This window comes from Ptychodera flava, chromosome 3 (assembly GCF_041260155.1).
Source record: "Ptychodera flava strain L36383 chromosome 3, AS_Pfla_20210202, whole genome shotgun sequence".
Classification (NCBI taxonomy): Eukaryota; Metazoa; Hemichordata; class Enteropneusta; family Ptychoderidae; genus Ptychodera; species Ptychodera flava.
In genome coordinates, this window is record NC_091930.1 from 16,733,704 (window position 1) to 16,877,882 (window position 144,179).

Genomic DNA, 144,179 nt, shown 5'->3' on the forward strand with positions numbered 1-144,179 from the left:
AAGACTATTAAATTTCCGATCTCGCAAATAATGCATATCCTCCTCGATGTCTGAAAATCTTCTTACTTTCCCTTTCCCCGAAAAAAACACTCCCTCCTTCAAACATCCTTTAATACAGTATCTTTTCTCAACGTGCTTTTCCAGTAATATTCGGCAAATTGCCGAAACTACATCCTTCACACCTTATCAAGGCATTAGCCGAGCTAATGCTTAACTAATAGAATCTAGCACCATAAAGGACCTGGAATCACATTTCTTACACGAGTTGGGGGTAATAAGTTTCAGACGCGCCTGCGGCTCATGTGGGACTAATAGAATCTCACACCCCAAGGACCTGGGATTAGATTTCTCACACGAGTTGGGGATATTTTGTCTCACACGAGCCGCAGGCGAGTGTGAGACAAAATATCGATCCCCAACGAGTGTGAGAAATCTGATCCCAGGTTCTTGGTGTGTGAGATTCTTTTTCTCACATGACCACAAAATGCGTTAAATTCATATTGGACACGTACAATATTATCAAAAATCGTGACAACTCTGTCGTCTGCCGCTGTACTTTGACCTGCTTACGTTGTAGTTCTAGCCGTATGTTACTCGTCGTGCCATTGGATAACATTTTGCGCGTGGAACAAAACAGACTGCTTATCATCCAATCAGAGGTCGTGTAATATTTACTGCAGAGTGTGGGACGGTTTCTGAGAGTGTGGGATCGATTTATCCCACACTGTCGATCCCGCACTCCCAGCAGCCAGGAATGTGGGAATAATAGAATCTCACATCCCAAGGACCTGGGATCAGATTTCTCAAACGAGTTGGGGATATTTTGTCTCACACGAGTCGCAGGCGAGTGTGAGCAGAAATATCCCAACGAGTGTGAGAAATCTGATCCCAGGTCCTTGGTGTGTGAGATTCTTTTTCTCACATGACCACCAAAATGCGTTTAATTTATATTGGACACGTACAATATTATCAAAAATCGTGACAACTCTGTCGTCTGCCGCTGTACTTTGACCTGCTTACTTTGTAGTTCTAGTCCGTGTGTTACTCGTCGTGCCATTGGATAACATTTTGCACGTGGAACAAAACAGACTGCTTATCATCCAATCAGAGGTCGTGTAATATTTACTGCAGAGTGTGGGACGGTTTCTGAGAGTGTGGGATCGATTTTTCCCACACTCTCGATCCCGCACTCCCAGCACCAGGAATGTGAGAAAAAGAATCTCACACACCAAAGACCTGGGATCAGATTTCTCACACTCGTTGGAGATATTTTTTCCCACATTCCTGGCTGCTGGGAGTGCGGGATCGACAGTGTGGGATAAATCGATCCCACACTCTCAGAAACCGTCCCACACTCTGCAGTAAATATTACACGACCTCTGATTGGATGATAAGCAGTCTGTTTGTTCCACGTGCAAAATGTTATCCAATGGCACGACGAGTAACACACGGACTAGAACTACAAAGTAAGCAGGTCAAAGTACAGCGGCAGACGACAGAGTTGTCACGATTTTGATAATATTGTACGTGTCCAATATAAATTAAACGCATTTTGTGGTCATGTGAGAAAAAGAATCTCACACACCAAGGACCTGGGATCAGATTTCTCACACTCGTTGGGGATATTTCTGCTCACACTCGCCTGCGACTCGTGTGAGACAAAATATCCCCAACTCGTTTGAGAAATCTGATCCCAGGTCCTTGGGGATGTGAGATTCTATTATTCTCACATCGGCGATCCCACTCTTCTAATGACCAGCAATGTGAGAATATAATTTGCTTGACCTCTGCGTGGTAGTTGCCCACTCACCCGTGGAGAAATCAGGAACAGCTTCAATTGGACAAACAGCATTATTGACAACCCCGATGGGCATCAATGCGTCTTATTTGGCATTGTCCTTGTGTCAAATTTGAATAATGATTTTTGGCATGAACAGTCCTTTCAACTCATTTTGCCCCCACGTTTGGAAGGAAATTGCACAATTTTACAATTTTATAGTACATGGATCCAAGCCTATTTTCATTTTGGAATGCACTAGTATAGATTCACTGGAATGGGATCTGGAGGCGTCGACGGATGTTACACGCTCTGAAATGATTTTTACTTTACGTAGCGCCAGTAAAATAAATGGACCAGTATGATTTCAATAAACATTGTGATAATAGTACGTCTACAGGGAAAATGGTTAGATTAATGGCCTATGAAGACATGACTGTCAATGACACCATCGTTGAATAGGTAAATATCTTTCTAGTAGGGTTAAAATCAAATTTATCATAAACTAAAATTGAAACAACTCAAAAACATCGGTAGATATGCCCTCTGAATTGCATTTTTAAAGTTTAAACATATTCGTCCTTCAACTCTATTAAAAACAGTGTTCATTGTTCTGGTTCTTGTCTTTTGGTGAATAATTGACACCAAACATTTTAAAAAGCAGGGAAGGGAATATACGTCCGAATGACTTTCAATACGCAATGAGTAAACTAATTTTAGCTAAATATAGTGTAATTAACAACTGAAAGATTTACCTGATTACTCAAAGTGTTAAATGTTTGTATCAAGATGGCGCCGAATGCTTTAATGTCGCAAGCGCTGATTGGGCCATGATGCTCTATTATACTTCAAGAATACGTGAGGTTCGTTTCTGTTCAGAATTTACAAACATAGCAACAACCGTTTGCACACATCCTCTAACTCGAATGCCTAAATGACATCGATGTAGAAACTACAGACGATCGTAAAAATCAAACAATATAGATCGACCAAATACATTATCTTCGTTTATCAATCACTAATACAATTGTCATGGTAGCTCCCAAAGGAGAATTAGTTACACAGAATAAGTATAAGCAGGACTCGGGGCGTGATATTCACTCTTCTCCTTCCCTTTGTGCCGAATGATTAATCTCAAATGCTATTGTCGTTAGGCAATTCATCAAAGTCAAACAAAAGCCCAAAGGTCACCCGACTTAACAGAAGTATAATTCACACTACCAGGCCTCGATTTCGCAATCCGCAATCTACAGATCTCCGACGTAGCACACCGCTATTTTACTGCCGCGTATTTGATACCAAGCTTGTTATATTCTATGGTTGGTTATTGTCGAAAGGTAAGGTTTATTCGAAAGCACTTTACACTTAATTTAAACATGCTAAGGTCTGTCCAATTCAGTGGTTTTTGTCAATGTGTCGGCGACGACTGTTTCAGCCCGGTGATGTGTGGGTATGAAGTAAAATTTATAACATCTTGTGGTACGCAATCCTCTGTAAAACTAAAAACAGTTTTCGTACTGCTTGACCATGATAATATGATAGACAGGGAAATGTTTTTCAGAATATATCCTTACAGTGATGAATTAGGACAGTGGTGTCAGTTTCAGCAGAAAGTATGTAATTATTTTAAAAAAACTACCAGACTTCCTGTCGTTTATTCATTCAAAAGTAAATATATTATATTAGAAACACGTTTTTTTCAAAAGGCTACCGGTGTGAAATCCATTTTAATGTCATTCTGATTGAGTGTGCAATGGCTCTAATGATATTATAAATAGTATATTGAATATATTTCTTGTCTCCGAACAACACAGGTTATTAATCACCTGAGTTAACGTACCCAGGTTTCATGACTTTTCTTCACCCTGCCTCGAAGTGCTATTCCAGTTTCTATTCATTTATCGCTTCACACATCACGATTTCAAATCCGCATATTTAACCAAACAATTTTAGCGTCCATCACTTCTCTAAAAAATACGCTTCGCGTTTGAAAAGGTAAATATTTACCCTCCACCTTTCCCCTAACTATTTGTCTTAATATGGAGGAACTTCTGTCAATTCTGTCAATTGTAGAAACCTGTGGTAAAAGTCCCTCTCACCAAAAACCTTACACGGTTGCAACATAAATATGTATGTAGTACCGCTTAAATGGTGTGGTACACAGTCTCCTGTATACAGGTTAGTAACAGGTCAGAGTTTTATGCTGACATCAGTATTTGTACTGCATGACTGGATATTAATTTTTGCTCAGATGTGTGACTAAGCTAAGAAGCGTGACTAGTGTGAGAATGTATCGTGTTTGTCATTATATATTCAGTAGGCAATGGATCTGCTGATTTTAATTTTAATCTCGCAAATTCCCTAGCATATTCCATAACATGTTCCCGTTACATGGAATTCTCCATAAGGGACAACCGTGCCTTAATAGTCACCTTTCAGTTGTACGGCCACAGCAATGGACACAGTGAAAAATCATATGGCTTTAAACAGTCGAGATCTACCCAGTCCTGCTAGATACAGCTCTGACAAATACGATGGTTTGAATCGGGTTCGAACTCACAACGTACGGTACCCAATCACCAAGCTGAGAAAGCTACAGACAAAACCACTCGGCTAAATCCCCAATCTCAAAAAGATTGGTTCAATAACCGAGCTAAAGTTGTTACAATTCTGACTACGCCCACTCGACTCGCTGTAGAGTTCGTGAAGCATTCACGCTCGCACACACACTATCATACATCGCACACAAACTTTATCGAAGCGAAGCAATGAATACATCGCGCACTACTATGACAGGGGAAGATAGCAACAGGAACTGATGATCGCCAATAACAGGCACGTCTCGTAAATTGGCTTTCTTCGTATGTCCTAGTCATGTCGAAGCTCAAATGTGAAACAAACTTCGGTTATATAAATCGTAATGTAGGAGCAAACGTTTTGAAACTGAAGCTGTGAAAATGAAATCATTAATGATATATCTTCTTTCACACAATCTTTCTCGCTAAACTTTACTTCTAGTTTAATAACTATAGTTATAAACAATGAAATTATTTTAAAATTCAAACAAACGAAGATATCAAGTCACTTGATTCATATTTGCATGAATGCTTGCATATTACTACCGAAACTGCACCCGTTGCACCTTATATTCATAATTACTTACAATATGTAATGTAATCAGAAACACTTTACTTCAACAAAATTGGTGGTAAGTGTTACTGCGCAAAAAACGCCGCCAGAAATTACAGACTTCTAAAAATATGCATGTAAAGTCAATCAACTTTGTGTAGGTGAGTGTTTTGTTAGCTTAATGTGTGTACATTTAACACTGCATGAAAACCCAATAATTCAGATAAATTCACATTAATGAGTTGACTGTATAATAGTGTAATACACATGAATTCACATGAATCCAGATGAATACAGGCTTGCTGAATACAAAAAATGGATTCTTGACTGTGTTCATCTGTATATGCACTCTTCAGCTAAAATACAGGCAATAATCCATGTTAATACAGTAAGTATTATAGGGTTTTTATGCAGTGTAATTTGTAGAAATCAAGGTCATGAAAGGAATTCTATACAAAGCATAGACGTCTGAATATCTGTTTTTTAAATTGCCTTTCCAAATAGTTGAATGTAAACGGAATGAATTAAATGCCATATCTATTTTTAAAGTACTGGTTTGTAATCGAAATGACCAAGTTTAAAAAAATAAAAAGATATGTCTACAGTGATATTTGCTGTGCAATGAAGAACAATTTTAGACAAAAAAATTTTTGTCTAATATGTGCAATATTTTACCCGTTTCTTCAATACTAGAGTATGCTTAAAGATGTTCAAATCCTCAGCCGTAACAAGCATAAATTTGTTTTTCAACACACGCCGCTTACACATCATAGGTTCAGTATTATTTTCTTCATATTACCGTGCTCATAGACGCTTTAATGTGGACTATTCATATTGACTTAATGTTAAAGTTATGTGTCACATCCGATGCAATTTGGGACCCGTCATTTTTTACGGCCTTGGGGTATAAGGAACTTTATTGGAAACTCCGAAATTTCAAGTAACCCCCAGCCAACCATGATGAATTTTCACTCACTCTTTAACGCAGAAATTATGACTGACCCCTCAACTTTACTATACATGCATTTTTAAAATTTACAGAAATACAGTAATAGTAAAGACTGTTCAAATCCTGCTTTACCCTCCAAGATTATCTTCAGGTATCTCATGGTGGTTAAAAAAAATGAAGCCAATGAAATGAAATTCAAAGTCACAACAAATATAAGTATAAAAGTTCACACTATAACCAGTTTCCAACCAGATATTATTATTTACCGCTGCATCTTTCGTATCGGCCAGCCGATGCTTCAACACTTTACCCGTTCAAGCCTGCCTGTTCGTAAGATCAAATTTCGTTTGGAGATACGGTTAGACTTTTTGAAACTAGGAGCAAAATAATAGAACTCACGACGTGTAATTGATAATTTATTTTAAGGAGTATACGGTAAATGAAAATCGTACATAGAAAACATTGGACGGACACCATCCCACTGCACTGTATGCATGTGCTGAATAGAATTTTACCCTGACCTCATGCACTGACACCTTTGACCTATTGCGTGAATTGACCAATCACAGCCAGCGGAACTTTAGGGACTTTCCCTGTACCCATTGTCTGACATTAGTGGCCATGCCATATATGCTACGGGGCGCTAGCTGCTGCTGCATGCTGGGGAGCGTACTTGTTGCAACGAAGTATCGTGGCAATTATCTAAACACGAAATATGAAGATTTATTGCTATCGTATTGTTAAGTAAAAGAAGATATGGCAAATATGCTATATTTAAAAACTTACGGGTCTCCATTAATTTATACTTGTAAAGATTCGACTGCCAATATCTATGCAGCATGGCATGAGTCAATATCACCAAGTGTGAGTTGTCTATAGCGACTATCGTGAATCAAAAAAAATCATCGGCATAAAAATTGGCATAACATTGCATAAATTAGCATAAATTAACTACAACGTTCTATTTCGCGGTGACATCTTTGTATTAGACCCCAAACATCTTTTTCGTCACCTTTGGTTCTGGAAAGGGGTCTTAGAATCGGGGAATACGGTAATGTTAATTGGTATCATGACAGGATTTTCACTATGATCTGACAGGGAAGAATTCAAAAGTACACGGGAGGAGAACAAGTGAGAGGCTGGGGGGAAAGTGCCAGAGGGGTGTGCCCTCTCTTGCGTTGAAAATTTTGAGAAATTAATGTGTCTAATTTTCACAAAGAAAAAAGTATCAGTAAACGATATAGACATCTCGAGTGGAGAACACGAGAAGGGTGTCTCCTATCTCGCATTGAAAATTTTGAGAAACTGATGTGTGAAACAGTGCAATCTGAAAGTTGTATCAATTTATTTTACACCACGTGAAATTTTTTGAAATTACACTGAACACTGATATTTGTATTACGTTATTTGTGTGATCAGTGTCTGAATCACAATATTCAACAAGCAAACAATGAAAGTTTGCATGAAATTGCAGATCAAAGAATATGCGGGAATGGAAAATCGGCGATTCTATTGTGTCATTTGCAAAATTTTACATTTCTGTAAATGATATTAATGGACCAACAGTAAGAGTCAGTATTTTTCTTAAAATTCAATATTTGTTTGCAACTTTGGGATTTTACAGATTAAAGTGACCTGACTATCCGTGTAATTTCTCCGGTTGACGGCTTTTAATAAAATCATGATGATATGGTATTGTTAAATATCACAATGGTTATTGAACTTAAGTCAATTTTGTCCTAGATCCTATGAATTAATAATGGTATCTGTTAGGAGCAATCCTCCATGATCTCGTTTTTATATTTAACATTTAAAAGAGTAAAATATACTGTATGCGATAATCATTTGTATGCATAGAATGTATTTTGTGCATTTTAATCATATAGGTATCAAAACTCTGTTTGTGCAATATTTTGTTTATCAAGAGATTGCCAAAACCTGTGTCAAAAGGGATGGGTTTGTTATCGAGGCAGTCCAATGTTTTGTATACTTTGTAGAATTAGCTTGCTTTACACATTCTCCAAGGGAAATCAGTGCCCTATTGAATAAAAAGGAGATGTTTCTTGTGCTTGATCTGGCAAGTATACAATTTTTATCAGGAGATATTGTAAAATTAATCTTTTAGTAATGATAGTCAATATACTTGGTTTACGTGCACATCAAGTTGTACCATTTTTTTATAAAATTGTACCACGTATAATCTATTGTTTGTCATTCTTTTCTACTATTTTGTATCATTTCATAACTGCACTAAAGGGTTCTTTCAGTACATTCTCTAAAATTGAGTAGCCGCCTCTCTTCTTCTTCACGTTTTGAGCAATTCACCCTTGTAGCTTTAAATTTTTGAGTGACCCCGTCAGATTCCTCCGACTACCCGAGGCCTTTAATAATGACGGCTTTCATAGGGATATTTCAGGTTGACATTTGTTACCATAGCAACGGCACGTTTTGCAAGTAACCTTTAGCCCATGGCGTTTCGTTTCTGTTCAGTATTATAGCAATCACCATCTTACAACAACCACTAACCCCGGCCGGATACGTAAATGACATTGATATTGCAACTGCAGCCAGTCGTAAAAATCATGCAATATATAGCTCGAAATACTTATCTTCATTTATCAATCACTGATACAATTTCATGGGAGCTCTAAGAAGAGAATTAAATTATAGGAGAGGAAATTTGAGATGACTCAGGGTGCGATATTTGCTCTTCTCTTTTCTTCTCCTTTGTGTTAAATTACTTATCTCTTTTACTTGAAGTCGCTCACACGATAAGTTAGTTTAATTATTAATGCAAGCTTTATGTTGTACATACTTAATACATAAGGTGGTTATTGTCTCTGATATATTTCTGCAATCGATTGACCCTGATATCAGTAAGTTTGCATAAAGACAACAACTTGACATGTATTTGGTCTGTACAACTTAAGAGACACAACCTGATTAATATGCGTGAATTTCAGACCCCTGTTGGGCATATGTAAACGCCGTCATATCGTCATTGTATTGACGGCAACAGTATATTTCAGTGTTTGGAATAAACAAAATGCAAATAAAACAAGTTTTATGAAGAAACTCAAAAATCTAAAACGATACAATTTTTTATATTAATCAAGGGATCACCATGCCACTTCACCATCATTGGTTCAGAATTGAGGAAGTTTATTTGGTGAGAAATGTGCAATTTATTCGGTACAGCAGACGCCATGGTGTTTCTATGGGGAAGTCAAGCTTATTTAACACATCGTAAAATAAAAAAAAAAGTTTCATGAAGAAATTCAAAAATCTAAAACGATACGATTCAACTTGTCATAACCATTTGTTCAGAATCGAGGAAATTTATTCGGCGAGAAGTGTGCAATCTGTTCAGTACATCAGACGCGCATCATCATAGACGCCATTTTTTTTTTTATGGGAATCAAAATTTAGGCCAAAAATTTAAATTCTTTATCTTAGAGGTATAGTCGGGTCGGATCTGACACACAAGGAATTTTGAGGAGTCTCAAACTACTACTGGGTTGACAATAATATTATGCATAGAAAACTCTTTGTTTGATCAGGATTGGCTTAAATAGAAGGTGATCATCAACGATATATTTTCTTAATTGTGCACTTTGAAATCCATTTTAATGTCATTCTTATTGAGTTTGCAATGGCTCCAATGATATGATAGATAGTATATTGAATATAGTTTTTGTCTCCGAACAACACAGGTTTATAAATCACTTGAGTTAACGTTCCCCAGTTTCGTGACCTTTCTTACCCTTGCCTCGAAGTTTATTACAGTATCTATTTACTTATCGCATCTCACATCACAATTTCATATCCACATGATTTAACCAAACTATTTTAGCACTCATCACTTCTCTAAACATACACCTCGCGTTTGAAAAGATAATTATAAGACTTTGCCTTCCACCTTTTCCCTCACTATTTGTCAGTATATGTGAGAATTTCTGTAAATTCTATATTAAGTTTTATCAGATTTCTGGCAGAGTGCAGTACGCTTATAAATGTTCATATCGTCAGTGTTGACAGGCATAGATTTTTTCAAAACACTGTGGTCACACATCACAGGTTAAATAGTCGCGCCAGCGGCTTACTGGCTGCGCATGCGCAGATTCATAATATAATATGCGAGCAACCGGAAGTGTACCCGACTATCGGGCGCCGCCATGTTTTGTTTTTAGTGCTCGTAATGTAAACAAATACGAAACCTGCAAAGTATTATTTTAAACACGCCATAAATAAATATATCCCTTAGAAAGCCAGTATTATTAACCACCATGTTCACTGATGCAAAGTATCGTTACTATCACGCCTCAAAAATAGAAAAAGAGAGAAAACTGTCTTACATATAAACGAGGACATACGCAAAGAATGTTGGGATTGAATTTTGGGAATGTGCCCTCCATGTCAATAACTAGATGCAAAAATTGGAAGTTTTAGACTGAACGCTATAGTTTTCAGCTTGCACGTCCCTTGTTAAACACAATTGGTAGCTATATGGTAAAAATTGCCGATTATTATGTCCAACATTTTTACACATTAAAGCAGAAGATCCTGCAGAGTATCATGTACGTGAACCGTTTTCATCAGAGGGTAAACTGGGTGACGTTGTTGTGCAAATGTATATAGTAAGTAACAATTAATTCTGCTTTATCCTTTATTATTACTAATTATGAATCGATACAAATAACATTTCTAACCTAATAACCCCTGGCGCGACACCAAGGGCTGAGCCCTATATAATATTATTATTTTGTTCACATCGCCATGCTTATGGATTTTTTAGATGTCGATGATTCTCTTTTGCCAAATGTTTGGCGATGTTGATTCACTTCTGGTGCACTCGTGAATATTTCAGGTGATATTTGTTATTCATAGCAACTCCACGTTCTGCAAACAACCTCTAATCCATGGCACTTTGTTTCTGTTTAACATTTATAATCACACCAACATCCATTTTGAAGAGAATTTAGTTACAGTAGACAAAGTTTGAGCATGACTTCGGGAATGCTGTTAGCCCTCTCCTCTCCTTTGTGTCGAATTACTAGCTCTAAATGACAAGTTATGTATATTAATCATGGCTGCTTTGAGCTGTACATATATTAAGAAATGTGTTGATTGTGTCGGATATTTTTCTGCAATCGATGGACCCTGTTGTAATTTATGTTGTCGCATATTATCATTAACTTGTTCTGTTCAACCAAAATTCAAATACTTTTGTTGTTAGACTGTTCATCACGTCAAACATGCAGGTTGATATTTGTTGTTTAGGGGTTGCAGTCAGAAAATCGTAACAATTTAGAACGGTTATTGTACCACATTTTTTAAGTGTAGATATTTGGCCGAGCGGTTTGGACTCTGGCGTCTTTGCTAGGTGACTGGTTGCCGTACGTACTTTTAGACCCAATCGAAAATTCACTGTGTTATCATAGCAACTGCACGTTCTTCATGTAACCTATAACCCTTGGCACTTTGTTTCTGTTTAGTCTTAACAAACATAGCAACCACGTTTTTGAATACATCCTTTAACCCGGATGCCTAAATGACATTGATACCACACCTACAGTCGGTCGTAAAAGTCATATAATCTATAGATCGACGATATATCAAATACAGTTGGCTTTATCTTCGTACCCATGAGTTCAAAATATATCTATATTGCAATTCAAGCTGGTCGTAAAGATTTAGTAGTGAACATCAGATGGAATAAAATATACTGTATGTTGGAATTTGTTTTTAGTCAAATAAGTAATAATGTCATGAAGCTCTGAATGGGAAATTTATTTTGGTACAGGAATGTTGAGCCAAACTTCAGTTGCGGCTGCCACCTGGATTATCTTTTCTACTTTGATAAACAGGTTAGGTATTATCGTGTGAGGTTTGGCCTGTCTTGGAGCACAGTATTTTTGATAGATATACAAATTTGCAAATGTTGTTTAAGATTTAACCTTTATAGTAATCGATTTTGGACAGTGTGTTAATTTCAGCACAACGATTTGTGTATTTCAACAAGTAAACTACTGAGACTTTCGTTCTTTTTTGACTAAAAAAGGAACGTCCTCTTCAAAAGCCGGATAATCGCAAATTTATGCAAATGTATAAAAAGCCAAGCTACTGATCAGACGTGCCGTGTTTGGTCCCTGAATCCCATGATTTTGCCATGTTTCAGGCGTTCATTGTCATTGAATCTTGCATATAATATCTGTGAATATATAGCGACTAAACGAGTCGAAAATAAAATGAAAAAATGTCCCCTGTTTTGTGTGGGAGAACGCGTACGTTTCAAGATGTGTTCCCTTTGCGATCATTTGACTCCTCTGTGCATATGTCACGAACGTGCCCACCATGATTATTCAAATTCATCATACGGCAATCCGATGCTATGAGAATTCAAAAACTTTCGCCCAGTGTACACAAATGGCTGCGTCATCAGCAATCCCCCTATAATGCGCCCATGATCCTGTAACTTCCTGTTTAATAGTAAATCTAACATGTTAGAAACGCGCTTTTGTAAGAAAGCTTACAGAGGTTCCAATTACTGCTGGAACAACGATTATGTGTAAGGAATACTGGGCTTAATCAAGATTGGCTTAAAAATAAGCTGATCATCAACGATAAATTTTCTTAACTCTGTGGTGTGAAATCCATTTTAATGTCATTCTGATTCAGTGTGCAATGGCTCAAATGATATGATAAATATTATATTGAATATAGTTTTGGCTTCTAACCACACAGTTTTTTATTAATCACCAGAGTTGACGTTCCCCAGTGTCATCACCTCTCGTCGCTTTTCTTCGAAGCTTCATTCAATTATGTTTTTATTGGCCACATTATCACATAATACACAACGACTTCACATCCGCATATTTTCACAAAGATTTTTTTAACATTTACAACTTCCCTATCGATTATATGTAACCTTTTAAGGGTGATAAAGTCACTTGCTACGTCATCATAGCTGCAAACAATTGAACGCGCACTCTACGACTCGCGCGTCCATTGTACGGGACCGTGCTCACTGTAAAAATTACACCGTGGTTTCGATGGAAACCCAGCTTCATACAACGTATTGTCAGAGCTTTTAGCATGATAGCGGACGTTGTTAGTGATGATTGAAGTAACATTATATTATCTTCGAGTTGTAAGTTTAAATGTTTGAATGTTGATATGTTTACAAAGTAATCAAAGTTCCCAACAAAATAATTTGAAAATGACATATTTCTCATCAAATTAATATTTTTCCCTTTTCACATATGGGGAGGGGGTGATGGTAAGCGATGTCGCCATTGTTAATAGGTTGGTGACCCCGTATTTATATTTGATGCATGTAATGTGCAATATCGGAACAATAATTTATGTGAAAATAAATAAAATTGTTGGATTTGAAATCTAAATAATTCTACAAAGTATGGATAAGGCGTGGTTATTACTTTTAAGTTTGCAACAGCTTTAACTGATGTTTTGGAAGGCCTGAGAAGTGATAATTTAAATTAGTATGCACATTTTCAGCGGAAAAATAAAAACTTTCATTTATTATTCAATGTGGTTCACATGTAAACAAAACAAGTGCAGCATTTCAAGAAAGGAACTGAAAGTAAATATATCGGGTTGGACAACGCTTACGGGAGATTCATAATTTCTGTCATTCGAATGGGATAAAGCTGATGCGTTTAAAATCCTTCCGGCTGCCAAATAAATCTGGCGACATATTGATCTGTTTGTTGTAATCTCACCCTCACATATAAGTCTACTGTTAGAGAAAAATAACGAAAATTGTTGGTAAAACATTTACTGGCTCGATCACCCTTAATTTGAACGGTGAGCGGCTCACTGCTGCTTTTATATTAACTACTTAACGAACCATGTTGATTATTTCTGTAAAGCCTAAATTATCTAAGCTTTATGTGTCAAATCATTCTATAAACAGGAAATATACACTTTTATATACGAAGGTATCATAAAAATCATTTACAAAATAAATTGTAAATATTTCAACCGGGCGCTTCATTATGTACAGTATCAAAGATCAATATGATTTCTGATGTATATTTGAGGGAAGGATGACGAATATTGTATAGAAAACCACCAAGCAGGTTGTTTCTTGAGTGCACCTTCTCTTTCACAACAGCTTTCCCAACGTTTCACTTATCACCATCATCTCCTATAACCCTCCATCCGAAATGAATTTTCAGTATCTCTAGCTGACACTAGCAAACTCTTAAATTGGTCAGAGCGACGAGGGAGCCTCATAATATACAACTTCATGGCAAGTAATTATCAATTGCCGTAACATACGCCTGACAGCTCCTGTCGGACACATGTGGTATTGGTTTGTAACACAAGATATACGCAATAAAATAATTACGGGAATCGTGTTTCTGGGAGGGGGACACGGGACAATATATCTGTTACGAAATTTTTTTCAAGGCAGGGGAAAGTCGACAAGGTTTTTTCATCACAAGGCAGAGCAGCTACATGTCTGCGAGGGAATGATAAAATTTTAATGCAAAACTTTCCCAGGGCAGGGTAAATCGACAAGTTTCTTTCGCCACAGGGCAAGGGAGTTTCAAAATTCCACGATCGTAAGGGGAAACAGGCAAATGATATGTGGGTAAAATTTAAGTTTGAGTGCTGGAGGGTAATTAGAAAGGTTTTCAGTGAGAGGGAAAATTATGAACAGCTAATTAATTACCCTCTGGTCTTTAAATTAGTCAGTTCACATTACTTAACGTGCACAGCATATCTTATAATAAAAGGACCCCTTTAAAAGTGCATGGTTTGTTGGCGGCACCTGTCAGCAACCTATGACCACAACTGGAACTGTTAGTACAGCTCTTAAATCCTTTCGGAATGGCGGGCTCCGTGGGCATGGCTATTTCACATGACCTGTAACAGGGACTAATCAGTGACTGGTACAGACATGCCCTGTAAACTTATTGAATTCCCTGCATTGTTCATGCCTTGCAAACCCATTGTGTAGAACCGACAGTTTTCATTTGTACTTCCCTATATATTCATCTGTGAGCGACAAGGACGGAAAAACGCAATAAGTAACTTCAATCAACCTTGATTGAATGGAAACTTCAACATAATAATGAAATTTACACGCGACAGTTTTCAACGAAGCTTTTTAATGTAACATAATGTATCTTACTTAGTTTACAAGTTCCTTTGTTCTTTGTCCAGTTCATTTTGCATCAACTTGTGTCACGACCATCCTCTACCCTATTTACATATTCCGTACTTAACACACATACGAATGTTATAAATAGTCCACGAGTTCAAACTTCCCCTCATCTACTCAACATGAACAACTGTAGCATTTAAAAAGGGGAACGCCTCAAGTACCTCGTTAGACATGCCGACGTCGTGATTCTCTGAATGACATGTTTATGCTTTCGTATCAGTCATTATGTTTCTTTAATCTGCGCCAATCAATAGCGAACGCATAGAATTAGACAAATCAGTCTGATATGTGCAGCATTACAAATTATGAAGTCGGTTTCGAGATTTTATTCTGGAACGTACACGTTAAGATTAATGCACACCCATGTATGACATCACTCTTTAATATTTGTCGTACTAAAACAGGTCGCTGCATTGTACATTTGTATTCAGAATATCAGGCACTCTTCTCGTGACCCAGGATTCGAATAGCATGATATCTCTCAAAACAAGTCATCGTTTTGAAACAGTCCCCACTTGTTAATGGTTACTTAGATTACTGGTCCTTGGAGAGGATAGAGTCCTGTTCATTAATTGGGTCTGTGATTAAAGATGAGTTCCATGGTGGTGAAAACGTTTGAAACAATGTGGGCTGCCACCTATTTACAAAAGGTCATTAAATAAGTCAACTGATAATAAATCGACAGGATGTTGCCAAACATTTTTGCATTCTATTATGACACTGACAGATTATCACGTGTACCACATTTCATACACAACACTGCAAAGTGTCAAGGAATTGAATTACAGCACTGCGAGATCAATGTCTGTACAAATTTCATCAAATTTAATGAGATGTTTATGGACATACCACTCTAATTAGGAAAGTTCAGTAAATATGTAAATTAGCGATTAATTAATGCATACAGTCTTTGTTCAACATCAAAGCAATGTGAACTCAACATCTGTACCAAGTTTCATGAAATTTGATGAACTATTTCTCGACATATCAGCCTAATTACAAAATTTTACTAACTGTGAAAATCAGCAGTTAATTGACATGATACTACAACATATATTTGCATGCCGTAACACGACTGGAAGATCAACATCTGTACAACGTTTCATAAAATTTGATACAGCATTCTAGACATATCATACTAATTATGAAATTTCATCAAATATGCAAATTAGCAATGAGTTGGCATGATACTGCCTGATGTCTTCGTACACAGTACTGAAAGATCAAAATCTGTATCATGTTTCACAAAATTTGATGCAGTATTACTTGACATAGCCCACAAATTAGGAAAGTTCATTACATATGCAAATAAGCAAAACATTTGAATGGCACTGAGAAAAGTCTTTATTCAAATGTCAAAGCAATGTGAGCTCAACATCTGTACCAAGTGTCATGAGTTTGATGAACCATTTCTTGACATATCAGCCCAATTACGAAAATTCATTAAATGTGCAAATGAGCAGATAATTGAAATGATACTTCTACATATCCATGCACACTATAACATCACAGAAAGATGAACATCTGTGCCACATTCATCAAATTTGATGCAGTATTTCTTGACATATTATATTGATAATAATAATTATTTATTTATTGCCATATGCATTAAAATACAATGGAAATTGATTTTTCACGTGCGCATCAGTGAAAAAATTAAAAACTGGAATAAACTGGAATAAAAATACTATAGTCAAAATAAACACACGTTAAAATACGAAGACTAAAATACGAAATGTGAAACAAATATATTACAGTTGATTTAAAATTCGAACTACTGATGGATAAAAACTCTTGCAAAAGCGTTCAGATTCGGTTCTGATGCATCGATAGCGTCGCTCAGAAGGTAAGAGTTCAAAATATTTATGGGCTGGATGATTATCATCCTTAATGATAGATGTGGTTTTCCGAATGGTGCTGGATCGATAAACTGATGGCAATGAAGGTAAATCTGAACCAATAATCTTCTCTGCAGTGCTAACGACTTTTACTAGTGAATGAAACTCTGCAGTAGTGATATTTCCAAACCAGACTGTTATAGCATATGTTAAAATACTCTCAATTGTAGTGCGGTAAAAGTTAATCAAAATGACACGACTCATGCCAAATTTCTTCAGGCGTCTCAAAAAATACAGGCGTTGCTGAGCTTTCTTAATTAAAGACTCTGTATTTGTCTGCCAAGACAAAGTATTAGAGAGTTGAATTCCAAGATATTTAAAAACAGACACAATTTCAACCTCACTGCCTTGAATCACGATGGGAATAGTTGGCTGACTGACTTTCCTAAAGTCGATAATGATTTCTTTTGTTTTACTGACATTGAGTTCAAGATCATTTGTATCACACCATTCCACTAAGTTAACGATTTCTTTTCAGTAATTTAACTCATCATTATTACTAATCAATCCAACTGCTGAAGTATCATCTGCAAATTTTACCATTACATTTCCCTCAAACATATTTGTACAATCGTATGTGTAAAGTGAATACAATAAGGGACTTAAGACACAACCCTGAGGAGCGCCCCTGTTCAGAACAATAGAAGAGGAAAAACGATCACCAATCTTGACCACTTGGGGTCTTTGGTGCAAAAACTTGAAATCCATTTTCATAATGAAGGATCTATTCTAGATCAGACAGCTTTGCAACTAATTCAAAGGCGATATTGTATTGAAAGCTGAGCTGAAATCGATAAACAGAATTCTTGCATATGAATTTCGATTATCAAGGTGAGCTAATACAGTGTGAAGTACAATGATACGGCGTCCTCAACAGAGCGGTTGGCACGATACGCAAACTGATATGGATCAAGAGATTTTGGCAATATGGACTTGATATATCTTAACACTATACGTCCACAGCATTTCATAATGACAGATGTAAGTGCAACGGGACGGTAGTCATTCAGGCACTTTTGTTGTGATTTCTTTGGAACTGGAACAATGATAGAGCTCTTGAAACATGAGGGTACGATGCAACGGGAAATTGATGTATTGAAAATATCAGTAAAAACACTCGATAACTGATCGGCACAATGACGAAGGGCGCAAGACGGAATGCCATCCGGGCCAGCTGCTTTGCGAGGATCGACCCTTGAGAAGCACATTTTCACATAAGACTCTTCGATCGTAAAAGGTGGCTGTTCCGTGACAGTCTCCAGGGTTAAATGAGGCTCTATTTGCTTCTTGTCAAAACGGGCATAAAAGTCGTTCAGAAGATCTGGAAGATTGACATCGCTATTCAAAATACTGTTTGATTTCTTCCTGTATGAGGTTACTGCCTCTATACCTTGCCACACGCGCCGAGATTCTCTTTCTTTAAACTGACTCTCAAGTTTCGTTAGTGTAGTTTAGCTGACTTAATGGTTTTATTTAGGTCATGTCGTGCCTGCTTGTACGCTGTTACATCATTCGCTTTAAATGCCATTTGTTTCGCTTTTACCTTTAAGCCAATTCTTTACTGAACCAAGGCTTCTGATTGGGATAGCTTCGAATAAGTTTTTTTGGAACACACGATTCTATGCAAAAGTTCACGTATCCTGTAACTGCATCTGACGTACTCGTCCAGGCTGTTTGACGATTCTTTGAAAAGTGACCAGTCGGTTGACTCAAAACATCCTTGAAGCTGCATAATAATTATGAAAGTTCGTCAAATATGCAAATTAGCAATAATTGACATGATTCTGCTTAATTTCTTCACACGGCATTACTGTACTAAGAGATCAACATCTGTACCATGTTTCATGCAGTGGTTCTGGAGATAGCCCATTAATTAGGAAAGTTCATTAAATATGGAAATTAGCAACTATTTCACATGACAGAGCTAAGTGTCTCTGTGCTTTACTTTGAGACAGTGTGCTAAAGATCTGTACCAAGTTTCATCGAATTTGCTGCAGTATTTCTTGACATATCACTCTAAGTGCAAAAATTCATCAAATATGAAAATTAGCAATTAACTAAATACTGACATATCTCATTGTGTGCTATCAGAGATCTTCAAATTGCAACATACATCTTTACAAAGTTTAATGAAATTGCGTGCAGTTGCTCTACAAACAGAGCCCTTTTCAAACAGTCATTGTCAATGACATAGTCCCCGCTTTTTTAATAAAATGGCCATCACACGGCTAATTTGGAACGGATCACAAAACAAATCGACGTGCATATGTATGGCATAAGGAAAAATCCTTGTACCAAGTTTGAATGAAATCGCTTAAGTCCGTGGGGACTAACAAACATACCTTTAATACTTACTCCAAATTACTGCCTTTAAAGCATATTACAGTTGATCAGATAAATTTCAATACAACTTATTGGTTGAGCATTTATACTGGCAGGTGTTGCGTCATAAGGCACATTCACTTGCAATCATACAAAATCAAGTGTACTTCTCTGCTACACCAACACTTGAGGCTTTTCGGAAGTTATCGTTTTGAAATTCACGAACGTCTATCCTCTCAGTGACATCTTTCTTGAAGTCATCTTTAAACTTTAATGAATATATTTGTCCCCACTCGTGCATTTTAATGATATCTATAGTTAAACGAAGAAACAGATAAAACTTCGTAAGTTCTGACCAAACCTCAATGTCAGATTTCTTAGTGGTGGAAATGGAGTTTACTTATCAAATGTTGACTATGACTTAACATTGGTTAAGTGCTCATTCCTATTCCAATTGTAATTGAATACTCCTGTTGCTATCAATATTTTGCCCTCCAAAAAAAATAAAAGCAGTGTAATATTGCTCTTATGAAGATTTGTATCCCTAACATTAGATTTCTGCAGCAATTTATATGCCCTTTTCAGTCCTACATGATGCGTTGCCGAAACGGGGACATCAGTTATCAGCTCTATCTGTTAACCAGTTGATAAAGGAAGAATGCGCCTTAGCGACAGATATTTTTAGCTCTCAGTATTTTCAAAAACTTATTCCACTACTCTAGTTTTTGAGGAGTCACTTTAAGCTATTGGAGAAGGTAGTTTCTACGACCCTATTTTGTGAATCTGTAAAATTTTATTTGTCCTCGTAGGGTGGACAGAGAGATATTGGCAATTTGAATGTCATATATCGGTAAATGTTGGGTAACTAGCTCCCGTTGTGACAAAATTTTAAAGATGGTGACTCCTTTCTATTCTTGATTTGATAAGGGAATTAAAAACGAGAGAAGTTTCAGCGAAAGTGTAAGTATTATAGTTTCAAGGAGCACACTACTTAACAGCAAATATTTTCCAGGGAGGGCAAAGGACTATCAGAATGGAAATAGCCAATGTCACCACAATGTGCAAACGTAATGCAAAGCAGGGACCGATGACTGCAGCTCTAATATTGCATAATATCATATACACGTGACCACATCTCTTCATCTCAAGTAACTCACCATAAAACATCATCAGGGCTGATGTTTTACAGTTAAGGAACTTAAGAAATATATTAAATTACGATTTTTACTGTATAACAAGTGTTACATCGAAATTAGGAACACCAAAGCTGAACCATGATTGGCGTGACCGTTTTAAAAATAACACTAATCTATATTCGTCACATGAGGATATTTACTCTATTTAGTAAGTTTCCGATTTGTTAAAGAATCACGTGGACATGTGTACCTGAAAGGTTCATCTATTTTAATGTTTCTCCATTGAATTTGTGACATACAAATTAAACAAAATATCAGCCGCTCTACTCAATCGATATCGATGTTACCGAGATCGAGTTTTGTAGGCTTTGGGAACAGGAACATATATTAAGTGAACATATACCGAGAGATGTAGCAATTGTATTGGTCTCGAGTCTGACCCATGCTTGTAAGACACAGGAACAGGTGATATTTGAGAAAAACATAGTCATTCGATATTGTGTATGAAATGCTTTTTCTCCATTCTCTTCTTTTCTTACGTATTTTGGTGTATGGTGATTGCGACATGAAACGCATTAAATTCATATACTCTTCAACTACAACATTCCGAACTTAAATAAAGTTGCAATGGATTTTGCATCCGTTAACAGATGCCCAAGGGGACAATAATCGTCAGTCAGTCTGTGTTTCAGTACGTCTGTCTGTTTGTCCGTCCGTCTGGCTGTAGACCAAATTTGTTGAGCTGAGAATTTGAGGGTGATAAAATGATTTGAGGTATTTGAAATGATTGAGTGAATATATACACCTGAGTGCAATCTTGCTTAGTCAGCATAATAAATAAATCAATTCAAAATTATTTTAGTAAATGTCATATATGCCATAATAATGGCGTAAACTCCTTTTACTTAATGAAATTATTGTATTTGTGAAATGGTGGGAATAGTGTATAAGGTTATTTCATTTTCCTATCTGTTCTATGGATAAGCACAGTTTGCCAGTTAGTTGGTTTTATAACTCGCCACATGCTCATTCCGTGTTGCGATTCGCCAGAATACGTCACGTGACGAGAAAATAGATATGTCTAGTCCCCACCAGATCGACGAAAGTGATGTCAGAGGGTATTTTTGAAAAGCTATTTCCCTAGGGAAAAAGTTTTGACCAAATTTGGAAAAAGTGCCCGGCCATGTGACTGTAGTGTCGTCTGCAGCTTTGCAAGCAATGGCGGGTGACTAGAACGTTATGTGCGTCCGGGATGAGTGACGACCCTCTCTCTAAAACAGATTTTCAAAGACTCCAACAGCGTAGGAACTTGAATAGCTCATGACGGAAAAGATTAAAGTGCAACTAAGGATGTCGCTAGGTATGCTTAGAATATTTTTTGTAAGAAAGTGGTACCACGTACAACTGAAACCGCTGTACATCGTCCAGTAAACTTTTCACAATGGATTGTTACTGTGCAAAAATATAAAAACACATTAAGAAACTATATAACAATACAAAATGAGCATGTGGTGTGTTATAAAACACCTATAGCCTGGTCTTTATTCGGGCTATAGCGCTCGTCTATATTACCCCTCGTGACAGTGTGTTACCAGAAATACATCGCTACAATGTCTAATCAAGAGTTCATCAAGATTAGATAGTACATGGCTACAGAGAACTTTGAAGTAATTAAAAAAATTTTGAATTTGATGCTTTGTTGAACAGGGAGCCAATGAAAGTCATACAGAATGGAAGTTATGTGATTACTTTTCTCTTCTTGTCTAGCAAGTCGAGCTGCCGAATTTTGAATTGTTTGCAGTTTGCGTACTTCAAATGAAGAGAGGCCGAAAAGCAAACTATTGCAATAATCAAGGCGATATATAATAAAAGCGTTTCTCAGTTGAAGGCTCATCTAATACATTACGGATTTTACCTTTCTTCCAATGAGCATGAGAGGCTGATTTACTGTCATTGATAAATGTAATGATTAAATGACATACTGTCACTATAGAATCTATCGTGACACCAAGATTGCGAACAGTGTCAGATGTTCGAACAATGACATTACCAATTCTAAAACCACAACGAGGAACGGGCCAGCAAATGTAAGTTTAAAAGAAAAAAGAATGACTTCGGTTTAACAATCATTGAAAGCGAGCATATTGTCTCGCATCCATCCCCTGATAACACATAGCTCAATCGACGTTGTCGGAACACGAGCTGCCTCGCAAGTGATAGACGATTACTTGACGTCGGCATCCATCATTTGGTCAAATCTATGGTTGTAAATGATATCCTCTAAGGGTGCTGTGTAAAGATTGAATAAAATACGTCTGAGAACAGAACCTTGAGGTACACCACAATCGAGAGATTGTGCCTCAGACACGACTGACCCAATGCACACAGACTGCGTTCGCCCGGCATGTGATATTTTACCAATCCAACACTGTCCCGTGATATCAAATTTATAATACAACCTGTGTAATAAACTATCTTATCATACATGCTATGCCCGTATCGCAATTCTCCTATTGTTTAGACGGTACTGAATGAACCCGTATTTTTCAACTACGTAAAAATACGAATTTCATTTCACTGTAACCGGACTACTTACAGCTACATGTACGCGTACGCTTCGCTGGTATGCATGACCCTCGCTGGTATGTTCATATACATGTAAAACAGCTGAGCGAATAAGACATATGACACTCCGAAACGTCATTGTGATTATGGTCAAAATTTTGTTGTTTGCAGTCAGTTCACAGGCATTGCACTTAGGTACAAGTACAGTTGTACCAAAAACATACAAACGAATGCATTAATTGAAAATTTGTATGTTTTGCCGACACCTGTCAACGTTCACGGCCGGTCCCATACGGTGCAGTGTTTTCATGGTCTACGCTGCTGAAGATTACGGTCTCGGCTGACAGTGCATCAAGTTAGAACTGCCATACGACAAGTTTGCCGTTGACGAGTCTAAGTATCTAAGTGGTAAATTACATCGTTTACAGCCATAAATGAGCCACAAAAATCCAACCGCACTGAAAATACTCGCGACAGACAAGGTGCACATATTATATTTCCGATTTGTACCTGTCAGTGAGATTCACAGGGCTTGATTGCGTCTGGTGCGGATTTCGGATACAATGTAAAATACTAGGAGAAGTCAAACTTTCGTTTAGGTCGTTTAAAGAAGTTTAGCTATATTTAGGCAAGCAAGTAACTAAAATATACCAGCAGTCGATGTAAATACCTTTGAAATGTTTTATTCGTACAGCAATGTAATCACGAACGAGTTACGACACTACAACTAACTGTGTACTCTCTTCATGTTTTCCCTAATCCGCTCACAAATTCCTTTCTAAGGTGGTACATTCGGCATAATTGACGTCTGAGGACATGTATAATTCTTGATGATAAATTGACTAGTATACGGCTTTTAAATCCACTGTGCATTCATAGATGACGAAAAGCTGCTTGTCCTAACTCTATGGCTCTCAGCTGTTCATACTTGATCGAGTTTGAACTTCAACGATGGCGTGGCGCGAGTATTTTGGCCCGATTTTGGCGAGCCTCATAACTTTTGCGAAGGGATGAGATTCTGTTTCAAAACACAAAAACACACTCATTTTATACACTTCAGCCTATGTTTACTTCCATCGCCATTTCAAGCTCAAGATAAATTCTTCAAATTGTGAAAACCCGTGTCGACATCTTAATGTTTAAATTGTTCGCTTTAAAAGTGTGCCATAAACCCTCCCTTGAAGTGGAACGGCCCGACATCGGAATAATATCAAAATGTGATACGGTTGTCATCACTCCTCAGCAACCAACTTTTTATAGGGTAATATTTTGGTTACCATAGTTTTCCTATTGTTTACATAAATATCACGTGACAGGTAATTTGCATAATCTTCAAAATCGGTTTTTTGCTCAAAATTTGTTTTGTAAAAATTCATTCCATTAAGTAATTTGTAAATCCGTTATTAAAATATTTTAATTTTTCTTATTATGATTTTAATCACTCTTTTCACGTGTCAGTCTTTCAAACCCGCCATTTGAGAATGGGGATAGAGAATGCAAAGTAATATTTTTACATATACTTGTGTTTCAGGTGAAAAGTGTCGAGTTTTTTTTTTTACTTAAAATGATTTTTTATCATTGATACCAAAAGTGGGGGTTTCTGCCCCTACTATATTAACCCTTCATCCATAGAGTAAACTTTTGCTACCATACTAAACTTTCGGTTCTCTGCTTTTGAGAATACATAGTATAAAGGGGGTTCCTTGCTAACTTTAATGAACTTAATGGCTTACAGAAACATTTAGTGACATTAAGGACAGCTAACTCTTACAGGAGATAGTTGTTTGAGACGTACACACACTGTGACGAATTTTATTTTTATAAAAGTGTATTTTGTGGTTGAAAACTACAGTAATGTAGGTCAAGTCAATTCAATACGTCAATCTTGATCAGCCGGTTTACGAAATACATGTCTGACTCAAGTTACTGTCAAGCGATAATGAAGGCATAATATTATTTGAATAACATCTCAAAGGCTGTTGTCAGGTTTTAGTTGGTGTAGGCCATTTCAAACTGTTGAAAATTACGGTATGTTCGCGTTGTTGTTAGTTTGCATTTTTGTTTATTTGATGTTCGTAAAATGAATGTATTCAGTTTTATTCATCGATGTTCATGAAATCAATATATTTCTGTTGATATCATACAATGAAAGTCTTTGTCATTTGATGATGTACTTGAAATGGAGTAAACTGTATTCAGCACATTGTATCCACCGATATTTACCTTCTGTTTCATAAAAATATGTTCTTGATCCCAACTCTAATCCATATAACAACAATAAGCCAAGGCTTTTCTGGGCAAAGGTTAACATTGCTGTTCCAGTAATGATATTTTTTTGATGTCTGAAACAAAAAAGTTTTTGGAACGTTGAAAGAAATCAAATTGATTATATCTGCCATGTTTCTCATTTTTCTCAACAATTACATGATATGCATGTCTATCACACAGGGCCCATGGAAGTCTTACTTTTATTTGGCAGTTGGCACAACACGTGCATGTGATTTGCGTAAAGGTTAACCCACAATATGAATATACTGAATTGGATACACATTATATAAAAAAACTTCCATATACATTTAAAGAAACTGATATTTTACTTAATTGCAGAAGTGGCACACCATGAGACAAACCCTTCAAGGTCATCAACTAGGATTCCACTCAGATACGGCTCATCTATTCCCCCAAAATATAACATGGCATTTGACAAAGGTAAGATATCAAAACTTTGATTTTATAGGTAATTCTTCATGAATATTTCAATTGATTGTATTAAGTTACAAGTAAAGATAGATATTTCGTACAATTGAAACAGCTGGTATTAAATGAGCCGTGTTTTACTAGAAAATATGCGTTTGATGCATCCGTATTCGTGCTCTTCAGTACTAGCGCAATACAGACACATTAATGCACTGTTCGAATTTGATTTTTGAGCTAATTTCATCATCGCCATAAAACGCAACAGGCTTGCAAGGGTTAGTTTTTGTTTTCTTATTTACCGTTCCAAAACAGATATTCTTTTCAACGGCTGTCGAAAGTCATAATCTCTAAAATAAAAGTGGTATTATATGTGCAAAAATGATCAAGTGTGTAGTGAACTACAAGCGACTTTGTTATTTATCCTTAATATCACATAAAACTAATCTTTTCATCAAAGAACTTTCTTGCCAACAGACAACAGTGTCTTTATACTGACGTATCGTCTACCTGGGGGAATTCGTGCGATGAGAACTGGACGATCAACAAAGCAGAGGCTCACAAGGAGTTAGACTGTTTCCTTGATCCGGGGCTTGAACTTTAACTCCTCCAAGTCTCTCTCGATGTCCTTCAAATGCGCAATGATTTCCCGGTCGGACTGCACATCCTCAGCTTCCCGGGGAAGACTGGTCACCACTTCTGCCGTTTTTGCCTGCAATAAGCGGTTGCAAAATCGCCCGAGGCTTTTCCGGCAACAAAAGTTTGGATTTGAGGCCTCAAACCATTTATAAAAAATGATAAATTTCTCTATACTTCTTCTGAGCTTCTGAGCTTTGTCCTTTAATTTTGCAGCATAAGGTCTCCATATTGGCCTTGGTCTCATCAGGTTGGCTCCTATACCATCTTTCGGCCTCACCGTTCAGATATAACCCAACGCCTCGGAGTTGCTTCTCCTCGGCCAACCAAGGAACTGTACAAAGTCAGAGTACCGTTGCCATCATCTCCGAGCATTCTCCTTTTCCTCCCCTCAGAAAATTCTGGGTCCCATGCCGAAGAAACTATCAATGCTCGACTCTCTAATGGCATTGAGCTGGGTGTTGATGCCCCTTTGCCATGCAGTGAATTCCGGTGTGTCCGCTGCTGGTGCTTGTACGTTCTCCATTCTATGTATCTTCGCCCACTCCTTGTTGTCATATACCTCTATGAGCTTGCTTGCTACCCGTCGGATGTCTCCACCATATGATACTGACGTATCGTCTACCTGGGGGAATTCGTGCGATGAGGTACTGGACGATCAACAAAGCAGTGGCTCACAAGGAGTTAGACTGGTATGAGGAGGGTTTATTGGCTTGATTTCACCATACAATGACGTGCCCAGCAGGATCGTGTTCTGCTCTTTCTCATAAAATTCTCACTTAAATGAGCGAAACTACAATCTAATCATATTGATTTACTAAAATGGTCGTCCATTGGGCACAGATTGAAATATATTTCCATACAATGTTAAGGTCTCAAATTTACATCGAGTGATTGGTTCGCACTTAATTAAAGCCGGTTTTGTAACAGTCCTTGATTGTTCCTTAAGATATACTTTCTATTTAAAGCAAGATATCTCCAGCAAGATAAATGTTTTGCTGAATCACTGATACTCCTTGAACTTTGTTCATTTTGAAGTCCGTTGAAGGGCAAGGTGATTGACCTATAACAATGACTAATAAGATTCCGTAATCATTCGATATATAAGTCAATAAATATGAATATATCTATAAATAAGAGTAAATAAATATGAATATAATAACTACATAATTCTTGCCTTGTAACAGTATCTTTAGAGGTATTTTACTAATCACTGTGGAAAAGGAATAACCTGTATCTCCTAGCTACCAAGGCAAAAATGGCTCCCTCCATTAGCCACTTGCGAACGCATTTTCATGTCAAAAAGCTCGCATTGCCACACCTAGTTGTGCCTTTCGGTAGCAAACATTGCTGTCAAGAAGGCAACACATTTAAATAAAGATTAATGAAGAATAGTACGGAATAAATTTGTTTGGCTTGCCCTTTCAAAAGTAGAAAACGTCTTGTACAATAAAGTCATAAATTGTTACAAAAGTAAATGAAAACTATATGACTGCTTGAAACAAAAAAACTGCTTAAATTTGGCACTTCCCTGCTACATATGAAAATGATGTTACGCTACACACAGTCTTACAGGTTTACAATCCTTCATTGTTTATCCTGACAATTTGCTTCCTGATATTGATGTTTGTGTTGTTCACATGTAGCTTGTACATAGCACGATTTTTCATCTTTTATTAAGCAAATCCAGATAGATTTCTCTAAATAGGGAGTTTGTTGCATATGCAAACTAGTAATTAGCTGAAGTGAAAATGCTAAATGACTTTCAATAATGTTTTTAGTTAGTATCTTTAATGTTCATTGTAAGTTTTGTCAATTTTGTTCTGACAATGAATATATATTAAAGAAAGTTCTTTAAATATTCAAATTTGCGATGAGCTGAAGAAAAAATGCTTAATGACTTTCGATAATCTTTCAACTTAGTATATGTAATGTCCATCGCAGGTGTTGTCAATTTTGACTAGATCAATTCAGATACATATCCCTAATAAGGAGAGTTATTCAAATACGGAGAGTTATTTAGATAATAATGCAAATTAGTAATAATTTTATTTAAAATTACTAAAACAACTTCTATGACTGTTATATCAGTGTATCTCAAGTATACATAGCAAGTTTCGTCAACTTTGATTATGCCAACCAGAAAAATATCCTTAATCGGGAAAGTCCGTTCAATAAGCAAATTAGTGATCGGCTATAAGGCTGGGTTTACAAATAATGCCTGGGGACGGGAGGAATCGCTTAAAATCCTATTTTTCATATCCCCGTAAATACCCTCAAAATATTTCAAGTCCTCAGCCGCCTCCATGATTACGTTTTTCAAGATCCCAAATCATCATATAGCCGCACATTTATTGGCAGTGCATGCAAAGTAAAAATAAACATATATTGGGCAATTCTGTTTGCAGATGTTCGACACCACCTGTTATAAGTAGGATTATAAGTCGAAGTCGATTTGAGTTAATTCAATTCTGGCCAGGTCAATGGCAAATGTTGACAAGCACTCGACGATGACATGACGATCATAAGACAATATGCAAATTGTGAATTCCTAGCTACGTTTTGCCGAATTTTGAAAAACTGATGACTGTGACTTACTATTTTCTTTCAAAAGTAAGCTTAAATGACATATATAACTAGAAGCTGCTCAAAATTGACATTATTGGAAGGCTGAAATGTTCCATAAAATAAATGTTTTAATGTTTGAAATTTTGGTTGTAATAATGGCAACTTTTGTCAAAATAATTCCATTTAGTCGCACATTTCTTCATTTAAATTATAATCTTTGCTGTTCAAAGTTTAACTTTTGTGTAATTTTACGATAAGAATGTTAAAATTTAGAATATCAAGCATGGTGAACCGATTTTTTTACTTTGATATTTTATTATTCTCATATGCCAGAATTAAAAAAAAATCCTGATACTTTCAAGTCCCCTCGTCACCCATATGATATGTTGCTCTCTGGCCTGATCATGAGCATCATTTGACCCAAACATTTCTTCAACTACACCAAAGTCAGCTATCTCTGTCGCTACAAGTATGCAGTGACCATGACACTGCAGTAGCGGGGAAGCTGTATTAACGTTGAAAATTTCGACAATGTTTTTTGTTAAGTTTATACAACTGTGTTGCTGTTGTACTCCTACGGTATGTTTAACTGTCCAATATTTAGCTTGTCAACACAGCATGTACCGTGCATTCGTATCATTGACAATTAAATGACTTTAAGTCTGGACGGTAATTCAATTATGACCCAAAACATATTTATATATACAGACATTGTGGAGAAAACTTAATATTATATGTGTTTCAGCACGCTGTAGAGAGACAGCAAGAAACTGTATTTATATATTACAATCATGAATATTGAAGAACATGATAAACAGGTGAAGCTTCTGCTCCGTTAATAGGTCCACATGTTTGGATTTTTACGAAAAATCATGCATGTTAGATTTGTTTAGATAAAGTTATGAAATGTGACAAAAAAGTAACAGTTTTAGATTTTGTTCCATTATTACTATCATTAGAACATTTTTTCATTGAATAACCTACTAAACCTTGGAATAAAATATGTAAAAGTAAAAGGGAACCAAAAATTTTCAGGTCCCCCTATAGGCAGAGCAAACTTTTAAGGTCTCCCTCTGCAAACAAAAAATTATCGAATCCCCCTGGATTCCTTGAGTTGCCCCGCTTTACCGCTTTTTGTGAACACGGTCAAAAGTGAAAATGCTAAACGACTTTCAATATTGTTTTAACATAGTACAATAAATCTGCTTAGCATGTTTCGCCAACTTTGATCGAGTTAATCCAGGTATATATCCCTAATTAGGACAGTTCATTAAACATACAATATAGGAATTAGCCGAAGTTAAAATGCTATCAATGACTTTCAATAATGTTAATCGTTGTATCTTCTATGAACATATAAAGTTTCGTAAATTTGATCCAGTATATATATATATATATATATATATATTATATATATATATATATATATATATATATATTATATATATATATATATATATATATATATATCGAAGTATATAGTGTCCTCGTGGGAAATTACAGTGCTCGATGCTAAAGCAGAGCGTAATAAATAATAACACAAAATTACTTCATGTAGAAAGCAATGATATCTGTTACTTAAGTTTCATGCATCCTGCAATTATTAGACAGAAGAAGTAAAAGGATTCTTAGCTCGACAGTCTTATATATGTATGATCGGGACGTACCATTCTATGGGTCGATGGTGTTAAATTTGATAAATATTATTTGTTTTGGTGGCGACATTTTGAAACCAACTCCGAGCGTTTGTTTAACAGCGTCACGGTAGATTTGTCAGCTTTGATAATGTGTAGTTTTTCTGATATACAAAGACTACATCGGTTGCTTATGTTAGAGTAACTTGATGCTTTGTCAATAATTGACCAAGAAATGTCAAAGACCTGGTTTTTTTTTGTTTGAGGGACCAGACGTACTATGAAATCCCCGCGCAGTGCCGATACCTTTCGTTACGGAACGATTGCATGTGATTAGCGAAGCATCAGGTTACTCTAATATATTTATATATAAGCAAGCGATTTAATCTTTGTATATCAGAAAAACTACACATTATCAGTGCTGAAAGATCTACGCTGTTAAACAAACGTGAGTTAATAATAAGAAAACTATTTTCCAGATTGTTTTGCCAATCAGTGCAATATATACTGTATATACTGATAAACTACAAATTTAAACGAGAAATACTCTTTCATCAAATACTTAGTCATCGTCAATAATTTTACATTAGTTTGGTTGCTTTTAGTCCCCACGGACACCGTCCGGGAGGACTTATAGGTTTGGTCATGTCCGTGCGTCCGTGCGTGCGTGCGTGCGTGCGTCCGTCCGTCCGTTCGTTAGGTCACGCAGATATCTCAGAGATGCCTCGAGTGATTTCATTAAAACTTGATACAAGGATTACTTCATATGTCATACAGATGCGCGTCGATTTATTTTGTGATACAACCCAATATGGCCGCCAGGCGGCCATTTTATTACGATTTTTTCATACACAGAGCCATAACTCAGACATGTTTCAACCGATTATTCAAAGTTGGTACAAGGACATTGACCAATGTCATAGATATGCACGTCAATTTGTTTTGTGATACGATCGAATATGGCCGCCGTGCGGCCATTTTGTAACGATTTTTTTCATGTACAGAGCCATAACTCAGGCATATCTCAACCGATTTTATTCAAAGTTGGTACAAGGACATTGGCCTATGTCATACATATGCACATCGATTTGTTTTGTGATACGAATCAATATGGTGCCAGGCAGCCATTTTACTCAGACATGTTTCAACCGATTTTATTCAAAGTTGGTACAAGGACATTGAACAATTATGTCATAGATATGCACCTCAATGTGTTTTGTGATACGATCCAATATTGCCACCAGACGGCCATTTTGTAACGATTTTTTCATGTACAGAGCCATAACTCAGGCATATCTCAGCCGATTTTATTCAAAGTTGGTACAAGGACATTGAACAATGTCATAGATATGCACGTCAATTTGTTTTGTGATATGATCCAATATGGCTACTGTGCGGTCATTTTATTACGATTTTTTCGTGTTCAGAGCCATAATTCAGGCATATCTCAACTGATTTCATTCAAAGTTGGTACAAGGACATTGACCTATGTCATACATATGCACATTGATTTGTTTTGAGATATGATCCAATATGGCCACCCTGTGGCCATTTTTTTATGATTTTCCATGTCCTGAACCACAACCCAGACATCCACAAGCAAATTATTCAAAGTTGGTACAAGGACATTGACTTATAGTATACATATGTACGATGATTTGTTTCTTGATATGGTCTGATATGGCCACGTGGTGGCAATTTTGTTACGGTTTTTTCAGATCGAGAGCCATAACTCTGGCAAGTCTCAACTGATTTTATTCAAAGTTTGTAGCTGGACATTGTCATACATATTCGTATTGATTTTTTAAACAGTAAGATCAAATATCGCTGCGTGGCGGCGATTTTGTTACGATTTTCTCATGTACTGAGCCATAACTGAGACATATTTCCACCAGTATCATTCAAAGTTGGTACAAGGACATTGACCTATTCATACATGCTCGTCAATTTGTTTCACGTCATGGAGCAGTATCATGTTAATTATTGAAGTTTCATAATTAGGCTTATATGTCAAGAAATACTTCATCAAATTTCATGAAACTTTGTACAGATGTTAAGCTCACATTGCTTTAACAGTGAAAAAGACATTTATCAGTGCCATTTTGGAGGCATCATGGGCCAGTGGCTAGAGCTGTCGACTCACGATCAAAGGATGGTGAGTTCGAGCCCCGGCATGGCTGTAGTGTTGTGTCCTTGGGCAAGGCACTTTATTCCTCATTGCTTCTCCCCACCCAGGAGTGATGGGTACCTGGTAGGACAGAGGTTGTTATGTGTGCGTTTAGCTCTGCTGCGCTTATTGGCTGCACATGTGAGCTGTTGTCTGCTCCCCAGGGAGTTGAGTGGTATCATATTAGGTCAAGTGACCAGGGGTAATAATAATTGTATAGCGCCTTGATCACATCTACTTGTGGATATGTGCGCTATATAAGAACCAAATATTATTATTATTATTATTATTATTTTAATTAATTTGTAATTGCCTATGTAGTGAACTTTCCTAATTAGAGTGATATATCCACAAATACAATCTCAAATTTGACGATCAGATTTTGATCTCATGGTGTTGTAAATACTGCATTAAACTTTATGAAATATGGTACCAGTGATAATCTATTAGCGATAGGATAGTATGAAAAAATGTTTAGTAACATCCTGTCAACTAATTCTGAGTTGACTCATTAATGACCTTTAGGATAGTGGCCTAAATTGGTTTTACGTTTTTCATCACCATGGAACTCATTCTTGGACATTGAGTGCCATCTTTATCACAGTATTTTTATCACAGACCTAATAAAGAGGACTCTATCCTCTCTGAGGACTTGTAATCAAAGTACCCATAAACAAGTGGGGACTGTGTCATCAACGATGACTTGTTTCCTGCAGAATTGTTCCAATGGAACTATTAAGTATAATTCCATACAACATATCATCAATCTCAAACGCAAATATTCCCTGTAAGATAGTTGTGGTGTCTTTTGGATGCTGTTACGAGGTTGTGGATGAAAGACACAACACAAAACGGGAGTGTCGCAACAAAGAACAATAACCAAGCTATCAAGAATATGTATATATCATAAAAGTTTGAAAAAGCTGCAACTTTTCTCTGTGGTTTGTTCTAGCCAAGTTGATACAGCAGAACAGCTGAGGTAAAATTGAATTTAGTAATGGAATACAAGACCTTGAAGTGTGGTCCATATGTTTTTCTTCTTAACAACTATGAGCTGAAACTTATTTTAGATGAATCCATAAAGCCACATGTCTAGTCAGAAAGTGATTGGGAATGGTAACTCCTCCGATTGTTATTATCAAAAATGATGTTGTCTACATTTTTGTTGATGTTGAAATTCGAGGCATGCTTTTGATGCAATTTCAACATGTAATTGGAATCTGTGGACTGGAGAACAGATGAGACAGGAGATATGTTATCCAATTTCTGCCAGGAAAGCAACGTTGTTATACCTTCACGTTACATCCATTGAGGTTTTTATAATTGGTCTACACCAGATTAAAGGATCGGAAACCAAATAGATTACATTATACTTCAAAAAAGCAAGAGATCTAGTTCCTTATGCGCAAAAACCAACTCTAGAGTAGACAGTGGATCAGACCACCTGATTCCTGTCTTACCTATGATATTGAAGCTGAATACACTTACCAGACTTCACTTGAATTAGATATTTGAAGGCTAAAAAGCAGCAGCATGGAACAAGTTCCAAAACCCAGTAAAATATTATCTTGAGGAGTCTCGAGAGAAAAGATTCATGTCGAGAAATCAAGAAAGCGAGCATTGGCATGGCACAGACAGCACAGAAAAGATTTTAAAACAGGAAACATTCCCGAAGTACAGAAAAGTTATCTTCTTCCACTATTTCGAACAAATCACGTCCTTCTTCAGTGTCCACACTTGATCTGACAATGTCAATGCTTCCTTGATGAACTTACATAGTGTTGTGGGTACAATGTCTGAATTCCGGAAGAAATATTCGACCTAGCAGATCAAAGAAAGAAGGTCAAAAAATAAGGGCCTTGACAAGGATAAGGATCGCCTTGAATATCGAAAGCTTGGTGGGATAATACATAATCCAATCAGAAAGGATAAAACAAAATCCAAAACAGATAAGTATTTTAAGGTAGAAGGGCATAGTACGTAGTAACAATCAACATCAGAGAGATATTTTAAAAAAGTCAAACAACTAAAAACCAAATGCTCAACTCAGCTCCATGTACCAAAAGACCAATGAAAATGGAACGATGCCTACATAGAAAGAAAATGCGATAGAAATTTGAACAGTACTGTGAGATGTTGTACGCGTCAAAAGAAGGGAGTGGCCTAAAGGATTTCAAAGTCGATATCTCGATAGGCAAGATTTGACAAGCAGTCAGAAAACTAAGAATTGAAAAATCACGACGGATTGATTATATCTCGGAAGAGCTACTCAAAGAAAGTTATATGGAAGGAGTAGTCTTTCCTAACATCTTGAAAAGAAAGTAATGACCAGAAGATCAACCAAAAGAATTTAACTAAAGGTGTGATATCATCAGTAATTAAGAACTTAAAATTCCAGCAGCCTTTTTTATTTATTTTGTCCAACATGATATGTCATGAAACAGTGTTGGAAACTGGCCAAATATTTGCCAGACATCAGGACTGGTAACTTTCAAAACTTGCCTGTCCTGCCAGAAAGTTGCCTGTCCTGAATTTTTGACAAATCCATTCATTCAAAATACACAAAACCATTATGTACTTCAAACTGTAAACAACTTTATTGTCAACCTGAATTCCACTGTTTGAAATGAATTCTAATCCGGACTTGAATACAAAATTTCTACAATAACAATGATTTCATCATGGATCTGTGCATGGTCTGACATGAGTCAAGCACAGATTACATCAAGTCAGTGTCACTACCAACATCACTTTCCAGGAGATCAGAAAAGTCTGATTCATAATCAGAGTCCAGTCCCTGTCCTGCTTCAAATGACTGTGTATCTGCTGCAGCCTCTGTCCCCTGCTCCACAGGCATGTCAGATGCATGCTGAGCATCGTCTTTTGCTTCCACTGCCTCATTAGACTCTGCCATGATAACATTCAACTTCTTTCTGTGTCTCACATCCATGAAATTAGGTTTCCTGTGATGATGGTGATTCCACTGCTGAATTGCAGGCATAGGATTGAAGGATGACACTGAAGGGGAATGCAGCTGAATTGTCATCAGCATTGACATTGTGGTACTTTTAAGTTTGTTCCTGTAGCTTGTTTTGGTGACTTTCATTTGAGAGAAACCTCTCTCACATTCTGATGTTCCAGCTGGTAAAGATAGTATGAGATCTACCAGACCAAGGACGTTTGGATACTGAGTATGGAAGAGCCGGTTGATTGTTTGCCAGGTCATGCTATGAATATTGAAACTGAAATAAAAAGAAAAGATTGTTTTTATATGTGCCATCTATTAGCTGTGTGGGCAAGCTTAACTCTCAGCATGTCAACATTTTGTAGAACTAAAAGACACAAAAAGTAGTGGATACACAGAATAAAAATACTAAAAATGGCAGTCAAAATTACTGTATCTGTGCCAAAATTAGCTAAACTAAGCTGAGCTGTGTAGTGCAGTTTTTCATTATGATGTCACTAAGTCATTTTTCCTAAATTCTCTGGGACTACACATATCATTTCACCGGTATATACAGTGTACCTGTCAGTGTTGTATAAAGCCTGTTTGAGACTGGTCCACTCCAACTCAGCAGCTGACACATCTATACCTGCTTCACTGAGATTGTGATGGTAGTGGTCAATAAATGCTGCCAGTAAATGATCGCCAAAATCTGAAATATAATATTTGAATTGTTGTTACAAGTATCTGTACATAAAAAAAATCGAAAAATATGTTACATAATTAATTTATACAACAATTTATTTTTGGTAAAATGCCAGTCACATACCAATTGCATCATCATAAGTAGCAGGCCATGAAGTCACATCTGCAAGTTTTGTACACTCAAGCACCCCTTTATCGGTATCTTGAAACCTAGTCTCTAGGGCTTTTATCAATCCTTGGACAAACTTAGAAACATTGTTGTCAATTTCTGTGGATGACTGACTTCGAGTAAGCCTCTCCCCTTCGAATACTCCATCATTGCTATCTAAGGAAGCTTGCAGTTTTCTCTGCTCTGGTCCTGATCTGAAAAAACACCTCATCTATTTCTAACTAAGTCTACATCTACCATCAGTTATCAGACTATACCAACCATGATACATCTGTTACATGATTTAAATTTTAAAGCAGTTTTTAATGAATACTAAATTGTAATTACCTATTTTCAAATTTCTTGATGTCTTCTGCTGTTGCCTTAAGTTGTGCATGTACCCGGTAAATGCACGTCTGTCGCTGCTGTAGGAACATTGACAACTTCACAGTGACAGCCAGGGTGTTTAAGGAAATGAGCAAACAACAGGACCGACCGTAACCGTAACGTTCCTATCAGGAATTTGCTTTGGGCTGTGCTGCAGACTGAGTGCGTGACAAAGACAAATAATGGATTCAAATCAATGATTAAAATATTCAGTCTGTTTATGCTACCTGACAATACCGGCTATGGAGTTTATTGTTTGTAGATTTTTGACAAATAAATCTCAGTCGAAAACAGTAGTACATTTACCTGACTTAAATGTCGCATCAGTGCTGGGTATGCTTTGATCATATTCTGGAGAGCTCTCTGTGTGTGACCAATCCAGCGTGTACCACCAACACGTGTCGGCATGATGACCTGCTTATCCAAGGCTTGGAATGCCTCCTCCAAGCCCCCAGTCTGCTGTTGACTTTTATGGAAGAACGTGAAGAGTTGGTCAAGTAAGTTATAGACTTGCTTGAAGAGACTCGATGTTTTCATTGCATCTTTGAATGCCAATTCCACCCGATGTGACATGCATTTTACCAGTATGATAGACTGATTGACATTTCTCTGAAAAATGCTGATGACACCATTGACATGACCAGTATTGACACTTGCTCCATCACCAATGAAGCCGACCATTTCTTAATAATTTAATCCTGTGTTATGTTGGGGAATATCAATGCTTTCTGGATGGCAGTATATATTCCCTGAACATTCCCACTTTCACATGCCACCATACCAAGGAAATAGCAATGTGTGACTCCTCCAGTAGCAAAATGCACGTATACTACTTCATTTTCCACTACTGATATATCTGTTGACCCGTCAGACATAATGGAGATGAATTTTGCTTCTTGCAGTTTGCCCTCTATTTCACTACGCACCACTTCAGATATTGCTACCATGAATTCTTTGCAGCTGTGATTATTTCTGTAAGTTTGTCCGATGTCCACCTGTTTTTTTTCATCAACTTCGCACATCCACACAAAATCTGACACAGGTCTGGAATGTTTTACAAGAGCATGTGTATTTCTGAAAAGTGAGCTTATATCCAATCTCGCTACTGTTTTTTCGTTCAACTTCTCTAAGATTTTATCAGCCGGCATTTGTTTGGACGGTGGCGCATTTCTGGCATCGTAAATAGACTGAGAGCCTCTCTGTGGCCAAGTGATGTCTCATGACCTGTCAATGAATCATGACGCAAATTGGAGGAGCCTGTCACAAACTGTCCTTTTGCGTACTTACGGTACTTATCTGCCGGCTTCCGTCCCGACAGTGGACTGTAGATCGCTCTGCATACCTTACAGTAAAGTTTGGTATCATCAGTGATCAGCCAAGCAAACTCTGTCTTCCAAGACGCGACGACTTTCCTTTTCCGTTTCGTCCTATCGTACGCATTGTTGGCTTCCTTCTTACTTTCACCGGTGTCTTTATTTTTCTTTGGGGAGGTTCTATTCCAAAGTATCGACTCAGCATTGTCTTTACGTATAAACGCAAACCCGTGCCGTTGTTGTACTTGTACTAACTCATGGTACTTGTGCTGGAGGACGCATGTGCACTGGCTGATATCGCGCAAATCTCGCTTAGTGTGAGATTTACTAGTATGAGCGACTTCCTGTTTACCCGTGTTTACATGTCTCGCTTGCATTGCGTTCCGGCGTCACACAGTTGAACAGTTTCAGTAGCATAAGCGCGTCGAAGTCGGACGTATTGGTATACTACATTTCGTTTATTTTACACAACATCTAGAAGAAGCTGATCGATGAGATTACTGGGTGTGCCGTATGGGCTACTATCGAGAGCCCGACACACGGACGTGGAAGTACGATTTTCCTCCCGTCCGACTGAAAAGTTACCCGTCTCGGACGGGAGGACGGGCGCAGTTTCCAATGCTGCATGAAATATGTGATCACAATTGATCACTCTATGGAGGATAAAAAGCAACATTAGGAACCTCCTTTGGAGCTAACGATGGGTTTACAGTTGGCTGAAAGAAAGGCCGAGATTATGTGGTCACCATACATTTCTAACATCTACCTGAAATATTGTTTACGGAAAGCACTTGATAGGGGCTATTATATTGTCCAGTAGGTACACCAACAACTGACTTCAGCTATACTGATGGTGCTACCCTCAGTGCAAGAACAGCATCTAAGCTGAACACCTGATAAACAGAGTTAAGGAGGCGAATGAGGAACAAGGAATATACCTTGTTGTAAAAAGACAAACGCCATGATATGGAGCAGGAGGAAGGATCAGCATTTAACTCTTTCGACGAAATATCTACTAGTATGTCGTCAATAATTTAATTTTCTGGGATTAAATTTTATCTACAGTGAAGACAGCACCCATAATATACACAATTGTTCGCCTATTTAAAGAAAACCTGCCATTTCTCTCGATAGATGGACAGGAGAAATTAGAGAATAAACAAAGATACGTGTAATGAATTCCCATGTTTTCCCAGTTGTTGCATATATACGAATATGCAACCCACAGCCACGCTGTTGGAATGGCAGAAAAAAGAAGATACTGAAGAAGAATCTCAGCATTCGAATCTTGGTGTTGTTGAAGGATGCTTGGGTATTCTTGGAAGGAGCGCTAATCACCTTCATAGTGGTTGATGCAATCAAGAATGTTAAACGATATGGATAAGATCATGCAGGCTACAATAATTTTCCACCAAATTTAGTTCAATATTTGATACTTCATTGTAATAATATTAATAATGATTTTTATCAACCGGTTGTTTTAAAAGTTTATGAACATTATTAAGCGGGAAAAAGATATTCTGAACAGTTAACAATAGTAGAGACACAGATACTGCTCCAATACATGAGCAATGTTTTTTTGCCTTTCGATCTATTGTCTGCCCTGAAAAGTTACTAACAGCGCGGAAATCGTGCACGAAACACAACAAACAAAGACGCCAACAGGACGGTGACCAAGTGCATAGAGTAGAAACCTTAGAATTTGCTGTTGTTTCTTGTCATAATACTTCCTTAAAAAGGCAAAATATTGCCAGTAATTCAGCTTTAATGACGTGCATGACGTGGAGTGTACTCATCGAAAAGAACAGCCAACAACGTATTTGTGGTTCAGTCTCCATTGATACTGATGCAAGTTTATGTTCATTTTTCGTTAGCGGTAAAGTTTGAAAGCAGAACGTGAAAAAATGTATTAATGAGAGATTTATGGAAAATGTCAGCATTGTGTGGCACGTCTCAGTGCGATCGATCTCGATCGCAATGAAACGCGATCGTTTGATCGCCGCATATTTCATGGATTTAAACACCCAAATTCGGACCAAATTGTGTCCAACGGAACAGCTACGTCAAACTTTGAGTCGGGTACACCTGCGGTTAACAAATCGATAGAAGAAGAGGACAGCTGTGCATATCACAAGCTGACATACATCATTATGTCTGAAAATGTATCAAAAAGATAACACTTGAATTGTCGCCATTAGCATATTGAATTGGCTTAGATATTAGGAATTTTCAGCGTTATTTTCAGCGTAACACTTTCTTTAATACTTTTGTCATTTGAGCCGACACATTCAGCCGGCTATTGAACCACTCTTTTTTGGGAGTGGAGATTTAGCCGAGCGGTTCTCTCTGTGGCCTCTCCGCTAGGCGACTGATGCCGTATGTTTTGGGTTCGAACCCGATTGAAAACTAGCCGTATATTCCATATCTTTCTGCTTTAAATCTATCGACATCCTTACTTCCACACAAACAAGTAGGCTCAGTTAAGGCCTAGCAGAGTAAAGAAGAAATAGTTATGCAAAGATCAAGTAATTTACTTAGTATTTAAATGTTCTGAGAGTCTGAGAGCTCATTACTATTACTATCTGACAAACTTACTCTAAAGAGTGCACCATAAAATGCTAATTTATAGCTCTACATGAATGGTATGCCTGATTTGCGACCGCCAATAATATTTGACTACGTGTTTGCTGCCACATTTCATCTTCTACATTTTCATACATCTATGATTTATGACCAAAATTTATCAATATTGAAAGGACATGAGGGTATATTTCATTGGTTGAAAAGCGATCATCTTTATGTTCTGTAACCTGTCATCGTGACAACAGATAACTGTGGTCATTGGCTCGAAACAATGTTTTCAACATTTTAGATGCCGATTCGATGCAAGGTCTAAGCTACAGTCACCAACTGTTGAAACATTTTAACAGTTGCTTTTGAAGACAAAACTTGAATCAGGATTTCGAGTGATGGCTTCGCAAAATACCAGTCCTACTGTTCTCGGCTTATCTGAATGTTGGAATGAAAGGGTTAAGGCAGAGATCAAAGGTTTCCTTTCGGAAATAGGAGAGAAATTGGCAGTGGTCTGTACTATCCTGGATGACAAAATTGAAGAAAGTGCAGAGCAAGATGCTTCGAAAAATGAAGTTTTTCTTATTCACGGAAAGCGGAAGAAATATTCCAATCCCAGGCTCGATCCTCCATCACCAGTATGGCTTCTTAATTATGAAAATTACTACCCAGAAATACGGGTATTACAGAACGTCAAATATATTATCGGACTTTCACAGCTTACCGAACCAGCTGCTAACGAAATACATCACACATTATTTCCTGACGCTAAACTTTATTTCTTGGAAGAGAATCCTGGGGCATTGTTTGTCTTTGATTCGTGGAACAAACGATCTTGCAGTCTGCGAGCCTTTCACAGAGTTCTAATCAAGGACTTGTCTGCAAGGAAAAAAGAAAAACTCGATGTCTACACAACCGTTCTTGCCACTGATTCAGACATAAGTGAATGCCAGAAAACGGATGCACAAAATTCATGTGTAACATTAATCACCGCTAAAAGAAATCCCTGGGTGACAGAAAGTGAAGATCGAGCAAACATGCTGTGGCTGATGAACTATCAATGTTATTATCCAGAACTGAAAACCTTAACAAATATCAGATACGTGATCGGATATGCCCCGAAGACTGGCCGTGCAGCCGCTGAAATCAAGAAAAACTTGTTTCCAGATGCAAAACTAGTCCTCATCAACCACCGATATACAGACCTTGATGGCAACATGCTTGAACTTGCAAGCGAGGCCGATATACTTTTCTCGATAGGACCTAAATTACACGAGGATCTAAACAATGCATACAGGGGAGGATATGATGAAATATCCCTGACAGAGATACCTCATGAGGAAATCTTGCCCAAACCATCAGAACTGAATAAGAAATGTGCAAAGTTATCGAAGACAACTAACAGAAGGTACGTGCTAACATATCCTTGGAAAATGGAATCTGAAGAGCAATTGTCAAGATGTGAGAAAATAACTGCTGCAATTACTTCTGTAGTGAACAGAGAAAAAGGTTTTTTCCATACTCCACTCAAATGGACTATCTTTGGATCAACAAAGGAAAAAGAAAATGAAATAATCTCACACTTAGCAATGAAACTCAAGCAAGGTTGTATAAAGCCAACTTTCGTTAAGGGAAGCAGTCGGGACGAAATAAGGACAGGTCTCAAACAATCACACATTTGCCTTATAACAGCATGGGATGAAGAGTATGGGTTTGATGGATTGGAGGCAATGGCATTGGGCGTACCATTTCTCGCGCCAGATCATGAACAGATTGCAGAGTTTATAAGAAAACACTTCGATCTGTGTTTCGAGCACTGTGTTGTTCGAAATAACGAGAACTGGGGAGAGAAGATTTTACAAGTGTTGCATACGCATCTAGAAGCCTCATTTAGACGAGCTGAAGGTTTCAAGCAAGACTTCAAAGAAAGTGAAGATGTGCTCGAAAGTTACACAAGGTTTGCCGCATTCTTGCCTACAGAAAAAGGGAAAGACAATGTTCAAGAAGCAACTGCAAAGGATGGTAAGTTTTACTATTAAATGGAGCAAACGTTTTTGTTGTGCACGTGCGCTTAGCTACAATAAGAGTAGTGAAATTAGACATAACAGTTACTGCACAATGTGAACAAGGAAGTATTAACACCACTCTTTCCTATATACATTGCACCAAGGCTAAGGTGTTTCTCAGGAGATTTTTGCTGATCACGTAGTAATATATAAACTTATATATAATCTGAATTAGAAGATTAAGAGAGGCCAAACATTCCAGTCCCCACGTGACGTCATCTGGCATAGATTTTAGATAGGGCTGCCTAATATCAGAGTCCTTCTTTTGAGTTAGTGTATGTTGCAATTATTCTTTAAGTTATTTTGATAAAATTCGTCATCAAGACCAGGAAATGGTTCCTATTTCATTTGCGACGTTATTAAACGCGCCATTTTTGAACTTCTAGTGTTACACCATTTTGTTTATGGATTAAAATGTACTCACTCAAGCAGTGTTTCATGCAAAAAGTACTTCCCACAACCACCAAAATGGCTATACTGCAGCTGATTGTTCTGAAAACCTTCTTTTGTGGAGCAATTACAGCAATAATTATTGGTATATTTTATTAAATCCTTACACAAGTGCAACTTGCAATGCACAGTATTGCATGCATACATACATACATACATACATACATACATACATACATACATACATACATACATACATACATACATACATACAGACATACAGACAGACAGACAGACAGACAGACAGACACACACACACACACACACACACACACACAGACACACAGACACACAGACTGCTGTAATTTTATTAAATGCCGACTGTCTACTTTGCTTCGAGAATTTAGTGCGCACAACATAATAGCAACATTAACGTAACGTGTGATAAAGCTGTGATAGAACACTTTTAAGGTGTATCTTTACATACATTAAAATCTTTCCATTTTCACTAGCAAGTTCCTCACTCCGGCGAGGTCATTTTATGTGATAAGTAACTGTGTATCATATGTATTCCAGGTCTTAAAGTACTGGCCGCTATAGACGAGACAAACTTTCACGAGGCCACTGCTAGGTTAGTCAATTTGGAGCATGGAAACAAGTCAAAGGAAAAACAGAAGTTAACAGACGAGAAAATCCGCTTAGCCTTATCAAAGACTAAAGATGGATTGCAGCAGAGAACGCAGGTTGTTTTAGTAAACGAGACAATTAGGGAAGATTTAATTCAAGTATGTAAAGACAGTGGTGCTGACTTTGTTGACGGAAAGGAGGGATCTATGGTCATTGAGTTAAAATTTTCCTGTCTGGAGAGTGCGTCTAAGTTTGAGGCTAAACATAAATCTTATAGATTTCATAGAGATCTTGAAGGACTACTCTTCACAGAGGAGATGAAACTGGAGGCCAACAACGTCAATGTGCAGTTGAAATTGAGCGTAACCTTTGATGCAGCAGAGATGGGAGCCATTAAGCGTTTCTTCTTAAAACGTAAATATATGAATCTTACCAATTTGTGTGCGAAAGAAAGACCGTAATGTCAATTTGAACAAAGATCGTTACATAGTACACGGTGTTAGACGTCGAAGTCGCTGTTTGACCATTTTAGTTTGTTTATATCAGAATTTTTTGTTGTTTAACTGCCTGACACATGCTGCAATGCGAGTATACCATACATACATCCACACTGCTTGAAGAATGATTGGATAAAACACTGAAATCATATATTTGGCGATATAAAATAGCAACAGCACACGTGATCATGATTATACAGTCTATTATTCAATAATACAGTCTACTATTCATATGATAAGGTTTTACATAACTATTAGTCGCGTGTCAGCATTTCTTATAATGTAAGTCCACTGTGCAAAACTTCCTTTTAGCATCAGGTCTTCATACTCATTTAATTGATGAACTTAGGTCACTCTACAGACATATATTCTAAACGGGAGTAGTGTTTCATCAATAATGACCACCTTTCCAAACACTTTATAAGGTGACGGTGGAGAAACACCAAACGTATATCTCACTAGCTCTGATGAGGAACTTGATGATCAGTATTCTGAGGAAGACATGAAAACAAATTCAGATGGAATTATCGCAAAACCAGTAAGTAAATTCTTCATATGTACTAAATAAGAGGAACTTAAATACAAAATCGCTCTTTTTGACCTTTTGTGATATCGAGGAAAACCTGGGATATTTGCTTTAAGTCACTGAGGGTACAAAGTGATGCCTTTACATAACTGCAAAATGTGTCAAAATATATCCCTTTACCGAATATAAAGATCACATTATCCTCGAGACAAAATGGATTTGTTTTCCTTTTCCGACTTGCTTTCCTATAACAAACAAACATTGTCACGGTGTAAGGAAAGAACGCCATTACACATTTCATTACAAAAGCTTGCATTGGGTCACAACGTTTGTAACGGTGTATGTTAAGCCATGCATGGTGACAGTTGTGCACGGAACTTCATTTTTGGTACAGACAGCAAAATGTCTCCCTGAATGTTTTATCTTGTTGGGCGTAACCAGAGGTGATGTTGTGCATATGCAGTTGACTAGTATTTCAGCATGTTTCAAGAAGCGAAAAAACGGAAACTCCTCTTCTTACCGAAAAAATCATGAAAGAAGGTCGCAAAAAGAGAGAATTTGTCCCTTTATGAGCAAATAACGCATATCATGGATGCTATTTACAATCTATATTAAATGTAAATATGATTGCTAAGAGAGTCCATAGGGAATAATTATTTTCACATACCTAATGAAAAATAGTACAGAAATTCATTATATCGTCCTTATCCAGCTTATAAATGACATTGCATAGTCTTGCTTTTTCGACCAGGCTACAGACTCGCACAACGATACTAGACTACAATCTGTCGAAGAACGACATCGCACAGGTGAGCTTCGTTTGGTTACATTCTGTTTCAAATTGATAATGGCCTGAAATACCATGTTTAAAATGATGTCATGTAGGTCATTCAGAAATGTTTATATAAGTTACGTGGATCTTTGAAAATAATCAGGTACACACCCTTCCAGCATTGGAAATCCTCAGGTCAAAATCAGATTTGTATACCAGCCGGGAAGACAACTACAAACCACAAAACATACAACAACAAACATTTCACGGACAACGAACACATCAAGTTAAAATTAAAAGGAGAAGATTATACAGACCCTTTTATAAATCCAGTAACCAGGTGTCATCAGGTGTTTCGAAGAAGCTACGTCACGCCTCATATATAGCACCAGCAAATCTGATGTATCGAGCCCGAAACATGTTATATTTACATCTCGATCAAATGCACTCCATGTAATGCACGTTATGAGTGAAAAACAGATACCTAACGGCAAACCTTCTGCGGTGTTACTTAACTGCTACATTTAATCGCTGATCTATGATTTATTACAAAAAAGACCAGCGAAGTCAGCGATTTTGTGTACAGCAATGTTCAATACAAAAACCGAAAACGATTCAGCCCTATATAATGAAAGGATATTACAAAATTTTGAAATGTGTCATTAGGCATATAGTTAGCTAAGCACAGCATAAATAAGTATACAAGTCCAACAGAAGCAAGGCAGACATTGGAAATTCAGAAAGGATGTTTAGCCATAAATACTGCATGGCATAGGCAGTTAGCTAGACTAAGAATTAACATCTGGATTGACAAGTCTGCCAGTGTCGTGCAGTATTTATAGCTAAATATCCTCTCCAGAAAGTTCTAACATCACGTATTACAGTTTCGTGCTTGGAGGGAACTCTGAAAGATATGCCATTATTATTTAAGTTACGCGCCTGAAGGGAGCACCGAAAAATGCAACTGAATGATGAATTGTGGCTGGCACGATGCATTCTAGGAAAGTATGAGCCCGTGTCGAAAGTCAAAAACACACTGACACCCCCGTATTGGGCATTTCAAAAACATGGTGACTCCCCGTATCATTAAAGACAAAAACAGACTGACCCCTCCTGAATCCACCCCACCCCCTGGCCGAAGAAACTGACAGTCCCTAATAGCCGAAGGCATTGATTTTACCAGGGGAATGCCATGCTATAAATACCGCATAATGTTGACCGATCGATAAGGGACTGGTCAGCTCAGTTTCTTCGGCCTGGAGGGAGGTGGTGGATTCACGGGAGGTCACCCTGTTTTGAATTTCGTGATGGGGGTCACAGTGTTTTGAATTTCGACACGGACTTTGCCTAAACTGCATCGTGTCAGCCACGAATTTCATCTTTCAACTGCGTTTTTCATCAATAATGTAGTAGTTTTTCATCAATAATGACAACGCTTCCAAACATTTTATAAGGTGATGGTGGAGAAACACCAAATGTATATCTTACTAGCTCTGATGAGGAACTTCATGATCAGTATTCTGAGGAAGATATGAAAACAAATTCAGATGGAATTAATGCAAAACCAGTAAGTAAATTCTTCATGTGTACTAAATAAGGGGAATTTAAATACAAAATCGCTCTTTTTGACCTTTTGTGATATCAAGGAAAACCTAGGATATTTGCTTTAAGTCACTGAGGGTACAAAGTGATGCCTTTACATAACTGCAAAATGTGTCAAAAGATATCCCTTTACCGAATATAAAGATCACATTATCCTCGAGAGAAAATGGATTTGCTTTCCTTTTCCGACTTGCTTTCCTACAGCAAACAAACATTGTCACGGTGTAAGGAAAAACGCCATTACACATTCCATTACAAAAGCTTGCATCGGGTCACAACTTTGTAACGGTGTATGTTAAGCCATGCATGGTGACAGTTTGCACGGAAACTACATTTTTGGTACAGACAGCAAAATGTCTCCCTGAATGTTTTATCTTGTTTGGCGTAACCAGGGGTGATGTTGTGCATATGCAGTTGACTAGTATTTCAGCATGTTTCAAGAAGCGAAAAAACGGAAACTGCTCTTCATACCGAAAAAAATCATGAAAAGAAGGTCGCAAAAAAGAGGAATTTGTCCCTTGAAGAGCAAATAACGCATATCATGGATGCTATTTACAATCTATATTAAATGTAAATATGATTGCTAAGAGAGTCCATAGGGAATAATTATTTTCACATACCTAATGAAAAATAGTACAGAAATTCATTATATCGTCCTTATCCAGCTTATAAATGACATTGCATAGTCTTGCTTTTTCGACCAGGCTACAGACTCGCACAACGATACTAGACTACAATCTGTCGAAGAACGACATCGTACAGGTGAGCTTCGCTTTGGCAACATTCTGTTTGATAATGGCCTGAAATACCATGTTTAAAATGATGTCATGTAGGTCATTCAGAAATGTTTATATAAGTTACGTGGATCTTTGTAAAATAATCAGGTACACACCCTTCCAGCAATGGAAATCCTCAGGTCAAAAGCAGATTTGTATACCAGCCGGAAATACAACTACAAACCACAATACAAATAACAAACATTTCACGGACAACGAACACATCAAGTTAAAATTAAAAGGAGAAGATATACAGACCCTTTTATAAATCCAGTAACCAGGTGTCATCAGGTGTTTCGAAGAAGCTACGTCACGCCTCATATATAGCACCAGCAAATCTGATGTATCGAGCCCGAAACATGTATATTTACATCTCGATCAAATGCACTCCATGTAATGCACGTTATGAGTGAAAAACAGATACCTAACGGCAAACCTTCTGCGGTGTTACTTAACTGCTACATTTAATCGCTGATCTATGATTTTATTACAAAAAAGACCAGCGAAGTCAGCGATTTTGTGTACAGCAATGTTCAATACAAAAACCGAAAACGATTCAGCCCTATATAATGAAAGGATATTACAAAATTGTGAAATGTGTCATTAGGCATATAGTTAGCTAAGCACAGCATAAATAAGTATACAAGTTCAACAGAAGCAAGGCAGATATTGGAAATTCAGAAAGGATGTTTAGCCATAAATACTGCATGGCATAGGCAGTTAGCTAGACTAAGAATTAACATCTGGATTGACAAGTCTGCCAGTGTCGTGCAGTATTTATAGCTAAATATCCTCTCCAGAAAGTTCTAACATCACGTATTACAGTTTCGTGCTTGGAGGGAACTCTGAAAGATATGCCATTATTATTTAAGTTACGCGCCTGAAGGGAGCACCGAAAAATGCAACTGAATGATGAATTGTGGCTGGCACGATGCATTCTTGGAAAGAATGAGCCCGTGTCAAAATTCAAAAACACACTGACACCCCCGTATTGGGCATTTCAAAAACATGGTGACTCCCCGTATCATTAAAGACAAAAACAGACTGACCCCTCCTGAATCCACCCCACCCCCTGGCCGAAGAAACTGACAGTCCCTAATAGCCGAAGGCATTGATTTTACCAGGGGAATGCCATGCTATAAATACCGCATAATGTTGACCGATCGATAAGTGACTGGTCAGCTCAGTTTCTTCGGCCTGGAGGGAGGTGGTGGATTCACGGGAGGTCACCCTGTTTTTGACTTTCGTGATGGAGGTCACAGTGTTTTGAATTTCGACACGGACTTTGCCTAAACTGCATCGTGTCAGCCACGAATTTCATCATTCAACTGCGTTTTTCATCAATAATGAAGTAGTTTTTCATCAATAATGACAACGTTTCCAAACACTTTATAAGGTGACGGTGGAGAAACACCAAACGTATATCTCACTAGCTCTGATGAGGAACTTGATGATCAGTATTCTGAGGAAGACATGAAAACAAATTCAGATGGAATTATCGCAAAACCAGTAAGTAAATTCTTCATATGTACTAAATAAGAGGAACTTAAATACAAAATCGCTCTTTTTGACCTTTTGTGATATCAAGGAAAACCTGGATATTTGCATAAAGTCACTGAGGGTACAAAGTGATGGCTTTACATAACTGCAAAACGTGTCAAAATGTATCCCTTTACCGGATATAAAGATCATTTCGTTGGTTATCCTCGAGACAAAATGGATTTGTTTTCCTTTTCCGACTTGCTTTCCTATAACAAACAAACATTGTCACGGTGTAAGGAAAGAACGCCATTACACATTTCATTACAAAAGCTTGCATTGGGTCACAACGTTTGTAACGGTGTATGTTAAGCCATGCATGGTGACAGTTGTGCACGGAACTTCATTTTTGGTACAGACAGCAAAATGTCTCCCTGAATGTTTTATCTTGTTGGGCGTAACCAGAGGTGATGTTGTGCATATGCAGTTGACTAGTATTTCAGCATGTTTCAAGAAGCGAAAAAACGGAAACTGCTCTTCATACCGAAAAAAATAATTATAAGAAGGTCGCAAAAAGAGAGAATTTGTCCCTTTATGAGCAAATAACGCATATCATGGATGCTATTTACAATCTATATTAAATGTAAATATGATTGCTAAGAGAGTCCATAGGGAATAATTATTTTCACATACCTAATGAAAAATAGTACAGAAATTCATTATATCGTCCTTATCCAGCTTATAAATGACATTGCATAGTCTTGCTTTTTCGACCAGGCCACAGACTCGCACAAAGATACTAGACTACAATCCGTCGAAGAACGACATTGCACAGGTGAGCTTTGTTTTGGTTACATTCTGTTTCAAATGATAATGGCCTGAAGTGCCATGTTTAAAATGATGTCGGTGGGTCATTCAGAAATGTTTATATAAGTTATGTGGATCTTTGTAAAATAATCAGGTACACACCCTTCCAGCAATGGAAATCCTCAGGTCAAAAGCAGATTTGTATACCAGCCGGGAAGACAACTACAAAGCACAAAACATACAACAACAAACATTTCACGGACAACGAACACATCAAGTTAAAATTAAAAGGAGAAGATTATACAGACCCTTTTATAAATCCAGTAACCAGGTGACATCAGGTGTTTCGAAGAAGCTACGTCACGCCTCATACATAGCACCAGCAAATCTGATGTATCGAGCCCGAAACATGTATATTTACATCTCGATCAAAAGCACTCCATGTAATGCACGTTGTGAGTGAAAAACAGATACCTTACGACAAACCTTCTGCGGTGTTACTTAACTGCTATATTTAATCGCTGATCGATGGTTTTATTACGAAAAAGGCCGACGAAGTCAGCTATTTTCTGTAAAGCAATGTTCAATACTAAAACCGAAAACGATTCAGCCCTATATAATTAACGGAAATTACAAAAATGTGTCATTAGGCATATAGTAAGCTAAGCTCGGCATAAATAAGTATCCAAATCCAACAGAAGCAAGGCAGATATTGGACATTCAGAAATGAAGTTTAGCCATAGATACTGCATGGCATAGGCAGTTAGCTAGACTAAGAATTAACATCTGGATTGACAAGTCTGCCAGTGTCGTGCAGTATTTATAGCTAAATATCCTCTCCAGAAAGTTCTAACATCACGTATTACAGTTTCGTGCTTGGAGGGAACTCTGAAAGATATGCCATTATTATTTAAGTTACGCGCCTGAAGGGAGCACCGAAAAATGCAACTGAATGATGAATTGTGGCTGGCACGATGCATTCTAGGAAAGTATGAGCCCGTGTCGAAAGTCAAAAACACACTGACACCCCGTATTGGGCATTTCAAAACATGGTGACTCCCGTATCATTAAAGACAAAAACAGACTGACCCCTCCTGAATCCACCCCACCCCCTGGCCGAAGAAACTGACAGTCCCTAATAGCCGAAGGCATTGATTTTACCAGGGGAATGCCATGCTGTAAATGCCGCATGATGTTGACCGATCGATAAGGGACTGGTCAGCTCAGTTTCTTCGGCCTGGAGGGAGGTTGTGGATTCACGGGAGGTCACCCTGTTTTTGAATTTGGTGATGGGGGTCACAATGTTTTGAATTTCGACACGGACTTTGCCTAAACTGCATCGTGCCAGTCACGAATTTCATCATTCAGCTGCGTTTTTCGGCGTCTTTCGGGCGCGTAACTTTAGTAATCAGACAAATTTTTCAGTGCGCCCTTCGGGCTCGTGACCTCACTATATCAGATATATATATATATATATATATATATTATATATATATATATATATATATATATATATATATATATATATATATATATATCGACCCCCTCTTCAGGCGCGGTACTTTCATAAATCAGAGATATATAGGCCTATCAGAGATATGTTGATGTTTGCAAATTGAAAGTCTGTTTTGTAAAATGTACTAACCATTATGAAATCTGCAGTTCATATGTAAAGCATGACAAATTTCCGATACTTTTCTGTTTTCTCTATGAGATCTCAATGTACGAAAGCATTCTGAGGATGCAACTATTTTCCTTTGTGTCACAGGTTTACTGTATATAGGTGCTTTTTTCATCACTAAAATAATAGTTAACAAAAGGCATTTTTGTCATTATATCTATGCTTGTATGATTTCAATGTAAAAGTAAAAGGTCCTCTCAGACACTGCACATATCAGATTTAGCTACAACTTCTAAAAGTAGCTCGCTATGGCTTCTCTGGAGGTGTAATTGGTGGCTGACAAGTCAAAACAACCATCAAAGTTCTTGATTTTCTGCTTTTCTCTCTTTGATATTAATGATTGACATCCAAAAGTGTGGAATACATTCACAGCTCATTCAAAATATTGACACTTTGAAATCCCTATATGACATGCAACCATTTCATAAAAACACAGTTAAAACACAGAATGACTGAATGTTTAACATATGCCCCCAAATTACATATATATTTAAAATATATATATTTAATATTTAATTTTTATATATATATATATATATAATATATAATATATATATATATATATATATATATATATATATATATATATATATATATATATATATATATATATGTATGTATATTGCATTTTGACGTGAATATTGCACTTTTGACGTCGGCAAAAAAATAATCCCCCCCCCCCCCCCCCCCAGCTGAAGAAACTTACCAGTCTCTAATCTCGAAGCTGACTCAGCCGGTATACAATAATAGGTGCACGTTACATTTTCCGGATCGTAGTCTTATTTGAATCACAGAATTTCGATTGCTTTATTGATACGATTATCACTGGAACCTAAGATATATAATCAAACTGCACCTGTACAGCTCTGCATTTACCCTACAAGCTAGTCTACATCACGTTGAGTAGTATTTTTGAAAAGTAATGTATGCTTCTACTGAGAGTTTGTCTGTGCTTCAGAAAAACAGTGATATCAATAAAGTAATCGAGACGTAATATGATTCAAATCAGACATTCATCCCACAAGTATGTCAAACTACATTGTTTCGATCAATTGTACCATATATATATTACAGGCAGAGAGGTGAATATTGCTCAAGCTATTGGCGACCTTGAGAGAACTAAGATCACGGGTCCAGGTCCATCAGAGGAGAGTGAACGCACAAGTCGTTCAACATTAGAACATGCGTCACATTAGAACCTATGTACTCTTACCCTGATTTCAAAATTGACCCCTCTCACACGAAAAAGTGCACTCCAGAAGATTCACCAAAACGTATCCGAACACAAGGAAGAGCCAGTTTCTGTTCCTCGCAAAAATTCGAATCTCAATTCAAGCCTGCTAAGTCACTCACAGCAGCAAAAACCCCGACTGCTGACTCAATTAAGAGAGATTGTACTATTCCTTGCTCATTGAGTAAGGCAAAACAAGCGCCTCCAAAGATATTCAAGGTGTTACGATCCACAACACGTGCTACATATCGACAGAGAAACAGAAGTAGTGCTGACAAGTACGACAAGAAAATTCGTGTTAGACTTGCCGGGTTAGAAAGAAGACGTGCTCTTACACATATAGTCAAATCAAAAGTCAAAGGTATGTCAGTTCCAATATTGCACGTTATTTGTGAATCGAAATTGATAGCAAAACACGTTTCAATGAGGGACATCGCTTTACATGACATTCCTGGCACGTCATTGTCTGTATAATCTTTTTCCAAAAAAGTGGAAAATATAGCTAAACATTTTGTCAAAAAAATTACGGAGACAAAACCTGGGGCTGTAGGATCTGAAACAAAAAGTTTAAAAGATAGATCATAGAATTCGATCACATCAAATATGTGTCAATCGATTTCCTTGACTGCCATATGAAGCGTATATTACATTACAGCATAGACCTTAAAAACGTTTTTTAAGGTCTATGATTACAGCGAGCGAGGCTTTTCAATTTTAATATTTTTTCAGTGGAATTGAGATTTGTTCTGCAAAATCCGTTGAACGATGGAAAGCGTTTCGAAGATTTATCTTTTACCGAGCACTTTCATTTGATTTTATGGCAGATGATTCGTTTTCCAAGCTGGACCGTTTATTGTTCTCCTTAAATAGCATTTATAATAACACGCAACATGCTTGTTCCGCGTTGTAGAATACGTCACGTGACAAGAAAAATATGTCTAGTACCCACCAGAATCGAAAAGATGACTTCAGAGGGTATTTTGAATGGTTATTTCCCTGGGAAACATTTTAGACCAAATTAGAAAAAGTGCCCGGTCACGTGACCGTAGTGTCGTTTGCAGATTTGAAACACTGGCGCCAGGGATGCGCAACGAGCCTCTCTCTAAAACAACAGGATTTTCTATTTCAACAGCGTAGGAACTTGAAAAGCTCATCGACAAAATAGATCAAGTGCAACCAAGAATGTTGCTAGGTATGCGTATAATGTATTTTGGAAGAAAGTGGTACCACTGTTACCGCTGTAGAGAGGTCGCCGAGTAAACTTGTCACTATGGATTGTTGCGGTGTACAATATCAAAACACATTAACCACAACATAATACAACATGTGAGTGTAGCGTGTTGTAAAGCACATACAATCTGTCCTTCATTCTGTCTATAGCGCCCGTTTATTACATTATTATACCGAGAAACACATCGTTATACCTCTCGACAAACGGCCTCGGGAATACCGGTGTGTTGCTGGTACGCACGGCACTTCATGGTAATAAACGGGCGGTATAACCCTCATGACCAGGTAATAAGTGTTTACTAGCAACTGCTCAGATGTACAGATAATTTGTGTTTTGTATGTATTTATTCTTCTTGTATTCGTCATGTATAGCGCCCTGAGAGGTATGCGTAGTGCGCTTAAGAGTTTTTAAATAATATCAATAATATTATCTTTTAAAATACGAATGCCAGCAAAAATCGTTTGGCAGCATTCTGATATAATTTTTCGAACAATTTTTCATGATACAGAGCAAAAACAACGAGAAAGTACATAATGCTAGCTAGCTGGAGAACCGTTAAAACGTTTATAACAGCTTTGACGAGCTAAACATATCATTGTTTCAGATGAGAGAAAGAAAGCGTCAACTTGAAAGTTTTTTGTTTAACAACGTAAGTTTCATTTAGCACATCAAAATACCGTTGCTCTCATTTTCAATTTTGTTTCTTTAGCTCCCAAATCAAGTGCAGCAAGTTCTGCGGAAGCAATTCGATCTTGCAAATTTAGATATCGACGCTCAATTTCTCCAAAAATAGATAAGAAACATCCACTGTCACGGAGGCTAAAGAAAATCTACAGGTACTTGATCACGCGTCAAGGTCGACTACCTTGCATCGCTTACAGGAAAATAGACACAATAATCAACAAGCTATCACATCAAGGTATCAAGACAGTGAGCTATCAACCCACTGGCCATGAACGAAAGATATTGCCTATAATCGTAAGAGCATGATGAGTGACTACCATTCTTCATCTGGCTGATAAAATTGCCATTCAATTCTTTCCTCTCGAGGATCAAGGACCAGCATACTATAAAAGTAGTACATGCAGGTCAATATCTATTATGTTATAAATACTTCTTCTGATGACTGCAAAATGCATTCTCGTCCCTGGAATTAAAGAATCCCTTCATGGCCATATCTGGGTATTACTATATTGCGAATACTTTGTCCGACACTTTCTTTCTTTTCACTGAGGGTATTTAAAGTTTTTACAAATAGGTGGAAACTGTTCTTTTGCAGGAAAACGTGAAAAGAAAAAAGCTTTACCCTCTTTACGAATGATATCATTGTTCATGGTCAGAGAGCTGACCAAAATTCATGAATAACCGGTAAATTTGTCAGAGTCCGGTTATAAATTAACTAATTGCAATTAACATAGTGATACACATTGTTCTTCATGTACAGCTGATATGGTATACACGGTAGCCATGTATAGATAGTGCTATAGTCAAGAAAAGGCTTAGTATGTGCAGTATCAGTAGTATCATATAATCATTTGACTCGCCTGGAATCGAATGGAAATACTTTTTTGGTCTGTGACAAGTAAATAGTCAATAGAACTTCAGGCTTTGTGATCGTTTCCCCAAAATCATAACGTCACGGCATGATCACCCTTTTACGGTATCTTGAACATTAGTGTCGGTATCAACTGTGGGCGTTAACATTTGGCATTTAGTAGGATTTTTTTTATGGCATAGAACTAAAAAAAAAATATTTGCCGAAATATGACATGCAATACGGACACATTTTAGGGGATTCCGAAGCAGTAATGCTGTAGTTGTTATAAAAGCGAATAATCATGTACCATTGCTGTATTATACCAAGCATCCGATCAACAATCCATTTTAAACTTAATTTTTATGAGATCGTATAGCTGTAAGTGCGCAACATTTACAGGGCATCGATTTTGGGCATTGATTTATGTGGACTGCATGGATTCTGCAGAAAATCTCAAATTTGTGATCCCTGAAACGATATTGTTAAGCTTAGATCAGATTTTTATTTCTAACAAAGTTGCCTTCAATGACGATCGAAGATTTTCCTGTGAATTGTCATCAACTCAGTGGATTCATTCACTATCTCATAAAAGTGTCATCATATTTACCAACTGCCATCATTCAACACCGAAAGTGGAATTTCGTGCGAGCAACTCAAGATATTCACTCATTGACATTGTCACCAGATTTGCGGCATGTTGCTAAAAGAAACTGGCGACAGAGTTCAATTGTGAACCAAGTTGTTACTGTGTTAACGTTATTGTTAATGTTTGACAAAATCTACTTATTGGAAAGTTTGAACGTTTTAAAATCGATGACAAGGTATGACCAAATTTAATTTTTCTTTAATGTCGGAAGAATATATGATTGCATTGCAAAGCAAACTAATGAATGATGTTAAATGAGTAAAGAAATGATCTAAATTTATTTTTCGTTTGATGCAAACGACTGAAAGTGTTACCTTTGTATGCATTTGTGTATTTTATGTCTTTAAATATCACTGTCATATCAGCAAATGACAGCAGCATTGAACAGACGAGCGAAAATTTAAAAATCAAAGTGAGATTTTCATTCCCCCACGTCATATGGCTATGATGATAAAAAAGAATATAATACAATCGAAAAAGCTTTTTTCCGGAACTCAATCAGTCCATGGCACCTCAAAAATAGAGTATTGTAAAATATCATCATTTGCACAATACACAAAGCCGACATGCCAAGGAACCCATTAACTAAATTTGAAAGCTATTGGACTAGCATTTATGAAAAATTTGTTTTTCTGACAACAGTCCTTCCATTAACAAAACGATGAGAAAACTGCTCTAAATTTTTTTCATGTACAGTGAAAATTTCATAATAATTATAACAAGTCGAAATTAAATCATTTTTAGGAGCCAATCAATACCTTTGAAAGCTATTACTAAAGATATTCTGAAAAATATTGTTTTTCCAAAATGACAAATTTAAGCCAAATGTTTACACATTTAAGGCGATACCGAAGGATTCAAAGCGGGCGTTGGTTGCTATCGCTGGCAACGTTCCAAACGCGCACTATTGCACGTGCAACACCTTACCTTTCCGTTGTTTTCTATGGATTTTCGAGTCCTGGTATTTTGAAAATGCTCAAAATCTTTCAACTCTCTCAATTGTTAACCAATTTAGCTGATTTTTGGTAGGATAATTGAAATCATGCATGAAAATATAGATAAGCATGCGTTTCTAAAAATTCCCGACTGTTTATGAGATATCGCCGTAAACCCCTTCAAAATTTCACAAAATGACGCAGTAGATATTTTCCTGGTCAAAAATCGTTTGTACTTAAACGGGTAATCTAACCCATGCTAGGGGCTCCAAATAGATATCTCATGTGTTAATTCTGAAATTTTGGAAAATTTGGTGTAGATTTGTAGGAGCTGCAATGTTTTAAAATAGAGCTGTGAAAATTTGTATATGTGTGACGTCACTGACCAATCGCGCGACAAACCTGCGTATTTTGGAATAGTATGGTTCTGTAGATCTTTATGCAAAGAAAACCATGAAAACTTTGCATTTTGATTGATTTTGGAAATTACCCTTAGCAACCGTTGCTTAGCAATTTGAATCCTTCGGTATAATCTTAAATTCTTTCAATATTTCAATATACGCTTATCTGGTGATTCTAAATACCTAAATCCAAATCAAGGCTAATAAGACAAGTCGTTCCGTAAGGAAAAAATTTCGACAAAAAATGTTCTTTAAAATCCAAATAAGCGGATGTTTTGCTAATTTGAAGAAATATATAATGTCATGGTTTTTTCTCTGTTTGATGTCATCGTATACGAGTGTTTTTTGCGGAACCGTACGACTTCGAGAAAGTTGTACGGCTCCGTGAAATCATATGCATACGATGACATCAAACAGAGCAAAATTCCATGTAGTATATATTTATTTCACGAACAGTCTTCATACTTTTAACTTGATGTGGCTGGATCAAAATTGTTGGTACAGATTACAAAAATATTGGCGCTATCATCAGAGTTTTATTTCCCTTGACTACTTTCATTCAATAAATAAGACGGCATATCACCAAGGAGATATTGAAATTATTTACCAAGTATTTTGATATTCGTTCATTCATTCGATCAAGTCGAAGATTTGATACATGCCATCTTTACCAAACAGACCATCCAGATTCTATCAAGTGAACTTGTCAATCACTCTCTCGCGCTGCCATAACGTCAAAGCAAGTTGGCAATTGGCAGGCAGAGAGGTTTTAGAGCGTGCGACTGACATCTACTTTGTATCATACGAGAGAGGGACTTTTCTTTTCCTTCCTGTATGCTACGTTGAAATGCAAAGTATAATCTGGGCAAAACACAGATTACTGCATACAATGCTTATTTTAATAAATTCAGTTGCAACAATACATGACACATTGGTCTTAACTTCTACAGTGAGGTTGAAAATTGACATTTTTCTACGAATTTTCAGGTGACATTGAAATCTGACATATGTTCAACAGAAGAAAATATAGAAATGGCTGATGTATTTCAAAAATGTTTGCTGAATTAATAGAGGTTGTAATTTAAAATATCTTCGTTTTTTTTTTATTTTTCATTCACTAAATTTCAAGCAGGTTTAAATTGTATTAGCGCTATCATGATGTGCAAAGCAGTTGATGTATGGATTTCAATATTTCTTGTACATTATCAGTCATTCAGTGTACATAAAATTACTGTGGTAAAAAAAATCAGTCCGGGGCGTTTCCAAAATTGGCGACTTATTATGATAATTAATGTGTATTCCGCCAATCATCAACCAGATTACGTCATTAATAAAGTAGAGGTCACGCCCTGGTCACAATGATCGGCAGGTTTTGGCCGCTTATTAAGCCTCCGTCTTATGAAGTTCGACAAATTTCGACTGTTAACATGATTCACGTGTTCTGCACAAGATCATGAGTCCGATAAAGTGAAAAAAATATTTTCGATTCGTGTTTACTGCCAGTTTATCGATTTCTCTCAAGTACCGATAATCATTTTGTAGATGTTCGTCATCTCTATTAGAAATACTGTTTTCAAGGTATTTGTGTATGTATGCGTATGGCATTTCGCTAGAAGTAAGAGCGATGTTAGAGCTTTAAAATCAAACCTAACTTGTGATTGTTTGACGCAGACTAAAAATGGTTCGCGATTTTGAAAATGTATGTTGACAGATTGGCCACACAACTGTTCGAGATTATGACAGAATACGGCGCGATTAATTGCTATTTCACAAACGACATCCGTATTCCCATGAAATGTGCAACGCCAGGTGTTTTGGCAAAACCCTTCTTTCACAACGGACAATATTTTTGACAGAGTTCTATGATAATACACAAAACGTTATGTGAATGGTGAAGTGGAGGAGTTTATAGCAAGACAGAGTTCAACACACTATGGCGTACGTAACCATGGACGCATGTGGAGGTTGCAAGGAAAAGCAATTTTTACTGATGGCGCGCTGGCCATTGGTTGACTAATGTTGGGAAAAATATTAAGGTATACAGAGTCGCCAATTTTGGAAATGTCCCGGACTGAAATCATGGTCTGTTTGAATACAAAATGAGGTAATTATTGGTAATATTGAAAATAATTTGTAATTCAAATAAAGTAAAGATATATGACAACAAATTTTCTGTGTCTTGATTTTGCAAAGATAATAGGCCTATTCTCCACTATTAATGATGGCTCCTGATTGATCGCTGGAATTTCTGTATTTTGATTCAGTTAATGTACGGCCAATCCGGATTGTCCACATAACTATTTTAAGTTTTCAATCATGCCTGCCAGTGTCAATGAATCAAATTCAATTTAAGTTTTTTGAATATTTTACTGAATTACCTTTCTGGAAATACTTTATCTAATAAACATCCTTTGTTCAAAGAAATTGAAGGTCCTTCTGAAGGAAATCGAGAGAAAACCAGATATGAACTGAATATGCTCACGTGTTTTACAACAGGTTCATTAATAGTAGTGCGCTTCACAGAACAATGAGATATATGTTATCACTATATGTAGCAGGTTTTTTTCAACTTCCTACAGTACTCTCAGAGTTTAATCATTAATTACAAAACTTTATTTAATATGCAAATGAGCTGTTCATTAACTTGACACTGCTCAATGCTTTATGGGACAATTAGATATCCATCAGATCAACATTTGTAGCATGTTTTATTTAATTTAATGCTGTAATGTTAGAGTAATGTCACTAATTACAAAGTTCATTAAATATGCAAATAAACCCTAAATTAACTTGACACTGTTCAATGATTCATAGCACAATTAAATATTTATCAAATCAATATCTGTAACACGTTTCACAAAATTTTGGTGCGGAAATTTCAGAGTTATATACCTAATTACAAAGTTTATTAAATATGCAAATGAACCCTTAATTAACTTTACACTACTAAATGCTTTACAATACAGTTAGATATTTGTCGTATCAGTATGTGCAGCAGTTTTCATCACATTTGATGCTGTTATTTCGGAGTTATATGACTAATTATAAGACTTCATGAAATATGCAAATGAGCTAATTATTAACTTGACACTGCTCAATGCTTCTCAGTACAATTGGATATTTATCAGATCAACATCTGTAGCAAGTTTCATCAAATTTAACGCTGTAATTTTGGAGTAATATCACTGATTACAAAGTTCATTAAATATGCAAATGAACCCTTAATTAACTTCACACAACTAAATGCTCTACACCACAATTAGATATCTGTCGGATCAGTATCTGCAGCAGATTTCATCACATTTGGTGCAGTTATTTTGGAGTTATATCACTAATTACAAAACTTCATAAAATATGCAAATGATGTATTTGTTAACTTGACACTGCCAAATGCTTCTCAGTACAATTAGATATTTATCAAAACAATATCTGTACCCAATTTCACTTACTTGGGTGCAGTAATTTCAGAGTTATATACCTAATTACAAAGTTCATTAAATATGCAAATGAACCCTTAATTAATTTCACACTACTAAATGCTTTACACTACAGTTAGATATCAGTCGGATCAGTATCTGCAGCAGATTTCATCACATTTGGTAAAGTTATATCGGAGTTATATGACTAATTACAAACCTTCATAAAATATGCAAATGAGCTATTATTAACTTGACACTGCCTAATGCTTCTAAGTATAATTAGATGTATATCAGATCAATATTTGTTGCAAGTATCATCAAGTTTGGTGCAGGAATTTCAGAGTTATCTCACTAATAATAAAAGTTCATTAAATATGCAAATGAGAAGATAATTGACATGACACTCACAGTATCATCATAATGTTCTGAGATTGTCATCTGTGAAAAGTTTCATGAAATTTTGTGCAGTATTTCTTGATATATGTCTATACTGTCATTGCCGTCTCCATAGGGAAACCATTGTACGGAAAAAAAACGATATTGCATAACTTCATTAATATGCAAGCCACACTAACCAAAATCTAATCAGTTCTTGCAAGTAGCATAGGGTACCTGTGTACCAAATCTGACTTGAATCTGTTCAGGCGTTTTTGAGTTATCGTGTAAACAGACAGACAGGACACACACACACACACACACACTAACACACACACACACACACACACGGACAGACAGACAGACATCGCTATGACATTAGCCCACGTGTTTACACACGTGAGCTAAAAATGGTTCCCTGCCCAATTCTTGAAGCACCTGATGATTTCCTTGAGTTTTATAGCTCTTTACAGATTCATAACCAGTCAATAACCACAGGATACTGAATAAAAGAGAGTCATTTTTCTGGTTGGTTAAAACTATTTTACAGTTTGTGTGCACAAATAACAGAATGCTTATTAAAAATGGTTTTCACAAATTGCATTTTATAAAATCACGAAAGTATAGCCCTTAATTTTATGTATACAAAAAATTTCAATTTGCATGTCCCCCTTGGAAGATATCAAACATTTCATGGAATATTAACAGAATATTGTAATTTTCATCATAAGAATACTGACTTGTTCATTCATTTATTTATTCATTTATTTATTGAATTCATCATGCAAGACACAAAAGCCCCTTTACAGGATCACACACTACAAACTGGAGTAGAAGTTCCCTGCTGAATGGGACACCATCATACAAGTGCCATTGAGGCACCATCCTAGATGGTAAGTCAGCTATTCTGGACCCCTCAAAGTCTCAGAAAAACAGGAGACAGGCAGGTCTTGTGTAGAGTAGATGCTACAACCAAATCTTTGGTGCACCACACATGGGAGTAGCCCTAGCCTTTAAATGCAACTGTTTCCAGAATTGAAGTGAGCAAGGCTGGTATAAATGGCTCTATTGCACCTACTGTAAGAATTTCTTTACAAACGTAAAACACTCTTTCACCAATGACTTTCAGTATAAATATAAAGGTAAATCAATGACACCTTTACATTTTCATCAAACCTACTGAAAAATGTGGAGTTAGATTGTTAACGTTTTTCTTGTGGGTTGTCCCAAGAAGGCAGACATGGCATCATGCATTATCAAGAAATCAGAAACAGCATCATTTTGGGTGTACTTGGTAAAAAGAAGCTACTATCACAAGATCCATTAGGGGAGTTGAAAGAAAATGACAATATCATCACAGTAGTATTTCTACAGGTCAGCAAAGGCATAAGCTGAAACTCTACCATCCATTTGTAATCTCGTACCACAGCTATAGTAATATGTTCCTTGACAAATGAGGGTTTTAATGAGGGTTTTAATCTGTTCACCCATGATTTCCTATAAACATATCCATGCTCACGATTGGTAATGACGGGGTTGCATCAATGTACATAAATGATGGTTTATTGGAGCTGATTTTTCTTAATCATGATAGTGTATCCTGTGATTTTATGGACACTAAAAACGCATTGTATACGTCAGCTTTACAAGGTAAAGAAAATTCTACCAAATATTAACAGAATAGTTTTTCCAGTCAACAGTTCTTATTTATTTATTTATTATTTTATCCATCATACAACATACAAAGCCTATTCACAGAATGAGGCTCACATATACATTCAGTACCCATCTCCACGTGAAGTAATCAGATGTACACTGTCCTGCTGAAAGTCACACCATCACACTAGGGTCTGCCGGTCAGATAGTAAGTCTACTAGTATGGAAGTACCAAGGTCTCCAAACACAGGAGATTGCTAGACTTGTATGGAGAACACAGTAACTGGATCTTTGGTTCACCTCAGATGAGTATAGCCCTCATCTTTGTATGCAATTCATTTTGGAATTCAAGTGAGCAAAGTTTATAGTCATTACTACATTGCATCCAGTAAAAACATTCTTGTATAAATGTGCAGCATTTCTTTACGACGACTTTAAAAAGACCATGGAGACAATATCAATGAACACAATTGGAAATATTTGGGAGAAAAGGATAGTGTACTAATGCTGGTTTATTTTTTTGGCAATTGTTTTTATGGGTAATTTGTAATATTGCAACTTTCAGCTATATGTCACCTAACACTTTTGATAAATTTGAACAATTGAAAAGACCCTATTTTCCCAAATTAGTTCTGATTGTGTTTATGATACACTTATAGTTTAATCAAAACCAGTGTAAAATAATGCTGGGTCAGATTTTGTCATATAATCTTGAAATCAATCAGATTGGCATGATCATGTTGGATGTACCTGTATATGGTTAAAATGGTGCCTAAACTAACCGGATATTATTATAAAATTACATCTACATGTAAACAAAGGCATGGATACATTGGCACTGTACTCTCTATTGGTAATCTGCTACCATACCTATGAAAAGTGTACATTGCAAATGAAAGCTGTAACCTGTTCACCCCCATTTCCTGTAAACAGTTCCAGACTAACCATTGATAACAGTAGGGTTTGGGTGATACCATAGTGGTGAAAGGGTGAAACTTTTGCGCATGCTATGCCCAAGGACACTTTCTTTTCTCTATGATAACCAAAAATTAAAAAAACCAGAGGTCATCGAAATTTGTGAAGTACAGAATAATAATAAGCTTACGCCTGCCAAAATGTTTGTTTTACTTAAGATTAAGATAGTAAAAAAGTATACTCTCCATATAGTCTGAAGATGTGAAAAGAATTACACAATGTTAAAAATCTGTCCAAAAGGTTCATTCTGCCCTTTGAAATATTGTATTTTATGTGTCCAGAGTATAGCCTCTTATAATGTATTTGAATTTTACAGAAGATATTGCATCGCTTGTACATTATTAAAACATTCCTTTTTAGGGTTTGGCATTATTTGTCCAAATTTAGCACTACTAATTCAAGTCTAGTCACCACATTCCATTTCTATGAAAGTCAAATTATCCTTTGTTTTCCTCCACCTCGTACAATCCACACACCAAATTAGCCGGCAATGCTCGATCTGAAATATGATAGAAAGGATTACATGGCATGATCAGAATGGGTATATAAATTACGTAATTTCAAAACATTGGTCTGCTGATACTGTTACCTTGACCTTGTGATTACTAAGGAATAGAAACAGCATGTTATTGGTAGTTGAAAGGGTGATGTCATCAGACTCAGGACACACAGACACGGGTGACCAATGATCTGACTGAAGCACGGTATCTTGGGCAATTTGAAAATACATGTATGACATAACTGTACATATTCAGAACCAAGTGTTGGTATGACCTTTGACCGGTGCATTGATGTGGGATATAGGGCACAGGGCAAATACTCTCTTTTCAGGGGATGTTAAAAATAGTACTAGATCAATAGATACAAGTCAAGACAAAATGGGCTTGTGGATCTTGCACAGCATACCTACTTGATGATGTCACTTTTTGCTGGGGTTTTTTGCTTTATAGCCACAGCAATTAGCAGCAACCAAAACATCTTTTTCTAGAAGGTTAAAATTTCAACTTATTTTTGCCATTAGTAAATTTTCACAATCAGATTCAATGCAAAATTTGTGTCAATGATTTCAGATTGGTTTAAAAATTCTGCAAAATTGTACCATTTCTGTTGGTACCTGTGTGGCCACTATGTTACAGCGCCCTCTACGACAGACTTACCGATTGCTTTTGGATAGGGCAGATTTAAATTTTGCATGATAGTGATAAATTCGTCTTTGTTTTTCGTCAGCCTCGGATTGTACTTCAACTCTTCTCCAACTGTTGTGACAGTCTGACCTGTAAGATGGAAAAGTCAAGGTTAAGAACAAAAGAAAGTCATTGATCCATGGAACTCTTGCAAGATGTATTGGTTTCCAAACGAATTCACATTTCTTGTATCCCTCGATGACAAAGACAGTTACTTGATGAGCAATTATGTTGCAGTCTGGACCTACTAATAAACACTGAAATTAGTAAGGTAGTATTTGCCTCAAAATTGAAAAACTGTTGCTCAAACTCTTCCCTAGGGGAATTTAGTCTGTTCTCTTTCAAAGCCAAGACTTGAGTCAGGGGTCACCGAGCAAATTTTGATACCACAGAAACAAGCTACCTCTAATTTATTTAATTAATTTATTAATATTTGAAATTCAAAATGGACCATCATCCCTGTGTTAACTCTTTGGGAAAAAAATTATTTTTTTATTATCTTTTTGATTTTCATGAGAGTAACATGGTAAAATATTTATTTTCATGCTCCATGAGCTTCAAAGTGATCCCAGAGGTATATCAGAAAAGTGTTTTCGAAAATCGAAATTTAATCGAAAATGGGTATTCAGTATATGGTTGCTTTGAATTGAAAGAACTTACCTGTATAGTCATGTGCTGGATAGAGAAACGTCGTTGGCGGCAGAGAGAGTATCTTACCATGAACCATATCATACAGTGTGGATGAATTTCCTTGTTTGAAAAAAAGATATCAAAAAAGATAAAGATGGATTATTTGATGTGTAATACTGAAATGTTTCTCTATTTTGAGTTTTGTGATTATCAGATGTAGGACATTCTTGAAACATTAAAATAATATTTTCAACATGGCCATCCTGATTGCTGTGATGAAGAGAGCAATATACAGGTTTTTCATCACACTATCTGCATTCCTGTGATACTATGAAGTTACTTTGAAAACACTGCATAGAATACATGAGGGCATTAACATGTACAGCTTATTGCCAACACAAAATGGAGGGGGGGGGGGGGAGGAGTGGAGCATCACTGATGTCAAAATGCACCCGGCTTCTTGGTGTTTTCAAATTGACCTTATCATTATTCATCTCATATGAATGACTATGGTATCAATCGGTCTGAGTAGTAACCGTTTTCATGCATTGTAAAAAAGTTTTTCATCTGATTCATAGTGCAGGTATGGAAGTATCTATCCTGGACACACTGCTGACAACCTGTACAACTTAAGGGCACGACACATATTCTGTCATTTGTCTAATGGAGTATCTTGAAACTGTCCAAAAGTGACCGTGTAGAGGACTCATAGAATGCTCTATGCATGGGGTGCCTGGAAACTGTCAGAGTTACTGAATGCGTATTCTCTGTGGGTTTTTTCAGTGCACGCAAAAAAAAATTGTTCTCCACGGTACATTGTATAATTATTAATGGTATCTTAGTTGGCTATTTTGGCTTGCCTTGATTGTAAGCTACAATTTGATTGTTTGTAATTAGTCATTTGATAACATTCTGTATCACTTTTTTCTTTTCAAAGATCTGCAAGTTCATTATGTACAGAATGGTGGGACAAAAACATCAATCTCAAACTGCCTTCACTGGACATTTGCTTCTTTTCAAGCTATGGAAAATCTAAACTGTTGATAAAATAATAAGTTTTATTACCCTCTTGAAAGTCTGTCCTTCCACAGCCTCTGATGAGTAAAGCGTCACCGGTGAATGCCATCACTGCTTTGCCGTCTTGATACATGACGTAGGTCAGACATCCATTTGTGTGACCTGGGGTCGATAACACTTTTAATGACTGTGAAAAAAGGAAACGTGCTGGTATAATTTAAACAGACCTTGATATGCACTCTATCATTCTTGTTTGACATCTACAGTTTGAACTCCTGTCAAGAAATGGCTTGTCTATTTTGACTTTCTAAATACATGTAATTTGTCATGGTATGCTGACAAACAAGAAATCTTAAATGCATATTTGTGGTAAAATGAAACTTAAGGTGTGTAACTTATTGTCCACTGGATATATATTACCTGCAGAATACCTACATGTCTAGCCAAGAGTGTGTGAATGTTGTATCACCAGAAAACTGCTGGGACAGATTGTATGAGACACCTTCCATAATATGCCACATTTCTTGGCCTCATGTTAGTGTAAACTCTTCCACTAACAAAATTATTACAGCTCTATTGCTTTCAACTGCAAAATTGGACATCTACACTGAGTTGACACTGCTTACCCTTTCACCACCGTGGTTTGTCCCAAATCCATTGTTTTCTGTGGTAAAGTTGGACCTGTATACAGGGAACTGGGGGTGAAAGGGTTAAGAAGCAGGAGTGAGTCTGTGAATTTGCCTGTGGATCATTATTATACAAGTTGTTTTTGAGTTTCAATAACACAGCTTCAACCTTTCTCTCCACAGCTTGGCAGAAACAGGGGGACAGCTAATTTACATTTATAGTAATTTGTAATTTGCGTACTTTTTGTTGTTGTGTAAATATATTCTTTTGTGTAATAATTAACATATGAATAGATTGCTCCAAAGACAGAGGGGTGGCCCACACCTAAAATCCCATTGGGTAACCTTGAGCATAACACTTTATTTGCCCTACATCAGTACTACAGTGAAACCTGTCTAAACCAAACCCTGTCAAAACTGGAAATCTGTCTAAACTGAACCCTTTTCCCGTTCCATTCCAATAGAACTCTATGTTAAAAGGACCTTGATAAACCAGACACCTCTCCGTGCAAAACAATTTTCTCAGTCCCTGAACAGGTCAGTTTAGACAGGTTTTAGTGTACTTCCTTTTGAAACTATCGGTTCTCACATGAATGCATTTACAAGTGAAAACTGGTGAAGATATTGTTGTGTTTTGATGAAAATTCAAACAACAAATAAGTGGTGTTTTATTTTACGTCATTAGGCTAATTTTGACATCAAACTGCCGAAATTGGCTTGTTCAAGAATTTCCTTAATTATATGGAAAATATATTCACATGACAGAAATTTTCTAGAGTGATATGAACTCCGGGTTTAAAGAAATGACTAAATTAATTTTGTGAAGAAATTAGGAGAAAACAAGATTTTGGTGGGCAGGTGTTTCACACTGGGCACCATATTGGTTAGTGATTATTGCTTAACAACGGTCTAGATAGAGATCAAAGCTGCATTTTGAAGAAAAAGTTGCTATATATGGTAAAAATCCCAATTTTACTATACTTGGCAAGTTCCTGAACTATATGTTACCATAGGATTTTAAAATCTTGATGTATTCTGAACTTACATGCTTTCCGAAGGAAATTGTGTCCCCTTCCTTGACTTTGACATCAGCAACGGCACCTGAAACTTCTGAGATCACGCTCCGACACGAAGTGTGGAGTTTCTTTAATTCACCACTACCAGTCACATGATCGGCATGTACATGAGTATTTACTGAAAGAGAAAATTAGAAGCAAAGAAAACAAATTTATTCAATGAAAGGGATGGTAGCTGTAAGTTTTGATGATTTTTTACTGTTTTTTATGTGTTTGTCAAATGTAATTCGTGCTCTATTCCCTAAAGCATATTGAAAAACCAACAACAGCTTGTCAATTGACACAGCATCTATACATGTAATATGTTGGTGTTGACATTCAAATTTACATCCGAACCAGAATTCACATGTCATCAATGGCAATGCAATCCACACATGTACAGGGCTGATTTGACAAGCCGAATACTCTGTATCTCATCTCGCCTTGGAAAGTAATAAAACGAACAGGAAACTACTATTGACATTACGACCAAAAATAGTGAAAAAAAAATCATCAAAAGGGTACAGCTACTGGCAATTTAATTTATTCATAAGGATTAATGGGTCTAAAGCCAGAATTCAAATGAACTGTATTACAAACACAACCATATGTGCAAACACACATGGAAATAAATGTATTTCCACACACACATTTGTACACATGGGTTTGCTTGCACAGCCACCATGCGATTTCTTGAGAGCGCTGAAAGTGTACAATTTATTGAATATTTTTATTCAAGAGTACAACGACTGAAAGTGCTAGAAAGACATGACAATGTGGGTTTGGTGTCTGGAACAGGCATCTGTTATCCTAGGAGGAACAGTGAAGAAGAGGCTGTCAAACTGGCGTGAACATCAAACAGGACAAGTGCAAAACTAAGTTCAAAGAGGGCACTTTTTCTAGGAAATGGCTGAAGTTATTATTTAGTTGCAACTGCAAAGAGGAGGAAAACCAAACTCATTGTTTACGGGTTCTTTGGAAGGATAGGACCACTTGAAATATTTCCAGCAATGGGAGGTACAAGTATTCTGTGTGCATTTGAAACTTTATTACAATTTACAGTGCGTATGTTTGCTTTGAGGGTCATCCAGGTTACTACAAAACTAAGCCTACGTGCAAGCTCACAGGTTTATTTCACTTGACAGGCACTTTCAGTTTGTCAGTGTGAATACAACTTTCAGACAGAATTAAACCTTGTCAAACTGTTTTGTATATAGCTCAGACCAGAGTTGCTCAGTAACCATGCTCAGAGTTTTTGTGCATCTTGTTTAAACATAGATCCTCCTCCCACGGACTGCGGTTTGATTGAGGGCCCTGATGTATTCTGAAAAAAACAAGACCAAAAATGAAGCAAAATTTTCCTGATTTCAATCTCCTTTCAGGAAACACAATATGCAAAACTGTGCCTTCTGGTTTAAAATGACATGTCTCTGCATGAAGAAAGTTTTCTAATGATGTAAGAAAAGTTTGCGGACATGTTTTGTGTGGGCTGGCATTATTATGAAGGCTGATACACAAACACCTGGCAATTGCTGAAGGAAACTGGGGTCATGGTATAGTACAGGACAATTTGACACTATCCTAGGGGGTATGATTGTGTATATGTATCACTAAAGCACCCTCAGACAGGTACTGATTAATACCATGTGGAAGACGGACACAGCGTTCTTCAGCTTTGCAAGGAACTCTTGTAAGTTTGAGGGCATACCAGTAACAAAGTTTCCAACATTGTCGTTTGGTCATCAATCAATGCTGACTCTCTGTAACAAAGTTTTCAACATTGTCGTTTGGTCATCAATCAATGCTGACTCTCGAGTCTTCATTCTGATATCAATCTGTGTAAATTATTCCACTGATCAGCCCCGGAATGTATCACGACATTAACTGAGTGGCCTGATATCTGGGCACTGTGTCCTTGTAATTTTCAACTTCAAATGATTTAGCACAGTTTAGGGGACAAAAGTTACTAAGAGTTGTTTGTGCTTCAGTTTTGTTGATTTGCTAAATATTTGCGAAACCAGTTACAGTTTTGTCAGTCGTGACATACTGAGCAGTGCAAAACAGATCACAATTTGGATCTTTGGTCCCTCTGAAAAGCTACAATTTGTCAAAATATTTTCATATTTCTTATTAAATAAAACAAAATACATTTTATTTTTCTTCTTCTATGATCCCCAGAGTATGTTGCAGTATAAAGTACCAGCCTGATACATTTAGTACAATATGTAATTCATGCATAAAAACATCTTTGACAGGAAAAGAGTTACAATGTAGTTGGTATAATTTGTCTAGTGCATGGCACTTTGAGTGCTGAATTTTTTCCGCTAAATTTTAGTGCAACATTTTACCAATTCTTGTGAATTTTTCTGTGATTAGTTTATAATTTTGGACCAAATGGCCACAACTTTCCATTGGCTTCAATTTTCTATCAAAATTTTTGGAAAAATCTGGAAAGATGATCTGAAAAAAATTGTCTGCGTTATATTTCACAAAGGCCACAAAAGTTGACTTTGGCACTCAAAGGATTAACTATGATGTAACTCAAAACTGGCTATTTCAAGCCCTCTATGGTGAAGTTTTATCTTATCTATCACAGGCTAATCAAGAGTATATCCTTCTGATTGATTCTCTGGATTGAAAAAGACCTCAAAAAATACTAGTTTAAATACAGTTTAACATAGTAAGATTAAGTAAAGCCAAACTGAGTTATTCTTTAATAGCGATTGCAATGCATGCTGTGCAGGAGTTGATATGTGTGTGAGTGATGCACATCATAGAAAAGCTACCAACATACCAGAATATGGAGACGGTTATCGAAGAATTCTGCAATTTGACGCGTTTCATATGAAAAAAATTCTATAGTTCGTGTATCACTCAAATGTGTAAGTGCAGGAATGACAAAAATAGATGAAGCCATATTTCTGTCTGATTCCTATGCATTAATTCATTCATTTATTAATTTATTCATTACCTGCACATGGAATTTTATTTGTTCAACATTCAAACAATCCTTTGTAATTCCTGCCACTTTGTTTCTAATTCTGTCGGACATGTTTTCTTGAATTTTATGTTACATGTGTACAAATGGGTACAAGGTAATTTGAGCTAAGTCGTATGGCTATTATTTCCATAGAGGCCCCCTGGTCACCATGAACACTATGATGCTCCCCTCCCCTCCCCTCAGCTCCGCTCCCCTATGGGATCACAGCTTTGATGAAGTCATTCCATCAATATTGATGTACATAGGTTATCTCTAACACGAACTCTGATTTGTGAATTTTATACATACAAGCATAGACAAGTTTGAGGTCCAGGTCATTGATGAGGTTGACATCCCTCTTGACCAACTCGATGACTGGGTCTATCAAGACGGCTTCTTTGGTCTGCTCATCAGCTAACAGGTACGTGTATGTGTAAGATTGTTGGTCAAAAAGCTGGAGAGAGAAAAAGCGATAAATACATGATTTCTACGACTTTTTGTGTTTGAAATTTTGAGGCCTGTCATTTCCATGTGCTTTTAAAAGGGATTATATAAAATTATATTTTCGATATAATCAATATTATTAATATAATCAAGCAGTACACAACGGAAAGACAATACTTTATGCTAAGTTTTACTGGGTGAATGTTTGCTGAAATCAGTCATTTCCATGTGCTTTTAAAAGGGATTATATAGAATTATATTATCGATATAATCAATATTATTAATATAATCAAACAGTACACAACGGAAAGACAATACTTTATGCTAAGTTCTACTGGGTGAATATTTGCTGAAATCAGCGTCAAAAATAAAAAATAAAGAAAAAGCCAGTAGAAAACTCATAGCGTATGCATACTTCAGGACTCCGTAAATCAACAAGTGCGACGGGAACCTTCCATTTTGGTTTTTTGTTTTTGTGTATATTCGGTTTTGGTTTGTTGTTTAATTAATTTGGGCATAACATACCCAAAAGTCCAAAAAAATCTGGAAAATTGCGATATTTTTCAGTTTACCCCACTTTGATACCCAATTGCAGAGTGTCTCTTTTTGCACGGACCTGGGGGTGCGGTTTTGTTTTATTGCGTTACGTACGTCTAATCATCGGAAAATGTATCAATCCCTATTCTGTAATAAAAAGTAGGGCGAGCTCTGATTGGCGGGAGCGAGACAACGCCCACATTTTATGACATTTCCAACCAATCACATTTCACTTCCTGCTACTACTCACTGACCTGATTTTCGGTACAACGTGCGGAGGACGCTGTTCGGTATGGACACGGAACATAATAAAATATATTACAAGAATCGTCTCCGTGTGTATAACTTCTACCAGAGGTCTAACATCAGTTATTTGAGTTAATACGCAGAATAGACGATTGAATTATATTAAACACGACTTCAAAAGCACAAACCCTTCGTTTTCCTGGGTTGCAATGTCATGTCATTCGATGCCCGTGCGTACGCGTACGCACATTTGACATGCATGGGACGCTCTGCTGCCAAGCTACTGTACTGTCATCCTACGCGCCGAATTAGACTTGCACAAAGTCTATTGGCAATAAAATATCAAACTGGGGTAAATGAAGGAAAATATTAAAAACAGAATAAATTGGAGAAACAAACTTCAGCAGACTGTCGCGTTCATTAGTGGTAGGCTTTTGCGGTAGATCGCTGGGTGACGGCGATGGCCCATTGGCGCCTCTGCTGCCGGCGCGGTGTAGAACAACCGGAGGCCAGACGTGCAGAGCATAGCAGAGGTCTGTGCGCGTCCCGCTCTCCATGATTTGGGCACGGAGGAGAAAAAATAGATTATTATGGTAAAGAAATAAAAAATTGGTGAATCACCATGAGGCGCAATGTATGCATACATTTATAACTGCAAAAGCGAACAGAAACGTACGGTAGGTAGATAAAATGTAAATTTCTCTCTCGTTTCTACATTCAGCCCGAATTTTGAAACAAAAAAGCTTCTGACTGTCTGGCCGTGTGTGACAATCATCAGGGATATGCATGTTTGTTTGTTTTTTAACCGATGGTCCTATCCCGTTACATAATTCACTCATTGTCCCTACGTCATATTACGCAGGCATGCTTCGCGTGTCGAGTCGGAGTGTGCAAGGAGGAATCGTGGAACATATTTCAATTCAAAATCGATCGGTGCATACAGATATTGTGGGTCAATTGTGGGTCTGAAAGCCGACGAAAAAACGCGCAACGCATCAACGCACATACAGACGACCCTGCCACCACTGTGCCAGCGGCGCGATCGTGTGATCAAGCCGATGTATATCGTGATCTTCTATCCACATCGAAACATGATCGAAGTCATGCCATGTACACACATTTACGCAAACCAGTGCTAACTTACCTGCCTGAAGATCAGACCATTTGGAAACGATGAGAAATGTCTAGCGAAATTATTCGCCGCCACTGTCACAACAGGCGCAAACTTACACGTCGTTGATATTGTCGTTGCTTCCTTCGCGAATCGAATCGCCGACGTCGCTAAACACCGTGCTACGAAACTCATTTTGAGAGCAGTTGCCGCGAGTGTCCTCTGCAAACCCGTTACAGCTCCTATCAGACTTGAATCAAACAACAATCTAAGTAAAGTCAAACAATGAGCTGTCACTGATATTTCGGCATATCCGCGGCAGCAGTCAGCAGCGTTTACCCGGCCGCGGCGATTTATATTAGAGGTCAAAGGTCACTCAAACACGTGATTTTTCTTGGACGCTTACGCGTATACACACGACGACACAGCAAGGCTAGGCAGTGACTAGAGTATACATATATGCATGGGTCGTAGAGGACGGACGTACGTACGTGCCTCAGTTGCGTGGCCTGGTTTCTGGGCAGTGAATCAGCAACATTGCCGTCCCTCGATCCCGATACTACTAGTGGTTCTAATTTTAGAGACCAATTGCCGTTTAATGATTTCACCGTAGAGAATTCTGGCTCCTTGTTTGCATACTGGTGTTTTTGTTTGTTTTTACCGTATGATTATTTGCATATATAATAAAGATCAATATTATCTGTGTTAATGTTTATAATAAAGAACGGTGTGTGTTTGCGCAAAAGCGTAGTCATAATCAATTAATGATAATTTAAAAAGTTTCCGATCCACATATGAGGGATGGACCATTAGAGCGTTGGAGGGGTGGTAAAAAACAAAAAATTCAAAGCCAAGAAGTTAGGAAAAACTCATTATAAAAATAATAATAATTTATTTCTGTAACGTCTAAATCCACATAAAAACAGAGATCAGAGGCGCTTAAAATACAGTTTTAAAAAGCAAATGTACAAAAGCAATTTTAAAAGTGTCTACAAAATTGAAATTTCAGATATTAAAAAAATTTAAATCAAATACAACTGAAAAACTTAATTAAAAATGCAAGTTTAAAAAGGTAGGTTTTAGCAGACGATTAAAACTATTAAAGTTTGAACACAGATGGATGCTCAACGGAAGAGTGTTCCACAGTTTTGGAGCAGCAATACTGAAAGCTACGTCACCATATTTCTTTGTTGTGACCGAACACAACTTGAATTGCTCTGCCGAAAGCAGATTACGCCATGGGGTGTAAAGACTTTACATTTCTGTGAAACATTTGGGGACAGAACCATGAAGACATCTGAAAGTGATGAAAGTGATCTTCCGACTAGTTTGCAATAAAAAAAAAACAGAACGCAAAAAGTTATAAATTTGACAGTTTACTTAGAAAAAAATTAGCGTATCATGACTGATCACTTGGAAATAAAATTCAAAATTTTACCATTGTAAAAAAAAATATATTCACAATCTGATTGTGACCACCCCACCTCCAAAGATCTAATGATCCGTCCCTAAAGCAGACCCTCAGCTGCACTACTGTCGCTTGAAATTTTGCCAGTGGGTAGCATCCATTACGATCTGACGGCAAAACCACAGGCTAATTACAGTTATGATCAAAAGTTAATCATGAATATTGATAAATTATTAATATGAATGCTACAGAATAATAAAATCTTGCTTTTGTTTAATACAAACATTGTCGTCTATTTTGTGTAAATACCTTCGGGAAAGCCCATTGTTGGTACGGTATAAGTATGATTATTAATAAATTATGATTATAGACGACATTATTTGTAAAAAAGCAAGATTTTATTATTGTTATTCTGTAACATTCATATCAATAATTTATCAATATTCATAATTAATTTCATAAACTGGAAATATCAACACAATTAATGTCCAATAAGCCTGTGGGCCATGCAGCTACCATCATGATGCCCAGGCGTATTGAGCGATTGTTATAGTGTTTCTTTCGTTTTTGCTGAACTTTTTGACAGTAAACTACTTCAACCGAATCTGTCATATTAAACCAGCGAGTATCTAATTTCCAACAGGAACCTTTCCACGGTAGAAATTTACAGGACTCGTTTGATCTCTAAAATAGAGAAATTGTCCACGTATCATTTAAGCGACATTTGTTTTCAAAGATTTTCATTTGAAATATATCGCTTCAATTTCGCTATCTTCTCACCACTAACGCGACAGTCTGCAGAAGTGTATTTCTTCAACTTTGCCTACTCTGTTTTGATGCCCACAGACTCTAAGGGATGGACCATTAGATCTTGGTAGGGGGGTGGTCACAATGAAATTGTGAAAATTTTTTTTTTACTATTGTAAATTTCTAAAAAAATTTTTTTTTGCAATTGAGATTAGCTGTGAAATTCTTTTTTTCAGAGTAAATTTTCAGATTTATAAATTTTTTTTAGTTCGTCACTGTCTGAGGAAACAGAGGGCAAAGATGTGGTGCGAAGCACCATGAGCGACCGTGCAAGTGGTCAGGGGGGGGACAGCAGGAGGGGGTTGTCCCCCTCCTCAGCAGGAGGGGGTTGTCCCCCTCCTTTCATTGGAGCTTTCGAAAAAAGAGATTAAAACGATGTTATTTGGTGACACTTGGGGAGTATTATTGCGGGGGGGGAGGTCAGGAGGGGGGTGTCCCCCTCCTGTCATTGGAGCTTTTGAAAAATAGAGACTAAAATGGTGTTATTTGGTGGCACATGGGGAGTATTTTTGTGGGGGGAGGTCAGGAGGGGAGTGTCCCCCCTCCTGCCGTTGGAGCTCTTGAAAAATAGAGATTAAAATGGTGTTATTTGGTGGCACTTGGGGAGCATTTTTTTCAGATTACACATCTTCCTCTGAAACATGGTCTTCTTGCTCCTCAGTAGCTTCCTATAGTTTTGAAAATTGACTTTTTTGGTTTCCTGGCTTCCCTTTCTACTGCGTGGTGAAATGCCTACATTCACCCTACCAAACATCATGCATATCTCATGATTTACAATTGATTTTCACAAGCTAAGAAGCTGTTTGCAAAATATAGTGAAATTTGCATATTCGTGTCTTTAGAGCAATTGTTGCCCTTTTTTGATCAAACATCTATTTCTCTGTGGCAGCATGTCAAATTGATTGGATGTGTATAGATCAGGGGTTTCATTAAGAGCCAACAGCGGCGAAATTGACCGGTTACTCTCACGATTTCGCCGGCTACTTTTTGGAAATTTGGAGTCTTTCATAGCTAAAATATTTTTACCTTCTGAAATGATGTGGACAAGTTTCACAAGCTGTGTAATCAAACTTTTCAACGGCTTTTATGTGAAACAAAATTTAGAAGACAAGCGACTACTTCGATCGCCTTGTACTAAAATGCGGCACGGTTTTGCGTATACTCAATAAAATCGGAATTGCAATTGACGATTCTATTGGCTACCTGAATTGCTGATTCCTATTTGGTGACTTTACATACGCTAATGAAAACTGCATACTACACCTGTCGGCCGTCGTTAGCTCAACTCAAAATGGTCGATGAACAAATGAAGACGGAAGCGATCGCAAGGTCAAGCTTTGCTGTACGATCCTCGGTTTTGAAGTGGACCAAGAAACAAGAGAAGGATAATTACGTGGATTTAAACTGTTTTCGAAGGCAATGACCTGATTTTTTCTCACGAAAAAGTTTGCGATTACAGTTGGAATTTTAGCCGATGTTCGTTGCACTGCGGTAGGCGTACTTGTGAAGGAGTATAACCAGCTGGACGTATGATATGTACTGCTCTTCGGTCTATCGACGCCAAAAAGAACATCGCCCAGAGTGGTTACAATACGATCAGACTCACTTCAAAAGCGATCGTCAGGTTAAATCCATATTATTTTCATATCCTATATCAAGGTTCTTACTTTGCATACCCATATAGGCAAATAACCTTGAGGATCTTTGATTCTATTTGCAAAATATGGTAATGATTGTCATTTTTTTATCATTATTCATTATATAAATTATCCTTTTTACCTCTCCAGTGGTATCAACGTTCTTCATCTACAGATTTCCATAGCAAACATCAGGGTTCTTAATTTTAAGCATAACATTATGAGTGTTTCGTCCAGGATGGCATCAACAAGGGGAATGTTCCCCTTTACCAGAAAGTTTCTGGGGCATTTCACCAGTTCATGTGTTCCACTTGTACCTCTAAGGTGTGACTGGCACCATTTCATGGAAGGGGGGAGTGGTCCCCTTGACAAATTAATTGGGGTAACAACATTTCAACAGAGGGGGAATCCCCTATCCCCTGTCTAGATTTAACACTGTATAATATCATCTACATATCAAAAGGCTCTAAAGACTTGTTTTCTTTGTTCAAATTATCGTCAACATTACCATATTTATCATTTTTAATTATGAATTATCATATTTAGGCCTAATCTCCCAGGAAAATGGCTTTTATGATATGAACACAAATTGCCCTGGAACACTGCTGACAATTCACCTGAAAATACTAGAAATTTAAGTGACTGTAAGCTGTAAAAAGTAAATTTTTGCTCATTTTTCAGGGTTTTCCCGGACCCTCCCCTGAGGACGACCGCTTTGTGGTCATGGCAGCTGCAAGCCGCCTACTTTTCCATTCTAGCCCCCTACTTCAAAATTAATGAAACCCCTGTAGATGTGGTGAAATTTCAATATTTGTCTTTTTAGGGCAATTTATGCCATTCATGGTCAAAAAATCTATATTCTCTGAAAGGGCTTGTCCAATTTCTTTGAAATTTGCTACATAAGTCCCTTAAGATTTGTTTAAATCATGCTCTTTTTGTGGTGGAAAAATTCTTCAGATAATTGTCATTCAGCATTTGCTACACACAAACGATTATTCATGCAGATTTATTCAGTATTTGTTATCGAGAAACTTTCAAAATTCAACCCTTTTGTGTGTTGGGATTTGTTGGATAGATGGCATTTTACGTAGTGTATTGTTGGATGTTAAAAAATGTGTTGCTGTTGTTTTTTGAAGCTGTTTTTTGAGAAAAAAGCAAAATAGTACATAATGACTTGATATATTGTTTCATCATTATTGACGTGTTTCTACTTGTTCACCCATTCTTGCATTCATCATTGCAATAAAATGCTGTGAAAAAAATGAACCTGATGTGGCCTGCATCTGTAATTTTCAAGTGATCAGAATACAAAAGTTCTGAAAAGATAAGATAATCACAACTTCCAGTATAAGGGATACAGTCACTCTAAATGTTAAAATTAGAATTAAAAATGTGCCTGCAGGATGTACTAAAAACTTGACAGAAAGTTGCTTCCTGTCGGTAAATCTAAAAAAAAATTCAAGATTTAAAGACTTTTGCATATTTTTTTACTCATTTGTCTCTTATTTATTTTTTTTTTATTTTGCAAACTAGTTTGAAGATTTTTTCCCCTAACTTTCTGCTCTGAAATTTTTTTTTTTTTCTGTTTTTTGACCACCCGCCTCCCAAGATCTAATGGTCCATCCTAAACCGTCGCCGGCGCGGGGCTCTGTGTACACATGTACTTACGTACCGGATCTGACGTAATCACGTACGCATAAGAAAACACCATAACTTGGCGGGAAGAAATAGCTAGGTACTTTACATAAATTTAAATAAAATTTCATTGATTGGCTACATTGTAACAAACGATAGAGATTTTGATTGGCTTCTCTTGGATCCCTCTTGGCGGGAATTTTGAGAATAAAAACCACACCCGACGCTCATTTCTTCATACTTTTTAGTGGCATTTTTAACGTTCTCTCTCCTGGTTTTAACTTGCAACGATGTCTGGACGTGGAAAAGGCGGCAAAGCGAAGGGTAAGGCAAAGAGCAGATCAAGCAGAGCTGGACTGCAGTTCCCCGTCGGCAGAGTCCACCGATTCCTCCGCAAAGGTAACTACGCCCAGCGAGTTGGCGCTGGAGCCCCGGTCTATTTGGCGGCCGTTCTCGAGTACCTCGCCGCCGAAATCCTGGAGTTGGCCGGCAACGCAGCCCGTGACAACAAGAAGAGCCGTATCATCCCTCGTCACTTGCAGTTGGCTGTCCGTAATGACGAAGAACTGAACAAGCTACTCGGTGGCGTGACCATCGCTCAGGGTGGTGTGCTGCCAAACATCCAAGCTGTACTCTTGCCGAAGAAATCTGCCGCCGCCGGCAAGGGCAAGAAGAGCTCCCAGTCCCTCGAATACTAAGTCTGTGATCCCATGACGCTCTAGCACAGCACACACACCATCACAACGGCCCTTTTCAGGGCCAACACATCCTCCAAAAAGAGAACTACCGTATCTTTGTGTTTATGTTTGTCTGTCTGTCATTCGTGTCTGTTATTTGTGTCAAAAACAGTAACGGCATAAACTTGAGGTAATGCTGCCTCCAATCTCATTAAATTAAAATGTAGAGTACGGCGACGTCTATATATACTTGCGCAGTGTTCCCTTGCTTGTACTAGTAGCCTCTCACTACGAGAGAATACTGCGTAAGGTAAGCTTATAGACGTCGTACTCTACATCTGATTTTAATCAGATTGTGCTGCCTCCATGGGCTACGCCTGTATATGTGGCAAAATCGCTTTTATGTCGCCATTTTCAAAAAAATGAAATTTCCATAGTTTAGAAATTCTAAATCTGCCAGAGAAGCAGCAACTCGTAGACCTTTTTCATTCTCCATCGCATAACATATCTATTCAAACATAGCCGTTCAGTTTCGTGGATAAAGCAATTTACCCACCACCTGCATTTGAACATTTCACTCCTGAAGAACCAATTTGACATCTTTCCAAAATGACACTTTGTGATTTAAAAGGGTTTCAAATACTTTTATAAATTTGGCAGTGAAACCTGAGACAAATTTATTGAAAACATATCAAAATGACAAATCATGGAGGGTTTGTTTACTTGGAAGCATTTCATTGAAAATTCGGGCTCTCTTTGACACAGACTATTTCATTGAGACATCGGTGACCCCGATCGATCAACTACACCTGTTCCTCATTGTTTCTGATTTGACAACTGAAGATTTTCTTTTTGATGCTGTAAGATGTTATTTTGTTGTACCTGCATTTGCAGTTTGTTTGTCAATATGACCTGAGGTGGGGTGCGGGATTGCTGGATAGCCCCATAAATAGTAGCTGGGTAGCTAATAGCTAAGTTAGACATAAGAATAGCTTATATTTAGCTGTTTGTGGCTATTTAAGCTATTATTAATTTCCACAGGACACTTTTAGCTGCTAATAAACGTAGTAGGAAGCTATTCAGCTAAAATAAATGGTTATTGTAGGGCTGGCTATTGAGCTATTCAAGCTATTAGCCGTTTTTAGCTGCTAATAGCCACTCCTAGCTAGCTATTAGCTGGCTACCAGCTAACAACTCCTGAGGTCAGAATGGGCTGGCTATTGAGCTATTCAAGCTATTAGCCGTTTTTAGCCGCTAATAGCCACTCTTAGCTAGCTATTAGCTGGCTACCAGCTAACAACTCCCGAGGTCGGAATGGGCTATTAAGCTATTCAAGATATTAGCCGTTTTAGCCGCTAATAGCCACTCTTAGCCAGCTATTAGCCACTAATAGCCACTCTTAGCCAGCTATTAGCTGGCTACCAGCTAACAACTCCCAAGGTCTGAAATGGGCTGGCTATTGAACTATTCAAGCTATTAGCCGCTATTAGCTGTTATTAGCCAGCTATTAGCTGGGTACCAGCTAAGCAGTGGACACGTCTGAAAAGGCCTGACAACTACTTACAAAGGAAGTTACGAGCAAAACGAAATGATCAGGAGAATCTTGCGATTTGTAGAACCAAGAAAATATATTAAGTCACATGGCTGGTTGAACGGTGGAGTAGTTATGGTCAGTTAGTCTCTGTTTGAAAAGGTTTCAGGTGATTGCTTGTGTCTGAAACAGTTTCACGTGATTACATGTATTCACGCAGAGGTTTTATGAAATACCTGTGACGGGTTTTGCTTTGTCTTTTGCTCAAAGATTTATTAAATATGCATGTCAGTTTGAAGCTGAACAAAAAAATTGTTTGTAGATGACTGCCACAACTGACAGGTACTTACATAGGAAGTTGCACAAGCGTTTGGACGATAAGCTGTTGTTTTGGCATGGTCTCTGTATTAATTAAATAAAAAATGCTCTCTACTACCTCCATCGTAGAACCAAGAAAGTAATATCAAATGTCACTTTAGCTGAGCTGGGCTCTAAGGCTTACGGAGGAAATGGTGAACGTGGTAATTATTTTGTTTATTGTCTTTAAGTTATAAGCGAAGGGTAGAATCACGCCAAAAGATCACGCTGTACATGAGAATTGGTAATGTTTATGCCCACTTTACAGGTTTTAACAGATACTAATCCTGGCGACAAACATGAATGACTGATTACACAGGTTCTAAATCAGACAAAGAACTGCGACCAGTAAGTTCATGTGGAAAAGCGGAAGCGCAGTTGCGAGATCACTCAGATCGGCAGTGGGAATAATTGGTGTAAATAAGAAAGACATCGACAAATAGATGCTGCATTGCAATAGTAATCGCACCGTAAGACATTGCAAGACTTCTCGAGTTTAAAAGTTCGTAAGAAAATGTTGGAAATGTAATAAAAAGTCAGAAAATACACGTACGAATTTATGTCACCTCATTTGGCGGGTTAATGATGAGAGTATAAGTTTCCAGACAAGACAACAATTAATACGGGAAAACATGACAGTGTTTTTGCATGAATAAGATCGATAAGAAAACAGCTGATAGCCAGCTAATAGCCAGCTAACATTGGCTAATAGCGGCTAAAAACGGCTATTAGCTTGAATAGCTGAATAGCCAAGGATTTTGGTATCATAGCAGAATAGCTGAATAGCTGCTCAACAGCCCCGAAGCAGCTATTAAGTTTCCGTCATAAGGTCCCAAACATAATAGCTGAATAGCCGCTAATTATCCCTTGAGTCATTGCTGTAAACCCTCTTAGCTGAATAGCTGCCAAATATGTCAAAGTTGGCTATTTTGGCTATCCAGCAATCCCGCACCTTTATGTATGACCATTGCGTCTGAAGCATTCATAAAATTGATTGCATAATTGAGTTGCCATTATGGTGTTTATATCTCAGTATTTGCTGCAGCCAGCTTTTCTGTGGCATGTCACTCAACCTGTAGTTGAGTCAAACTGAAATAATCTGTCCAGCCAATCACAGTGCAGGTTCAATTCATTTAACTTTTCTGCAATCCTGAGTGATACTCTACAATTGATATTTGAATGAAGGTCATCTTCAGTTTTGTACATTAGTGACAACTGCAATTTACTTTACTGCAATCGTAACTGAAACTCTATTTTAAAAAGCAGCAGAATTAAAGTCACTTTAACTTGTGAATTGTGACAGCTTTATAAGTCCACAGTCTCTCAACAATATGTTACAGACTACGCTGATGAGGGTGTTTTCTCCAGGAAGTGATTGCAGGTTCAATCCCCTTCAAATATTCACAAGCACACTACAATTGATGATACCCCTCCTCAATGAGGTTTGACATTATCATTAACCCAGGAGTCATGAATACTGTCTATATCACATCATACAGTTGATTGTAATCTAATTTACGTTTACATTACTTGACTTTGCAAAATTTGTCATAGTCTCCCTAAATCAGAACCAAATCATCCTAAAATTTGTATGGTATAATATAATATAGGGAGCAGATTTGCTATAAATCACGGTCATGTTTTTGTAGGAAACTACTAAGTTTTCTCCAAGTCTGTGGGCATATTAAGGTCAAAACAGAACAAACGGGAGGAATAAATTTAGCAGATTCGTGTTTACGAGTGGTAGGTTGTAAAGTTGATGGGGTAAGGACACATGGTCAGCCCGGCATATGCTGCCATAAAGAAAAGCCAAGGGGGCCTGGCTAGTAAACAAAATGAAGCACTGTGGTCCAAAAGATTACGAGTACTGTGGTGCTTTGTTGTCTAAAGCAGAGTCCCTCTACACACTGTTCCAATATTAAAACTCTAACATCACCTATTTTCAAAGAAAAAAAAAAAACTCTAACATCATCACTTTCTAGCTAAATGATGCGTGTATTCATACCATGAAATATCCAATTGTGTTTTTAAATAGGATAATCAGAGATAATTTGAACTAACGTACACAAACAAACAAACAGTTTTTTACAATATCATCCACATCACCCTGCAGGGGTATAGAAGATTACACATGAACACAATGACATGATCACTTCATTTATTGTTCAAATTTTACTAGGTTCAGACAAAATCACTGACTGTTGTTTGAAAAAAGTCAGCAAGAAAGCTTGGAAGCTCGCACAACCCATTCAGCTTTACATTTTGGTGCCATACAACGACACTCATGAACAGGTGGTAGCCCCATGGGGCAACTATATTCAGAAATTGCTAGTCCGAAGGCAATGCGTGGTTGTGCTATAGCTTAACTAAACTCCTATGCTCTGGTGTGTAGATGTGTGTTCTGTTTCAGTAGTTCCTTTTCAAAATGACCTACCCACTGCGTTCCCTACGTTGGGACACAACGCAACCAATCACAGTGCCTCAGAGGCCACAATCACAGTGGGAGCTTACTTTCGAAAAAGGACGACATGAATTTTCAAATCTTGTGGGCTTTCTGATGTCTGTTGGCAGAATGAATGTTCTAAAGTTTGCAGGAATGGTTATGAAATTCTCAGTTATGAAATTTTCCAGTGTGTTACTGAGAAATTGAGTATTTTATATTTTCTCTGAAATATGGCAGTTATTATTTGTCCTTGACCAACTTTTGTGACAGGAAATGATTACACTGAATGCTTTCAAGTATCTTTCATTACTTTATTTTAATATGTGCCATATTTCTCCTGTTTCACAGGAAAATGATTGCATGTTCATCTCTCTGTATGCTTGCATCTCAACTGAAGTCCACTGGATCTATCTACTGCATATGTTCTATGCAATTTGATGGCTAAATGACGTCTGCAGCTCTGATATTTCATTGAAAAATGTCCATGAAGAACTGTATTCCTTGTACTTTTGAAGTCCTGAGTGCTTTTTCATGCAACTCAAATGTATGGAATGACTTATTCTGTCTTCAGTACGGGTTGTGTATGACTCGGCGGTGATGTCAGCAAAACTTGCGGTGTCTCCATTTCTGGTGATGTCATCAGACTTGTTGGTGACAGTAAGGATCTCTGCGGTGGGGCCAGCAGGCTCTGTGGTGATGACATCTGTGCTTGCTGGTTGACAGCTGTCAAGTTGCCGGGCATGCCCGTTGTCAGCAGTGACCTAAGGCTGCTTGTGCTGCCCTCTAGTGCTGAGATTTTATGCTGAAGGTACAGTTCTCTTTCTCTCTCTGTGGTATGACAAACAAGAATTTTGAGGAGAATTACTCAGTGTGTGTGTTTGTGTATTTACAATGGTATTTGCATCCAAGAAAAGAATGCCAAATGCTGTTACATCACCAAAAACTATAAAGATTCACTTAAGTTATGATAATCACATCTCTCTTCATAGATAATGCTCCCTTCATCTGGAAATCTTTCAGTCCAACATCCTTATCATTTTTGGTAATTTGTATCTCAAAACTGAAAGACGTAAACATTTGCTCAAACTTTCTATACCGAAACTTTTAGCCATTCTCTTTCAAAATCAAGAAAAAAATCAGCGGTCACTGTGCCAAATTTGGTGCCTGAGAATAAATGACCCAACATTTACGTAAACTTGAAATTCAAACTGACCATCATCTCTGTGCTGTCTCTGTAAGAGAGTAAATTTTTTGATTTTCACAATAGTGACAAAAACTGCAGTTACTCCACGAGGCTGAAGACCTTCAAAATGGTCCCCAACAATTGTTAGATCAAAGACATTGCACAGGTTTGAGAGTCCAAACATCTGTCTCCCACGACAGATCTTAAGTTACACATTGGAAATCACTATTCAAATTTTAATTAAACAAACCTGCATCAGCATTCTTGGCTCGCAGGAACGCCTCAAAGCTGATACTTGGGTCGTTCTCACCCCGGCTGGCGATGATTTCATCCCTCTCCGTGGGCTTGCAGGGCTCAAACTTCTTCCACTTGTACTCCGTGCACTTCCTGGCACCCGGACAGCTCTGGATGAGATTCTGGATGGTGGGATGAGAGAAGCCAAAGAATTCCGGTCCCGAATCCTCTTCACTGGAGATCAGCTCTTTGCAACTGTGTGGTAAAATAAAATGAACACAGGCAACAGTGACAGGTTTGATCTATACACCATCGCACACAGCTGATGCCTGTAGAAAATATTTTCACTCAATGTTATAAAATCCAACCACACTACTGTTGGCATGAATCTTTGATATAATTGGAAGAGATAAATCTGTGATTAAAAGGGAATGATATTACCGTACTGCAAAATAGTTTCAATTGAGCTGCATGCTCTTTCAGTAATTTTGGATTTCCATTACAATCAGTGGGTTTTTCATTTGGTTGAAAAGACCATAGTGATTCACATTACCAGCATCTTAATTAGAAAAGTTAAACACTTAGGTAAATTTGCTAAAAGGAGATGCTGGCTAAAAAGACTTGTTTTACAGTATTTTGGCATCTACAAAGTCCCTGGCATTTCAAAACCTATATGATAATAGCAATAATGTACCCCCTCCCACTCAATAATGGATTCAATGGTCTATAATGGACTTTCCAATTACATAGTGTCCTCAGCTTTGCCTCATACAGTATTACATGCAATGTTTCCTTTCGTCCATCATTGACTGGGAGCGTGTAACAGAAGAGGTGGGAAAGGCAGAGCATACGATTGACAAGTTGTGCATCTTGGGATATTCAACACTCATGTAAGCATTTTACAGTGCTACACAAATGAACACTGCAATTTAACACTTTGAACACGGTTGTCAGCTGCCTTTTGTAGGCAGTATCGAGAAATTTTGTAAAGCAATTTTGACTAACCAAGGGATGGGCCTCATCTATGAACTCTATTTAACATTGAAGTACACAGAATTCAACATCTTTTGAAATATATCATAAGATATATCTTTGTCTGCACGACTGAATGTCTGCTGGCACTATACAAACGATGCAGCTTGTCATCTTGCAATGCCGCTGCCATGTGCTTACACTCCAACACAGGACATGAATGACATTGAACTTACACTGCCAAGTTTATGGCGTTCACCAGGCGTTTGTGACATTCCGTGGCGGTGGAACACTTAATGGGACGGTCTGGGCAGTCTTCTGGATCAATTTCAAACTGCAAGACAAATTTATGAAGCAATCAAAGGAGCTGCAAAATTAGTCCAATGTAATGAGCTCTTTGTGAATAAAGTTTTATTTGTAGAAGACCTATAAATCTTTTGAAAAGCAGAAAAAAAGCAAAGTTCAACATGCTTCTACGAATGTAAGGACAGTGTATTAACCACTTTTAATTTTTTGTTATTTGCACAAACCAAGTATTAAAATGAACCAGAAACAAACAGATTGGATGTTTGTATTCTGTAGTGACGTTTGTGTGGATGATGGAAAAAATAAAAACCTGCATATGTGGGCTCTTTTTGAAATGAAAAGTCTTAATCTGATATAAAATGTCACAGCTGCAGGCTAAGACATTTTGCCTTAGCATTGGACTCCATCTATTAGATGAGCAAAGTGTTTTATCTGACATATTTACGTTAGCTTTTAGTTTACAAGTTAAGCATTTTCCTGACTTCTGAAACTTTTTTTTCATTGTATAAATGGCCTTCTTATATGAAGAGAGCACTTGAGTATCTTAGCTTGCACTGGTGTCAACGCATTTAGGGTCTACTCTGGTACCGGTACCTGCTGTCAACTCACAATCTGAATATTGAAACACAGCAGGTATCAGCTGGATGAAAGATATCATTGTCTTAGAGCATTTTGATCACAACTAATGAAGTCACTTCAAGACAGAGCCACTGGATGGAGTGCTGTGATTGGTTGATTGCCAGGTGTTAGTTTTTCATTTCAGGTTACACAAGAATTCCAGCTTCCTTACCTTTGGTCTGGTTCCGCCGTCAAGCACTTTACACGTGTACAGACATTTCTGGTTTGGGTTTTTGAAACTGGCATACACTCTCGTACTGCAGAAACCGATCGGGTAGATATAGTCTTCATCATGGAAGTTTGGCTTGGCCTGGATATCACCCAGGCTATGCACTGTCAGTCCTCCCAGTACAATGGGAAAGATAGGCTTGCCTACAGAGAGACAGAGAGAGAGAGAGAGAGAGAGAGAGAGAGAGAGAGAGAGAGACAGAGAGACAGAGACAGAGAGTAAATCACAGTCACAATGTTGTGTGTGAGTGGGGATCACTGGAAAAAGAAGCTGTGGGCGTGTTCATGCAGTTGGTGCTGCCATGGCATTGCGCCATGGTGAGTGGACGATTGTACCAATTTTCCTGCCAAGTCCATATTTCACCATCAGGTCAAGATGGTTAAAATTAATGAAACACAACATATTCCATATGATGTATTTTAACATAGTACTGTACATTTGAAGGCTGTTGAAAGCATAAATACTGTAAACATGATTTTTATGGACTAAAAATGCTATAACAGACCAAGCCAAGTGGGTGAAAATCCATCATGTTTTGGCTCAATACCGCTTTTCACTGACTTGGCTGACGGGGAAGTGATACTGTCTGGCAGGAAAAGGGGTTACAGTACAGCGCCACCAGTGGCAGGCTGATGTACAGCAGTTTAATAATTACAGACACCTCTCTAATCAAGATCCTCTCCACTATGGGCAGATTTTTCATTCGGGGAATTATGGAATTATGAGAATTCTAACAATCGATTTTACGACACCTCTATACTACATATATGATGTTTGATGAAGTGTCCTTGATAGACAAGTTTCCCTGTTGGACAATGAATCATTCAGAGCAATACAGACACACAAGAATAGTCTCACTCTGTGGTAGAGAAATCCCTCATAAGAAATCACATACCGATTTCTCTCTTGATGTGGCTGTTTTTTTTTTCTGGTACTGACTGTGATCGATCAGCTTCAATGCTTGATTGGTCATGCAGAGTTAAATATGGCTACATACTGTGAAGTCAGGCAGATTACCGTGGTAGAGAAGAGACCCTGCATTTGTTTGTTTTGAAAAACCTCACCCTTTCACTACCGTGGTTTGGCCCAGACCCCTTCTTATCAATGGTGACGGTGGAACTGTTCACAAGGACTAGGGGTGAACAGGTTAGTCCTCTTTCTACCAGGCTCCATAGACAAACGATGGAAATGCATACCACTTGGGAGAAAGAGGATTAAATCGATGGAACAAAGTACAATGTTGTGTATTCAGATAACAAATACCTGTTGGATCAAGTGGGATGGTGGTCACCAGTTTCTTGATATCCGTTTGCTTTTTCCTTTTTGTTCTGGATTTATTCTTGACAGCCACATCTCCGCCTGATGGTCAAAATGAAAATATGAGGAAACAATTACGATAGCGTGGTAAATTTAATTTTTCATCTTATTGTTTTTAGTGTATTTTGAACAATTTATGAACAGATGAAAAGTTAAAAATCCAAATGAACTAAAATTGTCAAGAAAGTCAACATCCTTTATCGCAAACTGCCTTGGGAAAAATTTATCATGATCCAAGAACTGCAAAACATTACACCAATTTCTGATTCTGCATAACAGATAAATTATACAGAACAACAATTTCTATGTCAATGAGAGAAGATGATAACATTGAAACCACGCCCTCTGTTGATGAACTTCTTTACCTGTCCTCTACTTGGCACTATACCAGTGTGTTTGCCAAGGTTTGGAGAGACAGCTATATGATATGGGAAACCTGGTACCATTTCTGCCGTATTCAAACAGAATTGCTTTAATTTAACAAGGAGAACCCCCATAAAATGACTAGAAAATCCTGGTAAAATTTACCAGTATGTCTTGCTCTTAGTGCAAGATCTGTCGGCAATCAAATACAGATGAAGGAGGAGGAGACACAACTCAAACAGCTGCACCTCAATAACACTTGGCCTACTGGGCTTTCCTTAAGGGGCCCTGTAGGCTTCCATAGCTTATTGCAACAACTGGACTGACCCCTTAGGATGAAATTGATATATTCTTCAAGGCACGCACAATGTTTGTTCAGTCTCGCTCCAATAAGAAATAAAGTCACTGACCTTTTTCTTTCTTTTGTTTGTTTTTGTCCTTCTTCTCTCCACTCTTGCTCTCTTTGCTGTGTTTGCTGCTGCTGCTGCCTGCCGCTTGCGGATTCAGGTTTAGGGCCTGACCGGCCTCACCAAGGCCCCCGAACATGGATGGCTGTTGAGCCGTTATCCCAGCATGCTGTGGTGCTGACAGGGATGCAACATCACTCAAAGTCTGGTACTGGAACAGTCTCTTCAACAAAAACTTTCTCTCTTCTTTGGTTTTGAGTAATTTATCTTGAGTTCTTGCAGCCTCGTCACACAACGCAGCATTCTCCTGTTGTGAGAGAAAGACCCAGCAAAGTAAAACTGTTTGTCCCCATTTCTGAATGGACTGGATTACACCCACCATTGAAAACAAGAGATTTGGATCAAATGATAGTGTTGAAATGTTAGTGTACAAGAGAGTTTGTAAAGTGAGAAACTTTTCTCAAAAGGCCAAAGCCACCAATGATTACAAACAGCTTCACAATTTCACAATAAAATAAAGCAGATGCCATGCACGTACCATGTACACACAACAAACAACAATTTAAAATGAAATTGCTGATGTCTTCAAACATCAATTTGGTTATTTCAGTCTGACATGTGCAGTGCTTTTGTTGACTGAAGCAAATATATAGTTGTGTGTTTTCACAAAGGAAATTTTCTGACATACATGTAATTTCTTGCATTTATCTTTGTAAATACAACAAGAACCATTTCAATATTTTGGTGAAAGCTGAGTGTTGATGACTGAGCATTTCAACCAGCTCACAATCACTTGTAAGGCTATGACTGGTGAACCAAACTGACAGTCAAGGAACAAATAAAACAACCCTTTACACAATCTGGCAACTTTTCAGAGTTGCTCAAATCGTAAATCATTTGGTACAAATGGATGGGAGTACACAGTAATCTGAAAAGATATTGAAATTTAATCAAATGGAATTTAGATTAAAAATATTCACCGCAACCATTTCTAAGGGACAAAACCTGAAGCTGCCAATGACTTTAACGTAATTACAACGACAGTGAAGTAACCTTGAACCTAGTGTCGCATGACATGGGCTACTCTACTAGTATGTCATTCTACAGTGCCGTTTTCTTGTTTTCTACTCTAAGATTTTCATGACAATCCTACTTACGAAGACCATGGACTTGACAATCTTCCTGAGTTTCTTGTATTTCTGTTTGTATCTCTCATTCTGACTGGCTCTGTCTTCCATGTTTGAGATGTGCTTCCTCTTCAGGCTGGGCTCACTCTTGACTCTAGGGGGCGCCATGTACAGCTGATCTTGTTTTGGCTGCAAAAAAAGGAAAATATTGTGTGTGGATTGGTTGGCCAATGAAACATTTTTAAAACGTGATGAAATTCAAGTGAAAAGAAAAGGGGTAGTTACCAGCAAAGCAAAAACACCAAATCTTCCATCGATTCTCTGGAATCGCCTACTCCCTTTCTGTGTTTCTCTGTACAACACCGCTTCCAGGCTGGCGTTGGAACTTGACTGCACGTATCCCTTTTCCATTATTTTCTTCTTGATTTCCTTGATGTGTAGAGGATGCCCCGCCTCTTCCAACACTTGCTGGAAAGTGATAGACAATGTTACAAATTAGACAAACCACTGGCCATGAATGATAGGCAGTACTGTCGCACAAATATACTTTGTCAAACTTGTCTATCGTCAACATACTGTACGTTGGTATAGAAGAAAACCAGTATGATCTTTACTACACCATCTTTTGTAAGATTTCTTTCTGCATTGTCTTGCAATTGGTTGAGGCACAATTTATCTCATTATGGGAAAAAAAGCACATGGTCAAAAACGTTTGACCACTTCCTTGCCCATTATTCATTAGACCATTGCAAATAACCCAGTTTCTTCATTGGAAATCAAGTAGGATTTCATTGATTGCATGTTTACATGTATTATTACTGTACACAGCCAAATGAATATGGTAATCAAAAGAGCTGAATTTAACATTGATGGTTTTAACCCTTGTCCTTTCAAGTTTATCTGTACTATCAGGTCAAGTTGGTTAACCCTTTGAGTGCTAATCAAATTTCATCGCCTAACTGTAAATTTTTCAGATTTGTCCAAAAATTTTGATCAAAACCAGTAGCCAATGAAATGTGATGCCCATTTGGTCCAAAACTATCAAAAACATTGCAGAAAAATTAACAAAAATTGGTGAAATGTTGCACTAAGAAACTTTGGCGGCAAAAATGACCAGTGAGGCATAATGTGTTGCATTTTATCACAGACATGAATATTTGAAAGTCCCTGACAACATGTATACTGTAAACATGATTTTAACGGTTTCACACTCACAATGACATACCAAGTACTAGGGAGGCCAACAGGTCGCCCAGGACGTGCTGAATTGACACTCAATCACCAGTGACTTAGTCATGTTCAAATTGAAAAACATCGATAACGGGAAAGAAAATTGTGGAAAAAATACATGAGGCTAAAATTAAAATTGCAGCTATTCTCTCATATGTTTTTTATTTCTTTATATGAACTACTTACTTTTTGAATAAACTGCAAAATTGAGCTAGAAACGGTACCGGGAACGGTGATCTGAAACATGGCAGCACTATCGCTGATTTTGAAACGCGTTTTTGAAGGTGAGCCAATCAAAACATCCCTTACATCGAATACTCATTTGAAAGCCAGATCTCGCTCTTTCTCGCGATATAAGGTTCTTCACCAACATAGGGCAGTGTATATGACCAAATCCGAGACAAAAAATTGAGAGCGATTTTTCCGAGACCTAACCCGACCAACTCTCAGTGAAACGTCCTCTAGTACGCAGTTTATCATTATTTCTTTTGAATTTTTGCTAGAAAAATGAGAAATTTTGAACAGCTCACGTATTTATTGACGGAGATATTGACCACGCTTCACAGTAAGTGAGGCTACCCACAATTCTCCATGATCCGTACACACGGAGATCACTCATTGAACTGGAGCAAATTTCTTCTGTACACAGAACAGCTCGGTCCATATATCAAAATTCTGGGACCATAGTTTTGATAATCATAATTCTCTAATTTCTCACGGTGAATAATGAGAAGATCAATCCCTTTTGCGCAGAGGAGATAGCAATTTTGTGATTTTGTCGACATAGATTTTTGACAGCCATACACAATATTTTCAAGGAAACTAAGGGAATAAGTTGCATCTGTGTTGGCAAAAGAAAGGGTATTGATTTTTTTAAATGTTTGTAACAAAGGAAATTTGCATGTCTGACAGGTGGTATGATGAGACCATCTTAGTTGCTGATAACTTTACCATGACAAGTATGCAATTTTAGCACCTCCAAACATCGACTTCTCATTCAATTTACTCCTGAATTTTAAAGATGATCAATAATTTTGGAACATAGTTTTAACCAATAATCCTTAAATTAAATTCTAAGTTTCAAATTGTTCAGAAACTGATAAAATTGAAAAGCCTTTACCAAATAATGTCAAAACTCCACATGGCCCCAGTGGTGATGTTTTGAAAGCCTTTATTTGGATAAAATACTTTTTGTAGGTAGTTTTAATGCAGTAGAGCTATTCAAAAGTGTCATCAGCTCAAAAAGACCTTCAATTTGATATATCACTTATGCCATTTGAGCTTAATATTTTCATTTTGTCATTTCTCGTTAAGTGTCGTTCATCCGTTGCCATGGATAAATCCAATATGGCCACCATCGTAATCGCGTAATTTTAGGATACATTTGTGTGTGCCATTGAATCTATCTCCATGCCAAATTTGGTACAAAAAGATGTTTTATTAACAAAGTTACAGCAAATTTACTGTAAATTTCAGCTAAAACTCATTTTTGTCCCATTGTTCCCATTGTTATTATATGTATTGTCTTTCTACAGAAAGAGTAAAAGTGAATGTTTAAAAAGCTATAAAATTGTAACCGTTCATCCAATTTCGAAAATTAAAAAAATGTTTAGCTTCTCTCATTGAAATCTAAAAAACTACATTAATTAAAATGCAGATTGAACATTTCAAAATTTCAGTTGGCCTCCCTACAAGTACTCTAAGTGGAAATACGTGTACATTTTGGCTCATAACACTTTTTGCTGACTTGGCAGATATTGAAGTGATAGGACCGTCAGGAAAAGAGCTCACAGAAGGACTGACATACCTGTGCAGCATCTAACCAAGTCATACCAGCTTTATCACTGACTGTGTCACCACCTGATGATTCCCTGTGTAAATTCAATACAACAAATTTTCAAATCTATAAGTATGTGTACACTGCCGTATTGCCATACCTCCACAAAAATGCTTGGCGGTACTTCAAAATAATAGTCAATGTTTGTGCAAAAGTTTGCATATATATGTGAATGGTTTGGATAGCCCTGTTTCTGTTGCTGTGTTATCTAATGTATTTTATATTATAGCCCAAACAAGGGACTTTGTGCTTGAGGGTAGGTGACCATTTGCCTGACGTAGCGGAGGGCGAATGGTCACCTACCCTGAGGGTACGTAGTCCCTTGTTTGGGCTACAATGTGTTTATTACATGCCTCTCTTACATAGTTTTCACTCAAAGTGTTTGGCTCAGACTATGCGGCCTGGTACGTCATCGTCAAGATACCATTGAATATTACGGAGTGCAACGTTCCATACACAAGGCATGTAATAAAATTGCACCTGAGTAACATGACTGGGAAATGCCATAAAAATTTACTTCGCTACTGCCCCTATTGAAAACACCTGGAGTACATAGTACAATTTGCAAATTACATGTCTATGTACACATACAGTACATTATGGGTGTTCAGATAGTATAACCTTTGACTTTCTTTGGATTTTAATAATTATTTTCAACAGGGTGTGACTGTGTCTCTTGAAGAATCAAACTGAAGAGCCGTCACCTCTTTTCACTTAAAAAAATAAAACAAAACAACAAACACTGAAGTGGTATGAACAACACTGGTACTGTAAAAATGAGCATGAATGTAATCGTGATCACAAAATGATTTTATTTTTTCCAAATTCCTCCTACTTTTCTCGGTTACTCTGAAGCAAAGACTGTGTGAAATGACTTTCTGAAAATCACTGCAATAGTGGCAGACGAACTGCGGTCTATCTCACCCTTGTTCCAAATGATCACTCATCTGTAATCCCGGAAGGCTGGTCACACTCTCCAAGACGGGAAACAAGGATGTCTGACCCACGTCACTGTGGTGATCCAATGTGGGAGACAGTGTTGGTAGTGCTTGTGTTGAGATATACGACGGAGACAGACTGTGGGCATCTGGTGAGACTGGGGGTGCCTGTAACGGTTACATTTTGAAAATCCGGATGACACACTTTTCTGGAGAGACTCTGAACTTGGCAGTACTGTGGTCCCATAATGCATAAGTAAATGGTGTTATTGTGGTGCATGGGTCAGCTTCTACGTGTCACCCTGACCCCCCTGACCATTTCAACCCCATCAGCCCATGGATGCAAGTTTTACATCCATGGTCAGCCCAAGTCACCTCGATCCCTCACACCTTACCCTTTTGGCATATTTTTGGAGACAAAATTGTACCATGAACTCAAAAGCAAATTGTCACTTTTGAAGGGCTTTAGTGGAAGCTAGTAACGCCATTAATGTACCATGTGTGCTTTCTTGTACACCGCCACTTGTCAATAGTCAAGTACGCACACAGGCTTGGCCGGGTGCCTGCATTTTGCATATCAAAATGGCTAAATCACTGTTGTGAAGCGGATTTTCTCACAGAAATATCAATTCTGTTGGGTGAGTCACATGTTCTAATTAAAATGTTGTCATATCAGGAAAAGTGTGACAAGGTCAAAGTGAGGGCACCAGGGTCAAGGTGACTACAACCACAGAAGAGAGGGTGAGAATTACTGGGGTCGAAATGGACTGAGGTCGAGATGACCTGCTCCCTATGGGTTTTACTATTTACACATGATAACCATAGCTATTGTTGATAATTGAGTCGGTCAGTACAAAACTTGATCAGACCAGGCCGACTCCATGATGATTCTAGAGTAGAGAAACATTTCTGAAACCATGGTCGGTTTGTGATCATGCAAAAGACTTAGATGCAGTAGGAGCTCGAGTTTTTGCCTTGGGTCGTGGGTATGACGGCATAAGTACTCTGATTTTGCCGCGTGCTGCTCGACCTACAACACAACCCCATGCAAAAGTTAAAGCTGTATGTAGCTCTGCATGGCAGGGCAGTGTGTTACCGGTTATAGGCCTCCCACCTGGCCTATGGCCGGTAACACAGGTTCCCAGACACTTCGCACCAAAACTACTTCACACCAAAACAACCTGGTACTAAAACCTCTTCGCCCCAGGAGTCACGTCTCCCCAACAACCATTTCGCCCCTAAGACAATGCCACTTCGCCCCAAACTCTCGCCAACCGGTAAAGCTGAAAATAACCAACCACTGCCATCAAAGTTTTCATCACTTTCCTTGATGGGGGACTAAAGTCTTGAATTTGCATACATGTATTTCGAGAAAATGACAATGGGAGCTGGTTTACACGGCTATAATGGCGTCTCACCTACAGTCTCGGTGCACATATGGAACATCTACGTTATACCAAGGATGACTCACAATCTCAAAGGAACTATTATTCGTAATTCTGACATAGCTAAACTAGAGACCTTCCAAACTCAAAAACTGAAGCAACTGCAACATTTACCAACCAGATGCGCTGATCCTGCTGCACTTTTGTTATTAGGAACTCTTCCCGTTCAAGCCTTTATACATAAGAAAATGATTTCACTGTTCAATTCCATATGTCTGTCATAAGAACACTATTGAATACAGACTCGCCAGAAGACAGTATACACATATTGACTGGCTATGAGGGCAACAGCATACGTCTGTACCCCGAGGGACTGTGAGTCACCCCCAAAGACAGACTGTTTCCTGAGGCCATAGGCCGAGAGAAACAGTCTGTTTTTGGGGGTGACTCACAGGCCCGAGGGGTTAAAGACGTATGCTGTTGCCCTCATGCCAGTCATATGTGTTTTGTAACACCCTCATCCGTAGCCATGCATAAGAACGTACATACACAAAACTTGTCGCATGTAGTCTATGATGTAATATGTTGGAAGGTTCAGTAAGGGACGGACCATTAGATCTTGGGAGGGGGGGGTGGTCAAAACAGAAAAAAAAAATTTTCAGAGCAGAAAGTTAGGAAAAAAAAATCTTCAAACTAGTTTGCAAAATAAAAAAAAAATAAATAAGAGACAAAGGCGTAAAAAAAAATCTGCAAAAGTCTTTAAAATTTTGAATTTTTTTTAGATTTTACCGACAGTAAGCAACTTTCTGTATTTTTAATACATCCTCCCGGCACATTTTAATTTTAATTTATACATTTAGAGTGACTGTATCCCTTATACTGGAAGTTGTGATTATCTTATCTTTTCAGACTTTTGTATTCTGATCACTTGAAATTATGAAATTATAGAGCCTGTTTTCTACTTGTTTCCTGCGTACAAACCAAGCAGGTACACTAGGTAAAACATTGAAACTATGGTATGGTTGTCAAGACAGAAAGTTGTATTTGCCTTTTAAGATCAAGGTAAACAGATGCAGGCCACATCAGTTTCATTTTTTTCACAGCATTTTATTACAATGATGAATGCAAGAATGGGTGAACAAGTAGAAACACGTCAATAATGATAAAACAACAATCAAGTCATATAAGTTATTTTTTATTTTTTGCTTTTAAAAAGGCATTTTCAATTCTTTTTTCTCAAAAAACAGCCTCAAAAACAACAGCAACACATGTTTTAACATTCAACAATACACTACGTAGAATGCCATCTATCCAACAAATCCCAACACAAAACACATAAAAGGGTTGAACTTTGAAAGTTTCTCGATAGCAAATACTGAATAAATCTGCATGGTTAATCGTTTTTGTGTAGCAAATTTCAAAGAAATTGGACAAGCCCTTTCAGAGAATACAGATTTTTTGACCATGAATGGCATAAATTGCCCAAAAAGACAAATATTGAAATTTCAACACATTTTCTACACATCCAATCAATTTGGACATGCTGCTACAGAGAAATAGATGTTTTGATCAAAAAGGGCAACAATTGCTCTAAAAACACAAATATGCAAATTTCACTATATTATTTAGCTTATTTTAGCTTCTCAGCTTGTCAAAATCAATTGTAAATCATGAGATATGCATGATGTTTGGTGGGGTGAATGTAGGCATTTCACCACGCAGTAGAAAGGGAAGCCAGGAAACCAAAATAGTCAATTTTCAAAACTATACGAAGCTACTGAGGAGCAAGAAGACCATGTTTCAGAGGAAGATGTGTAATCCGAAAAAAATGCTCCCAAAGTGCCACCAAATAACACCATTTTTATCTCTATTTTTCAAAAGCTCCAACAGCAGGAGGGGGGACACCCCCCTCCTGACCTCCCCGCTAAAATACTCCCCAAGTGCCACCAAATAACACCATTTTAATCTCTATTTTTCAAAAGCTCCAACGGCAGAGGGGGACACCCCCTCCTGACCACCCCCCGCAAAATACTCCCCAAGTGCCACCAAATAACATATTTTAATCTCTATTTTTCAAAAGCTCCAACAGCAGGAGGGGGGACACCCCGCAAAAATACTCCCCAAGTGCCACCAAATAACACCATTTTAATCTCTATTTTTCAAAAGCTCCAACGGCAGGAGGGGGACACCCCCCCCTCACCACCCCCCCCCCCACCCCCCCCCAAAAATAGCTCCCCAAGTGCCACCAAATAACACCATTTTAATCTCTATTTTTCAAAAGCTCCAACGGCAGGAGGGGACACCCCCTCCTGACCACCCCCCCGCAAAAATACTCCCCAAGTGCCACCAAATAACACCATTTTAATCTCTATTTTTCAAAAGCTCCAACAGCAGCAGGGGGACACCCCTCTCCTGACCTCCCCCCCCCCCGTGACCGCTTGCGTGGCCGCTTGTGGTGCTTGGCACCACATCTTTGCCCTCTTTATCTTCAGACAGCGACGAACTAAAAAAAAATTATAAATCTGAAAATTTACTCTGAAAAAAAAATTTGCACAGCTAATCTCAATTGGAAAAAAAAAATTCAGAAATTTACAATAGTAAAAAAAAAATTTTCACAATTTCATTGTGACCACCCCCCCTCCCAAGGTCTAATGGTCCATCCCTAAGAAAAAGTTTTTCCTAAAAAGACCGCAATACTTCTACAAAACATTCAATTCACCTTTGATTATAGTTTTTGTCCGTATCGAGTACTTGTTGGAAACCAAAGCATTCAATTCTTCTTCAGAAAGTAGGATAAACCAAGAAATTTCTGGATTATCGTTTCGATCGGCCGCAGACGACATCTTGTTTACATTCCGGTCCGCGTTCGCGTCAAATATCGTTTTTGACGTCAGCGGGCATCATTTTTCAGAACTGATGCCTGGCAGGCAACAGTTCAAACGAATGATGCCTGATGACGTCGTTTACGTGGATCAGCACAAAAAGAACGCATCCCACGTGACTATCAATTGGCGAATTAGAATACAGACTGCGGATGAGGTGTGTTACAATTGGCACTGAATTACAGTCCATCGAACAGCTGGTTCGCACAACTAAAATCTATACATAACCAATATAACTTACCAAACCCTATAGAGATGCTACTTGAACCTACCGGTATATCCAAATACACACTCAAGAAACTGGTTAAATCAAACATTAGCGCCTACTGGACAAATCAACTACGCAAGATATCTCAACCTCATCAAGTTTGGTCATCGGTAACATCATGTCCTGGAGATGTACAACAAGCTTGTGTCAAAGCGAAACTACTGACTGGAACTTACATCCTTCAGGCCAATAGGGCAAAGTTTAATCAACATGAGGTCAATGCTCGCTGTCAACTCTGCTTACAAGAACCAGAGGATAGAGAACACTTTATAGCAATCTGCAACAAGCTAAACCCCATCAGAGAAAAACATTGGAGCAAAATTAGAACACATTATTTCAATTGTCAGAGACGACACAGCCTTCCAGACACAGTAATATCACAGGCTCTAGAGTCAATGCAGGCGAACCGCTAGCCGCCACTGATACAATAAAATTGTATCAGTGGCGGCTAGCGGTTCGCCTGCATTGACTCTAGAGCCTGTGGTTAATATTGCCTACCTGGGTCTGTGAAAACATCAATTTTGAGCTTTGACGTTGGTGCATAATGACTTCTTCGTGACTCAGTCGTCCTCTTAACAGACTTTGCTCCGCTTGAGAAACTTGCACACCCAAGCCCTGTCTTTCCTGGTCGGCTTCGCCGCCTTCAAAACTACCCGAATGTCTCGCAAGCAGGCGATTAGGCGGAGGGAAGGGAAACGCTTGGTGTTGATCCTGCTTTCTGCCCTCCATCTTGACTGACCCTTGTGTACATATGCAGAAGGTCACCTATTGGTGGCGCACTAACGTGGATCTGAGCACATCTTTGATTTTGTTGAACACAAATGTGAAGATCACAGCCCAATAAGCCACACAAATTTTACGTTTAACTTTTGTATATCATGATACACAATCATTTAATTAACTTCACAAGTAGGCAACATTTTACAAGTGGTATAGCCACAAACTGATGATGTCAAATCGACGTACATAAAACACAGACGCCTTGTAATTATGGCATATGGCACAAGACCACTAATTCATTTCCAATAGGCCACCACAGTAGCCTTGAGCTCGATTTTCCTATTTTAAAACATTCAGCGGCACGAATCCTCTTAACAGGTGTTAGGTCAATGTCAGCTTAACTACTCATTAATTTTTCGTGTGGGCAAGTCCACGGAAATTTTGAGATAGCGATGAAAATAGCGCCCTCAGTGGTGTTTTTGACAAATTTCAGGCTTATTGTTATGATTTCTATTAGCCCTAGAACACCTCATATTACCACCAAATGCTTCAGCCATTATCACAACAGTCTGCCTTTTGATTCAGGCAGGAAAATATCTTTACAAAAATTCTTGACGTTCAAGTTCAAACTAAACAAGCATCCATGCAGATATCAAAACTTCAAGGTCTGCACTATTTTTCTTCCGAACTACCTAACGAACCGGAAGTGAATTAGTGATCTGTGCCATATGTGTATTGTGTAGAGCGATTAACGTCATCAGTTTGTGGCTATACCACTTGTAAAATGATGCCCACAAGTAATATTTCAATTCAGCAAAAGGTTAACAAAGTTTACCTTTCCTTCAACTGCAACACTTTTTCTTGTCATAGAATCGTCTATCTTACTTCGTTTTGGTTTTATCATTTTCAACTGGCAGATTACATATTTCATAAATGTCAAAGGTGTGTGTGAAAATTATCACTGAAGTAAAAAGAGCAAAGAGACAACTTTCTACTGTCATTCATTTGTTTTAATGCTGTTACTGTGTCGACTTACATTCCAGTACCAGGAGATTCAACACTGGCGTTACAAATAATCAAAAACAAAAGTTGCAAATTTCCCTGATTCACACTGTTCAGCCTCTCTGTAGAAAAGAACCAAAATTGATGAATTCCAAGTTTTGTTGAGTAGTCTAAACACAATATATATTTTGAGAAAATTGCCAAGTTTATAGCCCCCAAAACAGCTGATTCTCATTTCCTCCTCTAGTCTTAAAGCTGTAATGTCTCCATATGTATGATCTGTTTGAAAAGTCTGAATAATTCCGCATAAGCTTATTTGTGTACGTCCAGGGGATGAGCAGTACATTTTACTCTTACTTCGTCCACTAGGGAGTTAATTTATTCATGCCACTGTGAATTAACTCCCTAGCAGACTGAGAAGGTGTGTATGTCTATATGCCACCGTATTGCCAGTAACAATGACATTCTAGGCCCTATACTTTGGGCCAGATAGGTAATTCAAACATACGGAAACATTACAGCTAATTGAAAAAGCAACATTTATTATCAAAAACACAATACAATGATATGTACAGTATCTTGCAGTCATATCTGTACCATGTGCAAGTCCTTTTCATAATAATACATTTTAGTTAATTGCAATATCAACTTTCTTGCAACTTTTCACTTTATAGAATCACTCTAAATGAAGATATTTTTTGGAAAGCAAACTGTCCCAAAGCAACTCTTTATTGAGCGGCAGGTGATTCCTTTCTCTCAGATAACCTAAATCACGACAAGTTATTTTTGAAACCGTCTCAAAAATTTCTGGTAAAACTCTTGGATAATTCTAAAATAGGATCAGAAAAAAAAATATTTGGCAAAGCCTCCAGCATTGCATAGCTCAAAGTCAGGTTTAGAAAACTCTCTTTTTAGGTGTTTTTATTTCAACATCACTATATTGGAAGACAGAATTACGCTGGTACAAATAAAACACAAGAAGACAAGAACCAGCAAACATATACAGATAAATTAACATGAAAAGATAATTTTGTAAAAAATGTAGTACTGTATATTTAAAGAGATTGATTAAAAACATACTTGTCTGTCGAATGAGACCAAACATATTGGATATGCAGAGACATGTACAATCAGTTTGCTGTTTCTGCTTCTCAGTAATACCAATCACCTTTTCCCTGACAGGCATCATCTGTTGCTGTCAGATCAACTACAGGTGAAAGTAAAGCTATATATATTGACCCTTTGAGCGCCAAATTCAATTTTTGTTACCTTTAAAATTATACACCAGTCAGATTTTTGCCAAAATTTTGATAAAAAACTGTAGCTGATGAAATTTGATGTCCAATTGGTTCAAAACTATCAAAAAATTGCAGAAAAATTTATAAAAAAATGGTAAAATGTTGCACTAAAATTTTGGTGGGAAAAATACAGCACTCAAAGGGTTAAGGCAGAATGTGCCTCTGGGACAAATATAATACAGAGACTCTAAAGTTTTTACCATGCTTCTCTGATCTTGTGGAGCTCATTTTGGAAACTTATGAAGAACAATTTTCACTATCTCAGTTTTTTGAAAATTTATTTTTCCCAGTCAAGTTAACACAGAAAGAGGGGGGGCATTTTGAATTATTAAATATTGGCAAATGCCAGAAAATTAGTTTCTCTAGGACCACATTTTGCAGGGTGACACACCCCCCCCCCCCCCCCCCCCCCCCCGATTTCTATTGGTTTGGCAAGAAGAGAGTGGTTTAAGGTAGAACGCACCTCGGGGACAGATATTCGGACTCTCAAACTTTTACAATTCTCTTCTGATATACCACATGTGGGGGTTCATTTTAAAGCTCTTGGTGAAAGAAAACTTTTCACTGGATTAGTTTTTCGAAATTCGAAAATTTTTATTTTTCTTCATAGAATTAACACAGGGATGGCGGCCATTTTGAATTTCCAATATCGGTAAATCTTGGGTAATTTGTTTCTCTAGTACCAAAATTTGCACGGTGACCCCCTATTTTTATTCTTGATTTTGAAAGAGAATGATTGAAAGATTCCTTGAGGAAAGTTAGAGCAAAAGTTTAAGTCTTTCACTTTCGAGGTGCATATTACCTTAAAGTTCATTGAGGAGAGTTTGAGCAAAAGTTTGTCTTTCACTTTTGAGGCACAAACTACCTTAAGATGACACGTTTGATCATCGGAAATGCACAAGAAAAACGTTTTCTTTCTACTGATTTGTATTGTTGAGACACCGACACCTCACTGATATGTCTATTTTTACTGACCTGATCTGACTGTTAAAGTGTGGTAACAAATTGATATTCTACTCTGGGTAACTACTAGTATATAGGCTGATTTTGAATAGCGCTGACCACCACCATTATTGTTGGTTTGTGACAAATACATCTACAGGGGATGCTCCTTAATCAAAGGATGTATATCACATGACAAACCAACCATATCACCACGTTTAAAACTGAGGCTTCAGCCAAAAGAAATTAAGATAAGGAAAATTTCCTTTTTTGCAGTTATCTCTTTTCTGTCACCAATTGTCAAATTCCTTGATAAGAGATTTATATTGCATCACTTTGGTGGTAACAAGGTGCCAATTTTGCCCCTCCTATAACAGTATTATCAAAAGTCATCAAAACAATTCAGACAAAAATTCAGTTTTGAATTGATGGAGCTGTAACTTGATTATGAAACAACCCTATTACTGACTTGGAAAGGGACACATGAAAACTGATAAATGAGTTGATGACTGGGTATCAAATTGTTGCACCTTCAATGTGTGATTTTTATCTAATTGGTGTTTTAGCGTAATAGGCTTCCACACATAAAATGACTGTAGAACAATGATTGTCTTGGACTGATTTGACAGCAAAACCTCATCATGCATGCTGCCACTGCATCAACACACTGTTAGGGTGGCACATGGTGTTCACTTCACATGAGAACACATGTATTCTGACACGGTATGGTCAACACCAAAGCACTGTGTGGCACTGGGTACACGTCTGGCGCATCGCCCCATTCGTCACTGCCATCACAGCAATCGCATATTCCATCGTTCACCCGACTGGAGGGTACGAATTTAGCGTCGCCCACACAGAAGAACCTCCCCTTAGTGCATGCACTCGTTCCAGGCTCGTCGCTGGCATCACTCGTGCAATCGCAATAGTCATCGTTGACTTGGGAAAACGGAATTCTCATACTTTTATCCAGACACTGGAATTCACTGTTCTGGTTTGGTTTGTACAGATGTCTGACGGCTGGGTCAACGCCTCTGACATGAGGCAGCGTTGCGTCCTTTATTTTGCTTCCGCGACTTCTCACCTCAACATCGGCCTCCTTCCTGTGCACATCATTGAAGAATGTTCCCATGGAAACAAGTTGGACACTGATGAAGAAGACCCCGGCCATGGACACGGCTATGAAGCACGAGCAGACCATGCGACGGTTTCTGATTTTCAACATCGCGAAAGGCCCTGGATTTCATCTGACAGGACGTGTCCAGCGTGACGGTCAAGAAAGACCGAAATTTTCATGGAAAAACAGAGCATGGAGGTAGAAGCAAGACGACAACGTTTCCTCCCCGCGACTACCCAAGTTTCTGCACTGGGTCACGCTTACACGTATGGTCAGGTGGTCTGCGAGGACCCTCTAGGTACCGCGTAAAATTCAAGAGTCATTAAAAGGCACAAAATAAAATTATAATGACCACTTTAATCAGCGATTCTTCTTATATCCTACATACATCATCAAATTTCCTAAGAATCATTGGCGTCAAAACTGAGCAGATTTTACCCTTGCTTTCCGCGTCAGAGGTAGATAGTGTGCAATAATTGAGAGTGACTTAGAGGTACCCAAACTCATCATCCACGATCTAACATGGCGGCTAGCAGTGGCTCGGACAACGTGAGCGAGGGGTCCTGGCCGAAATGGGCCATCGCTCTGGCTATCGGTGCCCCAGTAGCGGTAGGGGTTGCAGGGGCCATCTACTACACAAGGAAGAAGTCTAAAGTATCCGAAAGAAAGGATCCGGACGGCAAACCGTCCGAAACGAAAGCATCCGACCCTGCACCTGAGCAGACACAACCAGTATTGGTAAGTAAAGTAAGGTCACGAACTCCAGCACAGTCGCAGTCGCAGAATTCTCGCACTGCACTGTGTGTGAACCGTGTACGAGTAACGCTGACACGTGTTCGTCTTAACGACCTCTTTAATATTTCTGTGATTCATACATTCAGTCATCAACTGTTTCGGATGAATGCCGAGGACTTTTTTTTTCCGTCTTGCTGTTCATTTTGTCACTCACGACCCTGTCATGCCTGTCCGTCGACGAAAGTGAAACTAAATCGAACTTAATTACATGCGCAGGTTTCGATGTAAATTTTCAGCCAGTACTACCAATTTGATTGATAGGATTCTTTCATATGGAGGGGGGGGGGGGGGCATTTTTATTGCAATGATTGGTTACACGTGTTGGGATATTTGACCAATGTGACATGAAGGATCCCCTGTGATAATAACTTGTACACCTCTGCAACTCTGCTACTAGTGCTAGGCCAAATTTTAGTATTTTATTTATTATTATTTATTTATTAATTTATTCATTTCTCAAAGTCAATACATCCATAGATGAATTTTCATGCACTGAATAAAATACATTCAAATAAAGAATAAAAATAAATAACTCAATAAAAGACCAACAGAAAAATAATTATGAAATCTGGGTGAGCACAGAATATTCAATAAAAAACAAGCAGGAAGTCGACATGGACATGGATCAAGAAATGACTCAGGAAAGAATAAAAAGGCACAGTAAAATAGTTTAAATTGTAGCATGGGCAATGGTGGATGAATGCAATATTTTTTTAGGTAGAATAACAGAAGGGAATTAAAAATCAGAACTAGAACTTGTCTCCTCCGTGTCCCATGCACATGTTATGATAATCAAACTGAGTGGCACATTTTTATTTCGTTGTGTTTGTCAAGTGATAAAATGGCAAATGAGAGAAAATGCTGATTTTGACCAGGCGGCCGCAGATCAAACTGACCAAAGGACCTCTGCAGCTACCAGTAGTGTGCTTTGATGACAAAACACACAAGTCTGCATGCTTTCCCAAAATGAGTAACTGCTCTACCATGGTGGGATTCCATGCTACCTGCATAGTATGAAAAAATATCAAATATAACTAATGATAAAAATATATCACTGATCTGTATTTGTTTTTGATTAAAGTTAAAAGTTAATCAGTTTCCCACAGTTAATCCCCTTACCAGCACAATGTGATAAAATTGATACACCAAACATTCTGCAAATATGTACAGGATCTTGCCTGAGTTTGCGGTGCTGAAGGTATTTATAGTGATGGTTAATGGCACCAGAAATTTCCAGCATTCAAGATAGTCCAGGGTTTCCAGCTCCATTAATCTTTGAGCACTGTAATCCCCCCACAAAAAAAAATTAGGGCAACATTTTATCAATTTTGTGAATTTTTCTGTAATTTTTTCCATAATTTTTTACTAAATGGACATAAATTTTTATGAATTGCTCTTTTTGACAAATTTTGGGAAAAATCTGAAAAAAAATTGTCTAGATCTGAAAGAAATTGTTGGCGTTGTATAGTATAAATGCAACAAAAGTCGACTTTGTCACTCAAAGGGTTAAACCCAGAACTTTTTATGCATGTTTCATTATTTTTGATCTGTTTGTGTAACACAATCTCTTCCAAGGTCATGTTCAAATGCGTGCCTAGAGAGTTCACTTGGTCAACACAATGTCTGAAGTGTGGAATTATGTTGACAACGGAATTCCAGTTTGGACTGGAATTTATTCGTCAACAATTCCATACATGTAGCACATTATGCATAAGGTGTTTTGTTCACAAAGCTGACATTTTGCATTTGAACACACCTTAGATAGGCAGAAAATATACCAGTTTTCTGGGGTGAAAGTAGAGAAAATTTTATCAAAATTTACGGTTTCCCCCCCTTTGATAGGAAAACCCCTGACAATAAGTCTATCAATTTAAACACTTTTTGGTCCAATGTGAAAATTGTACTTGTATTGTAATGAACCTGAAAGCATCGAACCTTGTCCCGGTATTTTGGACAGAAGACATAATCTACATGTACTGTTGTACACCATGTTAAACCAGAGTTGGTCTGCTTTTGGCTTCATTATTTTACACAAAGAGTGAAATACACAAATAATAATACACCAATTAAGCTCAGTATGGCAGCGATTCTTGGAAAGCGATGAATTTCAGAAAGAGCGGGAGGCATACTGGGCACAGGCAGAAATGATTAAAAATGATTATAGAAAAAAACAAATAAGCACAATAAATTTGGTTAAAATAAAAACCTTTATTTACCACTTTCACGTTCCTTTATTAAGCAATTAACAGACCTGGTGTTGGAAACCCGCATGCCCTCTTCACCATTTTGAATCTGCACTGATTCTAGAGTTTTCTCTCTGATTCCAGAAAATTAACTGTTACATGTACAGTATTGGTATGACCTTGACTCCAAGAAATTCCAAGAAATTCTCAATATGACTTCAAAGAGTTTAAAAATCTTACAGTTGGACAGCGCACCCCTCAACTGTCTTCATCTATCGATGATATATATAATTGAATGTAAGAAAAGTTATATTTTCAGTCCTCATGTGTGCGTGTTGTTTTTCTCTTTCCCTGTTTTAGAGTTTGGCTGAACAAGCTCAGGCTCATAAAAACAAAGGCAACAAATACTTCAAAGGCGGCAAGTATGACAGCGCCATCCAGTGTTACACAGAGGCAATCGCAATATGTCCGGACGACAACGCCAAGGACTTGTCAACATTCTTTCAGAACAGAGCCGCGGCGCACGAACAGCTGGTAAGTGATTTATGTCACACGAAAAAAACAATTCACAATATGTGGTGTTTGTGTGAATTTTTTGAACATATGTGTTGGTGAATGGTTTTTGAACCCAGGATATATTTTTGTTATTGCAGTAGATTCAACCTTGGCATTGGTTGATTGACATCTCAGTGGCATTCACTGGCATTTCACCCTCTACCTTTCACCACTGTGGTTTGGCCCAAACCTATTGTTAGAAATGGTCATTGTGGACTTTTTCACTGGGTGATCAGGGGTTAACCCTTTGAGCGCTGTAATTTTCTCCCGCCAAAATTTTAGTGCAAAATTTTACAAATTTTTACTAACTTTTCTGTATTTTTTGATAATTTTGGACCAAATGAACATCACATTTCATTGGCTACAGTTCTTCATCAAAATGTTGGCAAAAATCTTAGAAAAATTGACAGGGGTATATTTTATGTAGGGGACAAAAATAGACGTTGGCGCTCAAAAGTTTAAGTTGGTTGATTAACACAGTGAGAGATGAAAAACAAAAGAAACTAAAATCTATGCTAACGTAGAAGTGATTTGTATTTTAGTTACATGTAGGCTACATGATTTTTGACACACATTGGTGCGTATCCAAGAGATTTTCAACCCCCAAAATATATTGATCTGCAATGTTGTTCACGCTCAGCGTTTGCTGCAAGGATGTCGCTACATTCCACATAATTTCTACAATTTCATAGGAGTCTATTACTGTGCCTCAGATCGATGAAAGCCCCAATAGCTGCAAATCTCTAATAAACTGATCTCAAAATATCCTCAGTTTTCCAAGAGGCTTTAACCCTTTCACCACCATGGTTTGTCCCAAATCCATTGTTTTCTATGGTAAAGTTGGACCTGTATACAGGGAACTGGGGGTGAAAGGGTTAATTTGAATAAGACCCATTAAAGACTGAAAAAGTGTGTAACACTGTCATAAAGTGTCGAAAGTCGCATGTAATTTCAAACGTTTTAACATCATTTTAGATTTCCTGCCATTTCCAAAAACTAATGTGACAGAGAAAATAAAGATTACAGCAACAAAATGGTGGCCATCATATGTTGTGCATTCAAGTAAATGGCATCATGCTTGTTTCCTTTATGATCATGTTGTGTGTGTGAGCAGGAAATGCTGCATTTTTTGTAATTTTCCCAGGCGAGGAGCCATTTTATGAGTGTGGCACCCGTTTATTATTTAACCTGTTAAAACACATAGGCATGGTCCAAATCAGCAAGCAGTGATATTTCTATACATGTCCTTCAGTTAGCACATTTACATGAACCAACCTTGGTTTGAAAATAAAATTATGAAAATAATGCATAAAATTTGCAGCTATTGTGGTTTTGATTGACATACATGTATTGAATGAATAAAATGAAAACTTCAACGGTGCATCAAGAGTACAAGACTGGCAAAGAAAACATTGCACACGTGGCCAACTATGGAGGATGGAGTGTAGGACATTCACTTTGTATACCAACCATGCCGTCATAATGAATCTCACCAACTTTTGATGCTCATTCGTTTATTTATTTATTTATTTTTTTTGAAGAAAAACTACAGTGAAGTCATAGAGGACTGCACTGTAGCGTTAGAACTCAACAAGCAATACACCAAGGCTTTGTTCCGCCGGGCAAAGGCCTATGAAAAGATTGGCGAGAAGATGAAGTGTCTAGAAGGTACGACATCAAAATTTTGCATTACATCTGTTCTTATCGAAGCCACTTTACAATGCTAGGTTATGTTACTCTTACCCGTGTAGTGAAACAGTTTGGATTCTTCCTTGCAAATCTTTCAATGATATGCTTGCAACTAATTTTGATGATATTTTTCCACTATTTTTGACTTTTATAAGAAGTGCAACTTTCATTGCACTCCCCAAAACATGTTAAAACACCCACCGTTTAGCTTGTCAACACAGCATCTATATGTGTAAAATGTACTGTTATTGTTTACATTTGATTTCTAGTCTGGACCAGAATTCACTTGTCAACGATAATGATGCAGTCTACACACGTACAGGCTGAGTTGACAAGCTGAATACTGTGTATCTCAATATGCTTTTGGGAGAAGAACAAGAAACTGTAGTTGACATCAACCCTCCTTATCAGAAAGTCAGACTTGAAAGGGGTGAAAAGAAAGTAGTGAAAATAATCATCAAATGTGACAGCCACTGATCTGGTACCGCCCGTAACAAAAACACCTGTCATGTTCCCGTCTTCTTAAACTGAAGAGTGAAATAAGTGGTTGCACATCGTTCATTTGTACTTACACAATGCACTCCGTTACATTGGCACTCTAACCTACCTGTGTTTTATCGCTTGCTTGGTCAGATGTGACAGCGACCTGCATCCTGGAAGGGTTTCAAAATCAAAACAGTATGCTGCTTGCGGACAAAGTTCTCAAGGATATGGGCAAAGAGAAAGCAAAGAAGAAATACGAGGTAGGGGATTGGTCAGCCAACCCAATGTTGGAGTATTTTGCCAATGATTGAAATATCAAGTGCCAATTACCTCGATAAGAATTCAAAAAAACATCTTTCTGTTATGTGTGTTGCAACATGTACCACAGACCTATTTTTCGCCATTATTTATTTTCTCTGAACAATTTTAGGAAACTATGTGATTTCACTTCATACTGTGAGCTGCCAACTCCTATATATTGTTGTGTCTAGAGCAAATACCGGTACCTTACTTTACATTTTTTTGTGATTGCATTGAATGACTGAATCTGACGTTTTCAATTGACTAATGTTCCAAGGAAATAAAGGCATTTTGTAAGATTTTTCTGCATTCATGTAATAACAGTCACTATTATGATGTACCTGTAAAATACAGAAATTTACAGGTGTTACTGTTTCCACAGACATGACAATATCTAGGAAACAAGTTTGGTTATTTTCAGTGTAGTGTGACCAGAAAAGCTATGGCATTGAAAGTAGTAGAAATACACTTGAAGAGAAAAGTAATCGTAACATTCATGCAGTTGTATGAAAAAAGCAAATCTACAGAATGTAATATGAGACACACTCTTAAACAAGATCTTTTTCCTTCTTCCTCCTGTTTCTTCAGACCAGAGTACCCACAATGCCTTCCAAGCAGTTCATCAAGTCGTACTTCTCGTCATTCTCACAAGACATCACTTGTCAACCGCTGGAGACTGTCAAGGAATCCAAAGAGGACACAGAGCAGGAATCAGACTCCGACAAGGAAGAAGCGACGGAAGGAGATGAAGACAAGGATAAAGACGAGAGTGAAGAAATAACAAAAAGGTTTCTAGAATTTCAAATTTTCATCACTCCCAACATATATGGATTTAAATGACTGGAAAGAGATGTCTGTGTGTTTTCAGAATGGCAGATAAAAATCTATGAGCACCCAAATTTGATTCAACTTGATTTTTTTTGTTTATTATACTTTTTTGCAAAAGTTCATTTCCTTGAATGTTATGCAAATTTACCAAACTACGCCACATATTCCAATAGCGCCTTCCTTCTGTACTGAATTGGAGATGAATATTCTTGGCCTGCTTCTAGCAACTTTTTGAAATCGCAAAAACATTCTGCAGATAGGTTGTATAATAATGTTTATGGTTTACTAAAGCAATAACCCACCTCTGCAATGGGTGTACCACAAGATTTTGAGCAGTTCGGGACACAAAATGCATGAACGATATGTAAAGAACTAGTCAAAATCTCGCTGTATACCTATTGGTTAGGTGGTTCATTGGTATCATATCATATTGAAGTTCTACAGTGAAAAACAAATTAAAAAAAACGAATTATCATTAGTTGAGAGTTTGCCCAGTGTTCAAATCTTGCTGTATCTTAAATATATCATGATTATATTCATGTCATGACCAATTAGAATTCTGTATTTGTGCCATAATATATTGGTATGACATTACTTTTTTGTCACAGTGGCTATGTTAAAGCCAAGCAATCATTCGACAAGGGGGAGTACGAAGACATCATCAACGAGTGCACCAAAGAAATTGAAGGCGACGGGAAATACGCAGCGCATGCACTGCTGATGAGAGCAACTTTCTACATGCTAGAGGGTCAGGCCACCCTAGGCAGGCCGGATTTAGACAAACTGATTGATATGGAGGATGCAGACAAAAAGGTATTTGGAGCAATTGTGTCACTATGTCAGGCAACTTAGGGGTGCCAAAAAGGAAACCTTTGGTATATTATTTATGTGTTTACATCATAGCAGTATAAATATATTGTAAATTACTGTGTGATAGTCTCCAATATACAGTACTGTATTGCCACAAGAATTGAAGGGTGAAACACTGATGAACTCTCAAGACCTGGACAAATTTATTTTTAGACAATTGATTCAGTTATACAACTCTCTCTCTCTCTCTCTCTCTCTCTCTCTCTCTCTCTCTCTCTCTCTCTCTCTATATATATATATATATATATATATATATATATATATATATATATATATATATATATATATATATATATATATATATATATATATTATATATATATATACGACATATATATATATATATATATACGACATATATATATATATATATATATATATATTAGGCAATTGATTGAGTTATACAACTCTCTCTCTCTCTCTCTATATATATATATATATAATATATATATATATATATATATATATATATATATATATATATATATATATATATATATATATATATATATATACTGGGCCTAATCAGAATTACTCTACAAATTAACATAGCCAAGGGGGTCCAGTTGCTGCACGGCAATGGGAGGGTCGCCTAAGACAATCTTATTGTTGTTGTACTCAAGACAGGGTCAATATTTTAAAGTGGCAGCCTGTTGTTTTAACTGATAATAATATTTTCTTGACAGTTGAGAGTGAATGCTCTGATCAAGAGAGGCAGCATGCACATGCAACAGGGAAATTCCACCGACGCGTTGAGTGACTTTGCCACGGCTGTGCGTCTGGATCCAGAGAACTCCGACATCTACCATCACAGGGGACAGGTTAGTCAGAGGCCAATATCTAACACGGAATTTCATTGGTTTAGTGTGTGTATTTGCATTAGTCTAGCCTTGCTGTCATCAATCTATCTAACTTCATGGAACATGCTATGGTCGGCAAATCAGAGCTAGTTGAAAGCTAATATTTGACGTTGTTAACACTGATTTTCACCGCCTAGGTTTAGCTGGTGTATTAGTTGTCAGTGGCCCCTTTGTGAGGTTAAGAGGTCATGTGGCAGGTGTAATTTGTTGCATCAGTGCAATACGGCAGCATTTGCAAATTTCCATGTGGCAGGTTCACGAGAAAACCTCAATCCTCGTGAAAATCGCAGCCGCCATACAAATGTGTAATGTGTATGTATAATGTTTTGATAAATATTCACCGATGGTTTCACGCTTTGTTTGAAAATTGCCCCATGTAAAGAGTCATTCCAAGGCATTTTCTTGGGAGAGATTTTAACAAAAACGTCAGACAACCTTCTCCCACTGACATGACAAATTGTGGAGAAATTAGGAGGCCGCAGGAGAGGACCACATTTTGAAGCTGATATGAAAAGGGACTGTGTATGAGTCAAGGATAGGACCATTCTGCATGGCCAACATGAGGCTGTGAAAGGCAGTCTTTGTATAAATATGCAAGGAGCGAGCCGATGACTTTCCTGTCAGACAGCGTCCTCTAGCTAGTTAGACAGCGCCCTCTAACCAGTTCCATGTGTGACTCATCTTGATTTCAGTTGAATGTTCTCCTGGACAGAGTTGATGAAGCACTCAGGGATTTTGAAAAGTGTGTGTCAATCAACCCGACCTTTGCCCTGGCCCAGGCACAGCACTGCTATGCAATGTATCGCTCCGCCTTCGCACAAAGGAGTCCCATGCAGTTGCAGGCAGCCATGAATGCGTTTGAAAAAGTCATCAAGGATTTCCCAGAATGCTCTGAAGGTTTTGCTCTCTTTGCTCAGGTAGGTCAGCACTTTAAGCCAAAGTCAGTTTTTTGCCGCCTTTATAAAATACATACCCAAGTCATATTTTTTTTTAAATTTTTGCCAGAATTTCAATATTAAACTGCTGTCAATGAAATAAGATGTCAATTTGGTCCAAAATTATCAAAAAAATTACAGAAAATTTATAAAAATTGGTAAAAAGATGCACTCAAGTTTTGGTGGGAAAAATTACAGCACTCAAAGGGTTAACTTGTTCACCTAGACTTCACTGTGAACATATCTGCAATTGGTAACAATAGGTTTGGGCAAAACCATGGTTGTGACAGGGTTGAAGCCCCAGTACTGGTAAATCAAAACATATTTCACTATTTTTTGTTCTGTGTATGAAATGGAGTTTGTTCCCCTCACCATTTGTAAATACCCAGTATTTAGCTTGTCAACAGACTCTGTAACACGCATATCCATTTTCATGATTTGTGTAATATCAACTTACAAAAGTTGAAAAAAAATTTGCTCTAATATTAATTTTTGCCCATTAATGATGGAACGCTGACATCACAAATTAGCCCTATTGACAGTCTTTGGACGTGTACATCTTGGATTGCAGGCTCTCAATGATCAGCAACAGTACGACAAAGCCGACGAGATGTTCCTCACTGCCGTCAAACTTGAACCTGAAAATCCAACAACATACGTACACAGAGGGTGAGTATAGATATTTTCACACATGTCAGAGATGGCCCAAGGTCATTACAGGTCAAAGGTCAAGAATGGTTTAGCATCTAGAGATTCAAAATCGATCAACAGAAAATGATAAGATACAGTGATGGTACATGTTAATCAGATCACTGACAAGAGATGGCTTCATTGTTTTGTTGGCCACCTGTTCATACAACAACCCAACATACAGGCAACAATTTGACTTATGATTAACCTCTTCGTCATGAATGTAGTGATTCAACAGACAGGCCTCATGTTTATATGCTTTTGCCTTGTTGTGCATATCTTGTTATATGTATCTGTCTGTGGGGTGACTATGTTGTTCAGTGTACCAGTTTCTTTGTCAGAAATCTGAGGTAATGTTTTCACGTCCACAGGACCACAAATCTGAATTCTACTGGTCTTACCAAAACAATTGATAATGTTGGAAAGTTCAAAACATGAAGATTTGCTCATATCTCTGTCACTTTCGTCTTCTGTGCTGTCATCTTCTAGTTAACTGATCAATTGAGCCAATTCATATACTATTGGTTGTAACAAACTTTTGTACTTGGCTTGATCTCAAAAATACTTGGTCCAATGGATTGGAACTGTATCAGACCTCTTACAAGGTCAACTGCCTGATTCTTTATCAACTATTGACCTTTGATCTTTGACCTCTGACTGTGCAAGGCTACAACCTTTATGCAGTCACCCAACCCTTACATGTACTTTCGATGAAAGTTTCAAACAGAGTTAATATACAGGCAAGTGCACACCATTATTTTTCACATGATTTTTAGGAACGTGTTCTGCGTTCATTATCACGACAAATTTGTAAAGAAAGTTACCCTTGCAGAGAGAAATACAGTGTGAAGGATTTTTTCTCCTTTTTTTTCAGATTGCTGATGTTACAATGGAAGCAGGACGTTGACGCCGCCGTCACTCTGATGAAGAAAGCCCTAGAAATTGACAACAAATGTGACTTTGCATACGAAACGCTTGGAACCATTGAAGTACAGAGGTAGGTTTAACCCTTTCACCACCATGGTTTGTCCCAAATCCATTGTTTTCTATGGTAAAGTTGGACCTGTATACAGGGAACGGGGGGGTGAAAGGGTTAAAGCTTGAATAAATATAGCTTGGTTTACAAACATGGTAGATTAGAGTGAAGTGAGTTGGATTTGGTTCATGAAAGATACAGTTATGAATGAAGCCGTACCAAAATAAAGAGCTGTGTCCAGATTTTCATGCTTGTTTATCATATCCATCATTTTTTTTTTCATTTTTTTTAAAATTTCAAATAATTTTTTTCAACTCATACTATGTATGCTCACTATACATGTCAAAAAGGGTGTATAGAAGATTGTGAGTGAGAGTGGTAACAGTAATGATGTCAGTGAAGTTGTAAGGTTTTCATAGTGTGATAACTGAACGTACTGACGTTTGAATGTGTGATGTAAATTGTGACAAAATGTGACCAGGTTTCTATGTCTGTACTGTGCAGCAAAGTGTTTGTGATTTGGATGAACCTCTGCAATTGTGACTGTGTCAGGGTAGCTGCTCCTGTTTAACTTCAGTAAAAGCAGCTGATTAACAGTACATTTCATTCCATGCAATGTTGCATAATTCCTTGCAGTAATTCATTTGTTATTTAACAGAGCTTCCTTGTTACCTTACATGTTGGTTTTAATTTCTTTGTTTCTTTGAATTGTAGGGGTAACTTGGAGCACGCCATACAGCTGTTTGAGAGAGCCATAGATTTGGCAAGAACAGAAATGGAAATGGCACATCTGTACTCTCTGTTGGACGCCGCCATAGCGCAGTCAAGGGTCGCTGCAACGTACAACATCCGACCACCCATGCAGTAACGGACAGACTTCAGTATTTCTCTGTGTTCGATAACCAATTTTTTTGCTGTCAAAAATGACTGGATGTCAGTATTCTTACTGAAAGGAGACAATGCAATTGATCAATACTTGTTTTGTTTGAAACACGTCAATTTTCAGATTGCAAAACTTGATTGGTTCAGCCAAGTCAAGTGACAGCCATGTGACATCATCCTATCCAATCAGGGTTAAGGGAAAAATTTGACTATGGTGTGAGTCACATGACTGTCACATGACTATGACTCATAGTGTGTCAGTATGAAAGCTGGTGATGTGTGTTAGATTTAATTGTTTCTGAAGGTGGCCATCACAGTACAGGAACAGCAAGGCAGCAATCTATGGACCCTTTAACCAACATGGTTTCACCAAGTCCTATTATGTTTTTATAGTTAAGCTAGACCTTCACACTCTGAAATCGGGGTAAATGGTTAGCAGGGGATGCTTGGCTGCCTGCTCAATGCAGGTAAATGTTTGGCCAGGTTGGCAAAATTTTTTATACGGTAATTACTTGCCTGATGTACAATTGGAAATAATCTCTGATGCTATTACCAATGCAAGGAACATTAGTATTCATTTATGCAAATTACGTTAACGAGCATTGTTTTTGTATTTAAATTTTATGCTAATGATTCCTTATCAATGTGGAATATTCATGTACCTCGCATCTATTCTGATGCTTGGTTTGCTGGCGTCAGCAGCAAGGTAGATGAGGTTTTCTGTGTGCGTGGCATAATTAGCAGAGCATGGAACTATTTTTCCTCAAGCAGGCAAGTTTTCAAAGACACCAAACTGGATATCCAGGTGTTGTTTCCCTGAAAACTTCTACAGTCAGGCGTGATTAGTGTTCTTCAAAGTTTAATATTATCACTAGAATTGACTGGTGAATTGCCACAGTTGTAGTTGTGATCAATTTGATATGTAGTTTGAAGTCAGCAAGTTAGAGATAAGATTGAGTACAGTTTCAAGTTTATCAGGAAAATGAAACAGACAACTCTGTTTACAAGGTATTGATTGTGTTTGTCAAGTTTGAAATTCTTGTTAGATGTACAAATGGAGAAAAATTAATGAACAGGTTGTGGGAGAATTCAATATCCAAAGTATTTTAAAGCTATTTCAATGGACTATACTTTGACTATTTTAAGAGTTTTGCATGCTTTCTTATAATTCTCAGCATCTATCTTGTTCTATTTGATCACACTGACAAATAACCATTCACTGTGATCTAGAGCGACCTCAGCGTCTTTTTGAGTAAATTACTTTGTCTTTTTCTTTGAATTTTGCCGCTGAGGGCGCAGCCAGAATGCCTGGCCCATACCACTGCTCCATTTAGGTTTGGATTCCATTTGTGTAGCACATTTTTGTCACATGACTTTTATACCTGGTTACTGGTTTACAGTACTTGTATGGAGGTTGTAATTGCCAAAGAATACACAGTAGTTGAGCTTAAAACTTCCAGAAGTCCAATGCTTTAGGTAACTTCTATCCTAATTTTCTTTAAACAAGAATTCAAATTTTTCCATAACGAAAGGTAATTTACAATTTTACAATTATCTTACCATTAAAACAGAAGATGTGATATGATACCTTATAAGTGATAAATTGATTAAACGCTAGCATAGCCTTATGATTTGTTTCCCACCAAAGAAAAAATCTGAACTTAGAATATTGTGTCTGGTTTTATAATTAGACCTGGATATTATGTAGATGGTTATTTTAATAGGAATAAGATATACTGGATGTGTTTGTAAATAAAACGAATGATACCATAGCAATACTGTGATTATACGCCCATGGCTTTGTTTCCTTACCTGTGTTCTGTGTAGATATAAAATCAAGTTGCCACAACGTATTATTACAAGTTATAAGGTTGGAGGCACAGTAGCTGTAAGTTTTGATTCTCTTTTTAACACTAATTAATTTAAATCAGCTACAATTTATTGTTCTGCTTGCAAAGCATTATGGAATTACACAGTTTTTGGCTGCATTTGTTATTGTTTACAAATGAATATATTCAGGATCAAAAACATCAACGACAGTGCACCTTATACATATACGCACTGTCTTGACAAGCTGAATAGTGGGTGTTTCAACATGCTCTAGGAAGTATAACAAGAACTGGTGGTTAACATTCAACACTAAAACTGTTAAAAACAAATCATCAAAAATTACAGCTATTCGCCCTTTAACGACTTTCTAAATTCAGCCCATGGATTCCAATCAATCAATCAATCGATTTATCGATCAATCAAAAGGTTATAAGTGTGCATCAAGTGTTTGTTCTGTACTGTTGATGTGCCATGAACTTGGAGATGAACTTTTAGCATAGTCGTCATGAGTTTTGAATATGTCTTTGTGTGTATAAGTATAGTACTTGTGTGGAGATAACTCTGGTTTGTCTACCACGCTCTGTAAGTATTATTACATTTTGCTTCAATACATAGGCAAGGTGAAAGGTCAACTGTCAAAGGTGACAGGGTGTTAAGGTTTGAGTACCATTAGTCTTTTGGAAAATAAAATATCATGGAAAGTCATAACAGATACTTAGTCTTCCAATTTGAGCGTCCCATATGACATGAACCCTGTCATAAATGTGCCAGTGGAGTTTGATATTTTCGCTGATTCTACATATTAATCTGGCGTACCTTAGACCTTTATTTCCAAAGTAGATCTCCTGTCATACTCTCAGCTAACAAGTGTTTGACAGCGATATCCTTTTCATCTCTCAGGACTATGCTGATCAATTCTCTGTCTTCTTTGAAATGCCAATGCCGCTCGGCTAAAATCCAGATCCAAACAGGTGATTCTTGATATCGGCACTCAGAGTGACACCAAAAAACAAAACTAGCGTTTTCATCTCTCAGGATCATGCAGACCACATTTCTATCTTCTTTAGAGATCCCATGCCACTTTGAGAAAGTTCTGATCTCAAATACGATTCTTGACATCGGCAATTACACATACCACATCACCAGTTATCAAAACCGTGCATAGCCGGCGAGCCACTTTAACCCTTTTCCTGCCAGACAGTAATAACTGTATCACTTCCCCATCAGCCAAGTCAGTAAAAGCGGTATTGAGCCAAAACATGACGTATTTTCACCCATTTGGCTTGGTATGTTATAGCATCTTTTGTCCAAAAAATCAACTTTACAGTATTATGTTTTCAACAGCCTTCAAATGTACAGTATTATGTTAAAATATATCATATGGAATACATCGTGTTTCATTAATTTTAACCATCTTGACCTGGTGGTGAAATATGGTCTTGGCAGGAAAAGGGGTATTTGTACCCTGCCCCAAATATTATGTTACCTCTCGGAGTACGAGTGAAAGCTTTCATTTTGAGACCTTTGTCCAAGCAGTTTGTAATGGTGTTAAAGGTATACTATCACCTTTTCCGATTTTGCCACAGTTACCATGGAAAGAGAAAACCTAACCAATCCCAGATTTTAAGCGGGTGGCTGCTTTTTAAAAAAGCGCCCTCACATGGGTATTTTGAATACCAAGCAACGCCCTTTTGACCATATATGGGCATATTTACATTACAGGTGACTATATACCTTTAAGATCACTGATTGCCATCGGTGATGAGAAAATTTGAGGCTTTATTGTCCGATATTGTCTTTAGAAGGATTCGACTGCGTGTACTGTACATTTGGTTTCTCTTCGAGAAAATAAAATGAAACTAGTTTGAAGAGATTTATTGTTCATCCGTTGAAAAGTAACATTCTTGCCATTTATAAATGCAATAAGAATTTCACACCCTACCTATGTTTCATGGATTACTTTTTTCAATGTCTTAGTTCCTGATGTCTGATCAAACAAATTTGAAACTTTAGAAACGCTTCTATAAAGTCATCAGCTATCGGTGAATACGCCATTCCAATGTTTACAAGAACTCCATTGTAAAGAAATCAGTACACAGACGCGTAGCAACCACTATTGAAAAAAGAGATTCTAGGCCACCCTGCTAGATATCTCACAAATTATGTAGCCGGATTTGCATGAAATGTCTTGATGTACCCAAGTTGAGTTTGTTGGAATCGGAATAGAAAAGTTTGCTGCTAAATGGATGGCATATTATACAACTGTAGTGCACAACAAGGTTTAAAAGATTTCTCTTACAACCAACTGTCCCAAGGCGCCTTGGGGACAGATATTCGGACATTCAATCTTTTACGATATTTGTTTTGGCCTTCCACTTGTGGGGGCTTATTTTGGAGCTTATGGGGTAGATAAAGTTGTTACCGGCTTAGTTTTTGTGAAAATCAGGAATATTGTTTTCTCCCATAGAGATGACACATGCAAGGATGGCAGCCTCTATGAATTCAAAAAATTTGATACACGTGGTTTGTTTCTCTAGTACCGATATTTGCTTTGTAACCCGTAACTTTTATTCTTGATTCTGAAAGAGAATTGTTAAAAGTTCGCTGGAGGAAAGTTTGAGCAAAAAGTTTAAGCCATTCATTTTCGAGGCGCGAATTAACTTCAACAAAAGCATGTCTATGGACGCTGATCTGCTGTCGTAGCACTTATGATTATTATTGCCTTTTGCCAATGTATTCACGTAACGATCTGACGGCGTTTTATAACGGCCCTCATACAGATAATTTGTTTTAATTCACCAGATGACGTCATCGTCCCTTTCACGCAATTCTCATGACATCAGATCCTGGCGCACTCCCTTGCAATGGCTGGTCCGCCATGCACGAACTTGAATTATGTTGGTCGGCCATTGCAGAGTCCATCCACTGATGCAACAAGTTATTAGAAAAAGACCGTAAAATACACTTGTTTTGTCCATATTGAATTATCTACAAAACAAAACTCAAAATTTATGATTTCATCGTATAGTCATGTTACATACCTACGATTGGGTTTTTCATTAATCTTTGCGATTGCAAAGGAAAGAAAACTGACACGGTGTCATTCTCAGCTTTTGACTATGAGCAGATTCCTCTCGGCCTATAGTAATTTCAATGTTACCTGTTCTGTATTTCATTTGACTCTCAACACTAGGCATGCTAATATGGCGATATAGCTTTTACCACTTGGTTTAGAATAGCATTGACTGAAATTTGAGTAGCATTGTTCTTTCTTTTTTCAATTCAGTGGCAAATCTTGGGGAACCAATCCAATAACGGAGGGCATTCTTCGAGTTGGACTTTGGGAAGACTGGGTCCTACTTCTCTTTCTTCTCATCAAGTCGCTGCTTGGACTTTGACTTCTACTACGCGGTCTTCTGTCTCTCTCTCTACTCCGACTTCTGCTTCTACTGGAGTTCATTTCTCGTCTCCCATCCACTGTTTCTGGTGAAGTCGTAGTTGCCATTGGACCTCTTTCTGCACGCCTTGTTTTCTGACTAAGTTTCAGCGTCTCCCCTGATGGCTTGGAATCATCCCGAACGGCGCTGTGCGGAGTGACTTCTCCGACATAACCGATATGTTTCGATGAGACGGTGGTCAAAAAAGACTCGTTGCTCGTAAACTCGATCACCGGGGGTAGCTTTTCGGTACTCGGCCTCTTTCCGATATCACGAACCAGTTTTTGGATGTTGCTCGCGGTCTGCTTTTCCAGTGAAAGAAAGCCTACATCGTTGCTTTCTTTAAGGAAATTCTTGGTACACTGTATGGTTGCTTGTAGTCTTCTCTGGATGTCAGTCGTACCTTTCAATCTCGCTTGCATTGACGAAATTCGGCGATCATAGTCTGAGCGCAGCTGGTGTTGCAATTCTTCTGCCTTGGCTCTGAGCGCCATCACATGACGATTGTATCTGTCCCACAGTTTGTCCTCCTCTTTCTCCAACCTTGCCTTCATTCCATCAATTGCCTGTTGTTCATTCATCTCTAATTTACCCACAACATCAGCTAAATCCTTCAGATATTTTACCTGTTGTAAGATTTGCTGTCGCCTGGTTTTGGCCGCCGCTTCCAACTTTCTCAACTCGTGCTCTGGTCCCGGATGATCGAATAAGGCGCATTCCGCACACACTGGCAACCGGCAACTTTCGCAGAACAGCTTTATCTGGTTGCCATCGTGACGAGGACACACCACAGGACGTAAAAATGGCGATTTCTTGGCAACCTTTTCTTCGTATGTTTCCATGGTTACCAACTGATGGGTTTTGGACAAAGGTAACTGCTGATGGGCCGTGGAACATCTCTGACACAGAAAGACGCCACACTCGATACAGTAACGAACAGCATTCTTCCGACAGCCTTTACATGACCTATTGGGGTCACCCGGTTCATTGTTTGCGGACTTGAAGTACTCTACGAGGCTATTCACGTAGCTGTTGCTAGGCAACAACGAGACACCGCCCCTTGGTACTTGCGAAGTTTCTCGACACAGAGGACAGGGCAGACTTCTTCCATTGTTGCGTTCTGCAATACCTTTTAAGCATCTCTCACAAAATGTGTGACAGCAAGCCAAAGTCTTCGGTTCCTGAAAAGTGGATAACAGACTGGACACTGTAGAAACGCCTCTTCAAAGACATCATCAAGTGGCGAATGCGCCATTCCGGTTGCTAGGAACTCAAATCTGTGGTAAAGGGATCAAAGTACGCATAGTTGTTACATATAGTTCTCAGTACTTTAAATAGGATTCAGCTACCTAAGAGAGGCATAACGGCCTGAGGTGCACGTGGTCGGCACTATTTCAAGTTGAACACGACGGATTTCTACAGGTGAAAAAACATAAGGTTATAGAAGCAAAAAATGTACTAGTTTATGCAGGAATTTCAAACAAGAATGTCTAAAAATATGAAATGATGCATGTGTGATTGTTATGTCACGTCAGTTTGAAACAACATCATACCTGTTGATCGTTGAAGATCTGCAGTCGAAGCCTATTCTGATTGCCAATGTAATACCGGTAAAGTGACCTATGTCACTGGTCATATGTATGTCAATGACTTCTGACATAAGGTGTTTGGCAAATTGTCGGAATAAGGTGGGCCCACTTATCACGAGTCGTCACACATGGTACTGACAGCTTCACCGAGCAATTCAGTCGGAGTGTTACAAACAAAACTGTTGCCACAGGTTACTGAACTTTTGTTCCGGCTATCCCTGGGGGTGGGGGTATCTTTGGAGTACATTGTAGTAGTAGTAGGTATTTTTCAGATCATAATAATTTGATATACACTAACTCGCACTGAACTCTGCTGAGTTAGATTTATGTTCCATATTCGCAGACAAGTTCAATATATCTTTCATAAGACACACACTATTATAGCTTTAAGTACGAATATCCTTACAACAATAGTGTTGCGACGTCGACGGAAGAAATACAATGAGCTACGCAGCTATATTGTTTTTACAATACTTGATAGACATGGCTCCTTTGTGGCAAATACCAAGGTAAGACTATTATGTTAAATTTCCGGGATCAAAGTACGAACTACTCGTTTTGACACACCTATACATCGCGCACCGATTTCAGCAATATAGATATTGTAAAGATTTATGAATATTTGCAAGTTATTGATGTTCGGTAACAGAAAATTACTTTTGTAGAACATCTAACGATTTGAAAAGAACGTGTACTCCTGTGTTTCAAGTCTAGATACTATGATCTTACCTTGCTGTTTGTCCTTGACCAAGCAGTCGTGCACAGTGCACATCTACGTAACGCTCACCTTTCAGTATACCTACGTCAGTACACAAGAGGGCGCTGTACTTGATTATCTTCTCATGATGGTATGAAAATCGTCCTACTTCGAAGTCAAGAAATTCAACATTCTGAAACATGTTTTCAGATACTTAGTGGAAAAAATTTGTGGTAAGAAAATCGACTAATACATCATTTGAATTATTTATTTTGTCGATGACTTCACACAATTTTGCACCATGCAGAAAAGCGTACCACGGCCTTTAATTATTACTTTAGGCGATCAACACTGTCTTAGTTCACTAGATTATATAACATTTTCACAATCCGCGGTCGCATAATAAAAAATAGCACATTTTGTGACACCCAATCTTTGACCTGGTGACAGTCGCGGACGTCGTTGCTAATGGTGTTGGCATCCATGATAAAACCACCATAGTCGTAGATGGCATCAGGACCACAAAAATACTCTTTGTGACTTTCAGTAAGAATAACAAACCACACAAATGTATAAAAAGCAGTAACGCTTGTTTGTATTTTGCTAAACTAAGAATATCAAAGAATTGTTTACACGATAGTACGTGCTTGGTTGGGGTGACAGAGTAAGGATTCATATTATGGGTCAAAATTCAGTTAATGCATCGAAACGGAACATGCAAATGTGAAATTTATTCAGTCTGTAATATATATAATCCCATGGTATTTTTCTCTGTTTGACGTCATCGTATACGAGTGTTTTTCGCGGAGCCGTACAACTTCGAGCCGAAGGCGAGAAGTTGTGCAGCTCCGCGAAAAACACGAGTATACGATGACGTCAAACAGAGAAAAATTCCATAGGATTATATATTTATCACATGAACAGTCTTCTTATTTTTCTTTGATGTGGATGGATCAAAATTATTGTAACAAATTGCATGATTTTTATCGCGATTTTGTGTTTTATTTACGCGGATTACTTACATTTAATGAGTAAAGCGGTCCGTCATCCGGGAGATGTGCAAATGTTTCAGGTATACTTTCATTCATAAATCCCATTAAGCTAACAATTTATACATGGAATGGTACCTCCACCAATCAGACATACGGATTCGGTCACGTGCGCGTGTCAATCATTGTCTCGCGCTGGAGCGATGCCAAGGCAAGTCTGCCATCGGCGGACATAGTTTTCACCGCGCTGGCGACGGATAACACTAGTATTTTGAGTTATTTATTTTATAATTAGAATATTTACAATTATATTTATAAAGCGAATGCAACGGCACGATCGAAACAGTAGTGATCATTCTTAGAGATGCTGTGGCTTTTAAAATATCACAAGTTTGCGGCCTTGGCGAGCCCGAAAGTTTCAGATCGATGACACAGTACACACACAGTGTACGCTTGTATACAGTGGGCACTGCGCGTCACCGGTCTCCGCCGGTGGCCATCTCAGTCGTCAATGTTTTCGTCATACGGACTTTGATATTGCTGTGACACATATATCCCCCGTTGGTACTTCCCAATTTTGTTACTTGACGGGAACTCTGTTCTGTTGTGAGTGTTGTCCGAGTCAACTTTCGAAATGCATCGGATTCTACAGCGCTGCACTGCAGAGTTTACGCTTCAGGTTTGATTACGATCGAGAAACAACGGAATAATTTGTGTGATGAAGGAAATTTATCGTTGTTCGTCGATATTTGTGCCTTCTATGTCGCTTTCCCGAAGTTTATACGGAATTCATTTATTAAGTTCAACCACGGGCATTCTGTTGTTCTTAAATGATGGTGTATAAGCGTGTAAACATGATTTCGTATTTTAGTTTCCGTTTGCCGCTGGAGAACTTACATCGTGATTTAAAAAAAAATAAAAGCCTAAAAAAAATGAGGTATTATTAATACAAAAGAAACAGTCGCATTCTGCTTGTTCACCTAAACTGATTATTCTTTCTCACGCCCGGTCTCTCTGCACCGCGACATGCACGACAGAGTTCTTACCAGCGCGTATTTACCGCAATCATGAAGCGCGTAGAATGACGATGGTACGTTGCTATGACTGCCGTGTACATGAGCGCGGTGGCTGGAATGGAACGTGCACGCGACGACAGCTATGCACGCGAGCGCCTCTGAACTGTCGTCTGCTGTCCCGGCCTCAGAAATGTATATACATACAAGCACAGGGACGCGTTATATTCCCAGCTGTGTCATGCGCACGCTGCAACCTCTTGCGAATTTGGGTACTATGAATAGTTGTACACACACTCCTACTCATAAGAAATCCAAGGGTGGACACCGAACAAGACCGTTTGGGAAAATCTACATTGTAACGGGTTATATGCCAACAAAACCAATAGTTATGGCCATTTCTTACGTCAAATAAATAATTTTTCCGGTAACATTACCAAATAGTGCGTTTGTCATTTGAAACGGAGTGTAATTTCGCTGCTTGAACGAAGGGAAACTGCTCTGTATGCAAATTACATGTCGCGGGTGTCGCAATAGATTTCTCGAATGCTGATTGGCTATGAAGTGCCGGCTTTCCTATGACGTAAGTATGTGCAAATACAAACATTGCAAATGACGTCCCAGTGTTTCAACCCGGAAGTGTGGATCTCGCACAGTTTTCGACTGTTTCGTGGCATTAAAGTAAGACATATGCGTACAACTAATTAAACCTAGTGCCTGTCTAACAATATGCGAAGTGTGGAATATCTTTTGGGTCATATTTTTCATATTTCAGTGATTTTTACTAAGGTTCGAGCGCGAGTCGTACATGGTAACGTACAGACCGTACACGTTCCGATGAACCACGTGCCACCTGTCCAATGACAGTTTCCGTTTGAAATGATTGACGTACAGAGCAGTTTTCTTTCAGGTGTCCGGTTTGTGTCCACCCTTGGTGTTTCATATGGGAACAGTGGCAAAGCACTTAATCTTGAAAATACTATTTTTATAATCAGACGGAAATATAAATATTCATTAATAGTCGCGCCAGCGGCTTACTGACTACGCATGCGCATATTTATAATATACTATGCGAGTAACCTGAAGTGTACCCTTCTTTCTTGGGCGCCGCCATGTTTTTTTTTTGAGTACTCGTCAATAAACAAATACGAAACAAATTACTATTATATAACATGCCATTTAAAAAATATACCTCTTTTATTAGCCAGTAAATGTTATTATACACCTTGTCGCTGATACAAAGTATCGTTGATATAGATATACGGAGAAAACTGTCGTGCACATGAATGGGGGCATACGCAAAGAATGCTGGGATTGAATTATAGAAGAGCGCCCCCTGTGTCAATAATTAGATTCAAAAATTGCAAGTTTTTAGACGGAACGCTATAGTTTCAGCTTGCAAGTGGAAGGTGGGCAGTGCGGTTACCATTGCAATGATAATGATTGCATAATACGTCCCTTGTTTATCGCAATAGGCTGTTATCATTGTAAAAATTGCCAATTTTTGTCCAAAATTTTTACACGTTACAGAAAATCTATACTGCCCTGCTGCAGCCTGTGCAGGGTTTGACGTCGTGTGTACGTGAACTGCTTTCATCAGAGGGAAACTGGGCATAGTTGTCATATAAACGTTTATGAAGTAACAATTAATTACATTTTATCATGAATCAATACAAATAACATTGCCAATCTTAACCCCTGGCGCGACACCAAGGGCTGAGCCCTATATAATATTAATTGATATGTTATTGTGAACAAGCAAACACGGAAAACAAATGTTGTAAAAGATCGAGTCATAATGTTCGAAAATGGGTACTCATAGTACCAACATTCGTCATTCGAAAGATAACGCGTCCCTGTGCATACAAGGGTATGCTCATATGAACATGGAACCTGACGATGTGCGTTACAAAAAAGGGGGGACAGGGGGGACAGATACTATTACCCTCTAAAACGTCCGCAAAAGGTAAACAAATTTTTTATTTTTAAAATGTAACTCACTGACGATAGAAAGTAAAATACAGAATGAAAACAAAGAAAAATATGTGAAAATGTAACCCTTGACCTGCCAGGCTTGTTCACGTTCCGTTCGACCAAAACAGACTGAGTGAAAAGAAATGCACATTTGAAATAATCTTCCGGGTTCTATCGAAAGGCTTTCACTAAAACTGAAAAAAAAATAAATGTTCTTCTTTGGATATTATATTGGAAGGTTTCTACTACAAAGAGAAATAAAAAATATGTCCTTTCTTCTGCGCATGACGAAACCACAGAACGGCATTTGCTGTATTAGCGTATTTTGCGACGTTCGAACATCCAAAGTCGCTACCGGATAACGGCAATTTGTAACGCACATAGTCAGGATTAGCGATGCATTTATTCTCGGTCATATTTCGAATATCTACTACATGTCTGTCATTTTCATAACTTGATGTGTGCTACGATGCCATTTCAAATTTCATACGTCGTTTTCGCGACGGAATTTGACTCGTTTCATCGGTAAATAGGCCCTAATATCGTCCAGAAATGATTTGCATACCCTTGTGTATATATATCATTATGTGAAACGACACAGTGCAGGTCGCGCGCGTATCTATAGTACGCGTATATATGCGTGCGTCATTCCGCCGCGACGTTTAGCATCGAAAGAATACGGTCGATGTGGTCGCTTGTGACGTTCCCGTAGACATGTCCGACCTTGATCTGGTTTTGTAGCTAAGTAGGCATTTCAATCTGAACGGCATTCTGTTATAAATTTCTTACACAGTTATCATCAAAGTTCGTATTTACGTATAAGCAGCTTAGTTTATTCAGACTATCAATTCAGAACAACAGAGTGCCCGTGGTTGAACTTTCGTTGAGGTGTGTATTTCGAGTTTATCGCCAACCGGGATCGCCAGGTACGACGTCGCTTGGCGATCGCCAGGTATAGTACGACGCGACGACGTCCACGTCCACATTGAGCCTTCGATTCTTTGGGATAGCTAAAGCTTTAGCGACTCGAAATTTCGTTGGGCATGCCTTCTATGTTTCCGTATCTGGATTTGTCGGGTCACCTTTTTGTCAAATGCCATGACAGCACGGTATCGATCACGACAAATCCGTCTGTGTCGCGACGTGCACGTACGAACGGTACCATTGCAGGAAAAAAGTTCCGGTTGATGACGTACAACAGCAGTAATATGGATTTCTTATCCGTGGTGGTGTAGTCACACAGGTGGAGATACGGGCCAGTTCATGTGATAATATCTGAAACACTAGCGTGAAATAAAAGGCAAACTTTGGATACAAAACTCAGGCAACGGTGGACGATACATTTTCGCAGTAATAATATTGGTTCCGAGAAGTTCATATATTCCTCATGCTCAAGATGTCGATAAATGCCCCGTAGTTAAGGTTTGAAAGAGTAAGTGAACTATGTAATGCCGTATGAATAGGTTTCGATGTGTGATCACGTGACGTATACAAATCTTTGAGGACAGATTGAACAAACTCTTCCATGTGATACTGCCAAAATCATTGTCAAGGAATTTAGAACAACAGCAGGGAAGAAAGTCGCCGAGCAAACAGTCGCTACTTTAAATTTATTGATTTCTAAACGACTGTCTCTGTGCATTTGTCCATAAGATGCCTCAATGAACATGTACTTTCAATTCAAGCATTGATGGCCAAACTCATTCGCCTTTTAAATACGTTTTTGAAAGTTGGCCTCAATACCAGTGAGATTGTATCCGCATTTCATCTGATATTTAAAACAAAAAATATAGACTTAGTATAATTGGTGTAAGTGATATATTGTTTATTAAAAATTCTACAATAAAAAGTAGAGTAGGAATTAAAGATGAAATTGATCCGTTAGGGGCACCACAATGTATTTGCTTTTACGAAGATGGTAACCCGTCTATAACAACAGACTGTTTGATATTTTACAAATATTTTGATAAACGAGCCTTGCAAGACATCTCAGATACCTTTGAATATTGAGATATGCAATTTTTGAAATATAACATCAAGAAATTTTGAGCGCTCTTCACAAATTAATGAAAATACCAATGTTAATCCAAAGTGACCTGTCTGTGACAGGTCTGTCTGTGACATCGACAAGGGCAAACTGTGTACTGTTCTCGAGATATTGTGCAATTTGTTGACTGGCCAATAAATCGATTGTATTGAACAAAATGTATAACTGAAACGGGTCTTTAATACCTGACTTTATCTGCACTCTCCCCCTGAGTTGGAATTACTTTTACTGTTGACATTTAAAGAATGTTTAAGAATACCCCTTGGGTTTGTGAGCATCAACAGCTTATGACGATCAAGTTGACGAGCAGTGAGGTTTACACATATGTTTGACTAATTGCGGTTGACGTTTTGTCATGAACAACAGATATGGTGGGTTTAAGAATGGTTCCTCTCTCAGGACATCTTGCTGTGAGCCCATGTGGTTAAAGAAGGAGCTGTCTCGATCACGGTCTAAACAATAGGTGCTCTCTTATACGTATCTTTGTGACGAATCTCGATCTTCGCGTACCTATCTATGTTAAAGTTTTAATGTTCAGGAACAGACCAAAGTTGCAATATTTGAAAAAAAACTGTGTAAAATAAAACATAATCTTTTCAAGTTTCGATGAAGGAATCGTTATGATAACCGTCCGGTCTGTGATGGGGTTTTCATTTAAATTTACATCAGAGCGCTGACAATTCTACACAATGACAAAGATATTGCATTTAGGAAGTTCCAATGTTTGTTTGAAAAAATACTGCACGGTATAGGAAAATCAATTGAAAGTTCTCTTTATTTGTCAATGATAGTATGTAATATATTTCACATAGCAAAAACCATCATATTTGAACGTCTGTGAAGACCTCTAAGTGGTCCCTGGCTTCAAAGTGGTCCCGGTAGTTGTAATTGAACTGAAATTTTACGCAGTCCAGGGATTTTTCCATTCCTATATTTGCATAAAGTTGTTAAACTTTGTAACATTGCCAATACTAATCTGTTATTTTGGTCCTTTTTGATATATGCGCTCATTTTTATTACTTTTTCAAAATTCCGATGCATTTTACAATGCGAACTGCGCGTCCAATTTTTTCACCTGGTTAGGGTGTCTCATATTAGCATCATGGGAGATTGCGCTGCACACGGCACGGTCGAGACCAGCGACCGCGACCCACCGATCACTGTACGGATATGCGGATGTCCATATGGCCTAGCAGTTTACTGAGTGAGTACCAGCTCAAACAGTCATTAATTTCAATCTTGTTGCTCGACGTTATATTTCATACTCGCATACAGGCGTTCTGTTTAATACTGGGTAGCTCTGCATGGCAGGGCTGTGTGTTACCGGCGTTATACGGCCTAACCCACCACATGTGTTGGGAGGTCGTATAACGCCGCGCCGCTAACACACAGCCCTGCCATGGCCATGCAGAGCTATTTACTGGGTAGTTTGTTTTATGCTACGTTCCGACCATGGTTCCGACGCGACGTTCTGTTCCGTAGACTTTTACGGAACAGAACATCGGAACGTAGCATAAACTACACTTATACAAACTATCCAGTAAACAGAACGCCTGTGTGCGAGTGCTGATTGTCTTCGTCCAAAATCAAATTACACTGTGAACTTACACAGAAACATCGCACAATGAATGATGGCCCTGCGTACGATGCTGTGTTTCCGGCGTTATATAACGCAGAGCTAGAACTGCTGTACCTCTCTCGGGGGAGGGGGGAGTACTTGTTCAGAGAAGTAGTAGAGGTGTGCGGCCGCAGGTATAAATACCAGGGCCCATTTTAGACCTAAAATCTCGTTGTTTTAGGACCCCATTTTAGACCTTTATGACCTTTGACCCAGGTCAACAGTCATAGCGTCAACATTTTTAAAACGGAAAAAGCAAGTATTTGCCCAGGCAAAGCCTACCACTGTAAGCTTATACTGCATTTAGAGCTTTGTTGCTGGCCAAGCCATGATTCCGAAAAATCATGAGGAAATACTAACAAATTTTGTGAAAGAAAATGCCTTTCACTCTCACCAAATTTTGGTCCAGCTTCTGCAAATTATCAGTTATCTGCAGTTACAGTCTGAGTGGGTTTTTTTTTTAAATTACAATTCACAACAAATCTCGCTGTTTGTCTGTAAAGCAATACTACTTCATATGGCCATGGTCGACCTGAATAATACTAGGAGCAGTAGAGCCACTTTGTTTGGGTATTTTCTATTGGGCAAAAATCTGCCATATGTAGAGTTCTGACAAATCAGTGACAATGTTTTAAAACAAAGTCCATATTTACTTTAAGCCAGGGGGTCTCTGTAATGGTTCCCCTGCCACAGAAAAGATATCCATGCTTTATTGAGTGCAGCTCAGAACCCTGCTAGCGAGATGGGAACAGACTGTTGAAATTTGTTCTTGTTGTGGCACTCACACTTCAACCCAATTTAAACCATGGTTTACAGTGGAATTGACCCCCCCCCCCCCCCCCCCCCCCCCCATTTTGGACCAAGTTGCTGAAATACCCACCCCATTGGGTGGCGCATATACATATTGGCAAGTAATAGAAGTGACCCCCCCCCCCCTGACTGCTCTTTGCCAACTTAGATTTTTTTTTTACCTGTCCGTGGTATTTTGGGGAAAGGGTTTTAAACACAGTTTGTCAGGAATTTATGATGATACTTGAAAGAATAGAAATATACTCCAACACCCGACCCTGGCCCACTAAGCCCAAGGCTGTATCATGCACGCACAGGAAAGCAAATTTAGCACTTGGAGGCAGCCATATTGTCTAGTTCCATGTGTTGAGTTCGTACTCTACATGCCTTGACATTGTTTTCATTGTAACTTAGGTCATTTCACATCATTGATACAACGTACATTTCAGTGACTTTGAATGACAAAGTTCTTTTACGTCAAGGACTGTGTCATCAGTCTTAACTGATGTCTAGCTGTAAATTCAAGCTGACAATCTAAACTGAATACAATATGATTGTGCTCATGGAATTTGTGTCCATACACTTTTGTAATATATTGTGGTTTCAGTCGGATTTGAACTCACAACGTATAGCACCAGTCACCTAGCGCAGAAGCCATAGATAAAACCGCTGAGCCAAATCCCAATCTCAGCCTCATGTGTGTTCAGCACACAATTTGAGTCTTTACGGTTACACCTAAAGTGTACTCATTTATGTATTTTGTTATGTCTCCATTTCAATACTTACCGTAGTCATAATTTTACATATGTGCTTATAATGAACAGACCTGCTTTGAGTCGGTTTTTAGCTCATATTTGGTGTGTATATAAATACAAAAAAGAGATTATATTGTGTTTCTTTCTTAATTTGCATACATTTTATCTTCTGATAATGATGACTTGATTGATTTGCTTACTGGTAATAAATTTTTCAATTTATTCTCTCCAGATAACAGAGTTCTCGGAAATGATGTGAAAAGATCAGAGTTATCACTGCTTGCTGATTTGGACCATGCCTACACGTTTTAACAGGCTGAATAATAAATGGTGACGTACTCAAAAATTGGCGACTAACAGAAAAGTTAAAAAAAAACAGTATTTCCCCGCACATACACACCATGATCATACCAGAAACAAGCATGATGCCATTTACTTAATGCACAACACACGAATGCCAACTATTTGTTGTAATCTTTATTTTCCTGTCATATGATTATTAGTCCCCATGGACACCGTCCGGGGGACTTATAGGTTTGGTCATGTCCGTGCGTCCATCCGTCCGTGCGTGTGTCCGTCCGTCCATTCACACAGATATCTCAGAGACGCCTGGAGCGATTTTGTTCAAACTTGGTACAAGAATAGTACCCTACCTCATACAGATGCACGTCAATTTGTTTCACAATGTGATCAAATTTGGCCGTGTTAGAGGACTTTGAGTTTACACTATAGACTCCCATGTATAAGGCAGCTCTCCATAGACTCCCATGTATAAGGCCAAGAAAAATAAAAATGTAGTTTCTCATCGTATTCATATTGTAAAAAGGATGCAGAGACACAGTTTTTAGTCCCCACAGATAAAGTCCAGGGGGCTTATAGATTGGGACATATCCGTCCGTGAGTCAATCTGTTCACCCATCCGTTCACGCAGATATCTCAGACACTTTGACAAAATGTCATGTGACCTTGGTGACCTTTGACGTCAAATATACATATTTGTCCATAACTCAGTAACCACAAGTGCTAAACCTTTCATATATGGGTATGATATGACACCTTATGACGCCACATATTTTACCTCATTAATTATGTGCATATCTAATTTTGAGCGAGCCAATAGAGCTAGAGGTCTGATTTTTGGTATATAGGGATAACTTAGCAATACAATTTTTTTTGACAAAATGTCACGTGACCTCGGTGACCTTTGACCTGGATTATACATATATATGCACAACTCAGTAACCACAAGTTCTTTACGCTTCAATTTTGATAGGATAATAGACCTTAAGATGTCACATCTTGTACCTCATTTATTATGCGCATATGTATTTCTTGGCTGGCCAATACAGCTAGAGGTCTGATCTTTTTCCCGATTTAGAACCATACCTAGACATGCCTCTTGTTTCAAATTGGGAACAATGACATAGACCTATGTGCCCATAGATCTAAACATATACACTCCAGTGATACTTCTTAATGACCACATTTCCCTGCCCCATCAAGACTAATACTCCTATTACAAGTGGGGACTATGTCATTGTCAATGACTTGTTTTTTTTAAATTCTCGGAAAATCTAAAATCATGTTAAAAGTTTGAATTTAAATGCTACTTCTTAGGCTATCGACAGTGTTGTACACTTTTTTGGTCTTTAATGTGTCTTACTTGAAGAAAACCCTTGGAAAACTGAGGATAATTTGAGATTGGTTTACAACACATTTGCTGCTGTATGGGGCTTTAAGGTTTGGCTGAAACAAAATAGAATTTTTTACACCAAAACCCCTTGTCTGACAGCACTGATATTTGTTATACAGGTTCATAGGGATGATCAAATTGTGAAATATTCAATTTTGATAAATCACAATTTTCTATTTTCAGGACAATTTTTAGCTCACATTTGGTGTATACATGTATGTATATTATACCAAAAAGAGTTTTTATGGTAGGTCAGCGGTGTCTACATTTATGTATGTTAGTATGTGTGCATGCTATCTTCGTGCACATTGAAAACTCAAAAACCGCAGCACTACCATTGTAGTATTTGGTGTACTGGTGCACCTGGGGGTGGAGATGTGAATTTGTTCAAATGAAAGTGTCAGTCTTCAAAATATGATGATGAGGTAAAAAAAGAAATGTGGTAGAAAACAGAGAAAATCCAGCAAATGCTTAAACTCTGTAACGGCAGTCTAGATTTTGTTGAAAGTCTGTATGCGGGATGTTTATGGTGATTTTCGTTAGTATTGTGGTGAAATTTTCATTTTTAGCTACTATATGATAGTCTTTTGAAGCTATTGGGATGGGTATCTGTCCGGCATCCGTTGTCAGTATGTATGTATGTCCGTTTGTGAGGCGTCCAGTCACTCAAATATCTTGATAACCGCAGTACTTACTGATTTGCTATTTGTTGCGTAGATGAAAAATGTGATTTGAGAATATATTTTTTTTAATTTGAGCTCACATTTGGTATACCAATGTGAGATTATCATATAAGCTGAATCAGTTCATTTGCATCCGATTTGCATGTCTGTATGTCTGTATATTTGTGGGTATGTGCAGATGTATGTCCGTCACACACAAAGGCTCCCATACCGCCAAAGCTACCATCTCAGTATTTGGTGTACAGGTAGATGCAGGGGTTGAGATGTGAATTCATTCAAATGAACACATCAGTGTCAAAAATGTGCAAATGAGGTAAGAAAAAAGTGAAATCCAGCAAATGTGCAGGAGGCACGCCAGTGAGAAACAGGCAAACTACACTGATCTTGACTCATTTCCTGTCATTGTTTATTAACTGTTACATATTAACAGACCAGCTGCAACCATAGACAGTAGATGGGGGAAGACAGTTTATACTAAACTAAGAGGGGCTTGTTTCTGCTCTGCATGTTGCTAAAGTTGACCTCCAGTACCAAAAGTTAGACCTTAATTACTTTTGTCATTCTTGTTTTTCTGGTTTAATATTTCTTGTGGTTTTTCTGGTTGTACTGTGCAGAAATCATTGCCATAACATCAACGTAGAATTTTCCTGCACTGAACAGATAGAAACAACATTTATTGTTGATCTTTGGTACCCAGACTGGTATATACCAATTCTGATCAAATTTGAGCGACACCGTATAATTGCGGTATTTTTTTGAAATGTGCTATCAAAGGTACATCTATCTCCATAAACATATGTGTCACAAAAAGCTATTCTCTACATAGCACAACAGGACTGTATTGGCCTTTAGGTAATGTGCTTTTATTTTTGTGAAATTGATGCCCTTTATCTCATTTTTCCGGTTATTGAAAGTAGTTATTTTACTTTATAGAGAAAAACTGCTCTTGTGCTTTACTCTACTGTTAAAATTTATGTACAGTTAAATAAAGATTTTTTTGGCTAAATAATGCTCAACGTCAATTTGTATGTATGTATGAGATTGAGTTTATAAGACAGAGTTACTTGTAGGATTATTCTACAATACTACAGATTTATCACAATTTGGTATTGTATTGAAAAAATACATATGACACAAAAAATGTCCACAAAGGTGTCCACGGAAATTCCACTTGATTACATGCTCCATCTGCTATGTTCAGTTCTTTTAGGGAAAATTAAAAAGAATTGTTGACTTGAAAAATGTAACATGCCAGCTGTGAAGTATCAGGTATAATAGGCCTATAGTACACTTCCTTCGATTTTTGTCTACTTTTAGTATTGAATAAAGACAATCAGTTTGACTCCAAAAGTGTCCTTTTGACTTCAAAGTGGTCCCCAAAATCTCGGTATAATTTTACCTCTCTCTGCTGTATTAATCATCGTTTATGTTATTGAAAGAATGTGTTGACTTTGAAAATGTAATATGCGACCTGTGAAGTATCAGGTATTAAGAGGACTATAGTACACTTCCTTCGATTTTTGTCTACTACCAGTATTGCATAAAGAAAATGAGTTTGACTCCAAAAGTGTCTTTTTGACTTCAAAGTGGTCCCCAAAGACTTGGGACGATTTTACGCCTTCTCTTCCTGTATTCAACATCGTTTATGTTATTAAAAGAATGTGTTGACTTAAAAATGTAACCAAAGACCTGTGAACTATCGGGTATTAATAGGACTATAGGACACCTCTTTTGATTTTCGTCTACTTTTAGTATTGAATAAAGAAAATCAGTTTGACTCCAAAAGTGTCCTTTTGACTTCAAAGTGGTCCCCAAAGTCTCGGGATAATTTTACGCTCCCTCTGCTGTATTCATCATCGTTTATGTTATTGAAAGAATGTGATGACTTGAAAAATGTAACATGCGACCTGTGAAGTATCAGGTATTAATAGGACTTTAGTACACTTCCTTTGAATTTTGTCAACTTTTAGTATTTGATCTTCACAATGACTTTGACTCCAAAAGGGTCCTTTTGACTTCAAAGTGGTCCCGAATACTTGGGATGATTTTACACTTTCTCTACTGTATTGATCATCGTTTATGTTATTGAAAGAATGTGATGACTTGAAAAATGTAACATGCGACCTGTGAAGTATCAGGTATTAATAGGACTTTAGTACACTTCCTTCGATTTTTGTCTACTTTTAGTATTGAATAAAGAAAATCAGTTTGACTCCAAAAGTGTCCTTTTGACTTCAAAGTGGTCCCCGAAGACTTAGGATGATTTTACGCTTTCTCTGCTGTATTCATCATCGTTTATGTTATTGAAAGAATGTAATGACTTGAAAAATGTAACATACGACCCGTGAATTATCAGTTTTTAATAGGGCTAAAGTGCACTTCCTTTTTGTCCAACATTTAGTATTGAATAGAGAAAATCGATTTGACTCCAAAAGTGTCCTTTTGACTTCAAAGTGGTCCCCAACGTCTCGGGATAATTTTACGCTCCCTCTGCTGTATTCATCATCGTTTATGTTATTAAAAGAATGTGATGACTTGAAAAATGTAACATGCGACCTGTGAAGTATCAGGTATTAATAGGACTTTGGTACACTTCCTTTGAATTTTGTCAACTTTTAGTATTTGATCTTCACAATGACTTTGACTCCAAAAGTGTCCTTTTGACTTCAAAGTGGTCCCCAAAGTCTCGGGATAATTTTACGCTCTCTCTGCTGTATTCATCATCGTTTATGTTATTAAAAGAATGTGATGACTTGAAAAATCTTACATGCGACCTGTGAAGTATCAGGTATTAATAGGACTATATATAGTGCACTTCTTTTTTAGTCCAACATTTCGTATGGAATAAAGAAAATCAATTTGACTCCAAAAGTGTCCTTTTGTCTTCAAAGTGGTCCCCGAAGACTTGGGATGAATTTACGCTTTCTCTGCTGTATTCATCATCGTTTATGTTATTGAAAGAATGTAATGACTTGAAAATGTAACATGCGACCCGTGAATTATCAGTTATTAATAGGACTAAAGTGCACTTCCTTTTTGTCCAACATTTAGTATTGAATAAAGAAAATCAATTTGACTCCAAAAGTGTCCTTTTGACTTCAAAGTGGTCCCCAAAATCTCGGTATAATTTTACCCTCTCTCTGCTGTATTAATCATCGTTTATGTTATCCAAAGAATGTGTTGACTTGAAAAATGTAATATGCGACCTGTGAAGTATCAGGTATTAAGAGGACTATAGTACACTTCCTTCGATTTTTGTCTACTTTTAGTATTGAATAAAGAAAATCAGTTTGACTCCAAAAGTGTCCTTTTGACTTCAAAGTGGTCCCCAAAGTCTCGGGATAATTTTACGCTCTCTCTGCTGTATTCATAATCGTTTATGTTATCCAAAGAATGTGTTGACTTGAAAAATGTAACATGCGACCTGTGAAGTATCAGGTATTAATAGGACTTTAGTACAGCCTTTGAATTTTGTCAACTTTTAGTATTTGATCTTCACAATGACTTTGACTCCAAAAGTGTCCTTTTGACTTCAAAGTGGTCCCGAATACTTGGGATGATTTTACACTTTCTCTACTGTATTGATCATCGTTTATGTTATTGAAAGAATGTGATGACTTGAAAAATGTAACATGCGACCTGTGAAGTATCAGGTATTAATAAGACAAGAGTACACTTCCTTTTTTGTCCAACTTTTAGTATTGAATAAAGACAATCAGTATGACTTCAAAATTGTCCTCTTGACTTCAAAGGTGTCCCCTGAAAATTTGGATAATTTTACGCTCCGTCTGCTGTATTCAACTTTTTAGGTAATGTATTACTTCAATCGCTTGACTTTCTATGGTACATAATGGATATTTAAAAAAATATAAAGAAAAATACCCACTCTTAAAAAATTTTGCCCAGAGTCCTATTCATATGTATTTCATATCTGTGCATTCGTAGCACAATGCTGAGGTGTATAGATCGCATTCGTGTCAAGGGATATCGCTTCAGAACCGCTGTTAATCTGTCCATGGACCTTTTACTTAGTTTACTACGACACCAGTCAGTTTTTAATTTACTTAGCAAAATAATGAAACAGCTTAGTCTTTGAATAAATGAACATGTACCTACTTTATCTCTGACTACCTATGACTCATCTCCTACTTCCGTTCATTATGTCGAATGTGGCAACATCTAATTTCAGCCGTTTTAAGAGCCGTCGACTGTTTCTGCTCGGTTCTGAACTTTTGACAGATCAAAAGGATTCAATACGTTTTACGCGAGAGGGTAAACGTTGTAGAGTTCGTGGACGTTGGCTCACGGGAAAATGGTTGAAAATACATGTTTATATGTATCGAGGTAGCTAGCAGAAGTAGACAATGGGTCATGAACCGACCAGTGTATAGTACCGGTCGAAGTAAACTACCAAAAATGTCTATGGGCTGGCTTGTGGCGATGGATTTTTGACCCGCAAGTGCGATTGATACGCCACAGCACTGCTGCAAATTGTATTTCATACCCGTTTATGTATTTAAGAGCAGCGATTAGGGAGCGTTCAGTTTTTACGGCTGGGGGGGGGGCCGGCAAAATCTTGTCGCCGGTGTTCAAAAAAATATAGACCCCCCCCCCTGCATTTTTCGTGAAAAAAAAGATGACCCCCCCTTTGTCAGACGAAAAAAATTGATGACCCCCCCCCCCCCCCCCCGCTTAAAAATAACTAAAACCCATACGTCAAATTTACCCGCATGGTTTGGATTTGAACTCCGGTACGCCGCGCACTTTATTCGTGTAGCAGAGATGCCAGTGCACAAACTTCTCAGCCACATCCATTGAAATGTCTGTTAATTAGGACGACTGTAAGGCAATTTTTAACTTCATTTCCATAGACAACTCATGTCCATGGACATTGTATAAAGTGAACTTTATTGGAGTGGTTCGCCAAAGGCAGCCCTCCGGTTAAGAGGGTCATGGGCCATTACGTAAAGTCAACTTTATTCTAGTGGGCCACCGGTACCACCGGTAAAGAGGGTTGATCATGGCTATTGCATAAAGTAGACTTTACTGGACTGGGCTGCTGAAGGCGCACGGCCATTAAGATTGCCGTGGGGTATTACATAAAGTCAATTTATTAGAGTGGGCCGCCGCAGGCGGCCCGCCGGTAAAGAGGGTTGATCATGGCCATTGCATGAAGTAAACCTAATTGGAGTGGGCCGCCAAAGGCGTCTGCCTGTTAAGAGGGTCATGGGTAATACATAATGTATATTTATTGTAGTGGGCCGCCGAAGGCGGCCCGCCGGTAAAGAGGGTCGATCATGGCAATGGCATAAAGTGAACTTTATTGTTGATATTATGTTTTTGAAAATGTGGTGACCCCCCCTTCCTACCAGTGAAAAAGCGATGACCCCCCCTTTGCGGATTCCAAAATTTTGATGACCCCCCCCCTGGATTTTGCCGCCCCCCCCGGCCGTAAAAACTGAACGGTACCTTAGAATGACTTCCAAATGTCGATATGATTTCAAATGAGTCATTTTATAGATAAGTCATGATTGATATAGACACTAGCTCTCCCCATTGTTAATTCTATGCTCCGCCCTTATTTTGTTTATTTTTCCCAACTTTAGGTATTAAATACTAAAATAGCAGCTGATATTTCATCAGAAACGTCCATGTGACAACAAATGCGTCCATTATGCGGTAGGTGTCGTCAGACTTGAGTTTGACCCCCTATCTTACCGGACATTTAGGATGGGGACCACTTTGAAGTCGGGGACCACTTTGAGGTCTTCACAAACGTCAGAATAATAAATTATACGGCAAATATCATCTGCAGCAATTATCATATGCTAGGGCTAACTCAAGCAGAAATCAAAATCATGTGAAATCCATAGTAACAGCCTGAGTAGGCTATTAAGAGATCAATTAACGATCATTGTTTGTTAAAGTAGGTTAAGACTAGTTAATAAGGGTAACAGAGAATAAACTCGAATAAGTTGAATCGATAAAAAGTATACTTGCTAGTTCTAAGGAAACAATATTTTCTTTTGTTTCTAAACTTTCATGGCCCCTGATGAGTATTTTTCGGCTCTAAATCATATCATCAGAGATCGCCAGCCCGACCAATAGAGGGCTCTCGTCTTCAGCCACGAAACAGCTGTACAGAGCGTCAAAATTCATACAAGGCCGTGTGTGTTTTATCATCTATATTATCGAACATAACAATAAGCCTGGAAAAGTACTACGCATATTTAAGTATACTATTACATCATAAATATCAGTTGCTTGTAGGAAACAACATCCATGGATGCATCCTAAGCGCCAAATCGTTGCTGATTGATACTTCTATGATGATTTGTCTCAAATTCAGCGATTTCATGATTACACTTTTAAAACATGCAAATCGAAGTTGCTTATTATATATATATATATATATATATATATAATATAATATATATATATATATATATATATATATATATATATATATATATATATAATATATATATATATATATATATATATATATATATATATATATATAATACTGAAAGTGATATACATATCGTAAAATGTTTCCGTCGGGTAAAACTTTACTTGCAAACTATGTGAAAACGTGAGCTAATTCCTGTCTTCTCGTACGAGTGTCTGTCTGTTAGCGCCGCAATATCTCAAGAACGGCTGATCAGATTAAAATCAAATGTGGTGCATAGATTAGGTTTGCAAATGACAAGAACTGTTTAGTTTTTGGAGGGTTATGCTTGAAGGTTTAATGCGTGTTTGTATAGTCAAGGTGAAATGCACCCCGGGGACAGACATTTGGACTCTCAAACTTTGACACTTCTTTCCTTATCTACCACTTGTGAGGGTGTAAGAACAAGTTTCACCATCTTAGTTTTTTTTTTAATCGAAAATGTCATTTTCTCCATTGAGTTAACACAGGGATGGCGGCCATTTCGAATTTCAAATATCGGTGCATCATGGATAGTTTGTATCACTGGTACCAAAATTTGTACCGTGACCCCTTATCTTTATTCTCGATTCTGAAAGAGAATGGTTGAATGATTCCTTGAGGAAAATTTCAGCAAAGATTTAAGTCCTTTACTTTTGAGGCGCATACTACCGTAATGATTATAGAAAAAACGGATGCACAATGACAACGGCTGCCTAAACTTGATGAGAATAGCTATAAATATTGATCTCACTACGATATATCAGCGGTGAAAGACACATCTGATTAAATTGCTAATTTGCATATGTACTAAATTTTCCTAATAAGGGATATATCTGAATTGACTTGATCAAAGTTGACAAACCTTGCTATCATGTAAATTGGAGATACTATGATGTAACATTTTTGAAAGTCATTTAGCATCTTTACTTCAGCTAGTTACTAATTTGCAAACTTAACAGACCTTCTTAATTAGGGAGATATATCTGAATTGACTGCATCAAAGTCTACGAAACTTGCTATGTACATTTAAGATACTATGATACAACTAGATAGCAAGATGTTCAGCATTTTAAGATCAGCTAAATTTACATATCTAAAGAACTTTCCTAATCGGGGATATACATCTTAATTGACTCAAACAATGCTGACGAAACTTGCAATGTACATTATTATATACTAAGATATAACAATATTGAAAGTCATGTAGCATTTTAAGTTCCGCTTGTTACTAATTTGAATATGGATAAATTTTCCTTATTAGGGATATATATCTTAAGTGACTAGATCAAAGTTAACGAAACTTGCTATGCATATTAAGGATACTATATGACATTAATGAAAGTTGTTTTAGCTTTTTTAAATAAACTAATAACTCGTTTACATATTTAATAATCTTCCTGATTAGATATATTTATCTAAATATACTTGATCAAAGTTAACGAAACTTGCTATGCATATTAAGGATTCTATATGACATTAATGAAAGTTGTTTTAGCTTTTTTAAATAAACTAATAACT

At 37.8% G+C, this 144,179-nt stretch overlaps 9 protein-coding genes across 9 annotated transcripts; 4 read left to right on the plus strand and 5 right to left on the minus strand.

Moving 5' to 3' along the window:
- Window positions 1-3,865: 3,865 nt before the first annotated feature.
- LOC139127912 (uncharacterized) lies at window positions 3,866-42,778 on the plus strand. Its single transcript, XM_070693771.1, has 3 exons — window positions 3,866-3,955; window positions 25,580-25,681; window positions 41,041-42,778. Exon 3 carries the CDS (start codon window positions 41,138-41,140, stop codon window positions 42,776-42,778), a length of 1,641 nt encoding a protein of 546 aa, XP_070549872.1. The 5' UTR covers window positions 3,866-3,955; window positions 25,580-25,681; window positions 41,041-41,137.
- LOC139127901 (uncharacterized) lies at window positions 35,242-37,536 on the minus strand. The gene is made up of 3 exons (XM_070693760.1): window positions 37,167-37,536; window positions 36,198-36,327; window positions 35,242-35,913 (listed from the first exon to the last, which is right to left on the minus strand). Exons 1-3 carry the CDS (start codon window positions 37,534-37,536, stop codon window positions 35,391-35,393), a joined length of 1,023 nt encoding a protein of 340 aa, XP_070549861.1. The 3' UTR covers window positions 35,242-35,390.
- Window positions 42,779-43,752: 974 nt separating the features above from the next.
- LOC139127924 (uncharacterized) lies at window positions 43,753-53,158 on the plus strand. The gene is made up of 6 exons (XM_070693780.1): window positions 43,753-44,236; window positions 44,745-44,857; window positions 45,579-45,654; window positions 47,072-47,184; window positions 50,252-50,309; window positions 53,037-53,158. Exons 1-6 carry the CDS (start codon window positions 44,029-44,031, stop codon window positions 53,156-53,158), a joined length of 690 nt encoding a protein of 229 aa, XP_070549881.1. The 5' UTR covers window positions 43,753-44,028.
- Window positions 53,159-64,023: 10,865 nt separating this feature from the next.
- Window positions 64,024-74,566, minus strand: LOC139129635 (persulfide dioxygenase ETHE1, mitochondrial-like). Its single transcript, XM_070695299.1, has 7 exons — window positions 74,232-74,566; window positions 72,170-72,314; window positions 68,871-69,019; window positions 67,248-67,386; window positions 66,213-66,302; window positions 65,526-65,642; window positions 64,024-64,867 (listed from the first exon to the last, which is right to left on the minus strand). Exons 1-7 carry the CDS (start codon window positions 74,391-74,393, stop codon window positions 64,806-64,808), a joined length of 864 nt encoding a protein of 287 aa, XP_070551400.1. The 5' UTR covers window positions 74,394-74,566; the 3' UTR covers window positions 64,024-64,805.
- Window positions 74,567-79,912: 5,346 nt separating this feature from the next.
- Window positions 79,913-80,448, plus strand: LOC139129636 (late histone H2A.2.2-like). Its single transcript, XM_070695300.1, has one exon. It carries the CDS (start codon window positions 79,976-79,978, stop codon window positions 80,381-80,383), a length of 408 nt encoding a protein of 135 aa, XP_070551401.1. The 5' UTR covers window positions 79,913-79,975; the 3' UTR covers window positions 80,384-80,448.
- A 3,939-nt stretch (window positions 80,449-84,387) lies between these two features.
- Window positions 84,388-100,744, minus strand: LOC139129637 (uncharacterized). Its single transcript, XM_070695301.1, has 11 exons — window positions 100,488-100,744; window positions 95,441-95,622; window positions 94,487-94,550; window positions 91,735-91,917; window positions 91,480-91,638; window positions 90,326-90,629; window positions 89,499-89,594; window positions 88,179-88,378; window positions 87,319-87,416; window positions 86,127-86,365; window positions 84,388-85,521 (listed from the first exon to the last, which is right to left on the minus strand). Exons 1-11 carry the CDS (start codon window positions 100,716-100,718, stop codon window positions 85,250-85,252), a joined length of 2,028 nt encoding a protein of 675 aa, XP_070551402.1. The 5' UTR covers window positions 100,719-100,744; the 3' UTR covers window positions 84,388-85,249.
- Window positions 100,745-104,645: 3,901 nt separating this feature from the next.
- LOC139127935 (glucosidase 2 subunit beta-like) lies at window positions 104,646-105,176 on the minus strand. Its single transcript, XM_070693789.1, has one exon. It carries the CDS (start codon window positions 105,174-105,176, stop codon window positions 104,646-104,648), a length of 531 nt encoding a protein of 176 aa, XP_070549890.1.
- Window positions 105,177-105,565: 389 nt separating this feature from the next.
- Window positions 105,566-118,898, plus strand: LOC139129638 (mitochondrial import receptor subunit TOM70-like). Its single transcript, XM_070695302.1, has 11 exons — window positions 105,566-105,806; window positions 108,407-108,580; window positions 110,143-110,269; window positions 110,924-111,033; window positions 111,662-111,861; window positions 112,510-112,714; window positions 113,458-113,592; window positions 114,324-114,548; window positions 115,138-115,235; window positions 116,131-116,253; window positions 116,947-118,898. The coding sequence occupies exons 1-11, from the start codon at window positions 105,591-105,593 to the stop codon at window positions 117,098-117,100; spliced, it is 1,767 nt and encodes a 588-aa protein (XP_070551403.1). The 5' UTR covers window positions 105,566-105,590; the 3' UTR covers window positions 117,101-118,898.
- A 3,195-nt stretch (window positions 118,899-122,093) lies between these two features.
- LOC139129639 (tripartite motif-containing protein 2-like) lies at window positions 122,094-123,604 on the minus strand. Its single transcript, XM_070695303.1, has one exon. It carries the CDS (start codon window positions 123,221-123,223, stop codon window positions 122,222-122,224), a length of 1,002 nt encoding a protein of 333 aa, XP_070551404.1. The 5' UTR covers window positions 123,224-123,604; the 3' UTR covers window positions 122,094-122,221.
- Between the last annotated feature and the right edge of the window lie 20,575 nt (window positions 123,605-144,179).

Bases quoted from the DNA above. Each gene is read 5' to 3' on its own strand.
- LOC139127901 (XM_070693760.1), bottom strand. From the start codon at position 37,536: ATGGTCGGCTTCATTGGTGATGGAGCAAGTGTCAATACTGGTCATGTC. The intron at 36,328-37,166 runs GTCAGGTAAATG...ATTATATTTCAG, and splicing joins AGCACTGATGCGACATTTAA to ATTTTGGCGATCATTTACTG. The intron at 35,914-36,197 runs GTACACTGTATA...TTTTTATTTCAG, and splicing joins GCTTTATACAACACTGACAG to TTTCAATATTCATAGCATGA.
- LOC139127912 (XM_070693771.1), top strand. From the start codon at position 41,138: ATGGCTTCGCAAAATACCAGTCCTACTGTTCTCGGCTTATCTGAATGT.
- LOC139127924 (XM_070693780.1), top strand. From the start codon at position 44,029: ATGGTCATTGAGTTAAAATTTTCCTGTCTGGAGAGTGCGTCTAAGTTT. The intron at 44,237-44,744 runs GTAAATATATGA...ACACTTTATAAG, and splicing joins TAAGCGTTTCTTCTTAAAAC to GTGACGGTGGAGAAACACCA. The intron at 45,655-47,071 runs GTGAGCTTCGTT...ACATTTTATAAG, and splicing joins CGAAGAACGACATCGCACAG to GTGATGGTGGAGAAACACCA.
- LOC139129635 (XM_070695299.1), bottom strand. From the start codon at position 74,393: ATGAGTTTCGTAGCACGGTGTTTAGCGACGTCGGCGATTCGATTCGCG. The intron at 69,020-72,169 runs GTATGTATAAAA...TTTCTCTTTCAG, and splicing joins CCTCAAACTTGTCTATGCTT to TAAATACTCATGTACATGCC. The intron at 65,643-66,212 runs GTAAGTTCTTTC...TCCATCTTACAG, and splicing joins TCCAGCACATGACTATACAG to GTCAGACTGTCACAACAGTT.
- LOC139129636 (XM_070695300.1), top strand. From the start codon at position 79,976: ATGTCTGGACGTGGAAAAGGCGGCAAAGCGAAGGGTAAGGCAAAGAGC.
- LOC139129637 (XM_070695301.1), bottom strand. From the start codon at position 100,718: ATGGAGGGCAGAAAGCAGGATCAACACCAAGCGTTTCCCTTCCCTCCG. The intron at 91,918-94,486 runs GTATGTCAGTCC...ATCACTTTCCAG, and splicing joins CTTGGTTAGATGCTGCACAG to CAAGTGTTGGAAGAGGCGGG. The intron at 91,639-91,734 runs GTAACTACCCCT...CTTTTTTTGCAG, and splicing joins TTGGTGTTTTTGCTTTGCTG to CCAAAACAAGATCAGCTGTA.
- LOC139127935 (XM_070693789.1), bottom strand. From the start codon at position 105,176: ATGTTGAAAATCAGAAACCGTCGCATGGTCTGCTCGTGCTTCATAGCC.
- LOC139129638 (XM_070695302.1), top strand. From the start codon at position 105,591: ATGGCGGCTAGCAGTGGCTCGGACAACGTGAGCGAGGGGTCCTGGCCG. The intron at 105,807-108,406 runs GTAAGTAAAGTA...TCCCTGTTTTAG, and splicing joins AGCAGACACAACCAGTATTG to AGTTTGGCTGAACAAGCTCA. The intron at 108,581-110,142 runs GTAAGTGATTTA...TTTTTTTTGAAG, and splicing joins CCGCGGCGCACGAACAGCTG to AAAAACTACAGTGAAGTCAT.
- LOC139129639 (XM_070695303.1), bottom strand. From the start codon at position 123,223: ATGGAAACATACGAAGAAAAGGTTGCCAAGAAATCGCCATTTTTACGT.